The 139561-nt window shown below is 50.7% G+C and overlaps 10 protein-coding genes across 12 annotated transcripts; 7 read left to right on the forward strand and 3 right to left on the reverse strand.

Moving 5' to 3' along the window:
* Window positions 1–4088: 4088 nt before the first annotated feature.
* On the forward strand, window positions 4089–10609 carry P2RY14 (purinergic receptor P2Y14). Its single transcript, XM_038145954.1, has 2 exons — window positions 4089–4494; window positions 9552–10609. The coding sequence occupies exon 2, from the start codon at window positions 9570–9572 to the stop codon at window positions 10581–10583; it is 1014 nt and encodes a 337-aa protein (XP_038001882.1). The 5' UTR covers window positions 4089–4494; window positions 9552–9569; the 3' UTR covers window positions 10584–10609.
* Window positions 10610–13467: 2858 nt separating this feature from the next.
* GPR171 (G protein-coupled receptor 171) lies at window positions 13468–18310 on the forward strand. 2 transcript variants are annotated; one of them, XR_005257997.1, is made up of 3 exons: window positions 13468–13589; window positions 14865–16482; window positions 18123–18310. XR_005257997.1 is itself a non-coding variant. In XM_038145955.1 (2 exons), exon 2 carries the CDS (start codon window positions 14914–14916, stop codon window positions 15874–15876), a length of 963 nt encoding a protein of 320 aa, XP_038001883.1. In that variant the 5' UTR covers window positions 13468–13589; window positions 14865–14913; the 3' UTR covers window positions 15877–18310. The 2 variants fall into 2 exon arrangements, 1 of the variants encoding a protein (XP_038001883.1); XM_038145955.1 differs by having other exon boundaries at window positions 14865–18310.
* Window positions 18311–24329: 6019 nt separating this feature from the next.
* Window positions 24330–31650, forward strand: CLRN1 (clarin 1). The gene is made up of 3 exons (XM_038145956.1): window positions 24330–24992; window positions 28228–28407; window positions 29340–31650. Exons 1-3 carry the CDS (start codon window positions 24740–24742, stop codon window positions 29603–29605), a joined length of 699 nt encoding a protein of 232 aa, XP_038001884.1. The 5' UTR covers window positions 24330–24739; the 3' UTR covers window positions 29606–31650.
* A 369-nt stretch (window positions 31651–32019) lies between these two features.
* MINDY4B (MINDY family member 4B) lies at window positions 32020–39561 on the forward strand. The gene is made up of 12 exons (XM_038145252.1): window positions 32020–32123; window positions 32369–32396; window positions 33072–33209; window positions 33919–34038; window positions 35411–35502; window positions 35757–35922; window positions 36311–36376; window positions 36906–36976; window positions 37116–37185; window positions 37483–37641; window positions 37716–37896; window positions 39289–39561. The coding sequence occupies exons 1-12, from the start codon at window positions 32020–32022 to the stop codon at window positions 39429–39431; spliced, it is 1338 nt and encodes a 445-aa protein (XP_038001180.1). The 3' UTR covers window positions 39432–39561.
* Window positions 39562–40758: 1197 nt separating this feature from the next.
* On the forward strand, window positions 40759–42973 carry SIAH2 (siah E3 ubiquitin protein ligase 2). The gene is made up of 2 exons (XM_038145780.1): window positions 40759–41224; window positions 41908–42973. The coding sequence occupies exons 1-2, from the start codon at window positions 40853–40855 to the stop codon at window positions 42463–42465; spliced, it is 930 nt and encodes a 309-aa protein (XP_038001708.1). The 5' UTR covers window positions 40759–40852; the 3' UTR covers window positions 42466–42973.
* A 57-nt stretch (window positions 42974–43030) lies between these two features.
* ERICH6 (glutamate rich 6) lies at window positions 43031–52785 on the forward strand. The gene is made up of 8 exons (XM_038146195.1): window positions 43031–46852; window positions 47660–47991; window positions 48951–49015; window positions 49791–50203; window positions 50339–50424; window positions 50765–50917; window positions 51188–51413; window positions 51821–52785. The coding sequence occupies exons 1-8, from the start codon at window positions 46640–46642 to the stop codon at window positions 52085–52087; spliced, it is 1755 nt and encodes a 584-aa protein (XP_038002123.1). The 5' UTR covers window positions 43031–46639; the 3' UTR covers window positions 52088–52785.
* Window positions 52786–52920: 135 nt separating this feature from the next.
* SELENOT (selenoprotein T) lies at window positions 52921–59280 on the reverse strand. The gene is made up of 6 exons (XM_038146196.1): window positions 59100–59280; window positions 57811–57921; window positions 56618–56744; window positions 55298–55385; window positions 54434–54585; window positions 52921–53711 (listed from the first exon to the last, which is right to left on the reverse strand). Exons 1-5 carry the CDS (start codon window positions 59240–59242, stop codon window positions 54461–54463), a joined length of 594 nt encoding a protein of 197 aa, XP_038002124.1. The 5' UTR covers window positions 59243–59280; the 3' UTR covers window positions 52921–53711; window positions 54434–54460.
* A 740-nt stretch (window positions 59281–60020) lies between these two features.
* Window positions 60021–73148, reverse strand: EIF2A (eukaryotic translation initiation factor 2A). 2 transcript variants are annotated; one of them, XM_038146237.1, is made up of 14 exons: window positions 73060–73148; window positions 72079–72148; window positions 71711–71785; window positions 71076–71194; window positions 69840–69939; window positions 69393–69475; window positions 68108–68181; window positions 67814–67958; window positions 66720–66836; window positions 63744–64315; window positions 62380–62496; window positions 61417–61545; window positions 60549–60614; window positions 60021–60473 (listed from the first exon to the last, which is right to left on the reverse strand). In XM_038146237.1, the coding sequence occupies exons 1-14, from the start codon at window positions 73085–73087 to the stop codon at window positions 60408–60410; spliced, it is 1761 nt and encodes a 586-aa protein (XP_038002165.1). In that variant the 5' UTR covers window positions 73088–73148; the 3' UTR covers window positions 60021–60407. The 2 variants fall into 2 exon arrangements, with proteins under 2 accessions (XP_038002165.1, XP_038002166.1); XM_038146238.1 differs by lacking the exon at window positions 73060–73148 and adding an exon at window positions 72632–72972.
* A 63-nt stretch (window positions 73149–73211) lies between these two features.
* On the forward strand, window positions 73212–75297 carry SERP1 (stress associated endoplasmic reticulum protein 1). Its single transcript, XM_038146239.1, has 3 exons — window positions 73212–73388; window positions 73477–73552; window positions 73920–75297. Exons 1-3 carry the CDS (start codon window positions 73305–73307, stop codon window positions 73958–73960), a joined length of 201 nt encoding a protein of 66 aa, XP_038002167.1. The 5' UTR covers window positions 73212–73304; the 3' UTR covers window positions 73961–75297.
* Window positions 75298–78951: 3654 nt separating this feature from the next.
* Window positions 78952–102477, reverse strand: TSC22D2 (TSC22 domain family member 2). The gene is given in 5 exon segments (XM_038145836.1): window positions 78952–80522; window positions 81264–81315; window positions 87912–87983; window positions 99926–101643; window positions 101645–102477. Coding segments are annotated over 5 exon segments (2304 nt in total). The 5' UTR covers window positions 101897–102477; the 3' UTR covers window positions 78952–80312.
* Between the last annotated feature and the right edge of the window lie 37084 nt (window positions 102478–139561).

Below are 139561 nucleotides of genomic sequence, written 5' to 3' on the forward strand. Positions count from 1 at the left end.
AAAGAAAAAGCTACAAGGAAGTTGTATGGAAAGGCCCTGACCTGTGACTGCCCTTTCAGGGAGCCACATCAGGGCAGACATGGATATAAATGTGGCTGTGCAGTCCCAGAGTCCCATTTTTAAGAGGAAACACCGTTTTCTGGTGGAAGTACAACAGCAGATCTGACCCAACAGTGCAAGGAGCAATTCCTGAACAATTCATTAACATTTGGGATTTTTTGCATTCGGGAAGATTTGCATTACAGTGTTTGTAACTCAAATGTAATTATATCTTACACATTCTGATTGAATAGCCAAGGCAGAGCTCTCCCTGCTAAGGCATTATTGTGGCAGAAATGTGATTTGAACCTCGCTCAGAGCCAGCTCCAGATCACTACCGGTGCAGGACTTTTGTCATCACATTTATTTTGCACTCTGCTTCTGTGGTTTTTCTACTAATGACCTTCCCTGTGACTTCATACCAACGCAGCTTCACAGGAATGCTAAAAAAGGAAACTAAACCCACCCAAAACTTCTAAAACTCTGTGTTTGCATTGGCACCCAGCAGCCTCTCGAGGTGGATTAGGCAGTGGGAAAGCACTGACGAGCAGAGTGGCTGTGACAGGCTCCCCCAGCTTGGTCAGGGCTGGAAGCACAAAGCAGTGAAGAAAAGGTAAAACTCAGCATGCCGTGGAGCCCATGGTGCAGGCACCACCCGGATGGAGGTCTTGTGGTCTGTGTCAACCAGAAATGCTCTGCAGACCAAATCCACCCCCTACCTGCTCACATGTTCTGTAAAATGCACCCTCAAACAACAGAAGGTCTGACTGCAGTCCCACCCACAGCACCCCACACATCAGGGGTACGAAGGTATTAAGGGTACCCCAATTTTGCATCTAGCTGGGGAAAGAAGAGAATTCAACACAAAACTGCAGGGGCAGGTGGATGGGTTTGTCCTCCTCACCTCCCCAGAGGAGGCACCATTTGATGAGGTTTTTGTCCTCGTCTGTGCCCAGTGTTGACCCAGATGTTAGGCTTGTGGCCAGATATTACCCTTGTGACCAGAAATGGTGGAAGGATGAGAAAAAGGCAGTAGAGAAAAAGGTTAAAAAAAAAAAAAGGAAAGAAAAATGTGGGAAAGATAAAGGAGTTATTTGTGCAGTTTTTGAGGAGAGTTTATCTTGCACAAAAGGAAATCAAAATATCCCCATTTCCTGAAAAGGCTGCAGATTTAGAATGTATGACTCTGAAGTCAGAAAATGAGGTACTTTAAACACAATTGTCTTTTGAGAAAGAGACATGGGGGAAATTGCAAAAATTATGTCAATGGTCTTTGAAGTTCAAATGTGCAACTAGAAAAACTGCTGTCTGTGGCAGACGGACAAGAGAACCACCTGCAGGAAAGCCTGCTTTGACTAAGTAAGGAAAATTACTTGATCAAATCCCGCATGAAGCATTCTCTGGTTCAGTCCAGCACAGTCCCTCCCTCAGCACCCCTCTCCTGCCACCCCATGAGGCCCAACACCAGCGTGGGAGAGCAGTGGTGCCACCTGGACGAGGGCACGGGCGTGATGAGGGAGCTCCAGGCAAAGCCTTGTGAGGGCTCAGAAGGCTGTTCCACGAGGATGCACAGGCACCCACCCATCACCCAAACAAAACTGAGCAGAAAACGTTTGCTGGCAGATTTGACAGGGCAAAAACACAGCCAGAAGTCCTGCAATACTTTTGTAATTAGCTGGCTTCTAGGGGGATTATCCTGAAAAATATTTGTTTTGTTCATCCTGCTTTTAGCAACTCCCAGAGCTGGCCACTGATTCCCTAGGATCTGCATGATTTCGTGCTCAGTGGGGCTGGAAGCACTGGCAGCTGTGTCAGCAGGGCTGGGAAGGGCTCAGGTGAGACACAGGGCACAGGTACCCCCTGCACCTGGCAAAGATCCTGCCCTTAGAGCTCGAGCCAGGACCCCTCAGCCCCGCTCCTGCCAGCAAAGGCTGCAGGGCTGCCACCCCTCCCTGCACGGCTGGCACCAGCCCGGAGAAAACCAAACCAGCCCCAGTCCTTCTGCCCCACACCTGCGGGGACACGCCAGCAGTGCTCTCCCCCTCCAGCTCCGGGACACAATTCCATCAGCAGGACCATGCAAAAGGATTCCCTTCTTAGGCCCTCAGCTCAGGCAAAGCGTTAACAGCTTCTCTCAATAAGACTGCCAGCAGCAGGGAATTTAGGATTCGGGGGGAAGAAGCAGACTTGCATGGCTGAAGGTGAAATACATTGTCAGTTTGGTCTTCAGCTACCTGAAGTTCACGGTGAAGTGCAGGGCCTCCTGGTTGCTTTCTAACCCTTTGGAAACAGCAGCCATGTCTGGAGATCCTTTAGCTTGGGTTTGGCTGGCATGCTGGAAAAATCCCATGTTTGTATGAGAGAGCAACCCCTGGGTTTGCCCTGCTGGCCAGAGTCATTCCAGCGGGGTGAAGCTGCACTCAGAGCTCAGGCACCCCACCCACTCCTTAAGCCCTTAATCCTCTGCCCTGGACAACTGCTTACTTCTCGCTGCAAAAAATTATCTGTGCTGCAACATTTAATCCATCACAGGCTGGCATCTTGCACTGGAGAGCACTGCACTGCCTCCTCTTTGGGGCTTCCCATGCTCCTGTCTATCTTAGAGAGCTTTTAAACCAAAGCCTGATCTGATTCACTCCTCCCATCCCTGCTTCAAGAAAAGGCCAGAGGCTGCACGGAAGGCGAGGAAAGGCTTGGCTGACTGGTGTCTTCTGGGGAGCACCTGAGAAGCCTCGTGCACCATTTGTTCTGCCTGATCCATGGGGAAAACACAAAATTGTCAACAAAGCCAACGCCCAAACCCATCACCCCAAAGCCATGGACTGACCACGAGAGCTTTGGGCTGTGAGTCTCAGGATCGAGAGAGGGGCAAGAGTGCTGGCAAGAACGTGCAGACAATTCTGCCTCTCAAGATACCCCCTTACTGCACTGAGAGACATGCAATGAAACTTGGGGGAAGGAAGGGACTAGAGGTTCAGGGTAACTCACAGTGGCCTCGTGTAAGGGATGTGGATATGGCAGCAACACGCAGGGAGAAGTTACATGTGTTTTCCCGTGCCTTTGGGCCCTTCTTCTACACAGAAAAGCCCTCACAGAAGCAAGGTCCTTGAGGAATTGTGTGTTTTCTGTAGGGTTTAGGTGACACCTGTCAAGCAGAGCTCAAGTCCTGCACTAAGCGTTTACTTGTTCCAAGGTACACAAGGTACTTATTTCACAGTTTTAAATAAACATTTAAACCTCGATTTATCTATCTCCACAAACCTCAGCTCTCTCTCAGAATATACTCCTTTCCTACATCCACAGAGAAGATATTAGCTCCTCTATTACCATACATTTCCACTAATTCTGTGCTTGATTTCAAAGCCTCCCAGAAAACTTTTGGGAGGAATAGGAAGGGATGAAGCCAAGCAGATGTTAAAGGTTAAAAGAAAAGAACAGCACAAAAAAAAAGAAGAGAAAGGAAACAGCCAAACACCAAAGACCCATCTCGGGTCCCCAGAATCCACCTCCCAGCCCGAGCAGGCACCACGCAAGCCCGTGGCTGCAGTCCAAGCCCTCCCATGCGCGGAGCCGCGGCTCTCGGGGCAGGACGCGTCACAGCAAAGGTCGCAGCCAGCCCTGGGAACGGTTTAGGAAAAGCCGACTCCAGCCCCGCGGCTCAGCCCCTCGCTGCTGCGCGGCTGCCCTTGCGCCGCTCCCGAGAGCCGCCCGGCGCTGCAGGGCCAGCCGCGGGCGGGGAGCGCGGCCCGGCTCCGGCCCTTCCCCGTGCTCCGGCCCTTCCCCTTTCTGCCCCGCCATCCGCCGGGGCCGCGCCGGGGCAGCGCCGGCACCGGCTCCGCAGGGCAGCACCGGGAGCGGCTCCGCAGGGCAGCCCCGGCACCGGCCCCGCAGGGCAGCACCGGGAGCGGCTCCTCAGGGCAGCACCGGCACCGGCTCCCGGGAGCGGCTCCTCAGGGCAGCACCGGCACCGGCTCCCGGGAGCGGCTCCGCAGGGCAGCACCGGCACCGGCTCCGCAGGGCAGCCCCGGCTCCGGCTCCGCAGGGCAGCCCCGGCTCCGGCTCCGCAGGGCAGCCCCGGCACCGGCTCCGCAGGGCAGCCCCGGCACCGGCTCCCGGGAGCGGCTCCCTGACTGATCCATCCCGGAGCGGCTCCCCGCCGGCAGGACCGTCCCGGAGCGGATCCCCGGCCGATCCATCCTCAGGAGCGGCTCCCTGACCGATCCCTCCCGGAGCACCCCCGGCCGATCCAATCCCTCCATCCCGGAGCATCCCCAGCTGATCCGATCCCTCCATCCCGGAGCACCCCCGGCCGATCCCTCCATCCCGGAGCACCCCCGGCCGATCCGATCCCTCCATCCCGGAGCATCCCCGCCGGTCCGGTCCCCGCGCTGCCGCCAGGGCCCCGGGCTCTCGGAGCGGCGAGAGGCACCGCGCCGCCCCCGCGCTGCTGCCCAGGTGAGAGAGGCGCTGCCTGCGCCACCCGCCCCCGTCCCCTGCAGACGCTCCGGAACATCCTCGGGTATTTCTAATAACTGCCACCGCAGTTTTATTTTTAAATTGGCAAATAGGGCGAGCACCCGCGCGTTATGCAAACCACTAACAACACAAACGAGCAGTTTTAACTAACTAACTCACTAACTAACTAACTGCAGAAACCGATACAGAAATACTGTTTCAGCCATGGAGCAGGCTCCAGCTGAGCCAGCAAACAGAGGGCCTGCAGGCAAGTATTCTTCTTGTCTGCCTTAAAAAGATCTTTTTCTTAAGCAATTACTTTTGTTTTAATTTATGACTGAGAAAATGTAACTATATGAAACTCATAGTTTAAAACGTCAGAAAATAGAATTCAAAATAAAATATTTGAATGGAAAACACTACCGTTAAAATATTAAAGGGAAAAACTTTCTTGAGCCATATTTTACTACTTTTAAAAACCCAGTTTTAGGGCGATGCAACTAATTACCATTAAAATGTTTTGTTGACCCAGGGCTCTGGTTTTAGCTGGGATAGAGGTAATTTTCTCCCAGTAGCTGGCACAGAAATGTGTTTGGGTTTGGGGTGAGAACGATGGTTCTCTGATGAACCCTGATGGTTTAGCTGTTGATGAGCAGGGCTTGCACCAAGTCAAGTGCAGCTTCTCATGCCCTGCCAGTGCAAAAGGGCGTGCCAGGAAAGCTGACCCACTTGTTTTCCTTGGGGTTTCTCTCTCTCCTTGTTATTTTCCTTCATTGCAATCTATTATTATTATTATTATTATTATTATTATTATTATTACTATTATTAACTTCTTGTATTACTCTTACCTGACCTGACATTTCCTCTCACGTCCACCACTCCCTAATTCCAGTATGATAACTGATGTGAGATAGGAAGGATCTCAGTGGGGGAACTTTGAGACTTAATTTTAAAAATGGGGTATTTGAATTAGATCTGAAAATAGTGCTGTATGCTAAGAGCTCAAAGCATTGCCCAAGCTTCCATCTGAGTATCAGGGTTTGCACAGATACGCCACAGTCTGCAATCTTTTAAGGTAAAAAGCGTGCTCAGAATAATGCATACTCTTGTCTAAAAACCAGAAATAAAAAGAGAATGAAAAATTTAGCTGATGAGGAAGACAAAGCTGTTAAATCTTAGATACAAAAGAGCACAGAGACTGCTGGACAGGAAGAAGAAATGAAACGGTTACTGGTGGTTTTTGCCAGACAGAAATACAATTCTGCCCTTGAGGTGTCCTGACACTGTAATAGAAATACACAACCGTATCTCCTCTGCCCCGTGTACCTGCTGGCTCTGTCCCCGTGTCCTTCAGAGCACCGGGAGCTCTGCAGGTGCCAGGGGACATCACAGCTCCTCTCCTGATGCAACACTGCCGTCACCCGCTGCCGCCTCCTCGCTGCAGCATCCTGGGTTTGGCCTCCGGGGATCGCGAGCGGGGTGTCCTGTTACCGTGTCCCCACCTGTCCCTCCCACCCCCGCCGCTGCAGACAGAGCTCACCCGGGGTCAGCAGGCTCACAGGACACGCAGCTGCTCTCAGCCTGTGTCACAGGCAGCCCAAGGAGCAGCTGGGGACAGGCTTTCTGTGTCCCCTGTCCTTGCACACCCCACCTGAGGGGCCCAGAAAGCAGCAGCTGGAGGGCAAGGGCGAGGCACGGCAGTGGTTACTGCTGCACTGAGCACTGCACTGCTGCTGGAGCCCTGCCCCATCCACGGCACATCCTGCCTTTCTGCCGCGGGAATGCCACCCCTGTTTCTTCTGCCATCCTATTTCATCCCATTTTCACCACAGCAGATCCTCCCTTTCTGCCCCCTGCAACAGGAATGCCACCTATTTTTTCTGCCATCCTAATTCCTGCACTCATCCCATTTTCCTCCACTACCTTCTGCACCAAACAAGAGCAGCTACCACCCAACATGCCATTTCCAGAGGCTAAAATATCCCATCATTTTGCATACTTTTATTCTCTTAAGTATTCAGGCCCAGACATTGCCCTGTGACTAATGTCATAATAAGAACAGTAAATAACAAAACTTTGGTCTCTTGGCACGCTGGCAGCGAGTCCAGGGCACCAACAGATCTGCACAGTCACGGCGGGCAGTGCCCTCTGGAGAGCAGCAATTCCAGCCGGGAGCCCTGCGGGTGTCCCCGGGCGCACGGCCACAGGCTGGGCTCCTCTCTGGGGACACCACCACACCGAGCAGCCCCGGCCAGGTCAGTGCCCCGCGTTTGGGGAGGAGGCCTCCCCCAGCCAGCCCCCTGGCAGCGCCCAGCACAGCCCCCGGGGCCTGTGCTCCCGAGCCTCACCCCCTCCTGCCCCACAGGGACACCCGCTGCAGCTTCCCCCTGCACGCTCCCCCAGCGTGACATTCCTGCCACATCAGGGAGAAAACCTTAAAATAAGGTTCTTCTTTCAGCACACTCAGCACAGCTTGCGATGGCTGGGGCGAGTGTTGTGCTTCTTCCTCCTGCAGCTTCCTCCTGACATCAGAGGATCATCCAGCACGATCCCCTGCCCTGATTAACTCCATTTTGCAGTTCAAAAACGACTTCTGGCAATGGTGACCACTGTCACCAGGTCCTGACCCAGTAACTGTATTAGATATTTATTAAACAGCTGCGTGAGTTTCCATAAATAGCTAAAATGTGTACTTGGACCGACACAACCTCTGGTGAAGTCAGGGTGAATAAATAAATAAAACAACTTATAAATATTATTCTTATGTTCAGTAAAGCAGGGTGAACTTTGAAACTTGACAGCCATGTCACAGAAGTCAAGAACTGCCTTAATGCTGCTGTGGAAGAGTCACAGGGGACAGCACAAGACTGACCTCAGAAGGGACAGAGCCTTTCTAATGGTTTATGCAGCTTCCCTTTTGTGTGCTGTGCCAAGACAACATGATTTGCAGACTGAGAAAGTTCAGAGCTTTTTTACATTTTACCCAATCAATCTTGGTCATCTGGTGAATCAGGTTTGCTGGTTTTGCACAACTAGCTGACATTATTCACACAGAATCAGTGAACTTTATGCTGGGCCAAGCATTCAAACAAGAACACCTGCCTGAGTACAAAAGGCTGTGTGCCACCTTCCCAAATGCTGGCACTAGCACACCCCCTCTGTGTGCCACCCTCCCAATGGCACCAACACACCCCCTCTGTTGCCACCCTCCCCAATAGCACTAGCACAAAGGTAAAGCTTGTCTAGGTGTCCTCTGTGCTGCACAGACACAGTGGGCTTCACAACCATTTCATGACCACATCTGTATCACACAGCTCTGAAATACTCCTTTGTTGTATGATGCCTCAGCACAAAACACACCTCATGAGCTTCTAACCATTTAACACCGAGCCCCAGCACAGGAGGAGCCACCATGGGCTCTGGGCTGCAGGAAACCCACAGAGGAGCAAGTTCTTAATGCACCATGTGCAGAGAGAGGGTCCTGCTGAGGCAGCCTGGAGGGAGACAGGGAACAGGGACACAGCCGGAGAGAACAGTTTCTAACCACAGTGTGTTACTACTTAATTAAAATTTGCTATTGGTGCCTTTCCAGAAGATGCTTCTGATTTCAGCAGGATCACCTCCAGCTCTACCCACATAACCTCCCAGCCCTAACACACCTGTGCATGTGGTAGTTTAATACCTACTCTCCAAACCATCTTCTTCGTTTAGAACCCCAGCCAAACAAAAACAAATGCCTTGATGACAAAGGCAGGAGAGCTGCTGCTCTGTCAGGGTAATGACCAGGACGAGGCTCGGTGCAGGCTTTGGGAGTGCTCAGGGTAGCACACCCAGCCCGTGCTCCTCTCACACATGCAGGCTCCAGAACACACCTGAGCTGATCAGCCTTCACACCACCTGCAACAGGCACAGAAAACAACCACCAGAGGAGACCATCTTACCTATTTGAGAAAAAATGTCAGTTTCTAGCTATTGCAAGGTTGCATTCAGGCTCCAACCCACTCACAGAGACATCAGCTACTGACTCAGAATGGGGGTAAAAGGAAATTCTTTACTTTCTAAAACACAAGGTGGGTTTTTCCCAGCTCCAAGGCACATATTTTCCAGTTGCCCGGGGTTTCACTTGCCAAATACAGCAGCATAATATTTATATCTATATTTGTTCTGCCCTCCCCACAGAGGATAATCCACCCCCACAAACATTCTGGCAAAGAAAAGCAGACAGCAGATGTGATTTCTTCTTGGAGATTCTTTAAAATGTAAATCTGACTGACTGAGAAGCCAGCTCAAGCTCCCACATTACAAACTAACACAGACAGGCTGCTGTGTGCTGGGCTGCTGGAATTTCAAAGTGAACTCTGTCAGCTGCAGAGTTCCTTGCAAGGGAGCACTGGGATGTATTGCCACACGCTGGGGATCTCCACACTTGACTAACAGGAGTTTATACAGAACATTTTGACCAGGAATATTCATATCCCTCACGTTTCATGGTAAATCAATGTTAAAAATTCACAATTAATGTTTAAAAAACACATCTCATTAACCCTGAGTCACCAGATCGCCGTGGGCCAGTCCCAGCTCACAGCACGTGGGCTCATGCCTGCAGGGAAGGGGCAGCCCTGGGCTGGAAGGCAACGGCTTAAAGTCAAACAGAGAAGCAAACGGATCCTCTGTTCAAAGCAACAACGTGCCTTGGAACGTCACCAGAAAGTGAGATGGCACCACTGAGAAAACTCTCAGCATTCCCTGCTGGGAATGCCGAGGTGTGGAACATGGTTGTATCTGTGAGAAAACTCTCAGCATTCCCTGCTGGGAATGCCGAGGTGTGGAACATGGTTGTGTCTGTGAGAAAACTCTCAGCATTCCCTGCTGGGAATGCCGAGGTGTGGAACATGGTTGTATCTGTGAGAAAACTCTCAGCATTCCCTGCTGGGAACGTGGTTGTGCCTGAGAGGCTCACCGAGTTTGTTTGGGAGCGAGGGCAGAAAACCCAGAGTAACTAGCAGAAAGCCCAGCACCACCCTGACCCACTCAGACACTCTTTTCTCTGCTTCTAGGAATGAAGATACTGCAAGATGCTCAACTCCAGCACCAGCTCCTGGGGAAACAACTGCAGCCACAGCACGGTGATAACCACGACAGTCATCCCGCTGCTCTACTGCCTCATCTTCCTCGCTGGGCTCTCGCTCAACGCCCTGGCAGCCTGGGTCTTCCTCTACGTTTCCAGCACAAAGAGCTTCATTGTCTATCTCAAGAACATCGCTGTGGCCGACCTCCTCATGAGCCTGACGTTTCCTTTCAAAATCCTGGCTGACTCGGAGCTTGCCCCTGCAGAGCTCAGCCTGTTCGTGTGCAGGTACTCGGCAGTGGTGTTCTACATGAACATGTACATCGGGATCACCTTCTTTGGCCTCATAGGCTTTGACAGGTACTACAAAATCGTAAAGCCTTTGTTCGCCTCCTTTGTTCACACAGTTAACTACAGCAAGGTGGTCTCTGTGATCATATGGCTGTCATTAATGATTATGTCGTTCCCAAATATGATTTTAACTAATGAAATCACCGAAGACAATTACTCCAGAAAATGTATAGGTCTTAAAAGCGAGCTTGGCAGGCAGTGGCACAAAGCAACAACTTATGTTTGCACAGGGATTTTCTGGATTGTTTTTTTCCTGCTAATCGTATTTTACACTTCTATATCCAAAAAGATATACAGCTCTTACAAAAAATTCCGGAGGAGCTCAGACATGGCCAAGAGAAAAACCAGCCGGAACATATTCAGCATCATGTTTGTGTTTGTCATTTGCTTTGTGCCCTACCACCTCTGCAGGACCCCATACACCGTGAGCCAGACCAGCTCCCGGTTCACCTGCCAGTCCCAAAAATTGCTGTACTACGCCAAGGAGTTCACTCTGGTGCTGTCTGCAGGAAACGTCTGCCTCGACCCCATTATTTATTTTTTCCTCTGCCTCCCCTTTAGAGAAAAGCTGTATCAAAAACTGCACCTCAAGCTGAAAGCTTCAAGTGAGGTTGAAATTTCTAAATCCAGAAGATCAAATACGCTTGGGGAAAGCATAAACATAGTGTAGGTTTGTGTCTCCACAACAGCGCCACGTTTCAGGGAGTTGTTCATGAACACAAACGTCCCAAAGAAACAGAGCACATGGCAACCAGCAACAAGCAGGAGAGGGGTTCAGCAAGACACCAGGTGCTGCTTCCCTGCCTAAACCCAGTACTGCGTGTGCCAATCCATTCCCTACGTGCTGCGCCAGCTGCTGCCCCGATTGCAGCAGGGTGTGACTCGGCCCATCAGCATCTCAAAAACACAGAGAGCAGAACCTGGAACAGCCCATTCTGGAGCCCCTGGGTCTCTGAAAGGACATCCAGCAGACCCAAACCACAGCAGCCTGCTTCTCTGCGCCTCCACGAGCAGAAACACGTCCACACCAAACTGTGGCAGCTCCCTCGCTGCTGGTGCGGAGAGAGCAAGAGCACCACAGAGCTGTCTGGGACACACAAGCAGGCTGTGTCAAAGCTCTGGTACGTTTAAATCCAGAAAGAATGGTTTGCTGGTTTCCCCGTGACTTTTGCACAGCAGTAAAGCATTTCTGCCTGGACCAAGATAACAGCTGAAAGCCACCAACCTGCTCTATGCAAATATAATCTCTTTTATAACTTCATTTTTCAGAGCAGCTTTTTTTCCCCATTGATTTTATTATTGTACAGGAAAAACATACCAGGGCCTAAAATATCTGCTAAGGCTTTCAGAGAGCGGCTCTGGAGCTGAATGTCTTCATTTTACTTTACAAAGTAAAGTAAAGTAAAGTTTAGGAACAGACTTGCTATTTAGGAAATAACAAGTCCTTCATCTTTCTACCACTGCTTTTTGTTTTAGTCCAAACACATGTAAGGGTGAAAAACTTTTGAAAATTTGGTCCTTGCACCTTCTCGAAGGCTGTGGGTAACTTCTCTTGGTCTGAGACCACTGGTCAGCAGCAGCAGGATTCAACCACTCCACAGGACTGTGCTCCAGCTAAAGGTCTGGACACCTCCACTGGGTTCCCACACAGCCTTTGGAGCAAAGTCAGCTCCCTGTCCTTCCCACCGAGTGCAGAGCATTTCCAGCCTGATCCCAGTGAGCACCAGCACCCCTCGCCTGGGGCAGCCTGGGCATCCCTGAGACTGTGGAAGCTCGGGGTCACAGCCTGAAGCTGCCCACAGGGACTACAGGAGAAGGCTGTGTTCTGGCTGTTTGTTAAAGAAAATACATAAAATACATTTATACGTCTCTTTCAGAGCTCCCTGACTCAGTCAGGAGGAGGCTCTGCAGGCTCTGCCCCCCAGGCAAGGGAAGCAGCCTGCTGGGGTAGGGAATCCAGAGCTTTGTGGAGGATCTTTTGTCATTTATGGCAAAAGCATTCTGTTCCCTACATGGCAGGGCTTGGTACTTGCCTGCGTAAATTTACATCATTGCAGCTGTGAAAGATCACTGGCACAGGCAGATGGAAACACTTCCACAGTATACTTTTGAGTAGCTTTTTAATTGCTTTGCAAGCTTTGGGGAAATTATTTCTATTGTGGAACGGTTTCACACCTCGCCAGGCTGCTGATACTAGAACAACAAGAATCCACATGCAGGCACCAGGGGAACAGATGCTGAACAAAACCTGTGCTCAGAAAGGATGCCACATTTCCAGCTTTTCATTCGTGTTGAAAAAATCCCCCTCCAAGAGCTTCCCTGGTCAGGAAAGGGTTCCAGGGCCCTGATCCTGCTGCAATCCCACCCTGTCAGGGACAAGTGCCAGGGAGCACCAGGGTCAAACCAAGCCTCTGGTCCGGCTCCTCAGCCTTCCTCCTTGCTTTGCTGGATGAGCTGAGGCCAATGTTTGTTTCTGCACTGGGTAAATGAATCCTTTCCCATCTTTCCCAGCACATCAAGCTGGGCTCAGCCCAGGCCAGCTCCTCACACTCAGGGAACTACTCACCTTCCAGGGTCTGCTCTCTCCCATAGCACTCCTGCAGGAAGGGCACAGCATTCCACAGTAAAGGTTTGCCAAACCATCACTTTGTCATTTTAGACCTGGAAAAGTTCCCTGATCTGTAAACTGACTCTGCAGAAAAGGGGAGACTGACTGACAGAGACACAGACAGAAACAACTGCCAGTGCTGCAGTTTGGGCTTTATAAAATCTACAAGTATAGAAGATCAGCTTTGCATGAGCAGAGCACCACAAAATGAGTCGATGTTTGCTCACAACTGGACACGGGATCATTCCAGATTATCAAGCTTTGCAAACATTTTGACAAATATGGTCTGAACTTTCAGTTCATGACTAAACCTAGAACCAGACATTCTTCATCTGTTCCTCCACAAAGCTCTGGCGCAGGGTTTGTAAATTCCTGTGGATTCTCAATTACAACCAAGGGCCACCAGTTGGAGTTTCAGTATTGCTGTCAGCACCTCACCCCCAGCACGGGTCAGAGCTTTTCTCATGCTTTCCCAAACCAACCAAACAAAAAATAAAGATTTCCCTGACTCCCCCTAATGTGTCATGTTTATTTTTAATAGTCCTTGGAAAATATCCAAATATTTAGAATGTTCATTGCAAGCAGCAGAAGCCCTAGGTGTCTTCAGAGCTGCCAGCTAAGGTGTAACTCTAAAACAAGCACCCTGAGATCCCCAGAACCTTGGGGAGCAGCTACATTGCCAAGTCCTGATTTCAGATGGATTTTAAACGTGAGATCCACGTGGGGAAGGGGGGAAGCAGAGTTCCAGACTGACGAAAACAAAGCAAAGGAACTGAAGCCACACAGCTGCAGCCCCCCACACGCCTCTGCCCCAGAACAGGAAAGAGAGGGCTCTGGGCTGTTCCGTGAGCACACATCTCTTTCTGCCCCTGCTCTTCTGGGTAATTCCCACGTGATTCAGCTGTCTGAACCCTGGGTTTAACTGCGTCAGTCAGCCCCTCTGGAAACCACAGCCACGTTTCGGGCCGGCAGAGGCAGCCTGGGCAGAAGGTCACAGCCCAGCTCGGGAGAGCAGCCGCTCAGGGACATCAGACCTGATGCTCAGCAGACCCCAGGCCCCCCGGACAGGTAGGTGGCTTCTGTCTGTATTTAGATCTCCATGAATGGACAGCCCAAACTCCAGCTGCCAAACGCCCCAGAGTCGGGCTCAGCTTTTGGCAAGCCCCTGGCTGTGGCAGGAGCCCGTGTCACTGCTCACAGCCCCCGGGGCTGGCTGTGCTGGGTACCCCTGCCCACGAGGGACAGCGCCAAGCTGGGCTGCCCCGTGCCACGGAGCCCCAGCCCGGGGAGCCCAGGCAGCAGCAGCCCTGCCTGCCCCCACCCAGACCCACCCCAGCCCAAGAGACACCTGCACAGAGCCAGCAGCAGGGACCACACTGCTCTCTCCAACATCCCAAACCCCTGGAGTACCTGCAATCATTCTGCTTTACAAACTGTGCAGATCTGGATATAATTTAGCAGATTAAATTACACGTGCAGCAGTTCTCCTGTGTTGTATAAAATATTCTGTACAATATATAGAAACAGAAGCGTGGCAGTCTGATGCTACTCAAGACTTAAATGTGCTGGTTCCTAGAAATGCCAAGGAACAGCCTTTCCCACAGCTGTTCTCTGTAGGGGGCTGACACAGTGGAGCAAACAAACAAAAACCCCTCAGTCTTTGAGCGGAAATTAGTTAAATTAGGACCAAAGTTTTCCACTTTCTTTTCCTACTGAAGCCTACAAAAAAAGCGAGCAAAATTATTTATTATCTGCTTCTTTCAAAAATGTGCTTTTCCTAAAGGCTTCACAAAACCACAGATTTTCTGTTCAAGCAGGAATGGAGAGCAGTTTGCAAACCCAAGGGCTGATGAGGACCATTTCCTCGCCCATCTGACATATCTGTGTATTGGCTGGGCAGTGCATTCCCTCAGGACTCCCAACACATTTCACAGAACAGGGGTGCTACAAACACTACTTTTATTTCAGGCCTAGCTTCAATCCTTCAAAGGTTATGATGTTTTAGTTTGATCGTTATTAACCCAATGCTTAGATAGATTCAAACCTTGTTCTCTAGCATTTTGGCTGGAGGAGGGTGGTGAACCAAACACTGCCAGAAGAGCTGCTGTAGGGGAAATGCTGCTCAGAAGGCTCTATGCTTCCAGAAACAAATCCTAACACATTTCTAATTCTTCCAGCATGATAACAAAGCTCTCCTGAATATTTGGGAAGCATCATGAAGAGAGAGAAAACTTTTTCTCCCTAACTGTATTTTTTTTTAGAATTAATCAAAATTCTAGGAGAATAGCTACTGTTGCTGAGGAAAGGCTGATGCCATTGATGTGCTCTTGGTTTTTTTTGAAGGTCTGTGACACCTCCTGTCAGCAAAGGCAACTCACACAAGGAGTTTACAATGTCAAGCAACATTTCTGAATGTCATCTCTATGAAGAAATGGAACCTTTCACCTATTTTTACTACTTGATTTTTCTCACGGGAATTATTGGAAGCTGTTTTGCACTGTGGGCATTCACGCAGAAGGACCAGAAACAGAAGTGCATGAGCATCTACCTGATCAACCTCCTCACTGCGGATTTCTTGCTGACTTTGACGCTGCCAGTGAAGATTATTGTTGACCTAGGAATTGCGTCCTGGAATCTGAGAATATTCCACTGCCAGGTCACGGCCTGCTTCATCTACCTGAACATGTATTTATCAATCATTTTTTTGGGACTCGTGAGCATGGATCGCTGCCTCCAGCTGATGCACAGCTCCAAGATCTACCGCATCCAGGAGCCTGGCTTTGCCAAGACCTTGTGTGCCGTGGTGTGGGCCATGGTTCTCCTCGTCACGGTGCCCAACATGGCCATTCCCATCAAGCACATCGAGGAGCGCCCTGGCGTCGGGTGCATCGACTTCAAAACCAAATTCGGGAGAGACTGGCACGTGTTCACCAATTTCATCTGCACGGCGATATTCCTCAACTCCTCGGCTGTGATTCTGATCTCCAACTGCCTGGTGGCCAGGCAGCTGCGGCGGCACGGGCGCGGCGAGCGCGGCGGGCGCGTGCGGAAGGCGCTGGCGCACGTCCTGCTGGTGACGGCCGCCTACCTGCTGTGCTTCGTGCCCTACCACGCCGTGCGCATCCCCTACACGCTGAGCCAGGGCAGCGCCAGCGCCAGCTGCCCCCTGCGCCGGGCTCTCTTCAAAGCCAAGGAGGCCACCTTGCTGTTCGCGGTCTCGAACCTCTGCTTGGACCCCATCCTCTACTACCACCTCTCCAAGTCCTTCAGGCTCAAGTTCACCGAGACCTTCGCAGCCCCCAGGGAGACGAAGGCGGCGCAGCAGCCAGCAGCAGAGCTGCAGCCCTGCCTGTGAAACAGCAGCGCAGCGTGCCCACCCTGCTGCTGGGGGCTGCAGCTGCTCCCGACGAGCCGTGAGCCCAGGCAGGAGGAAAACGCCGCCAGGGAGCACCTGTGGCTGTGGGACCCGCTGGCTCTGCGCCCTGAGCACGCACAGCCTCCAGAGACGCCTCCACCAGCAGCCCAAAGAACAGTGCTGGCCCACCCGGCGTCAGCAGCGCGTGGGAATGCACGTTCAGACTCAAAAACCCCTTAGAATTATTTATGGCACACACCTGGACTCACCTTTACTAAGTTAAATGTTGTGCATTTACTCTCTTAAAGGACTTGGTGCTATCAAGTGAAGAAATTAGTAAACAGCAGTTCTTCAGCTGCAAAGCTGATTTGACAAGATTAACCAAAAAGCATTTTAGAGGGCATTATTTACTCCAAAAAGGGATTTTAAACGGCGCTGATTAAAAATTATTGTATCTGCTTACACCACACCTGCAGGCTTCACAAATAAATTTCTTCTTGCCAAGTTCCACTGTCTCTCCCTGCTGCTGCCTCAACAAATACGAGAAAAGCTATCAGCATGTTATTGCAGAAAATTCAAGTGAATTGTAAAAGGAAGACAAAAAGTGTAAGTATCTATCATTTCTTTTCATCCAGGACTTCAGATGCACCACATTTCTGCGCAGTTAAATAAATAAATGTCCCTACACACAAATGCACACGATATCCGCAGCATTTGCATCTGAGGCCACTGCACGTGTGACTCTCTTACCCCTGCATGAAGTCCAGACTCACTCCAGAACAACAGGCTTTTCCTATTAACTAATTTGGTTAGTTCTAAGGTGTTTCATTTAATCATTTTGGCTTACTGATGGGAAAGCAGCTTCCAGGACTACCATGAATACAAAAGGAGACTTCTCTTGTCAGTGTAAATTACAGGTTGAGCTCTGACCAGGGCAAAGCCCCCTGCTCTGGGTGGAGGTTCGGGTGCAGCGAGGCAGGAACAGCGCAGTGACTCCCTGCCCCTGAGCTGGTTTGTGGTGAGAGCAGACAAGGCAGAGCAGCCTCTGAAAGCAAAAGCCAGACCCACACCCTCTGTGAGGGACTCCAGCCCCTCTGGCATCCCTTTCGTTGGACCATCAGCTCACAACAGTGAAACACTTCCAACAGACGTGAGTCAGCTCACACTTGGGGACACCTTCCCGAGTTCGGCTGCAATTTCTTGCTTTAAATACAAGGCTTTTTCATGCTAAACTTTTCGAGAATTTTTAAGCTGAAAATTGATGACAAAGATCCCCAGTTCTCCAAATGTCAAACTCAGTCCTTTTGTAATGAGATTAAAGCGAGGCTTCCTCAGAAATAATTTACTCTTTAGGCAAATCTTCACACGGTGCTGAAGCAGAAACAGATTACTTCTGCCTCAATTTCCACTTGCCTCTTCTCCAGGAGGCTGGCCACAGCCATGGCCCTGTGCTTCCCAGAGCTGCTACAGCTCACAGCCCACTCCCAGAGCAGCATCACCACGGGCTCATCGCTCGGGGCTCCCTGTGCAGGGCAGAACAGAGAAACCAGCTCACCCACGCAGCCCACGAGCTGATCCCTGACCCAACAGCCTGCAGCTCTGCAGCAGGAAAAGCCAAATGAGCTGTGGTTTGGGCTTCCGACGCACACATTTGCTGTCACTTGCGCACATTTGCTTTCTTTGCGGTGTCCTCATATGAAATATAAGCTGCAAGCAGAAGAGAGAAAGTTTTCATGCCCCCAGTTTTCATATTGTTGATACTCAAGTCAAAATTTTACCTCATGATAAAGTTGCTTCACAAAACCAGTGAGGGATGGTGTGCTTTGTGAGCAGGAGGAGCAGGAGCAGCGCAGCCTCAGAGCCTCCAGCCCACTCAGCACTTGGGATTTACACACTCATCCTTCCAGCCCTCCTCTGTTTCCAGACTGCGACTTGCATCACACTGACACATTACAGAAAACCAAACAAAGCACCCCCCAGCCTCTAAAGGTGTTATCATCTGTCAGATAGCAAAGGTTGAAAAACTCCCCAAAACCTCCATTTTATTTCTGACACTTTAAGGAAACGCCATGCGTCTTCAGAAGCCTGCATTTTCAGAGCAGGAATGGGACGCAGTGTGCTTATATCCAGGACTTTCTCTTGAGTGCTCTCATCTCACTTGTCCCTCCCAAGCTGGCCACCATCTCTGAAGACTTCAAAATACCAACCTGCAAATTAAAGAGATGTGACTTTCCTTCTTTCCCCAGGATCAATGGAAGCTACACAGAGCAGTGACCACAGGGGCTGGAGCCAAGCACGGCGCCCTCAGAGTGATTGGGAATCACAGATCCAAGGGCATGGAAGCTCCTGCTCCACAGGCACAGCTTCCCTCCTCAGAAAAACAGAGCACACGCCTGTGCTGAACAAGGCTGCTGTGCACACACACAGCTAGGGCAGCGAGGAGGGGAAATGCTTCTCTCTTACCCAAATAAAGCAACATGGTGACATTGCCACTGCTGTGGTGAGATGCAGGCAGCTACCAACAGAGCCAGGGATGCTACAGATTCCTGAAGACAGTGCAGAACACTCAAAAGACTCTGCTCTCCACTGATGCAGGTTTTTGTTGGGCAAGCTGGCACTGCCAGAGCCATTCCCACTGGGTTCTTGGAACACAGGGCCCTGGCAGCAGCTGAGGCAAGAGCAGCTGAAGGGTCTGACCATCAGATATGTTACTTCACTATTGACTGGAAATAACGAATGTGGAGCCACAAGGCTTCCTGTCTCACAAGGGCTGTACCTCAGGGCTTCCTCCCTTCCAGCACACATTCACCCACACACACTCAGAATGCACCAGCCTCTCAGAATAATCAGGGTCTGTCTAATCTGGGGTCTTGCCCTGCAGCTGGGCTGGGCAAGCACAGCCCCCGTGCCAGAGGGGCTCAAACTGCTGCCCAGAGAGCAGCAGCAAGGGCACAAGGAAAGGCAGGCTTGAAGCTGTGTGCTCCTCCTAAGGTCACTACCAGTTATTCAAGTCACAGAATAAATTTTTTCATTCCAGAGGGATTTTGTACTTTAGGTCCTTTAGATGAGCAGGAACCTGGTGTTGGATTTGCTAGAACAGTTAAGGATGAAAACACCCAGACAGGTAACTCAGCTATTCGAGCAACCAAAGCAATGCTAACTGCATTATTAAAACTGTTACAAGACTGCTCAGAACATGCTCTACTTTCTCAGTGCTGGGGAAACAGGCTGATGCTGCAGATATTATTTTGCTCATCTTGCCTGTTTCCTGTCAAGCAGCCCAACACACTCAGATTTGGGTCTCTCACAAATGTAGTTACAAATGTTAAATCGAAGCTCTGTGACTCCAAGACCCATCAGAGCTCTTTTCCCACAGCGGGGTGGGGAGTTTTGTTTGTCTATTTCATTTCCAGAAAAGTGATCTCAGAAAGACAAATATCAACTCTCTGCATTTGTCACAAGCCCCATCTGTGAGAACCACATTCAAAACAGGAATTTTTCCCTCCTAAGTGAAAAACATCTCTTGGAACCAGAAGAATTCAGATAGACTTCAAAGACAGCATCAGAAACAAGAACTAAATACAAGTGCAGAGCCCTAAGCCCTAAAGGCAGAGACCTAAGTGCAGAAATATCCATGGAGTTCCAGGATTCTACATAGTGATTTCAAGAATTTTTAAGGACTGATGTTGAAATCAGTCACTCCCTTCTGTCACATCGCATTCACTACTGCACACTGGCTACAAATTCCTGCTGCCAAGCTGCATCACCAGCTATCCCCCCGTGCTGAGGTGTTTTTTAAGCTATACTTAACTAGGCTGTATTTTGCTACACAGGAAACTGACAAGTTCAAGAGTTTCACCAACCATTCTAAATATCTAAAAATGGATTAAAGAGGTGAAAAAGCCATTCATCCTCAGTTCCCTTCCATGGTGGTACCTGTGACACACTATGACAGATAATAAAATACATGTGGTTCAAGTGTTAGGTGAAATTTGAGTGGGTTTAAGCCCTAGGCAAGTGACAGGTGACCTCACAGAGGAGTTGTTACAGACATGAGCAAGTCGCTACTGCATTCTCCAGATTTCTCCAGATGACCCTTCTGAGGACTCTGTTTCTGCCCAAATCAACTCCTGCCCCCACAGGGACTCCTTGCCCAGCTGGGGCTGCAGATGAGTCACAGGAGATCCAAGTCTGGACTGGTGTAGTAAAATTTATTCCAACTGACAACTGCACAGTAGCAATACAGACTGTCTACTGGATTTACACCTTGACAATAATCACCACTGTGAAAATCATTCTGGAGCTGTGCACAAGAGATCATTTGAGTCAAGGAAATGTCACATGGAAAATACTTGTGGCCAGAAGTAAGGTCAGTAGTTTTCTCTGCCATCCCATCTAAAAAGAAAGTGAATTCACTGCTTTCTGACACAGAATAGGTTTCTAGATTTTGAGTCCTCCCACTCAGGCAAAGCTCCTGAGGAACCCGCACAAGCCAAGGAGAACCAGAGATGAGAGGTCCTTTCCCTGCTCAGTGCTCATGGCACATTCGCCAGGCACAGCCCTGTCGCTGCACTCACGGCGATGTTACACCGGTGTGGGCCATCAGACCTCCCCCAGGGCAATTCAACAGCTGCTGCCATCGTTTGACACTTCATGGGCAGGGAGCTGAGCCTCTGTCAGCTGCACAAAGTGCTGGGGCTTGGGCTGCAGCCTGCTGGGAGCCCCTTGCCTGTCTGGAAACCTGCCACGCAAGAGCCAGCTGGGAGAGAGTCACAGGATCATTCTGGTCGGAAAAGGCTTTAAAGATCATACATCAAACCATTAGGACAGCACGGCCAAGCCCACCACTAAAACACGCGTGATCCACGATAAAGGCTCAAACCAAGATACTAAAACTGGAAAAAACAGACAGGAAATGGGTTCCAAACATGCTTCAGTTGGGCTTACATCAAAACACAGGCAGCGGACAGCTGTCCTTCAAAGAACACTTTTAACAACAATAACAATGTCACAGGCAGATGTCCTGGCTGCGGACATCCTATTTACAGAACAAAAATCCTTACAGGCTCGCATGAGCTGCCGGCTGAAAACAGCGCACACAACCTCGTGACTTGCAGCCTCGTCTGCCAGGGAAAAGCAGAAGTTCACGAAGGGGAAGGAAACAGGAGATAAAAAGAAGACAAACAGCACCGCGAACGGTGACATCCCGGCAGCGCGGGGAGCGGCCGACATCCAGCGGCCGTGGGGCGGCGGGGCAGCCCCGGCAGCGCTGCCCGGGGCTCGGGACCCTGCCCGGGGCTCCGCGGGACACCCCCGCCCGGGGCTCGGGACCCCGCCCGGGGCTCCGCGGGACACCCCCGCCCGGGGCTCCGCGGGACACCCCCGCCCGGGGCTCCGCGGGACACCCCCGCCCGGGGCTCGGCAATGCCCTCCCCGCATCCCCCGGGCCAGGGCAGGGCTGCCAGGTGCTCACCACAGCCTGCCCAGCAGGTGACACCTGAGCCTGCACTGGTGAGGTGGATGTGTGGGTTCCCTGGCCATGGCAAGAGGATGGAACTGGACGATATTTCAGGTCCCTTCCAACGCAAACCATTCTCTGTGGCTTTGCACGTTCAAATGTCAAAGCGCACAGGCCCCATCCATCAAGCACTCTGCACCAGTTTCAAAAGCTGAGCGTGAGCCAAGCAACAACTAAGTCTTGAAAACTCCAGAGGTGGTTAAGAAGCTGCGCATAATTTGGCAGTTTAATTTCTTCTCAGTTTTCTTCTTTCAGAAAGGAGTCAGCACCTTCTCTGCTTCTGCTCTGGCTCGAATCCCCTGTGCCTGCTGTGCAAACACAGGCACGCTGCTCTCACATCCAGCAGTTCCCACTCGGCATTCTGCGCCTCACAGTGCGCTGTGGTGCCCTCAGGATTCCTGCAAGTCAAATGGACAGACCTGCATAAAACTGCCTGGTGCCCTGAGCTGGGGAGCTCTACGAGGCCAAAGCAGCATGTTCTCAAGGCAACCTAAGCTCAGCTCACAAAGTACCATAAGACAAACAAAGGCAGACAACCTGCACTAAGAACAGAACAACGGCTTTCGGAAGTTCCCCTACCAGCACTGCCTTTTGAAACACAAAGGGAGAACATTGCTACAGTTATATCTGGAGGTCACAAGAACTTGGAAGCACATACAGAGAGAAGGAAAAAAAAGATACAAATGCATGTGCAACAGCACAAAAGCACATCATTCTTCTCCAAAAGCAAATAAAAACAAAAAGTCAGCACCCCAATGATGAAGCATCACACCCTACCTGCTCGAAACCACAGCACATCCGTGTGCCAAAGTCCTGATGTCACCCAGGCGTTAGGGTTAGGAACTTTCAGAAGCCTCCCCTGCCTGCTGTGACAGCTCTCCTTCCTCAGCTTCTCTCCGATTACCATAAAAGTTTATTGGGAACACAAAGACAACTCTGTCAAGCGTTTCCCTCCACCCCACCTGCTCTGAGCTCCACATCGTGGCTTGTTGGCAGGTCTGTCTGTCTGAAATGCTCCCAGACGTGTCATCCCCCCAGCACGCCATCCTGCTTGTTTCTGCAGAGCCACTGGAGCCCTGAGTGACAGTGACAACGCAGCAGGTCTGGCAGAGGGTCCTGAGCTGCAACCATTGCTGGCTGAGAGCACAGCCACTGCCAAACACGGGTGCAGTCACAAAACAGGCCCACTTCTATCTTACACTTTCAAATTTTACTCCTACAGTGTATTTGTAAAGTCAGATATTTCTTCTTTTCTCCAAACACCTTCCAAGGAAATGCAGGAGTTTGACATTACACATAGACCCAGTGCCATTATCATCTGCACTACACACACGTTAGAAAAAGGACTTTAAAATGCCAAGGATTTCTGCTCAAATTTTTCATTCATCTCTTGAAATGGGTTTATGAGCAGAGGCAAAACATAAAAAACTCCAAGAGTATGAATTGTTAGAATATTTTCCTACACTAAATAGCCTAGTAACTTAAACCCAAAGCTCTTCTATCAAATAGACACAGATTATGAATTGAGAGGAGATTGCAGCCATTGCCTCCTGGTCATCCTTACTCTGACTGGCCCAGAAGATCTTATGATAAAGCATCTCCACGGAATTTCTGGAATCTGATCTGTCAAAACAATGCAAATCCAACACTTCCAAGGTGTGCAGGACCCAGCTGATGGTCACCCTGGAGACGGGAATGAGAGAGGAGCAGGGGGAAAAAGGAAAAAGTTTACCCAGGAAGATATTCACGTGGCAATCTACTGCTGGGATTAAGGGTGGTGCAACAGAATTGTGCTCATTATTCTGTTCAAGGAAGGACTGATGTCAACCCTAAATCTCCAGTGTTTGTCTGGAATTGTGCTACCTGCAGTTGGCTCTTGGCACTTGTCAAACGACCCCTCCCCTCCACAGAGCTGTCCTCTCCTCGGGTGCTGCAGTGGTGGGCACATTCCTCTACCAGAGGCACAGGAAGCAAGCATCAGAACTTCTCCCCTTTCTACCCATCATTTGGGCCATATCCTCCCCCTGTGCTGCATCTCTGGGACACTACAAACATGAGGTACTTTGGAAAAACAAGAATAGACACTGGGTTGCAAATAAGTCTGAATAAAACTAACAGCAGCAGTCCAAAAATGAGCTTATGTTTAAGCATGCTACGGATGAGAACAGGCAAACCATGTGCCATTTGTCTCTAAGAAATTCTCAAACAATAGATAATTTGAAAGTTGAGGCTGAAACAGACGATTTACAGACAATAGCAATAAATTAGTACTGACCTACACTGCCTCATATTAATTATTGCCATGCATCCAGCTGTGCTTGCCAAAGACAAGGACCAACAAGTGTGACAAACAGGCAGTAGCTTAAAACAAAAGCCCAAACCAAATCAGTCAATCCTTTTCACACAGCCTTGTTTCATTTTAATTCGAGCTTTGCCTTAAAACCCCCATTGTTAACTAGACTCGATCTTTAAGCCCAGATGATATGAAACTCTTGAGCCACCTGCAGAGTGTGTGCGTGCAGTCACCAACCCAGGGAGCTGGCCTGGCTCAGAGAAAGGCCAGCTCCTGTGTGTGCTTGGCCACGAGAAGGGCAAGGCAGGTGCCCAGCAGCAGCAGCGGGACGTGAGGTGCAGGAGCCGTGCGCTCCTGAGCTCGGGGTGGGCTGGGCCTCGTGTCAGGGTGTAAGAGAAAACCTATTTGTGTATATTTGAAACCCGGGCTGAGCAGTTTGCCGAGCATCCTGCAGGCTGCAGTGTACAGAACAGACGCACTGCCCCTGCCAGGGAACAGCCTGCCACAGCAAGCAAGTGCAAGCAAGGGCCCAAGTGCAACTGGATGCTGAAGTAGGGCCTCCTGGCTTGGCAGGGGGCTGCCTGGTACCTGGGCATTACCTTAAAAAACAGCAAAAAAGAATTACACCCAGATGGAAAAAAAGAAAAACCAAAACTAAGAAAATAAAACAACAACCAAAATATACAGGAGAGCAGCTCAGCATTACTAGCTTTAGAAGAAAACCTGCAAAAATAAACCCTCTGGAAGCTTCCTTAATGGAGAGCAGATAATCAGATGGAGCAGCCAAGCTGGTCGTCTGAACCCCCAACTCATCCACTCCCCGGGGGCTGGGACGAGCAGAGCACTCATCAAATTACAGAGATCTGTCATCCTAAACCCTCGCTATCAAGTGACAGAGGATGCACTGAAACACCTGCAAAGCTGCACAGGAGGGCACAGGGAAGAAGAGCCTTTCAGCATCCTCCAGCCAGGGCCGGGGCTCGCCGGGGCTCGCAGCATCCGGGCCGGGGCTCGCCGCGGCGCTCGGGAGCTGGCAGCAGCCGTGTGCCAGCATGCCGGCGCAGCAGAAGAAGCTGCTGTTCTGCACGGCCGGCGTGCTGAGCCTGGCCTGCGCGCTGGGCACGGCGGCGGCCGTGGGCAGCCAGCTCTGGGTCAGGGGCACGACCCTCTGCAGCACCGGAGCGCTGCTCGTCAACGCCAGCGGCGCGGAGCTGCACAAGTTCATCGGCGACATCCAGTACGGGCTCTTCTCCGGGCAGCGGGTGCGGCAGTGCGGGCTCGGGGGCAGACCCGTCCAGTTCTCATGTGAGTACCGGCGGCGTTCGCGCTGCCGACCGGGGGGACGGGGCTGCCCCTCGCTCGCACACCGAGCCCGCGGAGCAGCGCTGCCCTCGGCGCTCTGATCTCCAGGGGCAATAACTTATTTCACGATGCTGATGCAGCGCTGCCCTCGGCGCTCTGATCTCCAGGGGCAGTAACTTATTTCATGATGCTGATGCAGCCTGGCTAGTGTCTTCAAGAATCTATTACTGCAGTTGCACAGACAGCCACGTTCCAAAAGGTTTATGCTATTTCTTTAAAAGGAATCTTTGGGGGGTTCAGTTAATCTCTGTTGTCTTCCTCTGTGTGCCAGCATCACAACATTACCTCTGTGCTGTCAAAAATGATGAACTACACCAGCAAGAACCTCAGGAAAGAGCCGGGGCACTGGCTGCTGCTGGGAAACAAAGCAGCCCAAAAGCTTGCAAACTGTGGCACTAGTTGGAAGAAGGACTGGGGGAGGCTGGCTGGGGAATGCTGGCTGACTTGGTACCTGACTCACAGAGTGTTAGTAATGGCTTCACTTTACATTCATGACCTATTAATCTTCAAGGATCAGAAGATCAATAGGGAAATTATGAAGCGAGACACAATTGTATCCAGCAGCAGGCAGAACAGGCAGTGAAAGCCAGTTGCTGTGTGTACAAAACCTGCCCTGAAGTTACTACAGCACACAGATCATAATCATTCTGCTTCAACAGCACGTGCAAATCGCTCACACCCGTGATTTAATGCAAGGGAAGGTTGCCAGACTAGGTACCAGAAATTATTTACTATAGAACATTTTCCAAAAATAGTAAACCAAGCTAATTTGATATAGTATTTGTATTTACTCTCTCTAAATTCCATCACTAGTCTGTTTACACTGCTGAAGTTCCCTGCTGATTGCTTCGTGAGCCATCCCAGTGTGCAGTTACTGCACCGTGGCTGCATTTTCAGAGGGGTCTGTGCAATCCCAAGGATTTGGTTTGCTGCTGTACGACCCAGGGCTGGTCCAGCTGCCAGCAGCTCTGGGACTGACACTCAGGTTCAGTCAGGGACAGCTGTGAGGGGTCTGGAGCATTCACCTCAGGGCACTGAGGACAAGAGGCTGATCCTGTTCCTGGGGCTGCAGCAGCCCCCTCCCATCACCTCAACACCAGGAGCATTCCAGACAGCAGGACAAACTTATAAAACACACAGCCATAGCTGAATGCACCCACTGCACTTCAGCACGTCTGAGGAGAACAGACGCAGAAAACAGGCTAAATTATTTATTCTGTGCTTGTTCCCATTAAGTGCTCCCCTCTGACCACTGCATCTCTTTTAATTGTAATATGAATTTGCTCTGCCAGCGAATCCAGTTCAGCTGGGGAAAACTTCTGCTCCATTTGTTCCCACTCATTCCCATCAGTTTCTAGGTCAATGGTTCATTTTCTAAAGGTCTCTGCCATGCACAGCACACATGGGTTCATTCAGGACCATGAAAGAATGCTTTCCTTTCAAGACAACATTGCTTCTGGAATTAATTTCTCCCGATACATCACATACAAAATGTTCATGACAGAACCAGCTGTAGACGCAGGTGCCCAGGGGAGGATTCAGTACCATGCCATAACTTGTTTTCTTAAAACAAACCATACAAAATTGCACTATTAAACACACTGTTCTGCATGTTTTCCCAAAGCATCAGATAGTGTCACAGGAACTAATGCTGTTCCTTGTAGGAATCCTGCAGAGGGAAGCCCTGGAAGGGGCTCTGAGGTCTCCCTGGAGCTTCCCTTCCTCAGGCTGAGCACCTCCAGCTCTCCCAGCCTGGCTCCGTTGCCCCCTCCAGACTCACTCAGCAGCTCCCGTGCTCAGATGCTGGGGGGCACTCAGCAGCTCCTTCGTTTGGATACAGGGGGCACTCAGCAGCTCCAGTGTTTGATACTGGGGGCACTCGGCAGCTCCCGTGCTCGGATGCCGGGGGGCACTCGGCAGGTCTCTCGTTTGGATACTGGGGGCACACAGCAGCTCCCTCATTTTGACATTGGGGGCAGCTCTGCAGAGGGAGCCCCACCTGAGCAGGGCAGAGGGGCAGGATCCCCCTCCCCTGCTGCTCACAGTGTGGATCAGGCAGGGCAGGGGAGGCTCTGGGTGCCAGAGCACGCAGCCAAAGCACGAGCAGCTCTCACCCTCCAGCACCCATCCTCCTCCTCGGGCAGCTCCCAGCACATTCCCCAGCCCGTGTCTGTGCTGGGATTGCCCTGGCCCACATGCAGCACCTTGCACTTGGCCTGGTTGGATTTCATGGGCTCTGCAGACATTTGTTTCATTAATTGCACTTTCATTTAGTCAGGAGATAAAGGGTCTTGATACCTCATTACCTGCTGCCCCGTGCTCCTGCATGGAGCTGCAGAGCGCTTTGCTAGTGCAGGCTTTGCACAGAGGAGTAATTGATGTGAGGCTGCTTTACTGTCCACACATTACAGCCACTGCAAAGCAGCACCAGGCATTGCTACCTCACTTTAGGCATGCCCCCATAGATCAGAAGCAGTGAAGTGCATTTCACAGTTCCTTCCAAAACACCTCTTCTTTGCCAAACAAACAGGAATTTTTAAAAATCATTCTCTCTTGCTCTCTGAATGTCTATCTCTGTGCCCTAGACAAACAGGACCACAATTTGAAACAGTAGCTTAAAAACTGCATAAAAATATTTAGAATAAATTATTCCTGAATTTGTGCATCCACAATCACAGCATAATTTCCTTTCCCACGTCACAACCCTTTGTGGGACCTCATGAACAGGAATTTTAAAAAATCTAAAGAAAGCTTTGTTGTCCCACTCCCAGAGAAGAGGGGATGGCCAAGCCTTCAGCCATCAGCCCTGTGACACTGGCACTGGGAGAGACCTCAGTGACACCTTGTGCCAGACCTGCCTCCTCAAATACAGCTCCCTGGATTGTCCCCAAAAGATGCTGTTCACATAAAGACCAAACAGTGCCCTCAGGAAGGGCAGGAGAGGCTTTCCCTGGAGCTAGTATCTCTCCCTCCTGGCCACTCGATGCTCCCGAGTTCCACAGAATTTTTCTGCCTCCAAACATCCATGAAAAACCATTTCTCATTAATTATTTCACCTGGTTGCATTTAGAAAAGCAGGATCAAAACAATTATCACAAACGAGCAGGAACCCCTGGCCCGACATCAGAGACAGCTTTGCCTAATGTGTATAACAATGCTGCGTTTGTTTTGTTTTCAGTTTTTCCAGATTTGCTCAGAATTATCCCTGCAAGCATCCACGTTAGTGTCATTCTCTTCTGTACGGTGCTGATTGTCTTTGCCCTGGTGGGAGCAGGGTTCTTCATGTTCAATGCTTTTGGCAGCCCCTATGAGACGCTGCACGGCCCCGTGGGGCTCTACCTGTGGAGCTTCATCTCCTGTGAGTAGCCAGGCTGGGCTGGGGCTGGCCGTGCCCAGCATCACCTGCCCAGCACAGGAGGGCACGTTAAACTGGCTGCTTTGGCTCTAAATTGGAAAAGCAAGCCAGGCAGGAGGGCGGGGGGCTCTGCCACATCAAAACACACATTTTGCAAACTGAAGTTGGGAGATAGACTGGGGAAATCCTGCACGAGGGTGGGTGGCACAATGGGAACGGGCAAGCAGCTGTGGGAAGCCATGGCAGGAGGGCCCCGGGACCCAGAGCTGGGGTGGCATCACTGACACCCCACGCACAGGCACAACCAGGAGCCACCCCAGAGCAGGAAAAGCGGGGAGAAAACAACAAAAATATGCCAGGGATGCAGCTGGTCCCACAACAGGAGGGTTCCAGACAGTGTGAGCAAGGTCAGCACACAGAGCAGCACAGCCTGCCAAGGACAGGAGAGCTGAGCAGCCAGAGGCTGGCGGCAGCTCGTGGTCTCTGAGAAGAGCACTGCCATGCAGGGATGACAGCCACACACCTGTTCCCTGGGCTGCTGGCTTGGCTGGCAGGCAGATTCACCCTGACTTACCAGGTGTTACACCTTACAACCATAGTTTAACAAAGGACTTGAGTACAAGTCTACGTTCAGGCACGCAGAGAGCTCTGTCATGCTCAGTGGGACAACGAGCAACCTAAAGCTGAACATGAACAGAGACACTTCACTAGCTCAGGGCACTAAAGCAGCCATGACAAACATTCCTGGTCCTGAGCCCAATTCAATTAGAAAAGCTTACCCATTTCAACAGCCATTGGCTCGGATTCCAAAAATAATCCCTGTTAAAGCTATGTGGCCACACAAACATCCTCCCTGTGGTACTGGGCTGCAGCATACATCACGCAGCACCGCTGAGGGATTGCTGAGGGAATGAGCATCTCCCCCTCCCTTTCAGGTTCCTGTGGCTGCCTCATCATGATTCTCTTCTCCTCAGAGGTGAAGATCCACCACCTTTCAGAGAAAATTGCTAACTTCAAAGAGGGAACTTTTACATTCAAGACTCACAGTGAGCAGTTTGCAAATTCCTTCTGGACCATCCTGGTTTGCTCCCTGGTGCACTTCCTCAATGCCCTGCTAATCCGATTTGCTGGATTTGAATTTCCCTTTTCAAAACCAAAAGATTCAGGGACAATCACAGGAGCAGTTGACTTGATGTATTAAAATGATGGGATTTAAGAACACTTCAAGCAAAGAAATTTGTCACTGTTACATCAACAACCACCAGATGTACCAACTTGTGAATGATTGCTCTAGAGAAGGTAAAAAAAAAGGAAGTTTCAAATAAGTGTTACTATGGTGTAAGCAGTGAACAAAAGAAGATGTGCTGTATGGTAATGTCTGGATGGAAAAACCCTGTAAGACATTTTTTTTTCTTTAAACTGTTTAAAAAGTGGCTGGTATGAAGCAACATAGGAATCTCAGTAGCATGGCACTGAACCTGGAAAGTCCAGTCAGTGGGTTGCAGTAGAAGCTCACACTCACCAGCAGCAGCTCTGCCCTTCAGCCCTGGGGAAGGCGAGGATGCAGCTGTGACCACGTCAGAGCAGCAGGGCCCAGGGACACCCAGCAAGGGACAGGACAATGCCCAGGCTCTGCCCCAGCACCCCTCAGCTCAAGTGCAGCGCTCAGAGGGCACAACACTAACACCTGCACTTTGATCTGGCTCCACAGGCATGGCATCAGCATCATCCCTCTCCATGGAGCTCTCTGGGCTTTTCCTTTTACCAAACCAAACTGCTCCAAACCCAAAGTCCTGGGAGCCCTCGTTTCCCCAGCAGTTGCTGCAGCTTGGTGACAAAGCTGGCACAGCAGATGCAGGGGAGATGCCACGTGCTCCTGCTTGCCTGAGGGAGGCAGCCAGGCTTGGCAGAGCTGAACAGACCCTCTGCAGCTCATCAGGCAAAGGGCATGTCCCAGGGCAGGGCCACAGGAGTGAGCCCAGGTACCTCCACCTTCCACTGCCCCCCCAGAGAACAGCCCTGCAAGTTCTTATCAAACAATACCAATAAACCCCATCAGAACCCCTGGTGAAGGGCAGCAATAACAGCAGACAGGCTGCAGCTCAGCAAGGACTGAGGAACAAACACAGGAGGGTCTGGCGTGGGAAGCCAGAACAGACAGGTGCATCAGCCCTCGCCTCTGGACATCCCCAAGTCAGCTAAAGCACGAGATGCTTCCCCAGGCAGAGCATCATCCCACCAAACACTGCCTCTGTGGGTTACCTGGGTGCCTTGGAGATGAGCTGCTCCTCACAGGACACAGAAACAGTCCCCAGAACCAAGAGAGGCAGAGAGGCCCTGCCCCATTTATCTGCAGGGGCTGTGCCCAGCTGTGGGTGAGGAGCAATCCCTGGCAGCTGGAGTGAGGAGCAATGCCAGCCAGCATCCACCCAGTGCCCAGGTACAGATCAGACCCAGGTATCACAGCCCTCTGCACTTCAGGATCGACCAGCCCACGAGGCCTTACTGACTTTGATGTCATATTTTTGTATTTTTACTGTGAAAGGCAAAACACTGCCAGGTTGTTGCAAAGGTTTGTCAGCTGTGTCTTCCCCCAGGTAGCTCTGCCTCTGCATCTCCCTGGATTTTATCAGTGTGGAAGGGCTTCCGCAACTCAGCACAACTCCCAGCTTTTTTCATCATTTTCTTCATAAACTGTATGCATATTCCTCCTATTGTTAATATACGTTCTTAAAGCATACTTTGTGTTGCATCTCATGGTATTGTTTACTGCACAGCAAACCCAGACACATTCCTTTACCGTGCAGACAGGAGCGGCCCCAGCCTGGGGTCTGGGAGCCCTCACAGGGGTCCCTGTGCCCAAAGCCCAGCCTGACCACCCCACATCCCACCCTGCACCCAAACACCAGCCCAGCTATTCCTAAGGCAAACAGCAACTCCTTACCAGCAAAATAAAACGAAAACAATGCTTGTGGGTTTTACGGGCTGGACGAGCAGGTATGGTCTGCCCAGAGCAAACTGTGAGGAAGCCCCAGGACAGACCCTGCAGGAACCCCAGGAAGGACCCGGGGGAGCCCCAGCATGGACCCTGGACCTCTTTGCATCCAGGAAAATGCCCCTGCTCCTGCCCCACTTTGGAAAACACCCCTGCTCCTGCCCCGTGCTGGAAAATACCCTGCTCCTGCCCCACTTTGGGAAATACTCCTGTTCCTGCCCCATGCTGGAAAATGCCCTGCTCCTGCCCCGTGCTGGAAAATGCCCCGCTCCTGCCCCACGTTGGGAAATACTCCTGTTCCTGCCCCATGCTGGAAAATGCCCCACTCCTGCCCCATGCTGGAAAATGCCCTGCTCCTGCCCCACTTTGGGAAACACCCCTGTTCCTGCCTGCTGGAAAATGCCCCGCTCCTGCCCCACTTTGGGAAACACCCCTGCTCCTGCCCCATGCTGGAAAGTGCCCCGCTCCTGCCCCTGCTGCCGGCAGGCGCAGTGCCCGAGCAGCCGCTGCTGGGCATTAAACATTGATGCTGCCGGGCTCTCCGGAGCTGCCCGCGCTGCGGGAGCGCTCGGTGCCCCGAGCAGCGAGGGCAGAGCGGCTCCGGCGGCGCCGCGGCTGCCATGGGGGACCGGGGCGCTGGGCACGCTGCGCCCACGCCGCTGGAGGAGATCGCCAGCAGAATCTCTGACCTGAGCAAATGGAGAGAAATCTTTAGTTTCCGTGGGTAAGATTTTTATTCTGCTTCTTTAACGCGGTTTTAATTCCAGGTGGTTATTTTATGTAATTTTTCAAGTTAGGTTTTATTACAAAACTTGTGCGACAATGACAAAAGGTCCTCGTGTAACATAAATGCCACAGGTCTTACTTTCCTTTGTTCTGGGGTTCTCTTCTGGCTGGACTCCAGTTTCTCCGCATGCTAGTAATACCTCTGCTGGGTGTTTTCATTTGTACTTTATTTTATGCTTTCAGCTTGGAAATCAACAGCAGGACTCATCAGGTAACTCCTTTTCCAAAGGTAATATTTTCTGTTTGCCTGATGAGTTTTGGGTTGTCCTTAGATGGCCACTGAGGGGGTCACAGGTGCATACCTGCAGCCCAGGTATCTATGGAGATCATTTCTCATGCTGCTTCTTTGAGAAACAGACTTCAGATATTTTGAAGTCAAAGGGGCAGACCAGTCCTACACTTGATTAACCTTTCCATCAAAAACTAATGGTTTTCACGGTGAGTTTTAGAAAACAAACTAAGATCTCTAAAATGTAAGTATCTGGAAAGCCTGCTGTGCCCTTAGGTTGGGAGACACTGCTGGGTATTCCCTGTAATTCAGACAAACACAACACTGTTACCTGCTGCAGTCATCAGCGCGGAGGGATGTGTTGGGAATGTCTGAAAGCAGCTGGAAGTCAAGGGCAGCCCCGTTCCAGGGCAGCCCCGGCGCTGGGTGGTGGAGCAGCAGCCCCGCCTGATGCCCCGGCTGATGCCCTGGGTGATGCCCTGGGTGATGCCCTGGGTGATGCCCCAGGTGATGCCCCGGCTGATGCCCTGGCTGATGCCCTGGCTGATGCCCCGGCTGATGCCCCGGAGGATGCCCTGGCTGATGCCCCGGGGGATGCCCCGGAGGATGCCCTGGCTGATGCCCCGGGGGATGCCCTGTCTGCTCCTCTCCCCGCAGCAAGGACGGAGCAGCGCCGGCCATGGAGCGCCCGGGGCCGGGGAGTCCCCGGGGTCACAGCCCCCCTGCACCGTCCCGCAGCCCCTCCTGCTCCCTCAGAGCGCGGGCGGCCGCCCCATCTCCCCGGACACGGCGATGGTGAGCTGCCTGCTGAATTAACTATGAGCTGTAATTGAATCTCCTCAGGGGAAAGAGACTGGGGAGCCTTTGCCGGTGCCCTGACCGCACACTTCAGCCTGCTGTCAGCTGAACAGGGTGTGGAATGGGGATGGATTGTTTAGGGGACTCTTCACAAACATGGCTGGAATGCAACCTTAAAGCTGACACACAATAATTCTCAGGAGACAGCCAGTCAAATGACAACAGGCAACGTTTCCCTGCTTGGGGGCTTCCCTGACAAACAGCCTCAGGACAGGAGGCAGGATCATGGAATCTTAGAATTGTTGGGCTTGGAAAGGGCCTTTAACATGGTCAGTGAGGGATTTCAGCTCCTGCTGAGTGCCTGGCCCCAAAAGCACTGCTGCCAGGTTCTGTTATCCAGCAGCTTGGCAGATCCGCAGGCAATGGCAGGATGGGCCCCAGTGTAATCTTCCCCAAACTGTGCACTGTACCCAAACGTGAGTTATTACACACGGCAAGCACGCTTCACCAGAGTGGCTGAGGGCTGTGTGCAGTCCCTGCACTGAGCTCCAGCACGGCCTCTGCTCTGAAGCTGTGAGGCCTGGCTAGGCAGGAGCTGCGCCGCTGCTCTGGCTGCGGGCACGCTGGCACCTGCGCCCCGAGAGCCCTGCTGGGACAGAGCCTCGTGCCGGGACGAGAGCCCTGACCCTCTGCCTCCCCTCCTCAGAGGCTGCAGCAGCTGCTCTTCGGGAACACGGCCCCCCTCTTCAGCTGCGAGTGGGCAGCAGCACACTTCAGGTTCCGCCCGCCGCACTCCGACCTGGCCTACGCGCTGCAGGCAGGACAGGTACCGTGTCACACAGTGCCTGGCACCAGCTGCCTGCTGCCACCGACACTCGTGGGGGCTGGCAGAGGGGCAGGGGCCTCAGCTGCACACACACCTGTACCCCGCACACCTGTACTCTGCACACCTGTACCCCGCACACCTGTACCTTGCATACCACATTCCTGTACTCTGCACACCTGTACCCCGCACACCTGTACCTTGCATACCACATTCCTGTACCCCGCACACCTGTACCCCACACACCTGTACCCTGCACACCTGTACCCCGCACACCTGTACCTTGCATACCACATTCCTGTACCCTGCACACCTGTACTCTGCACACCTGTACTCTGCACACTTGTACCCTGCACACCTGTACTCTGCACACCTGTACCCCGCACACCTGTACCCCGCACACCTGTACTCTGCACACCTGTACTCTGCACACCTGTACCCCGCATACCTGTACCCCACACACCTGTACTCTGCACACCTGTACTCTGCACACCTGTACCTTGCACGCCACACTCCTGTACTCTGCACACCTGTACCCCGCACACCTGTACCTTGCACACCACATTCCTGTACTCTGCACACCTGTACCCTGCACACCTGTACTCTGCACACCTGTACCTTGCACACCACACTCCTGTACCCCGCACACCTGTACCCTGCACACCTGTACTCTGCACACCTGTACCTTGCACACCACATTCCTGTACTCTGCACACCTGTACCCCGCACACCTGCTCAGGAGAGATGCAGCAGGTTGCAAAAAGCTTGTATCTTTCCTGAGAATTAGACTTACATAATTATTCCTGCTCCACCTAGACATCCAACAGGTGAAGTCACCTAGACTATCATTTTCTGAGGCAGAGGTTTTCCTCTTCCTTATTTACCTTCGCAACGCTGCACCCAGGACAGCAGAAGGCCAAGACACACACTCGAACTGTGAATCCCCCTCCGTGTCCCGAGGCTGGAACGCTGGGCACGGCCACGGTGCCACTCCCCGCGCGCCGGGGCTGGGCGCTCGCGGAGGCAGCGCTGCCCTGGTGGGTGTCAGCACGGCGGGGAGCGGGCACAGGCACTCCTGTGCACGGCCTCACGGCAGCCCTGGGCTGCCCCAGCGCCTCTGTGCCTTTGCTGGGGCCGGAGGGGACAAAAACAAACCATGGGGTTCCCAGCACAGAGGGTCCCTGGTGCTGGGGGCTATTCCCTGGGACACAGGGAGGAAGGGCACCCACCCACAGGATCCCTGCTGCCCCCAGCACACGGCCAGGGCCACCCTGCAGCTTCTTCTCCATCAGGGCTTCTTGCTGTCCCCCTGGCTGGCTGTGACAAGTGCTCACTCAGACTCCTCAGATGGCAGGGGCTGTTTTTCTGCTCCTAGGGAGGAACAAGAGCCATTCTGGCGGCTGTGCAAGCACACATCATCTCATACCTGCTCTTCACGAGAGAGACAGAATGTACTCACTTGGAAAGGTAAGGTGCTGGGCCTCGTGGGACACATGAAAATTATTTCCACACGTTGCTTGCTCAGTGCCAGCCTCTGGGTTCAGGCAAACCAGATCCAGGTTCAGGTGCGCAGGTACAGGTGGGGATATGCACGGGGAGAGAAGCCTTGGCTGACCCCCAGGCAAGGCTTCTTCCCACCAAACCCTCTGACTGCGGGACAGCGGCGCGTGCCCCCTCCTCTGCGGTGTCACAGCCACAGCCCCTGGTCTCCCCCGGCGCAGGCTGTGCCGGGTCGGGCGGCGGGAGCAGGGGCAGGCGCTGGCCACGGCCCTGGCAGAGACCCTGTGGGCAGCAGGAGGAGGTGGCAGGGCTGTCGTGTGCCTCGTCACTGCCCCTATCACCACGATGCCACGTGAAGGCTACAGAGCCAGCAGCTTGGCAGAGAGAGTGAGTATGGAACCGTCTTCTGCCAGCGGGATTTGCCTCAGAGATACCTTTGGCCTCAAACACAGAATCCCCTGCACCTGCTCCCCCACTTAGGTTGCCCTACAAACAGGGATCACCCCAGACCCAGGTCTTGCTGCGGCCTGTGACACATCCACCTCCCCTTCAGCAAAGCCCATCTTCCTTCTCCGCAAAAAGGAGAGCCTGTCAAAAAGCTGTCCACGCTGCTGCCCTGGCTCCCTGCACAGCGCCAGAGCCCCGAGCTGGGCAAGGGTCAGAGCAAACCTTTGCGTTGTTCTTTCACTCGACTAACGGAACCATAGGATTCAAAAGCTTTTGGGTATAATTCATGTCTCCTTTGCACCACCCTCACGGTGCCCGTGCCCAACAGATCCGGCTGTTCGAGTTCTCGGAGAAAGCGGCTGCTCAGGGGTTCATCTCTGATCACATAGACTGTGTAAGTGGGCATAACTGCTTTATCCGAGTTATTTTCTTGCTAAATTACATCTTATTTCCCATTCAAATTGGGCATTTTGGACACAGCAGTGTGAACATCATCAGGACGTTCACACAGTTAATGCACAGTTAGTTCATGATCATTTCCAGCCTTTCCTATGGGAAGGGATCCTGCTCCCGTGTAAACCCCTGTGACTTTACCCATTATTCCAGCTCTCTCGGCCCACAAACACTGGGTAAACGGGGCAGCATTTTGTACATCATTCAAAGATGTGATTCCCTGCAGCCTCAGCAAAAATATGGGGAAAATTGTACAAAACCTGTTTAGCCAATAACTGGAAGCTTCTTCTTTCTTTTTTTACCTGATCCTATTAAACAAAATTATTTACAAAATCTTCCTGGAATAACACCCTAGTCTTCTAACTCAACACACTCACCTAGGGCTGCATTGAAGCAGAGGAATTGTTTTAATTAAATATGATTTACAGGCCATAATTCCTCCCCTGTGATGCCTTATTTCTTTTTTTCAGTTCCAAGGTGAAGGAAGCCATGGAGTGATCCTATTTTTATACAGTTTACTTTTCTCTAGGACATTTGAAAGGTATATTTTGCTTTTTAAACATTTTCCTGTAGTTTGGTTAAATCTCGTGAAAAGCCTTTTCCTTTCCTCCCATTTCTGTTGGCCAGGCAGGGTGGTACAGGCCCAGCGCTGCCCTGATGATCTCTGCTTGGCCCCACAGGGTCCAAGAGGATTTGGGTGACACAGCTCCTCTGTTGAACATCAGTTCTGGAAACGTCACCTGCACAGAGGTAGGATCAGCCGCATGTCTCAAGCGTTCTGGTTTTATTATTCCCACATCTCACTTAGGAAAAGATTATCACTTGCTAATTAATCCAAAGAAAAAAGAAGCCTAAGTTCATAAAAAAAAATTTGCAATTTTAATCAGACTGTGCACTTTAAAAAGGTGGTGATGATGATGATGATGATGATGATGGTAACAGTAATTTCTAAAATGCCACTGGAGCCGGGCATTCCCCTGCTCGTGACAACGCGACAGAGCCGGGAGCAGGCCGTGTGGCGCGGGGGTGACCGGGCTGTCCCCGCAGGCCGTGCTCAGCCTGCTCCTGACCGGACGGGCGAGCCCGCGGCAGCTCGGCGGCGGCCGGGAGCCGGAGCCCGGCGCGGGGCACGGCGGCGGCGAGGCGCGGCGGCAGCGGGGCCCCGTGGGCTTCCTGCGCTGGGAGCGGGCGCCGCCGGAGCGGCAGGTGAGCGCGGGCAGCCCCGGGGCCGGCGGGAGCCCCGGCACCGCCCCGGCTCCTGGCTAGCGTCCCCTGGCCAGGTGAGCCCCGGGCTGCGGACGCCCCGGCTGCCCGTGTGGCTGTGCAGCCTCTCGGGCAGGCACGGCGTGCTCTTCGGCACCGACAGCCGGCTGCTCTCCGACTGGAAATGCGAGAGGGTTTTCCACCTGTACTTCTACAGCGGGCAGCAGGAGCAGACCCAAACTGCCCGCCTGACGATAGGTACGGACCCAAAGGACTGAGGTATGGGCATCACAGACAACTCGTCCCTGCGTTAAATATTCAATGCAAAGCTTAACACACCTGCGTTAAATACTCAATGCAAAGCTTAACACACCAGGAAGCTGGACTGTTTCATGATTAGTTCAAAATTCATAATAGCATTCTCTCCAGCTGCCGGGGTGCTACCCCACCCAGCCCTCAAGCCCCACGCAGCTGCTCACTCACTCACTCCCCCATCCCCAGCATCAGGGAGGGAACTGGAAGGGCAGAAGCTGAAGAACTCGTGGGTTGAGATACAGACAGGGTATATAAGAAAAGCAAAAGCCACACACACAAATAAAGAATGAATTCACTTCCTCCACAGGCAGGCAGGTGCTGCAGGGCCCCATCACACACAACAGCCACTTGGGAAGACAAACACCCTACTCAAAGGTCCTTTCTCTTCCTTCTCCCCGCTTCATGTTCTGAGCATGATGTCACACGGTCTGGGACACCCCTGAGATCGTTTTGGGCCCTCTGTCCTGGCTGTGTCTTCTCCCAGCCTGCCAGGCACTCCCAGCTTCCTCACCAGCGTGGCAGGAGGTGGAAGCAAAAAGGCCTTGGCTCTGCTGGCACTGCCCAGCAATAACAAAATCACCTCTGTGATAATATAATCAACCCTGTGTGCAGCACAAAGCCAAAGCACAGCTCCACACCAGACACTGGAAGGCAATGAATTCCATCCCAGACAAAGCCTGCACAGCCACGCAGCGCGGCTGGCATGCAGCGGGGCCACCTGCCTGGCTGACTGCGGCGAAGCCCGTCTTCCTGCTCAGCACCAGCTGCCACCGTGGCCCTCGTGCTCCCCACCAAGTTTCATATCCTCCCAGGGGAGATAAACTGCTCCTGCAGCAACGCTTGGGTTGTGAACCAGGTTTTGTGCTTGGGTGCAAGGTTCTTGTTTCTCTGCTGCACGTCACTTACCTTCCTCACTGGGTACCTCCTTCCTTGCTCTCCTTTCACTGCAGCATTTAAGGCAGAGTCAGAGCCTTGAAACTAAAGGGTAAATCTGCAGGGACGCGGAGTGATTCGAGATCAACTGTCAGGATCCCGGGTGCGGCCACAGATACTATCTGAGCATCTGCTCAGAAGAGCAATATGCAAACACACCCCCGTGCAAGGAGCGCAGAGCTGCACTGAGCCCCGGAATTTCCCGGGAGGTCACAGCGCAGGGGCAGTCCCCAGCCCGGGAGGCCCCGCTCGCCCTCCCCCGGCTCCCTGGGGCAGGACGGCAGCACGTCTACACCAATACAGCTGCAGAGGCTTCTGCTTTTAGCTGTCACTGAAGCCTTTTTGAGTGGGGTTGGGTTTTAAAGATTTTTTTTAGACATTTCTTTTTCATTTCCTCTTCAGACACTCATTCGCATCACTGGGAAGAGGCTCAGAGAGAAGGCCCCTGCAGCCCAGGGAAGAGGCGCCCAGCCCTGGAGATGGCCATCAGGACCAAGTGGGCAGGTGCGACCGTCAGCTGGAACGGGACAGACCCCTTCTACTGAGGAGTGAGCAGGATGGACCCCTGCTCCCCAAGGGTACTGGCATCTCTCTCCCACACACTGCCAGCTGCACTGGTCACTGCAGTCTGGAGGACAAAAAGCTCTCTCCCCAATCAAACAGCCTTTGGTGCGTTGAAGGGACACCCTGTCCATAAGGCACCACACCCACTGCAGAAGTGCGCACTGCAGGAACAGCAACGTGCAGCCCTGTCCCACTGCACGCCCTTTCCAGGTGGTGGGACGCAGGTTCTCCTGCTCCCCGCGACAGCTGGCAGGAAAAGGAAAGAGTCAAGCCCCGGCACAGCTGCCCGTGGCAATGGTTGAGTCTCCATCCCTGGAGGGACTTAAAAGCTGTGCAGATGTGGGATTTGGGAACATGGTTTAGTGGTGGCCTTGGTAGTGCTGGGGTAATGGTTGGACTTACTGGGTCTTAGAGGGCTTTTTCAACCCAAACTGCTCTGGGGTTCTGTGGTTCAGTAATTTTACTGCCTTTTTTACATCCTGGCACCCTACATGCACCCGACAAGCATGGGCAGGGCACATTGCTTCTAGCTCACAGAAACCACTGTCCGCTTCCTTTTTCATTGTCATTACTCCAAAACCACCGGTAAGTCACACCCTAACTGTGTTGCAAACAGCAATAGAGAACAATAAACCTTCTGCAAGTGATCCAGAAACTTGGTTCAGATTTATTGACTCTTACAATAAACAAAAAGAAGCCGCGGTACCCAGCCAGAGATTGCGCTGGGCTGGGATGAGGAGATGCTGGTTGCAGCCGGCGGGGGGCCTGCATCCCCGCTGCGGGGCTGCGGCTCGGCCCCAGCGCTGCGGCCCCGGGCACCCTCTGCTCCGCCACGCCGGGACCGGGCCGGGGCTGCGGGCATGCACGGTGCCGCTGAGGGAACACGGCCCCGCTGAGGGGACACGGTGCCGCTGAGGGGACACGGTGCCGCGGAGGGGACACGGTTCCAGTAAAGGGACACGGTCCCAGTAAAGGGACACGGTGCCGCTGAGGGAACACGGTTCCAGTAAAGAAACACGGTGCCGCTGAGGGAACACGGTGCCGCTGAGGGGCGGGCAGGGCACGGTGCCGCTGAGGGGACATGGTGCCGGTGAGGGGACACGGTCGCAGTAAAGGGACACGGTGCCGCTGAGGGGCTGACAGGACACGCTGCCGCTGAGGGGACGCTCCCGCGCAGCGCGGGCGGTGCCGGGCGGGCCCGCGCGGGGCAGGCCGGGAGCGGGGCGGGGGCCCCGCGCAGCCGCCGCTCGCCCAGCGCCGCCCCGGCCCCGTCCCCGTCCATCCTCCTCTCCTCCTCTCCTCCTCCTCCTCCTCCTCCTCCTCCTCTCTCCTCCTCCTCCTCCGCCGCCGCCTCCGCCCCCTCCCCAGCGCGGCCCGATGGTGGCGGCGGTGGCGAGCCGCGATGAGCCGCCCGTCCTCCGCCGGCCCCGGCCCTAGCAAGCCTTGCGGAAAGCAGCAGCAGCACGCCCCGTCCCCCGCCGCCGTCCTGCCGGGGACCGGCGGGGCTTCTCCGCCGCCTCCCCCTCCTCCTCCTCTTCCTCCCCCCCAGCAGCAGCAGCAGCAGCAGCAGCAGGAGCTGACCTCGCTCTTCGAGTGCCCCATCTGCTTCGACTATGTCCTGCCGCCCATCCTGCAGTGCCAGGCCGGGCACCTGGTGTGCAAGCAATGCCGGCAGCAGCTGAGCCTCTGTCCCACCTGCCGGGGCTCCCTCACCCCCAACATCAGGAACCTGGCCATGGAGAAGGTGGCCTCGGCTGTCCTCTTCCCGTGCAAGGTAAGGATGAGGGGCTGGGCAGGGGGACGGCGGGTCACCCGGACCACCCCCGATCCCTGCACCCTGCAGAAAAACCCCAGCCATCATCCCCCGATCCCTGCACCCTGCAGAAAAACCCAGCCATCACCCCCTGATCCCTGCACCCTGCAGAAAAACCCCAGCCATCACCCCCCAATCCCTGCACCCCTGCAGAAAAACCCAGCCATCACCCCCCAATCCCTGCACCCCTGCAGAAAAACCCCAGCCATCACCCCCACATCCATATCCCCAGACCACCCCCCACATCCCCCTGCAGAGGACACCCACCCACCACCCCAGTTGTTGAAACTAGAATCCTCTGTTCTTTTTAAAGAAAAGGAATATCCAAGCCAGGACCTCTCCAGCTGATCTGGACGGATCAGATCTAACTGCAGCAGCAGATCTAAGTACAACTCAGCCACACAGCCCATTTTATCTAAGCGCTTGCGTTAGGAAAAAACAACCACAAAAGACAAGAAGAATCCATTTTAAGTGGAAAAAAAACCTAAGTAAAGCTCAGCTTGAATCCAGGGCTCCATACAAGTAATGTAAAATTTGCAATGAGCACGGGAGCTCTGGTTGATCACCTGTGTTCCAGCTGACGGGTGGGAGCAGCGCATAGTGCTGGTGCCTTTCCTGACGGCTTGTGTTTGGTCTCTTTCCAGTATGCCACAGCAGGCTGCTCCCTGACCCTCCACCACACAGAAAAGCCAAAACACGAAGCCATCTGTGAGTACCGTCCCTACTCCTGCCCGTGCCCCGGCACCTCCTGCGACTGGGAGGGATCCTTGGAAGCCGTGATGTCCCACCTCATGCATGCCCACAAAAGCATTACCACCCTTCAGGGAGAAGACATCATCTTCCTTGCCACAGACATTAACCTGCCAGGGGCAGTGGACTGGGTGATGATGCAGTCGTGCTTTGGTCACCACTTCATGCTGGTGCTGAAGAAACAGGAGAAGTGCGAAGGTCACCAGCAGTTTTTTGCCACCGTGCTGCTCATTGGCACCCGTAAGCAGGCAGAGAACTTTCAGTACAGACTGGAGCTGCACGGCAGCTGCCACCGGCTGACCTGGGAGGCGTCTCCCTGCTCCATCCACGACGGCGTGCACGTGGCCATCCGCAACAGCAACTGCCTCGTTTTTGACACAGCCACTGCGCACCTTTTTGCTGACAACGGAAACCTCGGCATCAACGTGACAATTTCCATGTGCTGCCCGTGATGCATCGCTGGGAGGCTCGAGCTGTCTGGATGGAGTGCTTCACTGGGGTTTGGTTTTGGTTCCTGTTTTTTACGCTGTTCAACTACGTCATCTTGTGTGCTAAGGTTTCTGACTAGCCAACGGCTAACTTTGGGCGGAAGAGGAACAAGAGTGTGCTGTAAGTAATGTGAGCAGGACAAGGTCTTTTAAAATTCTTGGGTGCCTTAGGAAGATTACACACACGCAGTTACCTTTTATAATTTAATTATATTTTATGTAAAGTGTGCTTCCATTGGATATATGGCTTAAGAGGCTCCTGTTTGGAGCACACCTATAAGCCCTTTCATCAGCAGTACAGACTCCCTCTGGTGCTGGTGTGCTTTAATAAAAGGCTTTAGTATCACAAGAGGGTTTGGTTTGGAAGAGACTATCATCTGTTCCAATCCTCCTGCCATGGCAGGGATGCCTCCCACTGTCCCAGGGTGCTCCCAGCCCTGTCCAGCCTGGCCTTGGGTACTGCCAGGGATCCAGGGGCAGCCCCAGCTGTGCCAGGGCCTGCCCACCCTGCCAGGGAACAATTCCTGCCCAATATCCCATCCAGCCCTGCCCTCTGGCACTGGGAAGCCAGTCCCCCTTGTCCTGTCACTCCAGGCCCTTGTCCAAAGTCCCTCTCCAGCTCTCTTGTAGCACCTTTAGGCACTGGAAGGAGCTCTCAGTTCTCATGATTTGCCCTTAGTGAAGCCACGTTGGCTATCACCAATCACCTCCTTATTTTCCATGTGCCTTAGCATAGCTTCCAGGAGGATCTGCTCCAAGCTCTTTCCAGGCACTGAGGTGAGACCTGACCACCTGTAGTTCTCTGGATCTTCCTTATTCCTCTTTCTAAAAAAGAGGGCTACATTTCCCCTTTTGGGGTCAGTGGGAACTCCTCTGGACTGCCTCAACCTCTCAAACACGATGGATGATAGTGGCCAGGCCACTTCCTCTACCAGTCCCTCTGAGCCTGCGGGTGCATCTCGTCAGGTCCCATGGACTTGTGCACCTTCAGGTCCCTTCGACCTCCTCGACCCCAGTCCTCTCCTGCTGCGGGCAGTTCTTTGTTCTCCCACTCTCTGCCTTTGCCTCCTGCGACTTGGGCAGAGTGGCTGGAGCAGCTTGCCACGAAGGCTGAGTCAGAAACATGGCCGAGTACCTCAGCCCTCCCCACGTCCCACGGAACTGGGGTGCCCATTTCCTTTCTTAGAGGGTCCACATTCTCCCGAGTCTTCCTTTTATCACCGGTGTACCTATAGAGATTGCTCTGCTTGTTGCCCTTGATGCCCCTGGCCAGATTTAATTCTGTCAGGCTTCAGCATTCCTAACCTGATCCCTGGCTGCTCACAATCCTCCCTGGCTGCCTGTCCTTCCCTAGTAGGTGAGGAAGGAAGGAAATCCAAGGAACCTCTCACCGTAGGTACTTCAGCAATGTTTCTCCATTCCCTGCTGCCTTATGGAAGGGCAGGGCCCTGGGTCAGCTGCGGTGGTGGCTTCAAGAGGAAAAAGCAGGGAAGGGGCTGGGGTATGGCATGGTACGTTTCACGTGGAATTGCTGGCTCCTGTCTGCTTTAGGGGGATCAGGCCAGGTACAGGTGCGAGCAGGAGGCACAGGTCTCACAGACTGCAGATGGCTGCAGCCAGAGACACAGGGCTGGCCACGTGCAGCTGCCCTGGGACACATTCTACTATTGATTATTGTAAAAGATTCATAATATAGCGAGAGCTTTATGGCCAGTGTCTTGTCATTTCGTATTTAAGTTCTGTTGCCATATTTCTTTTATTTTGCAATAAATATTTTGCAAAGCCTACACTGAGGAGCTGTGCTAACACACGAGTGCGCGGCAGCTGCTCCGAGGTTACGCTGCGTGCTGGGCCGTGCTGGCTCAGCTGGGCCCCCTGGCATGGGCTGGCTCTCCTGGAGGGATCCTTGCCCCTGCCACCTCCCTGCCACCGCGCTGTCACCACAGCTGACTCTGCCATGGGGTCGTTGTGCTTGAATCACTGACAGCAAACAGCAGCTCCCCTACGGCTGTGCCAAACCTCGTCCCCGTGCCTTTGCAGGAGGCAGTGAGCCACGGGTGACACTGCCAGGGGAAGCCTCACAGTGCTGGAAAATGGCAGCTGAAGGGACGAGTGAGACCTGGTGTGAATAAATACAATAAAAAGGAGGAAAACCAGTCCTGACTGTTCCTCCTGGGAGAGCTCTGGAGTTACGTCCAAGCCCTAAGCAGCTGTCACCTGGCAGCAGCCCTCAGAAAAGTGCACAAGAACAAGTTTAGCCTCAGTGAAAGGAAGCTCGGTCTGGCTGCAAGAACTTGGAAGTAACCATGGAAAAAACCTCCCGAGGAGTTACTCTCTAGGCACTAAACACCAACAATTAAAGATTCTACATCTGGTCTCATTTACACTGTGCTCTGGCAGAACTCTGGCAGCATCAGCCTGGTGAACCTACTGCCTCCTGCATAAGCAGGATCAAAGTCAAGCCATGGCTCCAACACCTGTTACCACCCTTGCTTTCACCAGGATTCATCAAGCAAGAATTCCTAAGGATTTGATTAACTTTTCTGTAATTCAGCAAAACTTGTAGTGGAAGGTAGTTTTCTTACTGACAGCTGAGACATAAGAGGATTTTTGCGTAAAGCAGAACTCCAAGTGTGTCTTTGAATATAGCAGGATTAATTAATTACTCCAGTGTTACCTATAACCCACATTAGATAAGTTAACACACATTATCATTAGGCCTATCCAGACCACTCAGATTTCACTTCAAAAAAACCCAAACAAAATGAACCCATCACCTTGTGTCCTTTCTGACTGAAACTGAGTTTAGGATAAGGAATACCTCAGCTGGCAGTGCTAAGAAGGGAGGTGTTTCCAGTTCAGGTCACTGAGTAGACAGGTGACATTCATTCCAGGATGCCCTCAGGTTTCAGGTTTTCTTCCCAAGGCAGCTGATACAGCATGACAAGTAAAAGTGTGGCAGTTCCTCAGGACATTCAGGAGAGGTTATTGAGGCCTGCCTGGTTCTCTGAACAGAGCTGACCCCTCTCAAGGCCCCAGGCTTGAAGCACATCCAGGCAGAGCTCGCAGCAGACGGACCTGCATGCCGGGCAGGCCCCCAGCCAGGCTACAGCACCTGGCAGGTGCCCTGCAGCCCCTTGGCTGCTCTGCAGCCCGCCAGGAGATCTGCTGTGGTTCTGGAGTTCTCCCTAAAATCTGTTTCCACTTCAGACACAAATGAAAATGCTCCTGTCCAGGGACTGATGAGTTTAGAGCGAGCACAGCTCAGCTGGGGGGGCCAGCCCCTGGCGGTGCCTGCCGGCCCTCTGCTGCAGCCCGGCTCCGGCCGGCACTCAGGCTCTCTCTGCCGCAGGCAGAGCCCAGCGCCGTGGCCAGCCAGGGAGCCGATCTCGCAGGGCCGTGAGGAGTTCTCGGCACCGACACCAGGTGAGCCACCGAGACACTGGCTGCACCTCAACATGCTCTTTCCGTCTGAAAAGTACGAGAAACTGACTTCTCTGTTGTGGAACTCACGTGCTAGTAAAACACTGCGAATCCTTACCGACAGCACGGGTAAAGTAGCACACACCTGCTCTCCCGAGGGGAATCCAAACCTGGCAGGGTTTGTGCAAGGCGGTTTTCTCTCTTTTATTCTCCGAGCTGTATGTGCAGCTTTCTTGGAGAGGTTTGACAGCGCCAAGTCCTACGGGAGAGACCAGGAAGATGTGTGACAAGTGTGTGACACAGGTGTAAGGAATCCGCTCGGGCAGGTGTTCCAGGTGCAGACAGGTCGTGTCCGAACAGGCAGTCACGTCGGGTTTGGTACCGCGTGTCACCCCCAGCCCAGCTCCCGGCTGCGGACAGAAGCAGCGGCTCCGGGGCTCGGCAGGCGCGGAGCGCCGGGACGGCGGGACCAGGACCGAGCCGCCTCCGGCTGCCCGGTGAGAGCCGCCCTGGCTCCGCTCCCGCACAGCGCCCGCAGCGCGGCCCGGGCGGGCACGGGACAAGCGGCAGCCGCGGGCCGGGCGGGGCCGGGCGGAGCCGCACCCGAGGCCCCAGCGTCGCCCTGGAGACGGCCGGGCACGAACGGGCCGGGCTCGAACGGGCCGGGCACGAACGGGCCGGGCACGAACAGCCCGGGCACGAACGGGCGCCGGGCATGGACGGGCCGGGCCGGGCCGCCGAGCCCAGCGTAGCGGCGGACGATGGCGCGGGCGAGCCCCGCTGGTCCCCGGCCCCCGAGAAGAGCACAGACCGCCCGGCAGAGCCGCGGTGCGGGACACCATCGGCCGGCCCGCAGCCGACCCCCACGGGCCTGCCCACCCTCCTGGCCTACAGACCCGAGTCCTCGCAGGCAAACGTACACCACGAGGTCAGTTGGGGTGGGCGCTCCCCGCTGCTTCGTTCGCACGGTTCCATGGGGAAAACCGGGAACCAACGCCCTTTGCCGAGCCCGCAGAGGAGCCCCTTCATGACAGGTTTTGCTTCTGCGAGGCTGTTGAAACAGCCTGGGCAGCAAGAGGCTATGCAGCCCCCCCACTCTCGCTCCCTCCTCTGTTGAGAATTTCCTAGCAGAATGTTTTGTCTAAATCAAATGTGTATGTACAAAATGTGTATATAAATAGGTACAGCCACCGAATACAAGCAGGGCACAGAGTTCCTGTAACCCTTAGCAGAGCAAAGTCACCAAAGAGTTAATTCGAGGCACGAGGTGGGGAGCAAGGGAATTTTGTTCCAGGATATCCAGTACCCATCCTCCAAACACACCCTGCTGCCAACCTGGTTTGCATCTGGTCAGATGTGACCAGCTCTGTATCACCAAGTCTGCTGCTGCTTCCTCAGAAACTCCCACAACTGGAGTTTTTCTCCCTGTAAGGCATTCAAAGCCTCAGCTCCAGTGTTCTGTGCTCTCAGCTTCCCTGGGAAGGAGCAGAACTCATAAATACCAGTCATTCCCTTTGTCTGGGGGCATTTATTGATTTATTTATAACACATTTGCTATTCTTCTTGGTGGTTTCGTGAACCTAATGTTTTGAGTTAAATTGTTCCAAGATATCCCGGACATGGATCTGCCGTGAGTGCCCTTGGGTGCTTTGTCAGATCTGCTGCATTTTCCCCACGGGGATCTGGGGCTGGCACCCCACGTCCTTCCTCCCCGCTCTCCCCGCCATCGCTGCAGGCAGAGGAGGATGCTGAGCCAACCTGCGAGTACTGCGGCAACCCGCTGAGGCCGTTCCCCTTCTGCGAGGACGGGGCTCTCTCCGAGCACCAGGAAGACGTAAGCTGGCGGGAGGGACGAGCGGGGTTTGCTGTGGAGCGGCCGCGCTCACGGCTCCGCTCTCTCGCCTTCCAGAGATTCTGCTGCCAGCGCAGCCGAGAGCTCTACGAGTTCATCGTGAGGGAGAGGAAGAGGCTCGAGGATGCCAGCAGCCTTCCCAGAGCTGTCAGCACCCAGGAATCCCTCGGCTCCGAAGCCAACCTGCTGCTGCCAAAGGAGCAAGACAGCCACAGGTACTGGGAGAGCTGGGGTCAGCCTGTGTAATGAACAACAGGGAGCTCTGAGGGGAAAAGGAGCGTTAAGAAACCGCAGGGACAGGGAGGAAAGAAGAAAAACCTTTGCTTTAGGCACCACAAGTTCTGATTCTCTCTGGTCCCTCCTGGCTTCTCTATTGCCAGGCTGCACAGGGAGGTGGCGAGGCAGGTGCTGAGTGAAATGTTAATTCCAGTGCTGGCAGATGAACTATCGAGAGACAGGTAGAGCCAAAAAACCCACAGCTGTGGGAAGGGACACTATTTGGGTGTAGCTTCTACCTCTGGCACTGAAACAAAGCTGGTGTTTGTATTTCTGTTTTGATCTATAAACTGTGTTTGGATTACAGTTTCCAGTCACACACAAGAACTCTGCAAGTTCTCAGGCTCTTTAGCAGGACACCCAAAGCTTGTGCAAGAGTTTAAGCCTCCAGGGAAAGTTTAAGCCACAGGGAAAAGGACTAAACTAAAAAAAAAACTAAACCAGTACACCTGGAAGTAAACTGTTGGTCTCCTCAAAAATCTTTCTCAGTCTGAGGGTGCAAGTGCCTCCTACTATGTCCAGAGCACACACCAAACCACTGTCAGATTCATGAGAAGCTACACAAGAATAGTGAAAATATTCTTGGAGATGAGCTGTTTTCTTGATGTTGTGGGCATCTGTCTTTCACATAAAATCCTGATCCAAAGCCCATTACAAGAATCAGCTCTCCTGCCAGCAGAGCTGATGCCACTGCAGTGGCAGTCTGTTCACTGGAATCTGTGTGGCACAATTCCTTTCTGCTGAGGTATGAGTATTTTGGTGACACTCTGCTGCCTTTACTTGGAATTGTGAGCAGACAGAAAAACAGATTCAGAAATTGTGTTCCTAAAGCAGGGGTATCCACTACTTGCAGCTTTCTAAACATGATCTGTGAGGTGTCAACACTTGTGTTTTCCAGGCAGCAGAAGAGACACCTGGCCAGAGAGTTGGCTGAGCAGTCTTTAAGGCTGAGTGCCATTAAAGGTGAGTGGTATTTCCTTATGGATCTGTCCATTTATCTCAGTGCATTCCGTGGAATTGCTGGTTTCCAGCTGGAGGATTTTATACAGCAATGTGTTCGTTCATTGTCAGATATGCCATCTCATTAGATACAGCCCTATTAAATCATCCCTCACACATGAGCACAAGAGCAGGCACATCCCCTTTGCAGTTTGTCATGATTTTCAGCGTGTACGTGTGCTGTTTCCAGCTGAGATGCACAGAACCTGACCTGAGAGGATAAGCTGGCAAAGCCAAGCCCCTAGGAAACAGGAACTGCCAAAATGAGGCTCACCCATATTTTGCCTGATCAGGTGGATATTCCACCAATTCCTAGCCCAGGCTGTGGATGACTGAGCAGCCTTTGGATAGAGGAGGAGTTTTGACAGGTGGACTGGGATTTACAATTGGGCATGTGTTCAGAGGGGATGGCAGGGCAGCGAGGCTTCTGCAGCACTGGGATCTCAAATGGTCAGTTCCAGTGCGTGGAGATAAATGTTACCCCAGGAAGCTGCTCTTTACACAGATGTGTGCATATATGTAACTGAAAACAATGCTATCTTTTATCATAATCCTGTGCTCTGAAATAGCTGAGCACTTTGGACTGCCCGTGTTAGAAAATACCCCGAGACAGACTGTCAGGATGGAGTGTTTCAGCCAGGAACTCCCACTCCCCCAGTCACAGCAGAGCTATCGGGCAGCCCCGGGTGGGCACTGCCAACCCTCTCTGCTGCACAGAAGCCCTCCCTGTGCTCTGCAGGGTCACAGCAAGCTGGATTCGTTTCCTACGAGCCTTCCCAGGAACTCGCATCTCCCGAAGGCGGGACACCAGTGCCTCTTGCAAGCGCAGCCGAGCCCAAGCCTGAGCCCGAGCCCCAGCCCAAGGAGAAGCCCAAGCCCGAGCCCGAGCCCCAGCCCAAGGAGAAGCCTGAACCGGAACACCGGCCCGAGGAGGAGCCCGAGGAGGAGCCCTGGCCTGAGGAGGAGCCCAAGGAGGAGCCCCGGCCCGAGGAGGAGCCCGAGCTGGAGCCCCGGCCCGAGGAGGAGCCCGAGCTGGAGGAGCCCGAGTCGCGGCCTGGAGAGGAGCCCGAGCTCCAGGAAGAGCCCAAGCATGACAAGAAAGCCGCGTCGCGCAGCGTCCTCTGCTACGAGTTCAGTCTGCTGGGGAAGAAGGCAGGTGCCTGCGGCCGACAGCGACGGGAGCACCTGGGGCGTGTCAGCGCTCCGAGCTGTCAGAGCCCGCAGCGCCCCTTGACACAGGGCAGCTGTGCCAGACTGCTCTCATCCACTTTATCCTTCCAATCTTAGGTGGGGAAGGGTAAATTGGTGCAGAAGTACTACAAAAATGGAAAGAAATTCCTTACCATGCTCCCAGACGGAACCTCGCAGTTATTGTATCCTTTACGGAGTTCACTTGCCTGCCTTAGTCCAGGGCTGTTCTAATTTGTGTCCCAGTCCACTTTATTACAACCCAGCTCATCACTCCCGCTCACTCTGAGGAGCAGCAGCAGTGGAACTTGACACAGCTCCTGGGCTGAGGTTTCAAAGAACAGCCAGCAGCTCCAATGAGCACTAGCTTCCAAGACCCAGCCCAAGGAAGCAGCACACCTTTAACACAGTGCTCTGGGTAATATATCAGTTTTACACCCCAAAGCAGTACCTGGAAGTATTTAGTGTGTAATAACAGATGAAGCAAGCAAAGCAGGGGGTTACAGACACCTTAGCTAGCAGCAGCTATCCATCTGGAAACCTGGCCATCATCATTACACAAGCCAGAGACCAGCTGATGTGCATAGTACAGGAAGACGAGCGAAGGACAGCCAAAATCCGAGCACTGTTTCAGTCTGATGGCAGGAGCACATGCTATTACCCTACCGGAGATGAGTGGTGCGTTCAGCAGCTTTGCTGTCTCCTCTGTGCATTGACATTCCAAAGGCCATGAAGGCTATTTTTAATAGTATCCAAAAATAGACAAATTCAGCAGCTCATAGGCCCTGCTTCAGGTGCCCCCAGAGCAGCAAGGCAACCCAGCTGTGCCCTGAGAGGTGGGGGACAGACCCTGCCCCTGCTGTGCCTCTGCCCCATCCCTCAGGGGAATAAGAGACCTTCTGCCACAGGAGCTTACAGGGTTCAGAGCTTCCATTTCCCTTCCTTTAGGATAAATATGAGTATCCAGGGTGGGCAGTATTTGGACCAAGCAGGCAACAGGGTAAGAAGGTGGATGTGGCCAAACTTGTCACCGGGACCCCAGGTTCCACTGAGCCCCATTTTCATCTCCCTGAACCGTCACGTGGGGGTCAGGATCCTGGCCCAGGACAAGATCTTCGTCTCCTTCCTTGCCATGGGGCGACAAGCAAAACTCAACATGGGAACCAAAGTACAGGTAATTGTTCCTGTGCTGAGCCACTCCCCACAGCGGGAGCGGGGCAGCCAGGGAAGCTCCCCTCTGTGCTTATCCTGGATGCTCCCTGTGTTGTCCCATGCTCCGTCCCCAAAAAGAAAGCTGTGGCGATGCACATATTCCTGCCACTCCTATGGAGATGGGGCGCTTGCCAGCCCCCTGCAAGGGGCCACAGTGTGGGACTCCACTCCCAGGCAGGTCCCTGGCGACATCCCCAAGGTCGCCCTGGCTGTGCCACAGGGAGAAGAACTATGATCCATGTGGGCAGGGTGCAGGGCAGCTCCCGTCCTCCGCAGGCTCCTGTCACGGGGGGCAGGTTTGTCTGCTGGAGATGGCAGCCCCGTCCCCAGCTCGGGTGGCTCTGCCAACACGTGTCCTCTGTTGTGCAGGTCAGCACCGACAGCCAGCTGCCTCCTGCAGCCCGGCTGGGTGAGGATGAGCTCCTGCTGCTTGCCTTCCGCGTGAGGATCCTGCAGCTCTTCGAAAGGATGCGGGGATGCCTCAACTTCCCTTCCAGCGAGCAGTGGAACAAGATGCAGCCTCCCATATACCTCATCAGCCAGGCCATGAAGATCCTGGAGCTCTGCATGGCTGCTGACATAAGTGACGAGCTGCGCAGCTCCATCAAGGCAATAGTAAACGCCCAGCAGCTCTGACCCGTGTGTGTGTGGTGTAAGGCAGAGTGAGCCAGAGGCAGTGCCTGACGCTGTGGCACCTGCACGTGCTCAGCGAGGTTTCTGCTCCGGCCCTGCCTGCCCTGGTGCAGAGCAAAGGGCAGCCCAGGGCTGATCCGCACAGCCCCACATGGCTCTTGCTCAGGGCAGGCGGTACCAGCCCGCAGTGACAGCAGCTTGGTCACGGAGGCACGAGAGGACTTTGCTGGGGCAGAGCAATGCTCCACAGCAGCGCTCTGCTCCTGAGCAGCCTCCCTTCTGTCTCCAGCCCCCGCTGAGTAGGCACTTCAGCCCCCGGGTAAGGCACAGGGGACACAGGGCACAGCTGAGCCAGGGCTCGGGACAGCGACACAGGCAGGTGTTTGCTCAGGTCACCCACACGGGTACTGCTCTGCCGCTCCTGACGCGGTGGCATCAGCAGGAAGCCCCAAGAGTTCCTGGAGCCCATGCCCACGGCAGCTCAGCCAGCTGCAGGTACAAGACAAGGCAGTTCCCTGCGCCCTCAGAGTGCCCAAAGCAAGCGCCCGTGCTTGGCTCCAGAGAGCAGCAGCTGCAGCCCGGCATGGGCTCTGGTTCAAGCACTGCACACACAGAACTGTCAGAGGGGGTTCAGGGGCTCGTGGTGCTGCAGGCAGCAGTGAGGAACCTCCCAGCCACTCAGAGCTCCTTTGAATCTGGGGCTCACCTGGCCAGCTTCCCCCAGGGAGGCCACGCCTCAACTGTGGCAAGTGCCTGAAGGGTAAGGCCACCACAGTGCCCTTCCCCACACTGGAGGTTCTTAGGGGCTTACACATGACAAATACAAGGTCAGTAACTTTGGAAAGTTGGCTTTTTATGCAGTTTTTCAATTGCAGTTCCAAGAATGTCCATCGGTGACAAACAAGGTACTTCACACAGGAAATGGGAACTCTTTATTTCAATTAATGTTCTTGGGTTCTGTTCAGGACAGCAGGAAGGCCCAGCTCATCTCTCAAATGGCCAAGGAAGAACTGCTGGAGCTGGTCCACATGATTAAAGAGCAGCTGATCTTAATTTTCACTGAAGTCACCAAGAGATGTAACAATTCCGCATATAATTTTGCTTATATAATTCAGTATATAATGCACTGTTCGACTCTGCCATAGATTTTGAAAAATATACAAACCTGTTTTAACCACATTAAAGAGATTTGATAGACAGCTATCAATTACTCAACAGTTTAGGACAATATCAGACACTCCTATAACTTCATTTTAAACTACAAAAAGAACATAAATTCATATAAAATACAACAGATTAAACAAACTTCTCTTTTTCCAAGGAAAAATTAGGTATCAACTCAATCTGCCATAGTGTGAAACATGAATATAAAATAAGTTACCATTAGTAATGCCTGCATTGCTGATCTATGAACTGGTCGAATGAAGTCTTAAAAAAACTATACAGTATTATTGCACTCGTGGCTGTGCAGTGTGGGCTGGCCAGCACTGAAACAGGGCTCATTGAGTGTTTGTCCAGGAGGCACACCGTGGCTGCAGAGAGGCATCCAGCCTGCACCAACAGCAGCTGTCTTCAGTGCAGGCCTTCATGGTCTGCACCACGTGGCCCGGGAACCACCACCCAATGCCTGTGGAGAAACACCTGGGTTACAGTCAGCAACACCCCTGCAGCACAGCAGCACTGAGCTGGGGCCACACCTGCACTGGGCCACACCTGCACCAAGCTGCGGCCACACCTGCACCAAGCTGGGGCCACACCTGCACGGGGCCGGGGCCAAGATGGGGACTCCTAAGCCATGTTTTGAAAGCCACAGGTGACACAGGGATGTGGAAGTGCTCTGTCATAAAATACCTACAGGATGTGAACTCCATGCTACCAAAAGCCGTGGAGCTTTTGCAGAGAAGCAGGCCAGAACACCAGGTTCTGCTCTCCAGGGCTAAGCAAGGAATAGACAGCATCCTGTTCCTCAAGGCTCTGGAATTCAACGGGGTTAAAAGCCAGGGAGACCTTAAGCCCCTGGACAGAGGCTATTGTAATGCACGAGAGCAGTGCTTAGTGTTTCTGATTTCTGCACCACACACTTCACTGACATTAGGCCTTCTGCCTGTAGTAACACACATTCTCCTGCCTCATGGAATACCAGCTTCCTGTTCTGAGACAGGCAGAATGAGCCACATCCCAAAACCTCCCCCCCAAACAGCCTCTGTGACACCACATGTGGCAGTTTAACATCATGGGAGCTGGTTCTCCAGAAAAGCATTTAACTGAACAAACACACAATCCTAAAATCCAGTCTCCAGCGTGCCCGTCTCGCCTGGGCAAACGCACTGGTGACTGGAGGAGACTTACGAGAAGTTTCAGTGCTGAGCGATGGGGCTATGATCGATGATGGGGCATTGACTCCATGTGCACATTGAGCTTCATCTCGTTATCAAGGATCTGTACAAGCTGCTGCATGGAAGGGAGGTGGCCAGACTCCAGCTTAGACCACACTGGGACATCTAGTGCAGAACACACACGGAGAGAAGCACCGTTACACTGGGAGCATCAGAAAACAGGCACAGCTGGTGTAAACATGGAATTGAGAAGCTCTAGGAAACTGTCTGAGCTGTACTGATCTATGCTGAGGAAAGCATCTGAATCAACAATGCTTCCAACCTCTGCCTATGCTGCATCCCAGCCCAACTAGGAGAGCAAGTGTCTAATGCTTCCATTTAGAAGTGTATCACATCGATGGAGAGGTGCAAAATACCCACTGGCATTCCTCTCTACCTGAAAAATCAGTACTGTGCTCCATCAGTACTGATAATCCGGTAATAGTAATGGATTCTTTAGGATTCCAAAGCTAAGGCATGCTGCAGAACAGACAGGGAAAGCATCTAATTGGAAAGTACATGCCCCTAGCTGATGGTTTCTGATTTAATGCACATCACACACAAAGAAAGAATATAACACAGTTATCCCAAGGCACCAAATATCCCTCTGAGGAAATTTTTACAGGGCTGTTCTAGAATATCTGACATCTGTATAAATTGCTTTATCAGACTTCTATGATTTTCATCATTTATTCTGATAGGCAACATCTGAAGATCCAAATGCATGGCAATTTCCACATTATCACATTTGGGACACACATTTCCTGACACCATCCCTCATTCTCCACAGCCCTCACACGTGTGTATGTGACACCCCTCAAACAAAGTCTCCACTCACCATTCAAAGTGATTTCAAAAGCCCCAGTGGACATACACTGGTTCTCAATCATGTTGCTCAGGAAGAAGACCATCATGCAGGCGTACACCTGGAAGGGAACAAAGATCCACACAGACTTCAGCCACGTCAGGCACACCTGCTGCTGTTCACAGGTGCCTCTGAACTCCCTCTGTGACCGCCCAAGGAATATTCCCATCTACAGACACCTCCCCTGCCTCCTTTAACAGACTGAGCACCTTGCTTCCCCAGAAGAGCACCAAACCAGCTGCACCGCCACCCAACCCGCAGCCCTCCAGCCCAGGCAGCTGCAGGGGCTGCCAGCGTGACATGGCAACTCAAGGGTTCCCAGACACAGCTGTCACTGTCACAGCAGTCGCCAGCTCACAGAGCCAGGGGCCAGCCACAAACAGCAGGGACAGGCAAGGCACGTGCGTGGCAACCACCGACCCTCCTGCACGCTCCAAGCTCTTCATCTGCAATTTCCTCTGTGCATGGGTGACTAAGAAGGAAAGGATAGCACCTTCAGCAGTGCAGCTCCTCCCTCACTGCCAGCACCTCTCTGACTTCCTGTTCACAGGCACACTCACACGAGTCAGTGCAACACCACGGCACCTGGCACAGGGACAGCAGCCACGCACTGCAGCCAGCCCAGCCAGGCCCAGAGCTGGCCCATTAGTTCAACTGGAATGCATTCCACCTTACGGGCATGCAAACTGGCCAAAGACCCAGGCCACTGGGCAGCTCAGCATGAAGGGCTGTGAATTACTTCAGTTTAGTGGAATAAATCTGGAGCAAGGTTACTCTAAATCAGAGTACAACACCCTGAATCTACTGGCATCATCAGTACTGACTCATGGGAATATTCTCCCACAATGTCATGCCAGTCTGCTCTCCAAAAACACCCACATTTCAACTTCATTTTTCTAACGCCCTTCTAATTGCTGCCTAATCTATCAGGAGCCTGATGGAAGCATCAACTGCAAAACCGTTAAGAGACAACAGAGAAGGGAAAATGTAATTTTAACATCAACAATGCTGGCTTGAAATGCTCTTCTTGAGCCTAAAAAACAAAGAACTCTTTTATTGTCTTTGTCAGCACATTAACCTCAGCTGCCCTTCTCGAGTAGGAGCAGCTTGGAAAGAGATCACAGAAGCACACCTGGGTTTGCCAAAAGCATAAGGCACAACTGGTAAGAATTATTCTACCATAAGGCTGCAGCACATGAAAGGTACATCAGTCAGAACTGAGGGACTCACAGAGCACCCTCATGAAGTAACTCTGAAGCTGCTTTTTCACACTAAAAGAAGTATGTTCTTTACCTTGTTTTCCTGGCCCCACTGCCAGATGCTTGGAGCTTGCATGCCAAAGAAAGCAAAGGGGTCCTTGCCAACGATGATTAAGCCAATTAATACTAGTTTGAAGACAGACAGGAAGGATGCTATGTGCCTGTTGGAGACAACACACACCAGTGACTGAAAGGTTCGGTTCCCACTTCACCATACACAACTGTAAGTCACATCACTAGAAGACAGTACAATCAAATGTTTCAGGGGAAGTACAAAACTTTCCAAGGTTTATCTCACTGTAAAAAACCCCAAACCAAATCAAACCAACAAAACAAAAAAGCAACACACATAACAGCACCTCCAATGAGGCCCTGCTTTTGCACAGCACCCCAGAATGCCACCTTCCTGTAAACCACGGACAGATTCTTTTGCTCCTCTGCAGACCTCGAATGGGACTCTGCTTTAGACTTATATATGCCTGAACTGGATAAGAGATTCAGTTTCTAGAGCTGTTCCATATTACAGACATGTCTGACTGACGGGCAGCACCTCCTGTGGAGCATTTCAGTGAGGTGCAGCTGCCCAGAGCCAGCCCACAGCGAGGCACTGGCCCCGCAGCCTCCCACACCACACCCCTGCCAGGCATCGGGCACCACTGCTCCAGGAGCCACCCAGTAACTATGGCACCACTCCCCAGCGTGGGCACACTGCTTTAAGGAACAGCAGTAACACTCTTTTGCCCTCTTCTGAATTTCTCTGGGCTTTCCCCCCACAGCTGCAGCAAAGGCCACTCCGGCAGCTCCTAACCAGTGGTGAGCTCTCCCTGATTCAGATGTTAGCACTGAACCCTCCCTTCCTCTGTGTCCTTAACCCATTACAGGCATGTGTCACTAAGTGCATAAGCCTGAGCAACAAACTGAATTTATGTCCAGATACAGCATGAAGAAAAGCTAGGAATATTCACTGTTTCAAAAAAAAGTTATGTAATTTATTTCAGGTTGGATATGACAGGCCTCATCATACAGATACCCAGAGAGTTGTATGGAAAACTAGGGCAGCTACCTGGAAGGCAGAAAATCACATACAAGAAAACCATACAAGCGTCCTTGCGTGCAACTGCAATAGCAAATCCCCTCAAGTTTACGTGTTCAGTACTATTTCAGTGCAAATGCAGGTGTTCACCAGTGGAAAGCAGACAGACAGCGGGCACGCGGCGACAGGCTCACCTATAGATGGGTTGAGGAAGGTAGTTCTCCCCTTCGATGCGGATGTCTGGGTACCGCTGGCTGATGACCCGCATGTACTCCTCAAACACCCGCCGGTAGCCTCAGGAGACACTGAACACACGCAGCGCTGTCAGCACAGCTCCGGGGCGGCGCTGCACCAGCACTCAGCCTCCTCACTGCCCCGGCAACTTAACACAACTCACATTGTTATGGCACAGAGAAAACCTCATCGGCAGTGAAATTACACATCTCACATCCCAGCAGGTAAGCCCTGGGTGTGACACTGACTTGCTCCACATGCCAGCAGACACAGAGCTCTGGAAATACCCACTAAGCATCAAATCACTCGCTTTCCCTGCAAAAATCTGTTAAGTTTAGATTAATTTAGGAAGTCAATGTAAGGAACCCCTTGCTCTGTGCCCAAGAAAAATCTTCACACAGAGCCGTGTGGATCGGTCTCTGGGACTGTCCAGACAGGCAATGCCGCTCCCAGCCATCTCTGTCAGCACAACACGGGAACTGCAGCAGTTAAATATTCCCGAGCTGTCCTCTGCCTCGCCTTTCACGAAACTGCGGTAAACCGCCCAAGACCCCGAACCCAGCCCTCTCCCCTGAGCGCTTCTGCGGCGCCTCAGGGGCCCGCGGGGCCCGCCCAGGCTCTGCTCCGGCCTCCAGCCGGCCCTGCCCACCCCGGCGGCCGGGAACCCTAGGGACGAGTGCTCCGGGCCTGCTGAGTTCTTTTTCTCCCCGCCAACAGGCTCCGTGCTGCCCTGGGGCTGCCTGAACCCCGCTCGGAGCTGCTGGCACCATCGGCAACACCGCCGGAGTGGTGCAAAGGTGCCCGAGCGCAACGACTGCAATACGGGCACTGCACCAAAACACGAAATTACAGCCATTGCTAAGACATCGGTTCCTCCCAGACGTTAGTTCCGCACCAGCACAACGCCATACACGGCACTAAAGGGCCCGAAAAGCGCGATTTTATGGCGGGGGCCGAGGAGCGGGGCCCACTGGAAGAGCCGCCGCCCGCGGCCCGGTGCCGCCTCCCACGCTCCAACAAGGCCGGGCGCCCGGAAAGCTCGCCTGGGGCGGGGCGGCCCCCGGCCCTGCGGGAGGCCCCGCCACGGACAAGAGCGAGCGAGGCCGCCGCAGCGCTGAGGGAAAAGAAGGGAAGAAAAAGGAACGAGGGAGGGAGGGAGCGAGGGAGGGAGGGAGCGAGGGAGGGAGAGGCGACGGCCCGGCGCGCGCCGCCATCTTGGCCGCCGCCATCTTGGCGGGCGCCCCCTCACCAGATCTGAAACTTGAGCAGCGGCCCGGTGGCGTAGGCCATGCGCAGCTTCTTCACCGGCAGCCCGCCGTGCTCCACCGCCGCGGCCAGCCCGGCCAGCAGCAGCAGCAGCAGCAGCAGCCGCCGCAGCCCCGCCGCCCGCATCTCACCACCGCCGCTACCGCTGCTACCGCCGCTACCGCCGCCGCTGAGGCACCGCGCGCGCCGCCTCGGCAAGGTCACGCGCGCGGCGGGGCGGGGCCACGGCCGGAGCCCCGCCCCCAGCGCCCCCTGGCGGGCACAGAGCACTGGCACAGGTGGATGTGCACTTTATTTATCCCACCCGCAGCCTGCCCTCGCACACAGAGCACTGGCACAGGTGGATGTGCGCTTTATTTATCCCATCCAGAGCCTGCCCTCGCACACAGAGCACTGGCACAGGTGGATGTGCACTTTATTTATCCCACCCGCAGCCTGCCCTCGCACACAGAGCACTGGCACAGGTGGATGTGCACTTTATTTATCCCACCCGCAGCCTGCCCTCGCACACAGAGCACTGGCACAGGTGGATGTGCACTTTATTTATCCCACCCGCAGCCTGCCCTCGCACACAGAGCACTGGCACAGGTGGATGTGCGCTTTATTTATTTTACCCACAGCCTGCCCTCGCACACAGAGCACTGGCACAGGTGGATGTTATAAACGCGCTCTATTCCATCCAGAGCCTGCCCTCGCACACAGAGCACTGGCACAGGGGGATGTGCACTTTATTTATTCCATCCAGAGCCTGCCCTCGCACACAGAGCGCCGGCACAGGGGGATGTGCGCTTTATTTATCCCACCCGCAGCCTGCCCTCGCACACAGAGCACTGGCACAGGTGGATGTGCGCTTTATTTATCCCATCCAGAGCCTGCCCTCGCACACAGAGCACTGGCACAGGTGGATGTTACAAACGCGCTTTATTTATTTCACCCACAGCCCGCCCTCGCACAGAGCGCCTCTCGCTTCCCATGTAACAAACCTATCCACTGTCTCCAGCGCCGTCCCTTCCCCCACCCAAATAAGGAAAACACTCTGGTTTAGGCCGTGTGTCCTCAGAAAAGGAGCGCGTTTCTCGCGTTTCTCGTTGGAACAGCAGCAGAACTGGCTGATGGATACTCTTTGCTTGCTTACGGCTTCATGTGCACGAATCTTTAGGAAACTCTTTTTTAAAGGCAAATGAGCAGCAAATCTGTGGACTTTCGAACCCTTGGTCATTTGCTGAAATGTTTAACAAACTACATTTTGCATAAACGTTGTGTTAGCACCATGCTGGAGCTCGAGGAAGATTTAAACACCCAGTTCTAGGTCTTCCAGTTCCTTAAGGAGAGCAGCTTCTTTCTGAATCTTCTCCACCTAGAACAGAAAATGTCATGGATGTAGCTTGTTATAAAATGAATCTGGAATACACTGTACAGATCTCAGTCATACCTGATTCTTCTCCAGCTGTTTGCCAGCAGCTGCCTGTTCTTTCAGCTGCTCAATTGCCTTTAGTTTCTGAAAAACAAACAAACAACCAAACAAAAAATACTGGTGAAACAAGAACAGAAAAAAAGTCTTATAAGTTGCTGATGTGTCTGGAGGCAGGTCCCTATGGAAGGCACAGCAGAATTTCCCACCCACAACAGACATTTCTTTCAAGAACAGAACCTGGGAACAGCAGTACTTCATCTCAGAAACAAACACCAGGCATTGTCTCACTGAAGGGCTAGATCCAAAAGTGGAAACTACTCCATCACCATCCCTCTTCACCACACATTCTCCTCAAACAGCCTGGAAAGTTAATCCAGAGACTATGAGCAGCAGGAGGCAGCAAGAGAAATGGGAAAGATTCTCTAGCCAGAACTTCACCATTTCTATTCTGGAATTATTTAATGCAAGAGTGCTCAGTGGTGGCAGTAAGCTTGGCACTCACGCCACAAGGCAAAGCACAGGGCACTGCTCCCTTGGCAGACACAGGTCCCAGCACCCACGGGATGCACGGAGCTCCTGCCTGGGCACCAACAGCTGCCAGTGCACCCGCCCCTCAGCTGGGGCTGGCTGCACCTCCACAGCTCTCCTGGCCACAGCCTGAGTTTTAAAAACTGCTCCCTGACTGCCACCCCCGATGGGCCTCCAGGAACCCTGGCACACGATGGCTGCACGGCGTGGGAGGGCAAGGGCAGGTGGGTACAAATCTGGGACAGTTCCGGGAAGGCTCCTGCGTCCTCCTGAGCTCAGCTCACCTTACACTCGCACTAGTGACAGAGCAGCCCTTGGAGGAACACTGTCTGCTAGAAATCTAAGAACCTCTTCACACCTTTTTCAAGTTCTTGATCTTCTTGTCCACTTCAGGGTCTCCCGTGGTCACGGCTGGCACAGTGCTCTGCAGGGCATTCTGTGGGGCTCTGACCTGGGCAGGGCCTTGGTGTGCATCAGCTTTGGCCTCCTGTAGACACAGAAACACAATCTAGAAAACACCTTTGATTACAAAGAGAATGAAAAATGTCTTCAATCACTTTGTGGGATCCATTTAGCATTCCTTCTTTCCCCAGTTTGCTGGTGTATTCCAAATCCAGGCATGACTTGCTCTGAGGTACTGCACTGTCTACTGATCTGCCTTCCACGGACAAAGGCTTGTCTGGAACAGCTCACATGCTGTTTCTTGTCTAATTTCTGCTTCCTCAAGATCCCACAGCACAGGGAAACACCAGTTTAAGGGTGATATAACAAACACGTACACAAATATTTTACAAAGTAGACTGGGTCATTGTCTCTGAACAAAAAAAAAAGGGGCTCAAAACCAGTGCTAGAAATTTTTTAAAATAGCGTTTAAAGATATTATTGCTTCAGAGGTTTGTAGTAATTGGAAGGCTAATACCAAAAGCTGACTTTTATCTACCTAGTCAATGAACAGTAAGTCCAGAAGTGACAGACAGGCTGTCTCTGGTCTGCCCTAAAAACACACCTCAGCCTTGACCTGCAGGGAACACAAAGCACCCACCTGCTCTTCCCTCCTACCTGGCACCAAACTGCATTCTGCAGGATGACAGAAGTCAGAATCACCCTGTCTCCACACTGATTTCAGCTAACATTCACAGCGACTCAGCAAAGCTGCTACTTTTGAAGCACCCTTCTGTAGCTGCTATTCTCTGTTAAACTCTGCTGCCCTTCCCACACTGCCACACATCCACTGCTCTGAGACTGACCGCTGCCCTTTGGGGAAGCTAATTAACTAATTAACTAATTAATGTGATCCTCATAACCATGACTTTTGCAGTACCTGTTTAGCAGCTTTCTTTGCTTCATGCTTCCTCTGATTTTTCAGAGCTGTTTTAGACAGTGGCTTATCACTGCCTCCCAGCTGGGGTTTCATGTTCTGGGGTGGCTCATCTTCATGCTGCAGGACATGCAAAAAGGTTAAAACCCCATATTCCATGTTGGAACAGAAACCCCAAAATCCACCTAAGACAACATCATAAGCAAAGATGAACCAGAAAGAAAAAAGAAAGGAAGTGGGGGGAAAGTGGCACTCCTTGGAACAGCCAAAGAAGGGTGAAAAGGGTTTCAAACTCATCCACTCGAGTTCACATGGGACTACCCTGTGTGCCCTAACAATCTCATACACTTCCAGTAAGAAAACAAAATCATCATGTTTTCTATCTCAGGAAGGAAATAGAATCCAAGAAGAATAACCTAGCTCAAAATGACTGAAGCCTGGCATTTTGCTGCTGCTGGCAGTTTGTAACCCAAACTCCTGGTGAGTGCTGGGAGGGGAGAGGGGGGTTCTCGGGAGGCACTGGAGGCTGGGAAAGGGGGCTGTTCGGTGTTTTTAGGATAACTCTCAGCTGTGGCACTGTACTTTTTTAATGCATGTGACAAGACTTTTTGCCCATGTAAGTAAGCAGAATTATTTTACTGAATCTTTTCCCTCCTCCCTCTGCACAGGGATGGTTTGTGAGAGCAGCCCTCAGCACGGCTGACAGAATGCTCACAGGCTGAGTCTCCTGCAAAAGCACCAGGCTCAGAATCAGAGCTCTCTGGGGCCCAAACACTGAGGGTGCAGCTGTTACATGGGATTAGTTGCTACTCAGCCTACTCTGGAAACTTGCAGAAAGAAAATAATTATACAAGCAGATCACTGTACTGAAATGGGTTTAAGCTGCAGCTGAGGTGCTAATGATCCACTCTCTTTCTAATAAGTACATTTACCTTATTAAAAACAAAAAAAACCCAACAAAGAATGGCTGTTGGGGGCCACTCAAGCCCCAGGCTGGCTGAGTTCAGAACGGGCAAGTCAAGTCACTCACATCAGAGGCTTCTGTCCTAATCAGAGCACTCAATTTCACCACAAGCCACACTCGGAGTTTAGTGTTTCAGTGCACGTTGCACAGAGTATTACAGAAGTTTGCAAGTGCTTTGTGAAAGGACAGTATTTGGGCCAAAGAGACGAGAGCTTTCTAGCACACATTCTAGCAAACTGTGAGCAAAGTGCCAAAGAAGGCCACCAAAACCGCTCCAAACCCCCACAGTGCTGGCAGCCTGGTTACTCTTCTCACGCTTCTCAAAACCACACACACACACACGAGGCCAAGCTCCAGAGGGACATGAGACAAGGGGCCAGCTCCCCGGGGCCACTGCACTCACCAGCTTGGAGCTGGTGACGGGTCTGTTCCGCAGGGCGGGCGGGCGGTACGCCTGCGCGGGGCTGGGCTCCGCTCGGGGCAGCTCGCTGCCAGCTGCCTGGTACCTCACCGCTCTCTCCGGGAACACGCCGTCCAGGAAGGGCTGCCAGAACACCTGCCACATCTCCTCGTCACACGGCACCTCGTGGGAGTGCAGCACGGAGCCCGTGTAGTGCCAGATCTTGTAGCCGTTGCCGACGCGCAGCCGCGGGGCGCACGTGGCTGTCACGATGTGCTCCCCGTCGGGACACCACGCGAAGTACGTGGAGTCCGAGGCCACCGGCTTGGAAATCAGCCTGTAGTTCTTAACGTCCCACACTTCCATCTGTCCCCTGAGGTTCCCAAACCCTGCCAGCACCAGGATGTGTCCGTGGGGGCTGTAGTAGGCAGCGTTGCGAGGCCCGGTGCCAAAATCAAACACGGGGTCACACTTCAGGTTAAAAACCGTGGCTTTGGCAGGCATGAAACCATACACAGCACAGAACTCCACAGAATTGGGGCTCCAGGCAACATCGTAAATAGGGCCATTTTTTGCTGAAGGAGAAGGAAAACATGCAGCTGTTGGGAGACTGCGTTTTTTCAGAGCAAGCCAAAATAAAATCCACAGTGACTCTTCGTGCTTTGCTAAAATGCTGTATTCTAATTATTGACAGTGAAAATCAATTCTGCTAACTCAGAGGGAAAAACAACCTTGTATCTTCTGATAACTTTAGCTACAGTTTGCAACAATAACTGCAGCCATTCCAAATTACCTCCTTGGGGCCAGCACCAACACTTTAAGCATAGCTTGACATGTTAAAAAATTGCGGTTTTTTTTTTCCTCAAGTATGAACTCAGGACTTTCTCAAATTGTCCCACTGGAAGCCTGCAAAAACAGGAGTTTTATACCAGCTGGATAATAGTTTCTCTTCTTTTAATCTAAGAAATATTTTGTAGTTCGGCTTTGTAGAGGTAAGCAACAGTGACCTGAGTTATCTTTGGACCATGCCCATGCACGACATTTTACAAGTCAGACTTTAATGTGGGTGAGCACACAAAATGGCTTCACATGTAATGATCAAAACCTGGTACTGTTCGAAGTTATTCTGGGGGTTGGAACATTAGAATATATTGAAGAATAATGAATTAGTGATGAAAACTCAGGTAAAATACCCAGAGGTAAATACAAACCACAGGCCGTTATAACTTTTCATCATCTGGGTATATTCACCCATAGTTCAGATAAATGCCAAGTGCATTACTGAATCCTTAAATCCAGAGTTGACCCAAAATGTTCAAACTGAGTTAAATGGCTCCATGCAGGCTTCAGAGCTCTGCCAGAGCCTGCAGCAGAAACACATCTCAGTCGAAAATGAAAAGCCCTCTGCAAATGCCAGAGTGGAAAAAAGCTTCAAAAAAGATCCAACTGCACAGGGAAAGAGGCACCTCTCAGTCCCAGTGCCCACCACTTGCTTTTATCAGTTTGGGCCTTTCCTTGAAAAGGAATAGCTAAATTAAATGAAAAGACTTCCTGTTAAATACAGATGCAGTAGAAATAAATAACTACATACTTACTAAAATGTTCAACAAGTAGTGCTCTTAAGCTGGGAAACTACTCCCAGAGAGATTCTACATACTGAGTCATAACCCCAACTCCCCTTCCCCAGGGAGTTACTATCAAGGGGAAACGGGGCACAGTACTCGTGCACGAGTTTGGCAGCAGAAGGCAAACTGGAAATGCTCCCAGCCAGCACTGCTGTGGAAGTCACCCTCACAGTACCTCCTGCAAAGGCAGTTCATGTCACCCCATCCCCAGGGCTCCCAAGCACTCCCAACAAGCCAGCCCCTACAATCCCAAACAGGCTGGATGTTGGCACAACAGCAAGAGCTTGAGACAAGGAAAAAAGACTGGCACTGGGGAAGTTAAGACATGGACTTCCAGCTCCAGCTAGACACTGGAATTAAGGACATTCATCTGCTGCTGCCCGATATGTCATTTTTGTGTTTTAAAACACTTTCAGTATTACAATGCAAAATAAAGGAGTTTTATTTTCCAACAGACTTCGAAACATTGCTCTCACTCTGCCCTGGCTCACTGAGGGCAGTCTCTTGCATGTGTTAAAGTGCAGGTAGGACTATTCTGCTTGGTGACACACGTTCCTGCCTGTTATGGATTCTCAGACATCAACCTGGCTCCACTGTCCACGTGTTTTCTCAGAAAATTAGTTTAGTTCCCTCCCTGTGCTCCTGAAGTCCTTCCCAATCAAACTTTCAGTATGTATTAACTGAAGCATTTGCTCTCTGCCACTGACATGAAGATGGCAAGTCTATCAAAGGTAACAAAATTCAGCTACTCAAAAAAACACAGAAAAAAAAGCAACATCCTCCTGCAGAGGTAAAAAACAAACAAACAAAAAAAGGGGAAGGATTTTTTGTTGAGAGGATTTTGTTCTAAAGGTCAGTTCATGAGACTAAGAAGGCCGGCAGGCTGCAGGGGCGGCAGAGGCAGGAGTGGCAGAGGCAGGAGCTGCAGGAGTGGCAGGGGCTGCAGGAGTGGCAGGGGCTGCAGGGGCGGCAGGGGCTGCAGGGGCGGCAGGGGCAGGAGCTGCAGGAGTGGCAGGGGCTGCAGGAGTGGCAGGGGCTGCAGGGGCGGCAGGAGTGGCAGAGGCAGGAGCTGCAGGAGTGGCAGAGGCAGGAGCTGCAGGAGTGGCAGAGGCAGGAGCTGCAGGAGTGGCAGGAGCTGCAGGAGTGGCAGGAGTGGCAGGGGCTGCAGAGGCAGGAGCGGCAGGGGCTGCAGGAGTGGCAGGGGCTGCAGGAGTGGCAGGAGTGGCAGGGGCTGCAGAGGCAGGAGTGGCAGAGGCAGGAGCTGCAGGAGTGGCAGGGGCTGCAGAGGCAGGAGCTGCAGGGGCGGCAGGAGCTGCAGGGCAGCACAGCACAGCACAGCACAGGGGGTACTCACGCAGCTGCACCACGGCGCTCTCCCCGCTGGCTGCCAGGTAGTGCAGCGTCTGCTCGCCGTAGTACGAGGCCCCGCTCTTGTCCACCTCGGTGCTGGCCACCACCAGCACGGCCGTGGCTGTGAACACACACAGTTACTGCAGCACAGCTTCTGACAACCACGGCAGACACTGCACTAAACACCTGACAAAAAACCAGCTCCGCTAGGAGCTCCTGCTGGTTGCCTGTGTGGTAGGGCTGGCATCGTTCCCTTCTGAATTGAGTTCTTCCTAAGTGCTAACACAAAAGCACTGAATACCTTCCTTTCTCAGGTGGAAAACATCAGCTCAGTCTATTCATTTACTGCTAGATCACAAGCACGTGAACATCCCTCGCAGCTATATAAAAAATTAAACTATGCAGAAACCAAACATCCTGATCCATCCTTGACTGAAACATTTCTTCAACACCTTCTGTATGCACACCTGATACCCAAAGCTGTGGGGGGAGCAGAGCAGGGCACTGCCTCATCAGGGCAAGGCCCAGCTGCCCCTTCCACAGACACATGCACCCCAAAATGTCTCGAGCAACAATCTTTGCATTCTCTCACAGTCCCCAGCATGGTTTCAACATGTGTGAAACACCTTCCTTATATTCCAAACTGTGTGGGTTGACGTAAAATGATTTGCACAAAATCATTCTGAAACTGCTCGTGGCTAACAAACAACAAAGCACAGAGGCCTCTCAGCTCACCCCAGTTATCACAGGTATGCATACAGATAATTCTGCAGACTAAGATCATACCATGACATGAATGTTGTTATGTTTACAATCCAATTATATTATCAACATAGAATGCGAAATTATACAGAATTTGTCATTCAACTCAAAAATTTACCAGCACATATAGAATATTTTCAAGCACAACACAAAAAATGATGAAAGTCACAGGATAAGTGCTGAGCACCCCAGGGTGGGCAGAAATGCTCCTCAGCAAGGCATTAATGGCTGCCCTCAGGATTTATCAACACAGGCAAACTAAATGCAAACCCCACACAGCAGACAAAGGCAATCCAAAATGAGCACCATATAAAAGTCTCAGCACAGCTGCTATACCTTTTTTGTTCCACAGCATTGTCACCTTGTCAGCTTTAAAGAAGCTTTTGTTGGCCAGTGCTGACTGCGGGCCCCCGAAGTTGGGGTACTGGTAGAGCCTGACGAAGGACGGAGCACCTTTGCTGCCTGGGACATAAACAGCAACCTGCAACAGCCACGGGATTTCACTGCAGGTTAAAGCCTTGCTAGCACAGGGCATGGCTACTAAAATAGATACACTGTACTACAATCACAGTGGGGTTTTTTTTAAGAAAACCAAAAAAAAAAAAAGATTGGAAGCTGGCTCAGAAGTACCTTGGTTGGCTGTGCTCCTGGGGACAACACGAAATCACTGACCTTCTGCAAATGCAGCTTGTTTGCAATGGTATCTGCCAAGAAAAAGGCCACAGATGTCTGATGTTAATGACAAACCACATCCTTCCCTGGGGCTGTATCCTGGATAACGCAGACCAGCAAAGACAATCACAAAGGATCTCTTTTTCTAGGCAAACAACCATTATTTTCCCATTTCACCTACAAAACCAACTTGAATCAAGCCTTTGCCTGAAACCCAGCACTTAGTATTTGGAAGTTCAAAAGGCAAAGGAAGCCTCTGAACCCAAGGTGAAGGCAGCCTGTGCTTGAAGCAGGTACTCTTCACCTCATCTGTGCTGGCTTCAGTCACGTTCAGGCGCCATCACACGGAGGCAGGGGCTCTCCCCTCACACCTCCACCTCCTCCACACACCTCCTCCTCTCCCTCACACCTCCACCTCACACCTCCACGGGATAACTCTTCCCAACAGGGAAGCCCAGGGCTCAGCACTGCCCCTTCCCACAAACAGCTGATGGGAACAGCATCACCCACAGCTCCAGTGCAGCCAGGAATGTGCCCTGCCAGCAGACGTCCTGCTGAGGCTGACATTCCATGCTTCCCACAGCTTGGTTAGCATCAGCAGGGCTAATTCTCAGGAAACTGAGCCTCTCGTAGCCCTAATTCTTCTATCAACTTTATATTGAAAACAAAAAAAACCCCAAAAAACAAAGAATGCAAAACTAAAAGCACATGCTGCTGCTCTCCCCTCAGTTTTCTTTCACTCCTTTACATTTTTGATCTAATAAATTTTTATCTTTCTGCTTTTTTCTTCTCCTTTCCCTTTTCAACATCTATTGACTCCAGATATGCTACCACCAACAGTAAATCTCCATGATAAAAATCTTCAGGCTTCGCTATTTCATTTTTGTCACCCATTTTTTAATGAGCCATTTTTAGCAGTCTATTGAGAATATGCACAACCCAGGGAAGTGACCACAGATCACGTTTTCTACAAAACAACTTCCTGGATCTCATTAAATGAGTGACAATACAGAATCAGGCCTTTCCAACTGAGAACCAGATGCATTTCACGTCATGTCAGCCAGTGAAAAGATAAATAAGAAATCATTAAAGCATAGTGATTCTGAATTCCAAACTGAAATAGAATGTAGGCAGTATTTAAAATAAAAGGCAAGCAAATGAAGAAACAAAAAAAACCAAAAACCACCCCTCAAAAGAAGCAGCATTTATAGAAGGAATGAAATGTAGAGAAATACTCGCATACTGAAGTTGTTGTTTTCAAAGAAGTGCACTTCATTGTTCACATTTCTGGCACAAATGCTTTCATCATCTGCCCAGCAAGGACACCTGCACATTAAGGGAAAAGTCAGAAGCACAAAATGATGCTCATCACTAGCACTCCAGGATTGTCTTTCCCCTCTATTGTGAGCCCAGTAAGTTCAAACATGACACATTTAATGTAAATAATGACATCTGCATAGCAAAAATATACAACTGGACTTAGTTATTGTCTGCTCAGCTTTCCTCTGGGGTGCAAAGTGAGAGTGAATTTACAATGAACTGCAGACACTCACAGGCACAGACTCTGGCTGCCAGTAGCAGCAGGCACTGCTTTGAAAGCCAACACCACACTAACAGCTCCATTTACCTGGATCAGATTCTGAAAACCACATTTCTTTGTAAACAATTAGCATCTGGAAGGCTTATTTACCAGTTCTGCATCTTTTTCTGCACAAACGACTTCAAGCATTTTCCAGTTCTCAGGTCATGGAGCTGCAGGTTGGGCACCCCTGCTGTGCCATCCTTAGCAGCTGCAGAAAAACACAGTGGCATTTGAGGCTTCAATCTGCTTCCTGTCCCTGAGGGGCCAAGCCCATGAATGCTGATTGCTGTACCTGTTAACCTCAGAAAGAACTCACATTCAGAGTGTAGGGTTTCTACTCCCCACTGCAAGGCTGCAACCAACACTGTGCAGCTTTTTAATCCAAACCAAAAACCATCCTCGGGGCAAACAATGGAGGCACGTTCTGCACTCCAGTGTCTCACAGGAATGAGGTGATTTTGTCCCTTCCACCGCAGTCACAGCTCTCTCTGCAAGCCATGCAAAATGCTTCTGGTGCTTTTAGGCTGCCTGCACTCTCCTCCTTACCCGGGCTAGCACAGCCTGCCTGCTGCTGTCAGTGATGCACAGCAGCCCCAGAGCAGCTCACAGCCTGTGCTGCCCTCTCTTACCCTACAGCCTGTCCCAGCCCCCAGCCGCCCCACAGCCTGGCCCAGCGCTTCCCTCCCAAGGCAGCACTCACATTGTCTGTGCCTCAGGCAGGACTGCAGCTCAGGAGCAGGAACTCACCCCCCCAGGGAGGCAGAGGAGGGAATAAGGCTCTGGACATGGAGAACACTCCAGTCACGGGCAGGACACAATACTGCAGGAGAGCACGGCACCTCCCTTGCCCGCCCAAGAACACAAGCTGCTGCAGGGCACGCTGCACCACCACCCCTGCCCAGAGCCCAGGAAACACTGACAGACAGACAGACAGACAGACAGAGGCACTGTGAGCACTCTGACAGAGCGGGGGTGAGCATGGCCAGCACCAGCTGCCCCTACAACAGCACCCCTCCCTGCTGCACCCTGAGTGCCCGCAGAACGCTCTGCGCCGCTCTGTGCCGAGCCAAACGCCTACAGAGGCACAGACAGGGGCCAAGCCCTGCCCAGAGCCCAGGAAACACTGACAGACAGACAGACAGAGGCACTGTGAGCACTCTGACAGAGCGGGGGTGAGCATGGCCAGCACCAGCACCCCTCCCTGCTGCACCCTGAGTGCCCGCAGAACGCTCTGCGCCGCGCTGTGCTGAGCCAACAAACGCCCTACAGAGGCACAGACACGGGCCAAGCCCTGCCCAGAGCCGCCCAGCTGGCACAGAGCTCCCCAGCTGGCACAATACTCACTTGCATAGGCCTGCCACGTTGCCAGAACATTATTCTTTGGCGAGAATTCAAGGCAAACTGTCTTTGGGAGGTCAAAGGAATGCAGTAACTCGGATCTGGTGACATTAACAACATTGACTCTGGAACCAAAAGATGCTATTTCAGTAAAACATGCTTACAATAGTTAATTAATGCTGAGAAAACTGTTCAAGTATTTGACACTTCTAGACCTGCTCCAAATTTGGCCAGTGTTACAAAATTGGAAGAGCTTTCCCCCCAACCCGTTGTTTTGATTAATTTTTTTCAAGAGCACATTTTAAAACCAGACACCCAAGCATGACAGAAACCACAGGTCAAAACATAACACATATTTTTGCATGCAACACATAAGCTCTAAATATGAGAACAAACACTACAATGCACCTGTTCTACAAAAAAGGAACCAGTAATGTCCACAAGGTGTATAACTCGTTATTTTCTGTGGACTCTACTAACAGATTAATCCCAGAAGACAAAAATATTTCATCTGATAAACTCCATTTAAAGTGTACAAGCACTTGATTAACAGCAACCACCTTTACACAGACAAGAGTGAGGCATAACTGATTCCATTCATTTCATGCAAGCTAAACATTGAGACAATAAAAGGCACTCACTTTTCTCCATTGCACCAGGCAAACAGGGAGCCGTCCTTGCTAAAAGCAACAGCTTTGCAGTTTTTTCCAGAATCCCTAAAGAAATAAGAAATGAGCGTGAGTAGGCAACAGCACCACAGTTAAGGTTTTCTTATCAAAACCAACAGAGGAGCTTTCCTGCTGTGCTCTGGGGAGCCCTGAGGAGCCCTGAGTCACAGCGCAGTCGCTGCTGCCCCTGCCAGGGACTGCCCCCTGGCAGCCAGAGCCCAGCCAGAGCAGACCTTCCCAGCCTCAGTGCTCTGAGCTCACTCATAAGCACACGATTTTCAGTCCCACAGTCTATCCCCACTTTCCAAAAGCAATTTCTTTGCTGCCAGTGACTGCAGTACCTTTGGAACGCCGCGCTCTCGGTGAAGCTGGGGGGCCCGTTCACCATGTAGAGCCCCTCGGACCCCCTCACTGCGGGAGGAAACACACAGCTCGTTTCAAACGCAGGAAAATGCCAAAGCGGGAGATTTTCCAACTTGTGGACCCTGAGGCACGCAGAGTCTTTCCCATACGGGCTACAAGGAAATTCCAGGGCGCAGCCTGGAGCTGCCACCCCTCTGCAGGACTGTGTCCCCAGGACGGGCAGCCACAGCCCCGCTGAACAGCTCTGCTCGTGCCCAAATACAGTTTCAGAGAGTTCATGCACACCACAGCCCCAGAGGCCCTAAGGGAGCCCCAAACACCCTGGAGTGTGACCCAGGACCCGCGCAGCCCTGCTGCACCGCGCTCGGCAGCTCCCCCGCTCAGCTCAAACCCGCAACCGAGGGAGGGAGCAGCCCAAAACCCACCCCAACAATCCGCAACCCACCGGCAGCCCCCACCGGCCCGAGGGAGGGGAAACCGGCTGGCGTTTAAAGCTTGCAAACACAGAAAAGGGGAATGCGCATCCCTTACGTTAGGGGAGTTTAAACACTGACAGGGGAAACGACTTCCGAGCAGGGCTCCGGCCGGCAGCCGCTGCCCCGCGCCCCGGCACCCCGCGAGTAAATCCCCGCGGCGGGGGAGCGACCCCGCGACACCGGGCCTCGAGGCCCCGCGGCGCGGGGGGCGGCGGGCCGAGGCGGCACCGGGCCCTCCCTGCGGCCCCGGGCCGAGCGAGCACAGGGCCCGGCGAGCCCTGACCACCGCCGGGGCCGGCGCCGTCAAGAACTCCACGACCGGGGCCCGACTTGGCCACGCCGCGGCAGCGCACGCCGGGGAGGGGACGCGCGGCGGAGGCCGGCGGGCACCGGAGGAGCAGCGGAGGAGCACCGGAGGGGCCCCGGGCCACCCCGCCCCACCCTGGCTGCCATCCCCGCGCCCCGGCCCCGGGCCCGGCGCACCTGCGAGCAGCGGCGTGGGCGGCGCCATCTTGGGGCGCGTGCGAGCGCTGGTTCCGGTTCCGGTTCCGGGTCGGCGGCGGCGCAGCGGCCGCAGCGCGCGCCACGTTTACCGGGCGGGGCGGGGCGCGGGGCGCGCGCGCGGGTTGGCGCGCGCGGGCCCCGCCCCCGGCGGGCGCGCTCCCGGCGTGCGGCGCGCGCGGTGCTGACGCGGCAGCGGCGGCCGGGCCGGACCGGGCCGAGCGGACATGGTGGCCAAGCAGCGCATCCGCATGGCCAACGAGAAGCACAGCAAGAACATCACCCAGCGCGGCAACGTCGCCAAGACCTCGGTGCGCGGGGCCGGGCCGAGCCGGGCGGGCACGGGCGGGGGTGGCGGGGCCGGGCCGCGCCGCGCTGACGGCGATGCTGTGCTCGCAGAGAACGGCTCCGGAGGAGAAGGCGTCGGTCGGGCCCTGGCTGTTGGCTCTCTTCATCTTCGTGGTCTGCGGATCAGGTGAGCGGCCGCGCGCGAGCCGCCGGCTCCGGGCCCGGCACAGCCCCTCCGGGCCGGGCACAGCCCCTCCGGGCCCGGCACAGCCCCTCCGGGCCGGGCACAGCCCCTCCGGGCCCGGCACAGCCCCTCCGGGCCGGGCGCTGCCCCTCCGGGCCGGGCACAGCCCCTCCGGGCCGGGCACAGCCCCTCCGGGCCGGTCCTGCCCCTCCGGGCCGGGCGCTGCCCCTCCGGGCCCGACACAGCCCCTCCGGGCCGGGCACAGCCCCTCCGGGCCGGTCCTGCCCCTCCGGGCTCCGGCGGCGCTCGGGGCCCCGGAGCTCGCTGCTGGCGCTGCCCGGCGAGCGCTCCCCTCTCCGCTCTCTTGCAGCTATCTTCCAGATCATCCAGAGCATCCGGATGGGCATGTGAGGGGCCGGTGCCGGGCCATGGCCCGCCGGCCCCGGCCGCCGCGGCAGCTGCCGAGGAGCGGCGCGCGGCACCGGCCGTGTCGCATTCCAGGTCCCTTCACGAGTCATTCCGAGTTTTCTAGCCCGTGCCACAGTGCCTTGAACAGCACCACATGTATAAAGCAATAAAAGTCTGTTGTTGATCTACAATCGTGGACCTACTTATTCGCTGAAGATCCGGCCTGGTCTCTGTAATACGTGGAGCTATACGCGACGTAGGTCCGTAGGAACTGGCATCTGTTGTTAACTGCGGTCCCAGAGCAGCGTCGCCCTCGCTGTGTAGCTGGAAATGGCTTTATCTGACGCTGGAAGCCAGGATTCCCGTAGAGGCTGGAGCCCGACTGTGCAGCATGTTCCCGAGGAGCCTCTCCCGTGCGTCCTCCGGTGTGCGAGGGCGGGCCCACTGCAGCATGTGGCAGTGCTCCCCGTCCCCACGCGCGGCACCGCCTGTAGCTTTGTCCTAACCCACGCGAAACGCTTGTCTGTGTAGGGCTGGGGGGAGCGAGGAGCCGGCACGGCCGGGCAGCAGCTGCCCTGGCGGGACCCGGCGCCGGAGCTCCGTGGACTGCGGGAGCACCGTGGCCAGACCTGCGGCGCCCCGAGCCTCCCCGGCCGTGCCTGTGCTGCTGTAAATACTTCTTGGACAACTTTCAACAAGTGGTGATAGTTTTAAATTTGACAATGTTGTGTGGGAATATTGAGTGCGGGGAGGGGGGACACGCTGCCTCCCTGCCCACAGTTCTGCTTCTGTATGTGCAGCCCCCGCAGAGTGTGGTGTGTCTTGCAATATATATTTAATCCTATTTAAGGTAAAACCTGCCTTCAACTCGATTTCTTTTAACAATGGATTCAGTACTTAACTGCTTCCCTACTGGTGATCACAGTTCCTTCTTCTGTAGACGACTGTAACATGAGATCACGTGGAAATGCTGCTATTGATCATATTTCCCTGCTGATGGCCCTGGCTCCTGCTGGCTCTGCTGTCTGCGTGGTGACAAAGGTGGTGGGAATTGCTCTGCTGGTGCACGCAGTTGCTAAAAGAAGATTGCTCCAGGTTTCTTAGAAGACAAATTTTAAGTCTGGTTATGCTAGAAATAATAGAAAACAAGAAGGGTTGAGGTTAAGGAATTGCCTGTTAGCCGTGGAGGAGCAGATCTGTACGCGTTGTATTTCCGTATGGGGTCGCTGGGCCGGGGCCAGCCGGGGCACGGGCACCTTGTGCTGGGACACTCGTGTGCTGTGGCAGCGGGGCAAGTCTGTACCATCGCTGATTTTAAATAAAGTTCTTTCCAAAGGCAAGCTGTGTTCCCTGTGGTGTGGGCAGGCAGGGCTCTGCTGGCTGTGAGACTCGGCCGTTCACACAAGCAGGGATGGACTGGCTTTCCCTCAGAGGAGCCGCCGGGCCAGGCTGGGAGCACGGGGCCCGGGCTGGGGCTGCCGGGGCTCCGGCTGCTCCCCTGCCCTCTGGGGACCAGCCATGCCCCGCAGGGTGCGGCAGGTGCCTCTCTGCTCCCCGGAGTGCACAGAGCCCCGGGGCTGGCGGCTCCTGCCGGCTGTGCCAGCACGGCAGCTGCTCGCGGGCCGGGGCAGCGTTCAGGGCTCGGACGAGCTGGCTCTTTGAAGGTCGGTGAGCTCTTGCCTTGGTGCGAGCTGGCCCCAGGGGTGCGTGCAGCGCTGTGCCCTGCAGCGTGAGGGGTCTGGGGCAGCTGCAGGGCCAGAGCTGGGGCTGGCTGGGGCATCTCTGAGGGGCCCCCTGGCCCCAGCTGTGCTCACACAGCCAAGAACAAATGCTGCAAAATACCACACGCGTTTCTTTCTGAATGCTATCAGAGCAATACCTGTTTATTGCCCCTCGTGAGATGCAGCTTGTCATTCCCAGGCCCTGGCAGCTGACACTTGCTGGCTGTGACCCCGTGCCAAGGCCGCGGATGCTCGGGTTCTTCTGCGGGGCTGAGCTGGCTCAGGTGACGTCATTAACCACCTGCAGCACACTTGCATCTCAATTTTTTCTTTTTCTTTTCCTCCTGTGAAGCCTTCTCAAGGCTGGCAGCAGGGCTGCGCTTCAGCCCGCATCAGGAGGGGTGTGCTTCCCAAGGCGAGAGGCGCCCGCTGCGCCGCCAGGCGCTCACGGCCGCTGGAGCGCACCAAGGGCCGCGGCCCCGGCGCCGCCTCCGTGTCCCGCCCGCAGCACCGAGGGGACCCGGCAGCGGCCGGAGCCGCGCCTGCGACAACAGCAGCGCAGGGCCCGCGGCCGCGCACGGGAGAGGGGACACGGCGGGAGCCCGGGACAGGCGGCGGCAGCGGCGCTGGCAGGGACGGAGCGAGGGCCGAGCGACGGGGAACCGGCCCGGGGCAGCGGATCCTGGGCTGGGAAGACGGGCGGGACCGGGAAAGAGAACGGGACCGGGAACGAGAACGGGAATGGGAACGCGAATGGAAATGAACGGAAACGGGACAGGGAGCGGGACCGGGAACACGAATGGAAACGGGACCGGGAACGGGAATGAGAACGGGAACGCGAATGGAAACGGGAACGGGAACGGGAATGAGAACGGAAACGGGAATGGAAACGGGACCGGGAACGGGAATGAGAACGGGAACGCGAATGGAAACGGGACCGGGAACGGGAATGAGAACGGGAACGCGAATGGAAACGGGAACGGGACCGGGGCGGGCCGGGGACAGCCCCGCCCCGCTCCACAGCGCCGCCCCGCGGCCGCCACGGCCCCCGCAGGTCCCGCTGCGCCACGGGCGGAGCCGCCGGCGTGAGGCGGGGAAGGGCCGGGGGAAGGGCCGGGGGAAGGGCCGGTGCTGCAGCCGGGAGAAGGGTCCGTGCTGCTCTGTGCTCACCTGCTCCGGAGCCGCCTCACTGCTGTGCCAGCCTCCCGCACACGCTCCCCTCTGAGCCCGGGCCGCGGCCGTGAAGCTCTCCTCAATAGGCATTTCCTCCGCAGCCTCCGGTGTCTCCGTGGCTTTTCCCCGCATCTTCTGTCACGTCCGGTCTGAGACGCCGGGCCTGGCTCGCAGCCAGCTCTGCCCAGCCTCAGCGCATTCAGACCGCTCTGGGACACGCAGCCCGCTCCCAACCCCTGCCAAAGCACACGCTGCGTGGACGCCGCAGCTGAATCCCTTCTCTTTGTACCAAAGCTACGGAACAATGTCGTAGACACGCGTTGGAGCACCCGCAGCTGCTCTGGAGAGCCGGCTCCCCCAGGCAGCTGGCCCCGGGACAGCGGCGGGAGCCGCCCCGGCGGGACAAGGACGGGCCACGGCACCGAGCCGGGCCGGCGGCACCGAGCCAGCGGCAGCCGCACATCTACTGCCCCCACGGCACTCTCACGGTGAGAACTGCTGCTCCTTTTCCTCACGCAGCCTCTCGAGAAGAGCCCGCAGCATCCCCAGACCCTTTCTGCCAGTTCAGAGGGCTCTCACAAGCCCAGCCGCTGTCCAGACCTGAATACAGCTCATCTCTACGTGAAAAAACTAAACACAAACCCCCAAAACGAACCTGACAGGAGCAGAGCAAAGCAAACGCTTTCAAACAGGAGCACTTCAATCTTTGTTTCATCCCCTTTTCCAGATTCACTAAATGCTTCTTGCTTTCAGAGAAAGCGCCTCTGCAGCTCCCGGTGTGCAGGATGCCCATCACTGCCTCCCAGCTCACACACAGAGGAACAGGCATGCCCAGGGGAGCAGAGCAGCTCCTCTGCAGCTCCCGGTGTGCAGGATGCTCCATCACTGCCTCCCAGCTCACACAGAGGAACAGGCATGCCCAGGGGAGCAGAGCAGCTCCCGGTGTGCAGGATGTGCCCGTCACTCCCTCCCAGCTCACACACAGAGGAACAGGCATGCCCAGGGGAGCAGAGCCGCTCCCGGTGTGCAGGATGTGCCCGTCACTCCCTCCCAGCTCATACAGAGGAACAGGCATGCCCAGGGGAGCAGAGCCGCTCCTCTGCAGCTCCCGGTGTGCAGGATGCTCCATCACTGCCTCCCAGCTCACACAGAGGAACAGGCATGCCCAGGGGAGCAGAGCCGCTCCTCTGCAGCTCCCGGTGTGCAGGATGTGCCCGTCAGTGCCTCCCAGCTCACACACACAGAGGAACAGGCATGCCCAGGGGAGCAGAGCCCCTCCTCTGCTCCCAGCAGAAAAACAGTGACCACCTGAGGCAGGAAAGTTGTCTCTGTTCAGTTTCACTCAAAAGTGAACTGACAGGCACAGAGTATCCTCTGAGAAATTTTAATCAGCTACTCACCTGAGGGACACTTGTTCCCAGATATCCCCCATGTCCTTTTTCTTGCTTTACCAGCATCATCCTCACTGTGCAGCTGGAGTGAACGACTGAGCACCCTGCAGAGGAAACACACACAGCTACTGGAGTATTTTGCTTTCTAACCTGCGTGCACTGAAGTCTCCCAGCAGTGCTCACAGCACAGGGGTGCAGCAGGCAGGAAACACCAATCCACACCTATGGAAAGATCATTTTGGTGTTACTTTAGCCAGAACTTTTCAATAAGCACACAACACAGGGCTTGTTTGAACTGTGCTGAACTGATGCTTACCAGGAGGAGATGCTTCTCGCTTTCCAGGACACGGACACTCCTTTGAGATCTGAAGACACCAAAACCTGCAGTTCCCAATGTTTCCTCCGGTGTACCTCAGGCACAAACCTGAGCAGCGCTAACCTGCTCAGGGCTCAGGTACCGAAGCAGACACTCACAGTAGTGACTCAGCAGGCCCAGATGTTTATTTAGAGCTATCAGTGCAAACCCAAACCCCTAGGGCAGCCACTGACAGCATCAGAAGATGCTTCTCCTGGAAGAGAAGAAACCAGTCTGAAAGTGGTAACCCTGGCACTGCTCTGTCACTGCCTCGCTGACACTGCTTTTCTCCACTTTGTTCAGAAAAGAGCTACTGAGTTTAATTACACTGCAACAACATCTACAGCCAAAAAATTCAACAAAACTGGTTTAATTTCAGAAAATGTGTTAAAATATATATATATATTTGTACATCAATTTGACACACTGCATTAGTTTACACAAATGATGGTCTTTTTTGAAACTGTATTTATGAAATGTACATTTTTAATTTAAATACTCAGTATACACTGCATTTAATCTGCATGTTGCATTTATTAAATACATTAAATCTGCAATGTAACAAAACGTTTTCTGCATACGAAATTCAAAACACCATTTTAAATGAACAAAAGATGGCTCACTTCATTTATTTGTTTTAACAACTAGTGCCTAGCACACTAGCTTAGCTCCACCAACACCAGCTGTTCTTTCTCTTTATTGACATTGTTCACAGACTAGTACATATTACACTAAGAGTGCTGGATAAAAACATGAGGTACGGAAGTGGTTCAAAGATTACAGGTCATGCAGATCATGCGAGACAGCAAAGAAAGTTGTGAATGAGAAAACACTAAATAAAAATACATAAAGAATGTGCATTATAAAAAAAAAACCAACAAAACAAAAAACCAACAACCAACTCAATTATACAGCTTTGCTTCTTTGGTTACAAAGTAGGTTGAACAATTTCACAGCTTTTTATTCCCACCCAAAAAACCAAACCAAAAACGAAATGTCAAAAAGCAGAGGAATCATGGCCCCCTTCTCTCTATTAAAAAGTAGAAACAGAAATGAGCAAAGTTTTCTTCATCAAAATAGCCCATCACTTATTTATTATATCACAAGGACTGGTGACTACCTGTACAGATGCACTATGGTCTTCATACTTACACTCTATACAAAATTTACATTCAAGCTGGATCTTTACTACCGTAAATAAATACCAAAGGTCAATTGCCATTAGTGTTAGAAATATGCCAGGATTCTTTGTTCAATTATTGCCTAGACATTGTATCTATTAACGCAATCCCACCTATCATTTTACCCATACAGACGTTTATTAAAAAAAAATTCAAAAGTTCTGTGACATTGTTCATGTACATTATGAAAATAGCAGCCCTGTAATAAATAAAACAAATAAATGAAACTAACATAGGCAAATGTTACTTATATGAAAAGAACAGTGGCTCTGAAGAGGAATTGCTGCTCCTTACCAGACAGCAAGGCTCAAAGCAACCCAGGAGCAATGGGAACCTCGGGGAGCCACCCAAGCTGTGACAGACCTCCCTCCTGAGCCCAGGGGACGAGCCCGGGCTGCAGGGGCTGCAGGCTGCGGGGCTGCTCTGGCTCCCGCGGCGGGCGGCTCCGGAGGGTGATTGTCTAATACTGAAAAGGCCAAACACGCGGGAGAAGCAGCTGCCCCCGGGGCGAGGCAGCGGTGGCACGGCACGGGCTCACGCCGAGGACACGTTGGGCTGCGAGGAGCTGCTGGGGGCGGCCTGCTGGCTCGACAGCTGCGATAACTGATCGTTGTTGGAAAGGGATTTTAACAGTGCATTTTCTCGTTCAAGTAAAGAGTTTCTTTCAACTAATTCTTTTATTTGTTCCTTCAGAACTTCCACTTCTTCTCTCACTGCATACATCAAATGGCTTTTCACTAGATCCTGCGAAGAGCAAGTGGACAGTTACACCACGGGAAAGAACAATTTCCTTCACCCCAGCCCCAGAACTTACTGTTACTGCTTTCACTGCAGTAAGCCTGAGGAAAAAAGCACTCACCACCAAAAATTTATGAATAAATCAGCCTTTGAGCACAAATAACCCAGCCCTTACGTGAAGTGGGCCTGATATGAAAAGCTTTGACTCCAGCACTCCAGTCCCTTCAGTTCCATGGAAGCCAAGGAGAAGAATGACGCCCCAGCTCCTCAGAGGGAAAGCACCGGCTCTGATGCTGTGACCTGCCTGGGGGTATGGGTCTGTGGTACACAGGCCCATCGCTGAGGTGTGTGAGAGCCAGCTTTTACAGCATCAGAAGCAAAAATCCTCTAACTGAAGCTGAGCAGCACGTTAAGGATGTACCTGACCTTCCAGAAAAACTAGTAATGAACTTGGCTAGAGTAACAGACTGAAATATGCACTCTATTTTCAGCAATCAGTTTCAAGTTCAATCACCTTGTTCACAGCAATTTGTTAAGAAAATTAACTGAAAAACATTTCTGGGCCAACAGTAAAAGCAATAATGGTTTGTGGCCATTCATAGATGGTAGAGAAAATCCTTTTTTCAACTGACGCTCTCAGTCTGACCCACCTGGAGGGATATCCCAGCCTCACAGAAAAGCAATACAGCAGGAAACTTATGTTGAGTGATTAATCCCATTAGAAATAACAACTTCTATTTTACTTACCATTGCCTGTTCTATTTTGTTGTCAATGGCAACAACACTTGCACCAGACGCACTGTAAACACAATGAGAAAACTCTGTGAGTGTTATTGCATCACACAGGTAAAACTGTGCACCCGCAGGACTCCTGGACCATGCTGGCACTGGAAGGCTGAGGCTTAGAGTCAAGAATCCAGGATACACTCATAGGGGGTGTCCCATGTCCCTCCCAGCCCTCACCCCACCCAGTTGCCCAGTATAGTTGTGACTCACAAGAAACACTGCTCCTTCAGTTTATACCTTGTCATACTGGGCTTATGACACCCATAACCATAAAAATGCATCAGAATAAACAGTAAATCAACTGCTTTGATTCCTGGCCTCATTTACCAGCTTTCTTCACTGAGGGAAACAAAAATTCATGGGATATTCATTGGATTCTTACCACTAGCGTTATTTCTTCCAAACTGTTTTGCAATGAAGCAATGAAGAAAAAAATCCTGTTTTAATACCTGTGCTCTGGACTCACTTGAGTCCACCTTCCAGGTAAGGAGCTCCTGGCGCAGCACTGCCCCTGCAGCTGTGGCAGCAACCAGCAGGAGGGCGAGACACCACCAGAGCCCTGAGCCTGCAGCCACTTCGTGCCCCAGGAATTCTCCCTGGATCCTGTCTGACAGCTGACAAAACAGTCTCAGCTGGGCCAGGCCTGTTCCACAGACACACGGGTGCAGGACGTCCACCAGCACACCTCAGCTCACTGTGAGGATGCTGTTCACTGCGCCAACAGCATCCCAGACTGGGATCTGTGAATCCTGCGTGACAGAAATCCAGCCCTCAACAGCCAGGGTCTGTCTCCAAGTCACGCCACAGGCACAGAAGCCAGTCCCTCACTCGCAGCTCTGGAGTCGGGAATTCGTCCTGCTCTCCCCACAGTCTGGTCTCTCTGCTCACAGAGGAGCTGTGGCTCTCCCCAGGGCACACAGGGCTGCAGCCCGCAGCAGCCACCTCCCACCCAGGTCTCAGGGGTCCCATTTGCCACCCAGCCCCGCTCTGACACAGACAGTAGCTCCTGGGCTGCGACAGCCCCAGCAGTGAGAGCTGCTGATAACACTCCCAGCCACGGACATGGCTATCAGCAGTGTGCAGCCACTGTTAGTAGAGTTAACACAGGGAAAATGCAAGGGTAGCAGTCATGCTGGAAAACTCGCCTCTCTGGAATCGTGCAACTCACCAAAACCAAGCGTTAAGAAAGAAAATCACTCAAGGATTTTTACAAATAGTATGACAATGTGCTCAGCAGTCACAGACCAGAAACACTGCTCAGCTCCTGAAAAGTGATACTGGTCAGAGAAGTTAATTTTAAGGGCTCCCACAGAACCTCCAGCACTAGAACTGGGCTTTTACAAGTGGATGGCATCAGGTTTGCAGACTGGGGGATAACAGCCTCTACTTCTACTGAACCAATCTTGAAACCCAAACCAAAAGCACTGAATACGCATTTCAGAAAAAAATTGTTCCAATCTCTCACTGTCTTCTCAGCCTCTTCCAAACCCTATCTATGGTAAACCTCCTCAGAATAAAAGCTATTTATAACTCATGCCAAGGGAAGTATGCCTTTCCATGTTGAGTTAACATATATCAGACTCATCTGACACTGTCAGAAGTATCTGTGCTCATGAACCACAAAATCCCCAAGACTCCATGTCCTCTCACAGTCCTTCATGGACACCACTCTGCAGGTCAGATGAGGCAGCTCTGAAGAGGTAACAACAAGAGAAGAACAATTAAAGCAAACTGCACATTCGGCAGTGGGATCTACCTCCCCATCTCTGCACCACAACCATACAACTTTTGTCACTACCCATCTAGTCAAACTTGAGACTAGAACTTTGTTCTTCTATCCCTGTTTCAGCTACTTTGTAGTGTGATTATTTAAAACAACAAACCCCACTACATGACTCCAAGTAAAAGCATTCAAGCGCTCCATGAGGACAGGCAGCCTTCCCTCAGCCTCCCCAAGAGCTGTAGGTACGTGGCATACTGCAGAGGCACCTTCCCTGTGCCCGCTGTGCTCTGAGCTCCCCTCTGCCTGTTGGGTGGCTGTAGGAGCTGTCCCTCCCTGCAGTGTGACTGGGATGAGCCAGGGAAACTGCTGCTTTACCACACACCCCGCACTCGGCATGACACCACAGTGCTGACAGCTCTAAAAGCATCTTTATACACTACTTCACCATGTTCCTGCTGCCCTCATCCCCAGAGCAGCTGCGCTAAGACTGAGATGCTGAGTGTGGATTCCAGCCCTGCTCCCTGTACACATCCCAGGGCCCAACTCCAGCAGGCAGAGGCTGGCACCACGCAGACCCCCGCCCACCCACGCGGGAGAAGCTCCACACTGACACCGGGTGCCCCAGTTTGCCATCAGGATAAAACCAGCTGACTACACTTCATGTCACTGGCTAAAAGCAGATGAGAGTTAGATGTTATGGTAGCACAATTCCCACATGATTTTGTTCTTTATTCTTTATTTATCTGACAGTGCCCCCAACACCAAGCAGCTCCTGTGGGACATTCATGAGCAGAGCCCTCCAGTGACAGCTGCTCTCATGGGAAACTCCAAATGCGCTGCCACATCTTAAAATTTTGTGTATTTTTCTCAAATCCTAAACTCTTGACATCAAATTCCAGTTTGCATAAAAATATTTTATCCCATGGCTGCAGAATGACATATCCAGTCCTTATGAAAAGGCCAGGAAGAAACCCAAAATATCCCTTAAACAAGTCTTTTTGGATGACTGAATGGAGTGAGAGTCTGACACATTCTGTGAGTGCACCATCCACTGTAGAGCCAATGCCTCAACTTGCAAATCCTGCAATTAGAAGAGGAAAGGCACCATTTAGCTCTTGTAAAAAAAGACCAATCACTGATTGCTCCAAGAGCTACAGAAGTCTGACAATTATTGTCAAAACTGCAAAACAATCCACATCGAGTACTACAGGGCAGATGAAGGGGTGCATTAGGCATGAAATACTGCTTTTAACAGCAAAACCCCCATCCCACACTGAGCTTCTGCAGCTCAAGAGGTATTAAACAGGTACACTGAACACGGCACACTTCATTTTGACTTGGACCTCCCAGTTAAGGTCATGTCCATGAAGGCTCTACCCAAAAAGATGTCATACTGGTACACCAAGTTCACACTGAAGCCCACAAGGTACACGGCGAGATTTACAGTCAGCAAAAACATCAAAGATGCCCCAAGCACAGTTTGCCATTCCTAGAGATGGATAGTCACCAGGTAGACAAAACCCCATTTTGTCAGAGAAATCCTCATTTTGATGTTTTAAAAAAATCTCGGTGGCTTTTGCTTTACCTATTAAATTGCCTTTATCTCAAGTGACAAGTTCTCTCACTTTTGCCATTCTGGGAGGAGGGGCAGCTGAGCGAGTGGCTGCGTGGGGCTTAGTGCCAGCAGGATCAAACCAAGACAGCCCTTTTTGGCACCCAACATGGGCTTGGAAGGTTTGAGGTAAGGACAGACTTGACTGGGATGTTCTAGATTGAATGGATAGCTGTTCCTTCTGTGCAGCTATTGCCTGGAAGCTCCTGTGCTTGCCACGGGCTTGCTTGCCTGAGTCTGTTAGAGCCCACTGCTTGTTAGTGGCCACTCTGTGCTCTCACTGCTGCCACACTGCTCTTATCACCTCACTGCTGTGCCTGGAACACTTGATAACAGCCACTAACTACCATGTGCCCGGGCTGGCAGGTGCCCAGGGCAGTGCTGCCACACTGGGCAGGCTGGAGCTCCAGCCCTGTGGTCATTTATTCCTTCCCCTCATCGTTTTCTCATTTATGAGCTACTGTCTTACCACTGGTTGAGCTATTCAGTCTCTCCAGAGAAATCTTTCCTATTCTTGAAAGGGTTAAGGTCTATTTAATTAGCCTCCATCCCATAAAGAGATTTTATAATGATAGCATCCCAAGCAACCCAATCACCTACCCAGCCTGGAAAGAGGATCTGTGCGAGTACTGCAGACTTCCATTATTGTTCTTTGTCAAAGCCATGTGAGAATGTGTGACAACCTGAGGCAGTGAATTCACCACCTCAGGAGTTCCCACACACACTTGATGAGTTCATTTATATTTTGAAGGCTTAATGCTTCACACATAAATGCAATGGACACATAAATCCTACTACTTTAAATTCAAGATTACCAATAACGTCTGTGCTTTAGGCAGACCCACCTAAAGCTGGTATGGCACCTTTACTGTGCAAAGACAACCCAGGCCCAGAAGAGCAATCACCCAGACGCGCATGAACATGCCAAGAAGCCACTATTTCCCTTCTTAAATCACATCATTTGAAAAAAACTAACACATGAGACGTGCCTTCAGCAACACCTATGCAAGCACTGTGCATGAACACATCCCTGCTAGTGTGTCAGTAACAACAGTGTCTCCCTAACACTTACTGGTCTGAGCGTCACCAGGCACTCTTCCTGCCACAGTGCATTGGTGAAAAATAAAATAGTTTCTATTCACTGAAGCAATTCAGCAATCTCTAGTTCTCTATTGCAGTATCATGTGTCTATCTCTGCTGACTTCAGCGGGACCCCAGAGACAGCTACTCATAGGGGGATAATCCATATTTGTTAGAAAAAATACTAGAATTACACAGAAGGATTTTCTGTTTACCCTGAAGTCTCCTAAGTCAAGCCCCTCAGGTGCACAAAGTACTTCTGAAAGAACTGCAAAATGTAATTAAGAGCTCACTGCTAGCATGGTCCTGGTGCTCTGCAGTGTGTCAACCCCCACATTTTGTGATGGGCAAACAAAGGGATTCTAAGGAAGTCACATAGGTTTATTGTTGTCACAGCAGCCATTTTTCTTTCCCAAACCAGAGACGACAAAAAGAAGACCCCCCATGTTGTTGCTAGAGCCCCTGCTGTGTCCTGCCCAGCTCCATCCTGCAAGGGCTCCCACCACCGGCTGCACTGCTCACTGATGGCCCTGGTGCTCCCTCCACCAGCTTTCACTGCAGGTTTATAGCTGACAGCTTCTCAGTTTCAGTCATCCAGTGAAGGAAAGCTGCCTAGTGTGACCTTAAAATCCAGTAACTGGGGTATAAATGCAAAACCTGCAAAATCCTGTCAAAGACTCTGGAATTTGAATGGATTATAAGTTTAAAACATGCATCAACCCTCATGAATTGCATTCTATGTTCTCACAAACCCTTGGTTTTACCACAAAGAGTTCACTGGCAAAGATGCAAGGTTATTTTAAAGGCAACCATTTACATTCTCCTACCTGAATTTAATGTTCTATATCCCACATTTCCAGCATTTGCTTCAGGCATTGTACATAAACGTCAGATTTGTGAAGCCTCCATCTTAATAATTCATTATTTGATGTTGGGGTTTTTTGAATTAGCTTCCTCATCTTAAGACTTATTTTGAGGCATGAAAATAGAGAAACAGCTAAAGGCTAGACCACAAAGTGACCTTTTAGTCTACAAACCAAATGTGTATTCTAAGCCCTGAAGTTCGTTCCAGTGAAATAACAAAGTCCTTGAAACCTAAATACCAACTCTGTTCCATAAATACAGGGAAGTGGCATCATCCAGAGCTTGAAGCAAAAACAAATTCGTCCAACTTACTGCTGAAAAAGGAAGATGTGCTTTGAAACTGAGCTTAATGCCAGCACCCCAGCAATACAAAATGATTTTTAAAGAAAGAGCAGAACACTTAGCATTACTTATAACCTTCATCATTGTGCAGTATACAAAGTGTTGCCAAGCAAACTTTAAAGGATTCAGTTGAGCTGTGCAAGTTGAGAAGCCTTTCAAGTCAAATACAGCCAGCACAGTGACGAAATGGTTATCAATACTTCAACAGCCAAACAAAATTTACATTCTACACAGCTTGTTAAGCAGAAGTTTTGACAAGCCAGAGCAGCACAAGGCATTAAATCACATCATCACTAGGACTTTGACTTAATGCTGACAAAAAAAATCCCTCAAAATCACAGGAGAGAAACAGTTTGCAGCTACTGATGAATTAGTAATGCACCTCTCTCAAGTCCTATCCATGCCAGATAAGACTCTGTTGCACTTCACTGCAGTTTCTCACCGTGAGTTCAATGCTAACCTTGGAGATTTACTTTGTCCTTGTCACAGTTCACCTATGTTCCCCATCCAGCTTTACTTGAGCAGAATGAAAGTAAACCAGAAAGCTTTTTTTTTTCCTGGTTTAAAGATATAAATATCTTAACTTTGCCAAAATTGTATTTAAACCTGATATTTTCACGATGTGTTTTCTGATACAGGACTCAATGCCAAAGTTTCCTCTTTTGGAAAAGGAAACTGAATACTTAGGCCAAGGTCGCCTAGGAGCTGACTAGCATTAAACTCTGAGCTTACACACCATGTATGATACATGCATAATGGAAGGAGGAAGAAAAAAAGTCATGTCATATTTCAGAGTTTAGTTGCATGTTTCAGAACAAACACTTCACTTCCATGACCGCTTTCACCTCTTCAAACTGCAGAAGCCCAATATGGAGTTCTGAACACAGGCAGCAGTTGTGTGCAAACAAAAACAATGAGAAACTTGCATAGTGCAAAGCAGTTCATGCATACCTCAGCATGTATGCATTCCATACTCAAGCATCCATACCTATCCCAGGTGGTCTTTGACTCCTGTAACTTGTTGAAATGGAACGCTTGGTAGAATGCAGTTGACGGATTCCTATGAGATCCAAGAATCAGACAGACATATTGAAAATGGGTACGTAATAAAAATACCAACTCTCTTAATTCAACCTGCATTACAAATTGAATTAGCTGTCCAGACAGGTAAACTAATGTCTGAAAGGCCCTACTGTTTCTATGGGTTTGCATTAAGGACACAAGAATCCAAAACTAAATAGTAATTCTCCAGCCCTATGGATTTTCAGGCTATATCAAGCTGCTCCTGTACAAAGATGAGACTGTAAGGCCAACAATAAGACATCTCCCATCCTGCTGGCAACACCGTATAGTTTAGCTGACCACCACCCTAATGCCAAACACACCTAAACCCAAGAGACACCTTTCCCATTTTTGGTATGCCCCAGACTACCTCTGCACACAGTACACAGTGTTTCCATCCTTCTTAACCTCCTCCTTTATACTCAACACAGACGATTCCTCCAAGGGGACCTGGAAGTCAGAGCTCAATATGCCACATTCAAACTACGACAGATCAAGTTACAACTGAGAAACAGATCCAGCTAGAAATGAAAAATGGAACGTTCCCCTTGCCGAGGTGCAGCAGGGCCAGGGCTGATGGAGGCCCTGGCCATGCAGCCAGCAGAGTGCTCTCACAGCACAAGCCCAGAGCACAGCCCCCTTGCTGAAAACCCCACACTGCAGCCCCATTCCAGCGCCCTGAGGCAGCCTGACCCTCCCGCCTCAGCCCCACCATGGCCACCACACTGACAGTGCAGGTAGGAAATGGCACTGCTCCAAAGGCTCAGCTGAACGTTTGTTGTAAACTGGACACTGGATGCAGCACACAGTTCTCTGCTGCCAGCGGCTGCAGCAGAGTTATTCTGAAGCCTGGAAACCGCCTTCTTCAAACTGCTCATCCTCATGTGAGCAGAGCTACACCAGCCCTAGAGACAAATGCAACAGCCTTGCTGAAAGAGCTTCAGAAATGCAAGCATGTGTTCAAATTCCTTTTAGAATCTGTTTTAAAATGAGAAGTTTATATCACACTGGAAGCACAGGTATCAATCCCTTTCCTAAGTTTCTGGCAAGAGTATTTCTAAGAACAACTGTCTTCAAGTTAATTATTTCAACTGAAATACAATTACTGCATAATAAAAATCACATAAAATAAAAGCATCACAGAAGCAGCACCATAGCAAAACACTATCAGAAGTAATTCGATTCTCATGGCAGGTGTATACCAAAAATCTTGGAAGGATCGTGATATTTGTGTATCAGCAATGATCAGGAAGTGTCTGGGTTTAAAGTGTCTGTCACTCCTTTTCCCACCTTCAGCACTGTACCCTTCAAAAAAAAAATTCACACGAGTCTGGAATTTAGCTTAAAACCTGTTACAGCAGTTGCTTGATCGAAACTGATAAACACCATCCTCCTATGCTGGTAATATCCACATTCTCCTAAGAAGCACTGCACACAACTCAACAAATAATTACAGGAAGAGCAACACAATAGCTAAAGGACACTTGTGTAATAGGACTTCACATGTGGAAAACAACTGGCATCTGCAGATCAAGAGAGCACTCCTTTGCTGAAAGCAAGGCCCGGGCTCTTCTTTCTCATGCAGCTGTCAGGAGCATGTACAGTCCCTTCCTCGGAATGAGGCTGTAAATAGAAAGTCATTTAACTTCCAAGATAAATTTACTTGTAGCATATAAAGCCATGTTGCTACTGTTAGGTATAAAAAGTGGTTTATAACCACACAGCATGTATTCCATATAGTCTATTTTTATACTGATACACTCTATGCTATGTATTTGTGTACTGTTTTTAAGCAAGCATCCGAAAAGATATGGACAAACTTTCCATATTAGATTCTCATTTGTAACCCCTACTGTTGAAATTGCTTTTGCATTACTTCAGACAAGTAAGAGAATCTTTTCTACTCCACAGCTACATATTTTAAAAATAATTAATGGGGGTGTGTGTACCTAAACAGGAAAAGCAAATCCACAGAGGCATCATGAATGATGCCTCACATGCAGATCTGAACTAATATGACTGAGTTTCAGACTGCTGAGGTATCTAGTTTAACCATAAGAAACAGTGAAAGGTTAGAGAACGACTAAGATGCCTTTCTGTTTGAACAAACAACTGAGAAAACAGCTTACAGGAGCACTAAAGCCCAGCCTGCTGCTGCTGTGCCACAGCTGGAGCCCCACAAGTCCTGCTAACGCTGCCCTAAGTGAAGGCAGGGACAGCCTGGACCAGAAAAGCAGACTGCCTGTGTCTCTTCCCCGGCAGAACGCCAGGTCTGAGGTCAGAACTCAGTCCCAGTCCTTGGCAGATTGATACAGAGGAACTGAGAGCCACACAGGACAGAAACGTCCCAGATGCTGACCCACAGAAATAGCAAGCACCTTCCACAGAAGGTACTCCAGAACTTCTCCTCCTCCATCTCTGGTGAGAGAGACCAGGTATCCCCAGGGGTACACGGGCTGAATTTCATTCCCAGCTTAGTACACCTAAACATTTGAAGTGTATCTCATAGAGGCGTTTTTAGCCACTTGTCTCTCTAAACAGGTCCTACAACACATACTGCATTTATGTCCTTTAAAAGCTCATGAATGCCAATATTCACAACTCGCTCCCACACTCTTGTTTCTAAGAACAGTTTTCATGCAACAGAAAATTTGATCCAAATTTGAAGACGGAGCACTTACTCAGTTCTCTGAATGCCCAGGACATCAAGCTGTCCCTTTAAAAGGGAAGCCTAGACCTCATCCCAAGTCTCACGTCACTGCTGGAAGTGTATCTTCCCACTGCCATTCATCAGGACAATATGCCAAATACAAACTTCATCCTTGAAGGCTCTGTTTGCTAGAAACCATGCCTGTGAAAGCTGGCACATCATCAAGCACACAGATAAATGCCTTTTGGTTCAAGCAGTGATACAGCTTTGGACCGGGTATCAGCCCGACATACAGCGGCTGCCGCACAGATGCCTTTTCACCAGCTGCTTCCTTTGAAAGGAATAGTGACACCATTGCTCATGAACGAGCTCCAACCTTCGACTACTGGCCAGCCTCAGAAACCGAGGGCAACAAGAACAACACCTGTAAAATAGCACTTTTTTCCCAATAATAAATTATTTCCACCTCAGACAGTTCTCTCTCAACCTCACTGAGTTATTTTCTTTAGGTTTGAGAACAGGAATGATGCAAAACATCCAAAAGGCCTAACCACCTGTCTTTGAAGAACATGAGCACAACAGGTCAGACAATCCACGCTCAATACCTCTAAGGAAAACCAAAGAAGAACAGAAGCACATATTCACAACCCAGACAGAGGCAAGCACACATGGGTGACCTTTACAGAAGCTCACTTCAGCCGTAATTCCCTCTGAGAACAATTAACAGGTCTCGTATAGAAAGCCACAGGAGATGTGACCATGTCATAAAATGAGTTGAGCTTTTAATGCCACCTTGTGTGACATTTTTGTTGGTAACAAAAGGCTGTTTACTGGGGTAGTGACTATGACCTGCAATGGGCACTGATTACAGCTGCTCTCAAAATTGCTGCACTTGGCAGGGTTCATCTGGATGAGGGATTTGATGATCACTTGATCACAGTTTATCAAGAAACTCACAGCATAGCTTACAGCATTTTGAGATTATGTTTACACTAGTAACAGAATTCCTTCTCTATCCTTCTCCTTGTAAAAGATGTTTCACTTTATTTTTAGCACTTTCTATTTAAAGAAGCAGCAACTTTGAATTAGCTTTCTTTCATAAGACTCAATCTACAGAACAGTAACTGGAGCACAAAGCTTTGCAGGAGAAAACTAACAGGGACTAAATGTGGGGGAGTCAATGCAAAATGAAGAAAAATAACATCTCAAGCTCTGAAGTGATGTGTTTAACTGCATATTCTGTTCATGCAGCTCCTTGAAGCCATTATTTGCTGTACACACCCTAGAAGACCAGCAAGAATTCAGAGCTTTAACACCCAGTTTTAGGTGCGTTCTAGCCACAGGTAAGAGGAAAGGCTGGCTCAATGACCAACCCACATGACAGTTTTTGGGACAGTGGCTCTCAAACAGCACAATGGATTTAAAGGGGTTTCACACGCTACCACAGAACAAAAATACTGTAACAGCATAGAGAAAGCACACCGCAGGGAACTGATCTTCACCGGATAAACCAAAAGCAGTAGCCTATACTTCTTCACCTTGCTCTCAAAAGAAAATTTTGGCAAATATTTTCCTGCAGTGACCAGAAGTCTCTAAGGAGAAGGAAATACAGACAACAGTCTCAACAACACAGAGTATGAAGTCTGGCAGAGGCGTTTCACTGATCACTTACCTGGTCTGTTGAAACATTGGCATCAACCTTCCCCTGCTCTGGGTGGGCTTGAGTATTTAAAAACAATACCAGGAATATTTTCCAAACCCTACCAAGGTTATTACTTGTTTTATGTAATTATGTGATTTTAATAAATAACAAAAAAATAATAATAAATGTTTCATTATTACCTATACTGGGTCATAACCAGACACTAATTCTGAAGGAGCTTTGCTGAAGAGTTCAAATAGTGAATTCTAGTATGACTATTTAATACTTGCCTCTATCAAGTAGCTTTCAAGAAAAGCCATAAAAAATTCAGCAATATTATCCACATTTGAACGAACTGAGAAAAGTTAAAAAAACAAACAAAACAAAACAAAACCAAACAAAGTCTTACTGAAAATAATACCCATGGTCTCAACAAACACCTTGAACTCCACTTCATATGGAGTGGAGCCCTCTGGCATCTACTGATACCTACCAAAGAATATCAGTATATACTATATACTCTCCTGCAAATTACCCCATCCATTCAAGAGAGCAAGCTCTGAGTGCTCCTACCCAGCAGACCCTGATATGCTGGTATAAAGGAGAGAGCAAAATAATAAATTCAGCATTTATGAAATAAAAAGAAAATAAAAATAAAAATATCCACATTTGCTAGTATTGCATTATAGATCCAAAAATCTGCAAAACCCCTCAAAATTGTTGACTTTTATACAGCATGGCTGGTAAAGAAAAGGCATGTATTTGTATGTATGAACATGTTACCGAAGATGATCAGGCTCCTGCTGCGTGTGATGCCCACAAAACTTTGTTTTCTCAAACACAGTGATGAAGAGAAAGCTTCCTGTGATTTCTGGTGAAAGTGGCCCGGCATAGTTGAACAGGGCTTGAATACTCATCCTCAAACAAACCTGCACTAAAATGAGATTTTTTTTCTCTCACTAAGTTGCAGTGACAACACTTTCAGCTATTTCAGTCATCTATAAATACAAATGGCTCTGTTTTTTGACAACAAAACATTTCAGTATCTGTGGGGGGGAAAAATGAGTGGATAAAAGAGTCTCAAGCAGACTCAGACAAATCCCACCTGTCCTACTCATGTGATGATGGTCAGGAATGCATGTGTGAGCAAACGTTTCAAATTACACATTTGGCTTTAAAGAAAAGATATTAGATCCTAGGCCACGTATGGCCCTTTTTTTTTTTTTTTTTAACACAATATATTATAAATCTGTCTGCCTTCCCACACCATTTACAAACTCTCTACCACTCAAGTTTCAGGCCAGCCTGTGCTGTCACCGAGTGCTCACCACTTGGTTTACACATTGTTAAAAATGCATTTGTAGGGTTGGTCAAGGTATTTACAGGCCTTGCACCCACCAAAGAGTGTTCTACATAGGAGACATTCCCAGGAACTCATCCACACCCCTACAAAAATAGCCAAAGTAACTTGATGGAGAAGCAAGCAGGGATTTTTAACCCTAATTTCTGACCACCCCATCCTCTACTGGACATTAAATCTGCTTGAGATGGCTGCAAAAGCTTCAGATACTCCACTGAAAGCAGTATCTCATCTCCTATCCAATCTAGACTCCTCCCCTGCAAGCTCACACACCCGCCACACTCATCCCCTCCCAGAGAAGCAGGTCAGGACTCTGCCCTCCCTGCAGAGGGGTGACTGCTACCCTGGGCTGCACAGGGCAAAGTCCAGCAGGTGGAGGGAGGGGATCCCTCCCCTCCCCTCAGCCCTGCTGAGGCCACACCTGCAGGGCTGTGCCCAGATCCCCACTCCCTCTGCAGCCTTTAACAGGCACCAGGCAATCCCAGCAGCTGTCAGTGCGACTGACAGCTGACACCTCTCAGGGCACTAATCCATATTTCTGCCTTCTCTCTGCACTGACCAAAGCACCCAACAGGCTGGCACGATCCAAATGCATCCTTCATAGCTTCAAAGGGAGAGCAGATATACACGCTCTTGGACTCATTTTCCCTTGACTGACAAAGAAAATTAAGACAAGCATACAGCTGTCCTTCATGAGGCCAAGTAATTCACCTGCCCTGCCTGAGTGAAAATAGACTATCCCATAAGGCAAAGATTTCCTGGCACTTAATACACACTCATATTTATGAAGTGTGAAGTTTAAAGATGGAGTAATTTTCAAGAGGAATGAAAGTACAACCTTACTCTGCACTTCCAGTGACCTCTTATGTCTGGAGAATCTTCTCAGAAGACAATGGCTTTAGCACTTACTATAAATACTTCTATCTTTATACTTTGTCAAATATAGGAATAAAAGCAGACACCTGTGCCTGACAATCTAGATTTACTGAACAGAACCATCCAGATGTACTTTAGCAGGAGTCTCACAGAAGTTTCTTAAGGAATCGTTGCTGACACATAAAGCACAAACAAGGTTTGCACTTCTCCTGAGCAACAGAATCTGCTAATTGCCAGCTTTTAAGCAGGAAAATTAACATACAGCCTCAACACTGGACAGGCTGATAATTCCAATATCCAGTAGAGTAACAGGGAGCAACTCCTCTTTACTATAGTGTCACCTGAAGTCAGAAAAATTATCAGCAGCTCCCATAAAAATGCAGCCTCAGAGAACTTTCAGCCCTTCTGGTGTCTGAGAGCAGTTTGGTAGTCCTGCCTTTCAAAACATCCAAATACTTCAATATTCATCTTTTAACAAGAAGCTTAAAATAGCTTCCATAAAACATATGCTGTTATTTCTGTCATACAGACAGCACTCAGAAATCAGCTACGGAACATCTTCTGCAGGAGATGAGGAAAAAACTAACCCCCAGCAGCCGAGCACAACACTCGGGAGTCTGAGGTACAGGGAACCTCTCCAGTCAGGGCTGGGCACTACAGTCTTTGAAACAACCTGAACAGTATCACTGTGAATTTCTTTCAACTACTTTCCTCATTTCCTCCTTTTAGTAACTCTCTCATCTGAAACACCTGTACCTCATTAATTTTAAGAATATACTGACTCCTCCTTAACAAAGGCATTTGAATGTTTAAACTGGGAAACAGCACTGTCAAACAAGTAACCAGAGTTTTGTTTAGCTATCTTGCACCACTCTAAAACTGACTGCACGGCACGATAGACTTTCTACCACGCAAAAACACATGCAGTGCTGCAGTTACCTTTGGTAATTTTTGTTATAGAAAGTACAGCAAGCAGTGAACACAACCAACTGGAGTTTCTTAGCATTAACCATCGTTTGCTGCCATGAGCTGCCACACCAGAAGTCCCAGCTCAGTTTCTGAACTGTCCGTGAAACCAAAGGCTCTCCAGGCTCTGGAGCGTGGCTGTCCAGGCTTCGTTCCCACCTGCTTGCACACACACACAAACACGGGCCTTCAGCAGGCGAGCTGAGAACAAGTCTGCAGCTGTAGGAGAGCTCAGACCTCTACAAAGTTTATGAGCAGGGTGAAGAACGGGATAACACTGCGAACTAACGCGATTCAAGTATCACGTACTGGCACGTACTTGCAGAAAGCTTACTTTTTCTTTAGCAGCACAATAAAATTCGCATCTAGGGCAATACTTAAGTGATCCCATGCCCAGTGCTGTCCTTCCACGATGAACATGGTCTCAACAGCGCGGTTCTCCCAGCAGCTAGTGCTCCACACAAATAGGTGGTTTAGCGGAGCTCGCAGCCACGCTGCGGAGAGCCCGGCACAATCGGGTTCTCAGCAGCTCAGCTGCCATGGCTGACAGCTCACAATTGCAGCCATTCATCAGTGTTCCTGGAATACTGCCGGAACAGCTCAAGCCGGGCAGTTATCTCTGGAAAATGATCTATACGCTGCGCCTTTTCCAACAGCCCCAGTAATATTTTGCCCCAAAAGTCTGCCAAACATGTAGGAGGTTTGAACAAGCTTTCTCAGTAACATTCTTTTAACAGAAGCCACGTATTTCTTTTCCCCCAAGAGCCAAAATAAATTTATTAAGCCAGATGAAATATTCTGCTTGTCAATTACAAATTTGTGTATACATGGACATAAGGGCAGGCAGAGAACTTGACACACACTGATACCAAAACCCTCTCAGGTGCTCTTAACTGCCCTCCCTTCAAAATAATTAGTACTAGTGCTGAAGTCCAACAAAAGAAGAGTCAGAGCAATTTTGAGACCTAGTTCTAATAAGTTTTTACACAATTAGTATTTTTCAGGCTCCTAGTCTGAGGCAGCAAGACCCACATCTGCCTCAGTACCAGTACTAGTTCCTCCATCCTTTAATACTGCTCCAGTTTACTTTATTTGCAGCCACATTTAGAGGAAAATGTCTTATGCTGTAAACATTTCATAATTTTCACACAACCATTTTTTCTTTTTAAGAGCTTAGCAATTTGGACACATCAACTGAAATACTGGCTTTGCTTTTCAAGGAAGGTGTGACACACTGAAGACTTTTTTCTTTTTCATTCTTTTGGACCACCCATCCACCCTTTCTCCTCCCCCAGAGAAGATTTTCCAATTAATTGATTCTTCACTATTCATCAGGTCAATGCAAGAAACCACAGATTTTCACAGACTACTGTCAAAGTGTACTGGGCTATGGGAACAGGAAATTAAAAGTCTTTGAGCAATGGCTTGGAAGAAAGTAATCTATAAACATAGTCCTCTTTATCTATCAGGCTAGATCACCTCCACCCCTAATAACCTTAGATGCTGTTTAATTTAAAACAGCAGACTATAAGATAGGAGTAATAAAAAAATAATTTCAGAAATACATTAACTGATCAACTTTTTACATCAGGTTTACTGTATTACCGACATGCTGCTTTCAAAGAATTTCCATCTTAACTATTTTACCTTTAAAACAGCTCCTCTTCACATTCAGAATGGTGACTTTCCAGGCAAATCCAGGGTATTGAGAGCTATACACTACTCCTTGATGAGTCACTGGTTTAGAAGATGACTGCAGGAGAATGATCTACACAAGTCTGTGAAGCTTCAAGTACATGCAAATATTGAAGCATAACTGAAGGTGCCAGAAGAAACATAGATACCTGCCTCCGCACTGAACCCCCTTTCTGGGAATGTTACACATTTACAGCGTGAAAGACAAAGAGAAAAATGCTTTCCACAGGTTTATAGCTTCTATGACCACCAAGTAACCTCTGTGAACTGAGCTGTGCGCTAGCTTCCTGGACCTGCCAGCACAAACCGTGACTCATGATGTATCAGCTCCCTTTGTGCTTTAATAGCTTCATCAGTGTCAACCCCCAGCCTATTAATGACACTTGAAGGTCTTCATTAACTATTTCACCACTGATTCCAGGAGATAAGGCAGCTGGGCAAAGCCCATGGGAGTGGCAGCACAATTTAAATGGCTGGAAAGAGGAAAAAAGCAGGAGCAAGAATAGAACAGCAGACAAGCAGGAGACAGTTTTACAATAAAGCCTTCTCAGAGTGTAAAGCAAATAAAAAACAAGAGGTAAAACAGCTTTAACAAGCTGCTAGGTTTTCGTTCTCACCTTTCTCTGTCTGAAGCCAGTGGAAGTCAGGCTAATGTTTGAGGGGAGCAAAGAATAACCTTTCATCTACTGTCTCTGTACCTTCTCCTACGTTATGTATGAGGTCTAGGTCTTTTTAAGGTGAGTTTCATGGCTTACCAGAATCACCTTCCCAGCTGGGAAAGACTCTCACACCATAACTGTGCTCCTGGCTTTCTGACAAGCCAGCACACGGCAGTTTTATCACCCAGTGCAGAAGCTGACAAACGACACACAGGCACTCCTTCACTGATAACCAGACATTCGTTCCCCTACTGAACACTACAGCATGGCCTACCAAAGAGACTGCATTCACACCCCATTTCCATTTCTTACTCATAGCTCTCATGGCAAAGTGTCTGAAAGAGTCTCTTTAGACATGAACACCATGTAAAGCACCACTGCAACATTGCAAGTTCAAGGACTAAACTAGAAAATTAACTTTAAGAATCACTGTTCTGGTAAGAGCACCAAGAACTGACCTGCTGGAGTGCCACACTAAGTTAGATGCCCCTAATTTGAATAAGCAGGATAAGTTTTTCTCTGTCTTTACACAGAAGTTATTCAGTTGTCACAGATAATCATGTTCATTACCACAATTTATATTAAGTATTAACCACAATTTATATTAAGTATTAGAAGCTATGGAAAACAAATGCAAAATGCATTCCTTTCTTTCTGATTCTTGAATCAACAGAATCATTAAACATCAGACAAATTGTCTTCTCAAAAAACACTGAGCTATGGAAAGAACCCACCAGCTTGAAATGGAGCCTTATTTGCACAAGGCACTTTGTCAGCCAGATTAGCAGTCCTCTTAAGGTAGGCAAACTGCAAGTAAATTTTAAACTTTCAGTCAGTCCTTTACCACTTGACTGAAAACCAGCACAGGTTTCCAAACCACAGCTTTTCCTTGCAGAAAAGCAGAGCAGTTCTTTCTCAGACACAGCGTCAGCCTCCAGCGAGCACAGGCCCGCATTAAACCAGCAGCCTGAACTCTCCTAACACCCACCTCGAGGTGCTCCCTCCATCCACTGCACCCCAACTCCACAGACACAGCTGCTTCACTAAAACATGCTCAAAGCAACACTGACTGTGTCATCTTAATGTCTGGTGCTGTCTCAAGGCGAGAGAAGACTTACAGAGAAATTCACCACAAGATCTGCTCATAATGGCCTAATGCCTGTTTTTAAAAACAGGTAACACACAAGTATTCCCTTCCTCCAAACTGCAGCAATTCTGACAGTAAGTGTTGGGACTTAAATTCAGTGCTCCAACATTCTTGATTCTTTTTCCCTCAAAGAAGTCAATCAAGTGGTTTGGCCTCCAGAGCAGTCTGACGTGTCCATGGGAACAGCAGCCACACACCCACTCCCTCTCTCAGGCCCTCTCAGGAGTCTGCTCACACCACACCCCTCTGTTACAAGCCATAGTTCCAAATTACTTTCCAACTTAAAAAAACTCACTGCAAGGTTGTACTTCCCACCGTGTCCACATCTTTGCCCAAGTAGTGTCTGTTTTCTCAGCACAAAGGACCATTCTCTGCAGAGCTCTCCCTGCATACGGATTTGCACACAAATCCACACACAAGTGCAAGCACTTCCCTTACTCACTGACACTATAAAGCGTTACTCCACAGCAGGGTAAAAATGAAGAGTCTGTGTTAAAAGCCCTGAGATAGCACCACACAGATTTAACACCGCAATACAGGGTCACTTTAACCCAAACTGAAGTGCTTTATAATGCACTCAGGAAAAATGAGGGAACAGCCCTTCTCACATCCTGAGCCACTGGCTACAGAAAGACAGCTTTCAGTCTTCTGATTTGGAAGAGGAAATACTATTCATGCATTAAGCAGCTTCCAGGATACTTTGTACCCCATTTTGTGAGAAAAGTAATCACGATCACACCCTGCAAAAAACAAGTGCAATTCATTACTGGCCTAAATACTTTGCTATGGTTTGCGCTCTTAAAATAAAAATATAGTCCAGGTGAACCTCAGCATGACTTTCTGAAAATATGAATTCACAGAAAACACTTGGCAATAACTTGAAAGTTGACTTTTTTCCCTGTAAAAACACAGTTCTTTTTTATGGCATTATAAAATAATTCGTACCTGTCTTCATCACCATCAACAGGAATGGATATGCCAAAAACAGAGCTGGCAAGACTGTTCATTGGAGTACTTGCAGGTAACTGAAGAGGATTTGCTAGAGTGTCTGGAATGGGAGGCTTCACAAGAGGTTTATTTTCAGCTATAAGAGAAAGTGGTGGCTGAGGTAGGGGTTCCGATTTTCTTCTAGTATCATCAATCTGGCCTACCAAGGACTGGGCCTGGGTCGGGAACTGCCCGAGGCTTGCCTGAGGCAGGCTGGCGGGTGCGCTGGGCGCACCTTGCATCATCGAGTGTCCAACGTGCTGGGACTGGACCGCGCCGGTGCTTCTGCTGGCAGAAGGGTGGCTTGTCAGCTGGGACTGGACCAGCGTCGCAGGGACGTTTGGCATAGCAGCAGAGGCGGTGGTGGACGCGCTAGGCACGCTTGTACCGGGCACAACCGCAGGCACACTCTGGACTCCAGGGACCACAGCATGGGGAGCACCAGGCATTCCCGACACTTGACTGCTTCCCCCCATTGGATGCTGAGTCACAGATTTCTGTTGCACAATCCCCGTATGTCCGAGGCCTGGCTGCACCACGCCGCCCGGCTGCGGGAGGGCAGGCTGACTGGCTTGTGCCTGGCCACTCTGCAACAACCCCGATCCCTGTGCGAGCGCGTCGCTGGGCTGCGCCGACACCCCCATCACCGCCGCCCCCACAGGTGAGGGGCTCTGGCCCGTCCCCTGCCCCACAGGAAGGCTGGAGGCCACAGTACTTGGAGCAGAGCTTGTAGTAGCCTGCTGAATAGCTCCTTGAGACTGCATAATTGTCATGTGCTGCATGTATTCAGCCTGCCCAGGAGGCTGCGTCGGCAGTAGATGCACTGGTGGAATCTGGGACTGAGAATAAGCAAATTGCTGAGGCTGAGTCACTGGTATGTTTGCCTGCTGCACCTGCTGCTGGGCCACAGGAATGCTTGACTGCCCTACTGTCACATTTGGAGGTGCCATGCCTTTCCCGTTGGGTCCAGCCTGTGAAACACCCTGTGGATTTACCTGTGGCTGTGGTTGCTGCGGCACTATCATTTGCTGACTTGCTCCCGAAGCCCCAGAAAACACAGGCTGAGCAGTACTCTGAGGCACGGCCCCACCTACGGGCTGTTGCTGTTGCCCAATGACAAAATTAGGTTGCTGTAGAGAGGACTGGTTCATTTTCTCTGTCTGAAGCAGCTGTGACACAGCAGCCAGGGAGCTGTCAGCTATAGAATCGGGGCCATGGGCTGATGCTGGCACAGCTGAGATCACAACAGAACCTCCTGTGGCACCGAGGCCACTGTCCCTCTCTTGAGCTGCCTGTTCGAAGGTGCTGCTGTGCCTAATGCAATCTCCAGTCCTGCCCAGAACACCAGCACCATCTGAGTCCCGGTCATAGTACTCCATACACGTCCATCGGCCTCGCCTGTAGGGCTCCCCAGTACCGTGGTCCAGCTTGATCACCCTGAAGCGTGAGCTGCACGCAGCGGCCGCCGTCTGAGACATGGCCCCGGGGCCAGTGGGTGCAGAAGGCCCTGTGGAGGGCAGGGCAGCCTGAGCACTGCTGCCTCCCCCCACAGCAGCGCCAGGAGCAACAGCTGGCAGGGGCACTGCCGAACTTTTGGGCACAGCCCCCCCGTTGGGGCCTGCAGCCACCCCAGCGGCAGCCACAGCCAGCTGCCCGTCCAAAAGGAGATTGGGAGAGGACGCTGCTGGGAGTTTCGGCCTCGCCCACGTTGTTGAGAGTCTCTTCGGAGGAGCTCCGCTCGCAGACGTCCTCGGGGCCGTAGTCGGTGGCACGGGAAACATCAAAGATTTCAGAAGACACGTCCTCGGTGCGGGACTCATCCGGGTCATCCAGGCTCTCGGTGTCCTCGGTGATGCTGCTGGCCACCTGCGCCGTGGTCACGCTGGTGATCTGGAAGCAGCTCTTCTTCTTGGCCGGCATCTTGGACATGTTTCCTCCGCAGAAAGGGGCTCGGCCGGCCGCGGCGAGGCGAGGCGAGCGGGGTGCTAGGGCGGGCTGTCACGGCGTGCCGGCCGGGCCCCCGGCGCTACCGTACATCCTCCGGCGGCTTCCTGCGGCGGGCGGGGGGCGGCGGGGCTCCTCCTCTTCCTCCCTACCCGCAGCCCTCTTCCCGCGGCCGGGCCTCCTTCTCCTCCCTGCCGCCGCTCCGAGCGCCCCGCGGCTTCCTGCGGGCCGCAGCAGCGGCCCGCGGCCCGCCCCGCGCGAGGGGCCCCGCGCTGGCCGGGCGAGGCCCGGGCGGCCCCGTGTCCCACCCCCGCTGTCTCCGCGCTCTACCTGGAGACCAGCGCCAGGCGCATCCTGCTCGCAACCGGCCCGCGGGCTCGCCCCACGGGCAAAGCCCCGCCGCGGGCGGGGTGCCGGCGCCGCGGCGGCCCGGGGAGCGGCGCTCGGCGGCCGCGGGCGGGCGGAGCCGCTGCGCTGCACCGGCCCCGGAGCTGCCGGAGCGCGGTAGGGCCGCGGCTCCTCTCGCCCAAGATGGGGCTCAACTTGTGCGCTGCACCCTGGGAGCGACGTGGCCACGCCCCCGGCGGGTGACGTCACGGCCCGGCGCAAAGCAGCGCGGCGCGGCGCGGGGGTGGCGGGGGAGAGCGGCCTGCGGGGGACGGTCGGGAGATGGCGGCGCACGCCGAGTTCCCCCCCTTCCTCGCGGGGGTTGGTCGCGCCCGGCCCGCACGCAGCCCCGGCCGGCGGCGAGTGCGCGGCCCCGCCGGAGCGCTGGCGAGCGCGAGAGAGCGCCCTCGTCGGGCGGGGCCGCGCAGCGCTGCGCTCGGAGCGAGGCCGGGCACGGGGCTGCGGGAGCCCCGAGCTGCGGCCCTGGCCCGCGGCACCACGGCTCATTCCGGCCGGAACGGACCGCTGGGACCCAGCTCTGCCCCATGCCCACCTTGTCACCCAGCCCAGGGCACTGGGTGCCGCGTCTAGCCCTTCCCGGGACACCTCCGGGGATGGGCGCTCCAAACCTCCCTGGGCAGTTCCAGGGCCTGAGCACCCTTTCCATGGGGAAATTCCTTCTGTGTCCACCCTGAGCCAGCCTGAGGCCGTTCCCTCTGCTCCTGTCCCTGTTCCTTGGGAGCAGAGCCTGAACCCCCCCGGCTGTCCCCTCCTGGCAGGAGCTGTGCAGAGCCACAAGGGCCCCTGAGCCTCCTTTGCTCCAGGCTGAGCCCCTTCCCAGCTCCCTCGGGAGCTCTGCAGCCCCTTCCCAGCTCCCTCGGGAGCTCTGCAGCCCCTTCCCAGCTCCCTCGGGAACTCTGCAGCCCTTTCCCAGCTCCCTCATGAATTCTCCAGCCCCTTCCCAGCTCCTTCAGGAGTTTTCCATTCCCTTCCCAGCTCCCTCAGGAGTTTTCCATTCCCTTCCCAGCTCCCTCAGGGGCTCTCCCTTCCCAGCTCCCTCATGAATTCTCCATTCCCTTCCCAGCTCCCTCATGAATTCTCCATTCCCTTCCCAGCTCCCTCAGGAGCTCTCCAGCCCCTTCCCAGCTCCCTCAGCCGCTGCTGGGGCTCCAGCCCCTTCCCAGCTCCGTGTCCCTCCCTGGATGTGCTCCAGCCGCTCCGTGTCCGTGCTGAGCTGAGGGCCGGGGCTGTGCACCGGCGGCGCCCCGGCAGGGCTGCCCCGGGACGATCCCCGCCGCTCCCGGCACCGGCCCGGCTGCAAGGAACGGCTATTGTCACATGGAGTGTGGGCCAGCACAGAAAAAAGAGAAATCAATAGAAGGTAAGATAGTCAAAGGATGAGGAACAAGAGTGAATAAGGTGAACTGATTCACTAACAAACCAGAAGGGTTTCTGAAAAGTCAAGTATGAAAATTGCTAGAGTCCGCAGGCAGGTTAGCCAAGATCCACACAGTAAGCCACACGATGGCCTTGTCAATGGTATGCTGATAATGTTTTTGCGACGTTGAATTAGTGCTGTACAATATTCCAGTATGTTGGGCACAAATACACTGATATTTTATTACCTGTCAAGCATGTACATATTCCCCTTTTTCCTTCAAGAAAAGCATTGGGCACGGTTGGTTCGAAGGGATTGCCACATGCCTTCTGCTTGCGTGTGCGGGGCTGGCGCTGTGGCACCCTCCTGGGGGCCGTGTGCCTGGTTTGTAAGACCCGGACAGGGCAGATGGAGCAGGCAGGGGAAGGGCAGCAGGCTCCTTCTCAGGGCTGCTGTGTCACCCGACAGGTCTGGGTGATTCTCCCCCGCTCTCTCTGTCACCTTCACCATTACACTCTTCACTGGGAGGATCCCCATTCAGGTTTCAGTGGCACTGAGACCCTTAGTGGCTTTCCTTGTGGTTCTCCTGTTCTCACTGCGGGTGATTTGACCTATTTTACATATTTTGCCATTTAAAGATCTTGCACCAGTCAGGTGAAAGAAGTATCTCTCACACAGCCTCTGGACGGAGGGCAGAAATGCTCCCACACGTAATAGAAGATTAAAAAAGAAGCTCTTCTGGAGTGTGATAGTTGCAGGTATCCAGTGAAAATGGCACTACGATGTTCTGTTTGTTTCTAGAATTTTAAATGGTCAAAAGGCAGTGCTTCCCACTGATGGTGGCTGAAATCTGTGTGTCACCAGCACGCACTAAACCCCTGAATGCTTATGGAGTGCACACAGCCACCACGTGCTCACACCCAGAAATGAATGCATGGCTGGACAAAGATGTATATTAAGATATATATTATATATAATTATACATTAATACTAATGTGTATTAATAGGTGTATGTGTACATTTAGGCTTTTGAAAAGCCCTGATATAAACTCTAAAATTACAATGTTTTTCAAAAGAAAGATGTAGGAATATTAAAAGGAGTCAGTTTATTAGTATCTAGAGTGCATGGGTTCAGATATCTCAGCCTTTAATGACATTAGGTGATTACTGTTGGAGATGAAAATCCAGCCTGGGGATGCCACTGATCTAACAAACAGGGCATCTACTCAAGTGTCAGGAGTCCAGGCTGAGTGTTTGAGGGGAAGTCAGCAGGAAATGTTCAGGGGATTGTTTTTCTAGCTTCAGTCTCACCCCTCAGCTGGTATTGATCTGCAGTACGGCCTTGTACAAGTTATTTTTCATTCTTTGATCTTCATTTTCTTCTCTCCCATCTATCATCTGCCTTATCTGCAGATACAGAAAACTGTTGAGGGTTCTACTCAACCATTCTTTTGTGTGTTGAGTACTGAGACCTAAATGTTGGTCAGGCCTTGTGATTCCAAATTGAAGAGAAATTTAGGAGTTACTAAAAACTGGATATTCTAAGAGTGCTCTCTGTTTCTGATGACTCATATCAAATCTTGCATTAAAATTATAAATTTTAAAATAAACAGTAGTATCAGCAATTCCTTACTGTAAACTGTACATTTTCCTTTTTATTAAACTCGTGGTTATAGACAGTAAGACATTGACTAAAATTATTCTTGTTTTTAAGACTACTCTAAATTACTCCATATCCTCTCAAACCCAACTGAGATGCAATTGTAATTTGAATTTCAAGTTCTTTTGAATTCCAGGCTGTAAGACACAAGACCTGGAAGACAAATACCAGGTTACAGACTGCTGGAGGGGAAAAGGGCACAGAAAATGGCAAATTAGTTATTTGAATGCCTAAGTGGGATTTTTGCATTTATAAAGGCCACTAACTATCCAGAGAACCATGAATAGTACTGCAGTATATAGCTTCAGGCTCTTCTTAAAGTTTCATGTGACAAACAGCACAGAATTTTCCTCTCCCCTGACTCTAAAAAAATTGCTCTTTTTGTCTTTGTAGTGTTCATAGTCTTCTACGTGGGAAATAATAGGCACTAAATCCAATAACTAATGAAAAAAAGCCATAGGAATGACAAGTGAGAAAAATGGACACTGTTTCACTCATTGAAACACAGTGAAAGGGCAAGCAGAAATTAATAAATGTAATGAAATACCATCAGCTGTTGTTAGCCTGATCCTGACCCCTTTCCAGTCAATGGCAAAACTCATCAAATGTCAGTGGCAGGTGTGTCTTTCTTTACTGAGAGATGTTAAAGTCCAGGATGTACATTTGTACAGCTCAACAGACAGGCCTCTAGCATATTAGGCTCTTCTTCATGGTGGGCACCTTTACTCTTTCTGTAGATCTTGTGCTGCACACAGGTGAGGTGTTTGAAGAGGAGCAGCTCCTCCAGTCAGGGTGATGTGTCAAACACCACTGTTCTGTAAATATTCTGTAAATTATTCTGTGAATAACTGAGGGAAAAGACAGCATTCTGTGGAGACTGCTGTTCCCCCGGGGGTCTGAGGTGGTCTGTTGGTGGATGGGTTACTGCCGGTACCTCCTGGGCAGTATAAGCCCTGCATGGTTTTCATCTGTGGGATTTGGCTGCTCTTATTTACCACAGTTGTTCTCAGCCTTGCTGTTTGCTGTATTTTGAACCATTTGTGGTTTAGAGGCAGAGGGAAGAGAAGTATGGACAAAATCTGAGCTGCAAATCTAGTTTGGGATTGTCGTTTGGGATTGCTCTTGATGCTAAAAAAGAACTGTGGATTTGGAAGTCATCGTAAGGCAACTACCATGTTTTGGCACTAATGATGAATTACTGCTGCAAGAACAAGGCTTTTAGGGAAGGCACAGAGCAAACCTGGGTTTGAGCCATAGTTTTAAAGCCAGGAAATCAATCCTGGCTTTAGGATAAATAAGTCAGGTTGGTCTGTCTTTTCTTCCTCAGTTTGAACGCGAAGCAGTGTGTAAACTGTTGCTATTCAGCTAATACACTGGAATGCAGTGAAATTTAAAGACATGCAATGTTTCTTCAATTTGATGTATAAATAGATTACAGCATTTTCAGCATTCCAGTCTTATGATCAAGTGGAATCCAGATCAGGTTTCATTTAACCTAGTAAAGAGAAATGTGAACGGTTTCAGATAGCTCATGTGGTGTTCAGCAGCATATTCTCTCATATATTTCCAACTCATATTAAGTAAAGTGTGATATCAATATTGGAGAAAACCCACATCTCTTTGATAGACTTGGTGTGTCTGAAATATTTCTGTTTGGCATGGTTTTATTTTAATGGACTTTTCAATAATTCATTGCTGGATTTCCTAGAATCTAGGTTGCTCACTCTCTTGAAAACTTCTGCTTTGAACAGTAAGTAACCACTTTGCTTTGTGTATAAACCATTCTTGAGACTTTCCACCAGCTTTATCAATTACACCTCAGTGTTAAAAGCATGAATAATGGCAGGGCATTTGTTTTTAATATGTTGTCTAAGAAAAAAGGGAATATAGACAGACTTCAGAGAGCTTGTCAGATACTTTAAATAAATACTATGTGGCACAATTTGATCTGTAGTCATAAATCCATTTTCAGGACTGAGTTCCTACAGGACTTATGTAATACTTGGGGTAGAAGACTGAGAGGAAGTGTGGAGAGGGAAGATGGTCTGTTTTTAAGATGAGAGAGCAGTTACAGAGTAGACATTAAAGCCATTGCAAGTCCATAATAGTAATGTTTAGATGGCCTATTTAAATAGACTTCCCAGGGAGTCCTGGTTGTTTGGAGTGGTGCTATCCGTGCTAAGGAGCCATCTGCGTGGTTCAGGTGTGTGGGATGCTCAGGTTCAAAGGGCAATGAGTACCTGCACCCCTCACATTTCCCTTCCAGGAGTGCAACGCCCTTTCTGCCCCTTTTACTGCAAAGCAGGAATTCAGAAGCAGAGATCAGAGCTAGATAAATAAAGGTGTGAGGAAACATGTACATATTTAAGCTCTGAGCAATTTTTGACAGCTCTATTGCTACCACATCATGTAGGACATGAGACAGCAGTCAGCCAAAACTGGTTCCCTGGCCTTTTTTGCATAAACATGCTTCAGAAAACTTGCAGTCTGGATTAGCTCTAACTTTCCTACAAAAGCACAAATGGGGGGTTTGTAGCAGATAGTGGATTGAAGGATTCCCTGTCTCCACATGGAATCTGTATGCAAAATATATACCAAAAATACTATTTCTGTGGCTAATTCTTGCTTTTCTCATCCAACTGTACAGCTACTATCAACATCTGTGACTGCATCTACTGAAATACTCCTGCTGTCAGACACTAAAATGATGTGATGAATATAAACCCAAATTCTCTTCATGTAAATCTCTGCTTTCCTGCTGTTAATTTTGTTTTAAAACTTATATAAGTAGTTCTGATGAAATTCACTCAAATAGAATCACCAGAAATGGAGAGCTTGCTAAGCAAAACTAAAAGTGTTTGGGGTAGACAAATAATAGTTGTTTATGAGGGCCTGCATTTTGTATTGTTATTATTATTTTATAATTGAACACTTCCATTATAAGCATGAGTAAAAGGCACAACTTGTCCTTCATTAATGCTGAAGAAGTGATCTCAGTGTATATCAGGTTTGCAAATTCAAACCATTTTCAGAGGTCTGGTTTTGGAGCCTGAGAAAAAAGGGAAAACAGAACACTTGGGGAAGTGAATGTTCTGAGATTTGTCAGAGTAAACTGATGGAGGTGATACAAACTCCTGGGTTAAATGAAAAATACCACAATAATTAAATTACACTACTAGGATTCCCAAAGTAATTACCTGTTTCATGGCAAGCCCTAACAGATTCTCCACGAGAATTTTGATGACTGGAATTGTCCTGTAGGTGTTAAATGGTGTGGGAACTCTTTAGTAATGCATTGCAAAGAGGTGATATACTCAGCATCATCATTTGGAGGACTTTTTTTTCTCAGTTTCATTATAAATAATTCCATATGGATAAAAATTAGCTCATAAATTCTGCAAGTTAAGACTAAGAATTTTCTCTTCAGGGGCTTGTATTCTGTTAAGACATCTGAAAGTCATTAAAAGCTCTCGACATGGAATTGTCTCCAAGAAGAGGAGCTGTGGTCTCTGTGGGGACTAGTCAGGACATAGAGACTCCCTCCAAAAGAAGGAGAGGGGGATTGTTGGGTGTTTTTCCAGCCACAGTCCCAATTGCTGTTGTTTGCACGATCCTGACGGCACCTGAAGGGAACTCGTGGATGTTCAGGTGTTGCTCTGCAGCAGGTGTGGTGTGGCAGCTGCCAGCCCAGGGTGGGGAGGGATCTGCACAAAACGCAGCACATACAAACCAGGCACAGGAACAGCAGAGCTGGGCTTAGGCTTTGTCTCAGGGGAGATCTGGTGGTGGTACCCCAGCCCTGGCACTGACTGTGCAGTGCCCAGCTGGTCCCCCACACACACCTGCCCTGCCTGCCAGGGCACAGCTGCCCCAGGGGAGCACAGACAGGCAGGGGTGTCAGGATCAGAGCTGCTGTGCCTGTGCTGCCAGTGGCACAAGGGGTGCACTGCTCACACGACATCAGGGCTTCTCGAGCACCCAGGTCCAGCTAGGCTGCTCCTGGGGCAGTCTGCCCTTTCTTGACATCACTGCCCTGCTGTTACTACCACTGCTGCTGTTCCTTTTATCTCTGATGCAGTAAAAAGCCTATTTCTGTTAGCTACAGCTGTTCCCAGAACAGTGGCTGTGGATCTCAGAGCATCTCCTGTTGGAGAACTCGTAACAGGCTTTTATCCAGAGCCCAAAAGGTGAGCACAAATGTGCTGTCTGGCACAGTGTTTAGAGGTTTATCCCAAATCCCCAGTATTTCACCTTTGGTCTCTCCAGTACAGGAGGTTTTGGCATTTATTCAGTATTAAGTCATAAACAATTTTTAAATGATGCAGTCATAGAAAGAAAAGATCAGCTGAAAAAAAGAGGGAAGAGGGTTTTTTCTGATTTTCTTGGTCTTTTGGTTGTGTTATGCCGCCATTCAAAAGCCACTCAGTTCCTCACATTTCCCCCTCAGTGAGACACTCAGAAGATTACAGATCCTACTATGAATTGAGCACTGTCTAGCTCAAAGATGTCCTGGGCTTTTAAGTTTCAGGACATTTCTCCACCTAATTACCTCGGCGCTGATTTTTTCTGTCCCATCTGGTGCCCACGTCAAGGGCAGGGTCAGCAGTGAGGTGACAGTGCCCTGTGAGTGACGGGAGGTGGCACAGGGAGGGCACCCAGCTCTGACAGCTCACAGCCTGCCGTGGGGCTGTTTGCCTGTGACCCGTGTGGCCCATCCCCAGCAGCCCTCATGGTCAGCAGCTGAGGGGAGCCAGTGCAAAACCAGCTGGGCACAGGCTGAGAGCTCTGTGGAAGTTTGCTAAGGAAAGGATGTAGGCTCTGAGAAAACATCCCTGTCAGGGCTGGAGCCTGGGGTGGAGGGCATGTTGCTGTTCTCTGCCCGGCTGAGGGGGCTGCGGCAGGCAGCTCCTGCAGCCGGGAGCCAGGCTCTCTTGGTGCTCTGGGGCTGACACTGTGCCTCCCTAAGGCAGAGGTGGCCCTCAGGCTGAGCCTGCCTGGGCACAGCCCGCTCAGGCTGGCAGGAGTCACATCAGCCAGCTCTTTGGGAGGGCACATGGGCCAGAACAAGCCAGAGGAAGAAAAATTCTGTGGAAGCAGGGTGCTGAAATACAGAACAGTGTGGTTTTATTCTACAGAGCCCAATGTCACAGTTAACCTGGGCAAATATTTCTGTGTTTACTCATGTGGTAGAAGACTTTTATAATGGTAAGTAAATACCTAGTAGGATAGATTTAGCATGTGGGAAGGCTCAGAGTGAGCTTTGTAAGAACGTGGAGGTTGAGTAATACCAATGTACACACAAGCAGCAGAAAGGGGGTAGTTTTTTAAAAGTTAAATCTCTGCATGCAGGCATGCTGTTCAGATTAGCATGGCAGTACATACAGAATTTATTTGAAATTTCTCTTTTTAAGAACACAGACATATTTAAATATCTTTTCCTAGGGCACAATGCATAAGGAAATACCTGTTTTCTTCCAGTGTACTTCACAGAACCAGGCCTTAAACACCATTTTTCACCCCATTGTTAAAAGAAATATGCCATCTCTTCCGTACCATGAACTGTTTCTGGAGTGCTGCTTCTGTGAAGGGTACACAGACACAGCTCCTGTTGAAATGTAATTAACAGGTGGATTTTAGGCAAATTTTGTGGAGTTCTCCAAGCTTTATAAATAATACCTCCTAGTTTTTTTTTCAGACAGTAAAACTGAAACCTAAATTGGAAATTGTTCCCCTTTACTCAAAACTTCAAATCAGTGCCCAAAGTAAAGTCTAAGGTTTCTTGATCTCCTGCCTAGTGCTGTGAACACAGAGCAGTGCCCTGTGTCAGCTCTCTTGAGCATATTTGGCAGTGTGTGATGCATGTTGCACTAGTCTGTTGTTTCTGCATCTGTGTTTTTGCAGATGAATTGGTACCATGTAGGATATGGGGTGAAAAAGTGGTTTTGAGTGTTAAATGACTAAAGGATTTTAAAGCCTGTACTTCTTCCTGGTGTTTCTCAGACAAGGGAAACAAGGTTCTGTTCTGCATGCATAAGAGGTGATGAACAGCAGAAACTTGGAAAGCTGGAGCTGAAGTTGTGCAAGGAGAAGAGAGACGCTTTCAGTTCCCTCCCACATTTTCTGTTTATATCTTTCCCTATCAGAATTGCTTTCTCATTCCTGCTTCTCCCTTTGTGTGTGTGCCAGCAGAAGGAATGTGCTGGGTTCAGAGTAAGGTCCTCTGTGGATGGTCAGTGCTGCTGCTGCCACGGAGCCACTGGGGCTGCCCAGAGCTGCTGTCATCAAAGCTCTCCAGCACAGCACCTGGAGGACTGCAAGCCAGAGCCACGCTCTGGCAGGGCTTTGACATCACAGCGTGCACTGAAGGCACATCAGCTGAAACCAGTTTAGGCAGAATTGGGCAGATCTGGAATTTTGCTCCCAAAGACAAGCTGTGGGATGGGAAAATGAGCCAGTGACAGGAACCTGCATTCTGTACAAAGAACCCCAAGTGACAAGTCCATATGGCTTTTCCCTGTGGAATATGGACTGTGGATTGCTTCCTCCTATGACTCATAGACAGTTGCACACAGGTAGGATCCCTGTAACCCTGATTTCACTTTGTAAATCAACCCTGAAATACTAAAATGAACCCCACAGCCTGGTAATGTCTGCTGGCCCTTGTTCCACCTGGTGCCTTGTTCCACCTGGGCACGCTCTGCTGCAGGGGCTACTGGCACTGGCCCGCTCAGCTGTAAAAGAAAAAGCTTTCTCACAGGGTGCTTCTGGTAGGACCATGACTTCAGGACAATCCCTCTTTTTTGAAGGCATGTTTATAGCGAGTGGCACACGGTAAGTTAAGACATTTGGAGATCTGGAAATCCAAAGCTGGGTGCTGTACAGCAGTGCCATTCTGGTCTATAGGCAATCTCACTAGGCAGAATGCTGGTTCACACACTGACAAAAGGGTTTAATGATGAAAGTGATCAGAGTCTGATCCATAGCAATGTCACTGCAGGCCTGAATGCTTGATTGGACTCAGGGCTCTTCAGGAGGACAGTGAGGGAACAGAAAGGCAGAATGTGAGAGGAACTGCATGGTGAAAGAAAGCACAGTGAGGGCTCTTTCCTGCAGCTGCTGAAGCCCTCTTTTCTCTCATAACAGTCATTCTTTAAAAAAAACAAACTGAGAGAAGTGAAGATTTATTGCCTAGTCCTTTGATGCCATGGTCTGCTGAAGCATGGAGAATGGCCATAAGAAGTGGGTTTAGTGTTCTTTTGTGGTGAGTTACAAATGGCACCAAGAATGAGGAAATGTGTCTAATCCTTGCATGGACATCAATTGATTCAGTGGTATCGAGTGAGTTTCTTCATCTCGTTGCATCACAGTTACTCCATTTTTGAAATCAGGTCGATGACTATCAAGCATTGTTCATTGTTTGAGATCTGCAGTTATAAAACAGGAGCAGCACAGGCCGAGTCAGGATGCCCCACATGCAGCTGTGGGGTCCTGCCCTGTGGCAGGAGCTGTGTGCTGCCCAGATGGGCCATCCAATAGTCCACAGCAGCCGCCAAGTAACCACTGGCGATTATGAAAAATCTAATACTCAGAATTAAAAACTGTGGAAAGATCCAAGTTCACTGCAAGACCTCTCCCAAGGCTTCCTTATAATCCCTTGTTTGGGGAACATTTTAATCATCACCAACATTATTTTTATGTTGCTAATTCCCCTAGTCAAGTAGGTCTTCAGAAATTGACTTCTATCTTTGATACCCAATAGCTGCAGTCACCTGTAGGTGTTTGGGTTTGGCATCAATATCAAAATCTATTTATGTATTCAGCACTTATCTAGATACTGTGTAGCTTACAGTGAGCAAAGGTGTTCAATATAGAGTCTGATCCTTTGGATATTGCCCAAGGAATAGCAGTTAAAGTTATGCTTGACCCATGCCAATCCTGAGCAATTCCCACCCTTATGGAAATCTCTGTATGATATGACATTTGTTTTCTGTAATCCAGGATGTGCCTTTGTAACCATAACTTTTTTTTTTTGCACACATGTGTATGCCTCTAAAACTGTCTGGTTCTGTCTGACAAACACAAGAAATTTTCAGAATTATATTCATTTGGGGACATGCACTTATATCTTGGACAAGACTAAATCTATAAGCCTTGAGGGTGTAAGGTACGGCTTTCATCCTACATTTAATTTCATTTTCAATTCTGTTGATAAGTTCTCTGTACTGATTTCGAAGTCACAGGGCATGTTAGCTGGATGGCTAAAATTTCTAGAGAAAGGGGGTGTGTATTTATAAGGATAACGCTAATATTCAGAGTGACATTAGTAAGGGTTATAAAAATAATTAAAAGAGTTGAGTTTAAGAATTAATACATGACCACACAGAATAACAAGTGAGGAGAAGGAAAATGCAATTCCTGTTATGCTGTCCTCTCCCTCATGGCCTGGCAGGGTTGGACACCAGACTGAATCCATTACTTTAAACAGAATACCTCTTCTGCTCCCAGGTGAGCAGACACCAGATCTTGCAGTCCCTCATAAATACAGCCTGATTTCCCGAGGGAACATTTATGTTTTTGGCGGTACATGCTGCGAGCCTGGCTGTTTCATGCTGTGGGAAAACCAGTGTGCTTGCTCTCCTCTGCATTCTTACCTGGAGGTTGCCTGTGCCTGTTTGTTCCCTGCAGTTTTCCCTGTCCCTTCCTGCAGAGCAGGGCCGGTGTCGTCATGCCTGGCGGGGACTGCATGGGGAGGAACTGGCACGGGATAAGATCACACTTGTTCTGTTCTCTGACCTGAAGGAATGTAAACTTGCTGACCTCATATATCTGCTGACGTTGGCAGATGCTCTTCCTCACACCACCTTGTAATTCAGCAGTATGCTTATTCCTCACACTGCACCGTGTTTGCTGTGCACGAGCTAGCAAGTGCTCCTGTGAGGTGCCACCATTCCATGAAGCACAAAAGCAAACTCCTCAGGTAGGCTGACTGAGGGGAGAGATGCCCCAGGAGGCCCAGAGTCCCTCGTTCCCTGGGCAGGCCCATGAGAAGGGGCCTGGCTACTGTGTTAGTTTGTGCAGACAGTGCCTCAGAGGCTACGGTGCGATGGGAAACGGAGTCTCTCAGCCCACCACCTGAGTCCAGGTGAGTGTGGGGATATCCTCTTGAACATCGAGCACCAGATACCTACCTCCACAGCTGCCTCCCTGCAGGTGTGGGAGCCCACATGGAAGGTGCCTCTTTAACTCCCTTTGGAACATATTCATTGCTGGTGTGACTTCCACATGGAAATCTGCTGTCAGCAAACCTCTCAAGTGTGCAAACTGCATCTGCTGTCTTACCTGAAACCTGTCTTCTCCGTGCTCTGCTGCAGCTCAGGTTGGCCCCAGAGGCAAATCTGTGACATTCCAGTTGAACATGGTTCCACATGAAGGTGACATAGCCCTCTGCTCCACGGGGGCAGAGAAGGGGATTCTGAACGGGATCCGTCTCTGAGCAATGCATGGGAGGAGCAGATTGTCCCACACAAAACTGCAGTCGTTGCTGAGCAAGTGAGAAGTTGGCACTAACCTCTTATCATATATCCTCCTTTTCTCCCATAAAATGGGGGGCTGGAGCACCACACTTCTGTGTCATTAGGGAATATGTCTGTGCTGGGCTAGACGTTATTCGGCTTTACTTTGATTTCAGAAGCTGGAGCAATATGGGTTATGATTTACATCTGTGGTAGGTTGTAGTAGCAAGGAGAAGCAAACAACTGTTCTTGTATCTGACATTTTAAGTGCTTTTTAGCAATGTTACTACCCAGACAAACAAACATTACTTTGAAAGCTACTGTGGAAATTCACAAACAATAATATAGCCAGGGACAATTATAAACATGTAAAACAGACAAAGGTGGTGTTTTCTAAACATGAATCTAAGGGTTGACCACTGGCTCTCCACCATCTGCATTCCAAAGGGTCCATGGATGTGTTAAAAAGAGTAAATTTGTGTATATAGCAAAGAACCTTCTTAGAACAGTACGAAAAAGCTCTTTATTCCTGCAAAACTTGTGGCATTATCCCTTCTAACCTTCCTGAGGGTGGGGAGTCACTGCCAGAACCTTTGCACAGCTTCCCTCTGAGGAGTCATCACAAACCCTGGCACTTCTCAATGCAGAGCAAAGTTACACCTCGCTTCAAAACACCCTCGCTTCAAAATGCAAAGGGTTATTGCTGCAGGAATAAATCCTCTTCCTTAGAAAGAGAGGCATAGAATGGAGCAGGCAAAATGAAAGATTTAGTCTTGTTCCTGCTGCAAACGCTTGAAATGCATAAGACTGAATTATCTAGGGAGCATGTCAAGGGTCTGACAAAACCTGGCAGTTTTAATTAATGGCCTCTGTTCAGCTGTCAGAAGCCAGTGGGTCTGCTGACAGGACAGAGTGATGACAGATCAGCCTCCACTGACATCCTGTCTAGATGCCTTTAAAGTAGTAAAACATACATTTAAAAATTTTTACTTGGGCATGTACACAGAACTTGAAGTCTTTCACAGGTGCTCACAGATTTGTATCTCAATTACAGATTCCCTTCAGTGAGGCATGCAATTTAAATCCCCAAACCAAGTCAAACATGACACAAAAATGATTAATTATTGAACAAAAACATATAATCATGACCATCTGTGGACAGAAAGAAGAGGGGAGTTTCAGCACTGCAAATACAAAATTTACAGTTGTAAGACCTGGAGTGAGCTTGGAGCTTTTTTAATTAGCCAGAGGAATCATGGATTTTGGAATCACTACAATGACTTAACATGGCTTTGGGTGCTAATATTTTTTTGCAGTGACAGAGACTTCTGCAGGAGAAGAATGTGGAATCCCAGCCTAAAATCTCCCATTGCAGAGGTGATGTCTTTAACCTCATATGGGGCCAGGCCTGGCCACCTGCTCAGGAATGCTGCTGAAATGCAGCAGTGAGAGCAAGTCAGCCCTTTCACTGCCGGCGTGCCAACAGGGACGGCTGCTGGGGCTTTCCAAGGGGAGCTCGGAGCTCCTTTGGTAGGGAAGCTCTCTGTTTCCAGGGAGGTGCGTGCACGGCACGTGCAGGGCAGAGGTTCTGGCTGAGCAGACAGCCCTGTGCTGTGAGGCTGGCCCAGGGGCAGCAGCTGAGCTGTGCTCCTGTCGTGGTGCACAGTGGGTGCAGCTGAGAGCAGCAGCTCTCTGTACCCCACGGCACCCTCTCTGCAGCTGCCCTCCTGCTTTGGAGGAGGTTCCTGTTCAGAGAAGGTTCCCTGAAAGACCTTTCCTTTGTAGGAGAAAATAAATGTACTCTGGCCAGCCCGGGGACCCCTGATTTTAGCCTTAGAGCCTTTGGGAAACAGCTTTCACCTGTGTTCTGCAGGCTGTGGATGAGAGTTTCTGTGTGCCTCTGACGATGTGTGGAGAGATGTGCATGAGCTCCCTGGCAGGGAAACACAGCAGAGAGCACTGCCAGCAGCAGGCAAGGGCACCAAGCTGGGCATCCCCTCCCTGCTGGGCAGCTCCAGTCTCCACGGCTTGCTCAGGGACAGGGAACCACGCGTGACTTGCACCTCAGCTGAGTATGAAGCCAGTGGGAAAAGCACTCCTGGCAGCAAAGAGAAAGCAAGAAAGTGAAAAGTGACAGAAATGGGGCCTTCATATTAGCATTTGTCTCCATATCACCCCTGAGAGTGAATTCATATGCCCTCAGACAATCCATTCTTGAGATCCTCAGCGTAAACTGGCTTTCCCTGTGCACACACCAGCCCTGTGTGAGCACCTCTTGTGCAGCTGCTGGCAGATTTTGGAGACTCTGAACCTATGACCAAAAATAGGTGCGTCTGGTTTCCCTAGTCGTTGTGTTCAGTGTTACACATGCCATGATGATGAAGCACTGTAAATCATGAGTCTGCATGCAGACACTGATAAACCAGTCATGCAGAAGGTTCCTTGGAGTAGGAATTCAGCAGAAGGCATTTCACATCTGTCAGAAATAATTCAAGGGTGTGGAATGACTAATTGGGAACTGCATGAATAATCAAGACTTCATTTTCAGCAAGACAAAGCCATGAACTTTTGTCTGGCACATCAGTAGAGAACACGTTCCCTTTGTTAAGGCCCATGTTCTGGGGACTGATGCTAGCAAAAATACCAGAAGGAGGGATTTTTGTGATGATCACAGCGTGTCCACTTTCAAAGTGCAGCTCGTAAGTCTATCTAATGGACAGAGCTATTGGAGAAGCAGATGATGCTGTGTAAACCTTAAAAAGAAAGGATTAAACTGAAAATAAAGACATAAAATTTGAGAGTAGAATAAAAAATGGAAAATGAAATCAGCCTAAGCCGAGGTTTTTAATATTAAGCAAGGACTCAGATCTTTCCCTTGGCCAAGTCTAGAAAACAGCCACTGGTCTGCCAACCACCATTGGTTCCCACTCATGTGGAAATGAGGAGCTGGGACTCCTTTTTTTTCCCTAGACTGCAGAACAAGCAACAATAGGAGTTGTGCTGGTCTGAGGTTTTGATTTGCTGTGCCGTGTAAGAACAACAATGCGAAAGGGGGAGATGGGATCATTTCCCACCTGGCCTGTGCCAGCTTCAGAGTGCAGGCCCCCTCCAGGGCCAGGTGCTGGGGCCCTGAGCTTGTTCCATCAGAGCTCCCAGGTGCTGCATCCCTGCACACAGAGCTGTCTGTCCCAACAGCTCCGAGAGCTGTAATTACTGGCAGCACTCAGGCCTTGGAGACTTGGCAAATGTGATGGCAGGAAAAGCTTTAAAAGCTGAGCACAGGCTGGGAGAAAGCTTGTGAACTCTGGTCACGGGTTATAGAACAGACAAAAGCATGTCAAACAATGGACATTGCTGGATTTCTTTGTGTACTGAGGTCCAGAGATTGTCACTACAGACAAGGTATTTCCAGTATATTTTTTCTTCATGCAAATTGTAAAATACCTCCCAAAAGTACTGGTTAGGTGACAGGATCTGTTCTTTCAAGGACAGGGCTAGGGCTAAACCCCTCATGACCACAACTTGCCAGCACTTCATATAACCTGATCCCATGTGAATCACACGGTGAGTGGGAGCTGAGTCCATGAACAAAGCATGTCTTGGAGCAGGGTGAGGAATGCAGAGGCGTGTGAGGAAGGTGTGGCAGGTATGTGTGAGCTGTTCATGACCATGCTGAAGAAATCCTGGTGATGCAGAGGTGAAGGAGTCCAAGAACTGGAGGAGTCCAGAACCCATGCTGGAGGATCAGCTGAAGGATGGATCTACATCCATAGCAGCTGCTGCAGGGTCCTGGCATGCAAATGCTGTTCAGCAGCAGCAGCACTTCTGAATCTCACACTAGCAGCAGGTATGGGCCTGCAGTGGTATTATCCTAATTTTCAAAGACTTTATCATGCTTTTCAGAGCCATCCTATCTTTCATTTGAGACTCCACTGGATAGGGCATTCCATGGCTATTACCACTGTTCTCTGAAGCAGCCACTCTGAAGGTGACCTCCTCCACTTACAAGTGAGGAAAGTGAGGAAAGACAGAAAAATTAGAGTTTAATGGGTGGAACTCTGGATGGACCATGGATAAACCCAACAATAGTGGCAAAACCACTGACTAGCATTTGCAGAGCTGAAATGCAAAAAGCTTAAGTTCTGCAGCTTGAAAATACAGAGCGTCTCTAGCTGTGAGTCAAAATTCTGGCAGGATCTGACCCTGCCTGCTCAGCCCTGCAACTGAAGTTCTCTTTCTCCATGTTATGGGCTCCAGCTGTAGACAGCAAAGGGACCTGCACCATCCTGACATGAACACTGCTCTGCCTGCCCACACTGCCTCGCTGCAAAGACTGGCTCTGAATCATGGGTGGGCAACATTCACCAAAATGGATTTCCCCAGAAAGTTTGGTGCCATTCACCTCATTTCCTCCAGGGGCTTTCTCAACCCCCTGCAGGTCCCACGCCACAGGGGAGGGCTCTATCACCCCTGGAACAAGGCACCCCTTGCTGGGGAAGGGACCTATGGGCATCAGTGATCTTTCCTAACACCTGGCAGTTGTCCCAGCTGGGCTTCACCTGCATCTCCTTCAGCCAAAGGAAGGATGGGGATCAGGCTGCTGGGTGAACAGCCCTGGCCCTGTGTCCAACCAGCACATGACCAGGCATGCCACCAACAAACATTCCCAGGAACTCCAGGCAGGAGACACACCATGTCCATCTCATCTTGATTTTTGGTATTTTTCCACCCTAAACACTTGGCTAGGTGATTGCTGGCTGGCTTTTTAAATTTTTCTGTGTGGTAACTGAAGATGTTTACTACCAGGCAGGAGTTTTGTTTCCCTCAGAGCAGCAGCCTCAGCTCCTGGAAGCAGGCAGCTTCAGTGGCTGTACCGGGCATCTGCTGACCTCAGACCTTATTCTTTCACCTGTCTTGTCACTGACCTGTGTCTGCTGGTGCTGAGGGATTGAATATATGATGGAACAGCTCTCCCCTCTGGGGAGGTGCAAGGGAAACACCAGATGATGATTTCTAGTTGTCTCTGTTCACATTTTGTACTGGAAATTCACTGATGGGCATTCTAGCATGAAATGCAGTGATTGTTTGGAAGGTGGCCAGAAAACCCTGACATTCTGGGAGCAAGTTTTCTTTCTGCAGTTTGTCTAGCAGAGAGGCAATGTGATTCAATGAAATTTTTCTGCCTATAGCCTGAAGTGATGCTGGTTGCTTCAAGTCATTAGCAGCAAAATCTCAGGGCTGTGAAACCCTTCAAGCCAGGAGTGGCACCTGTGTTAATACAGAAAGACACAGAGTTTGTTTCTGACCCATTTCCATGTCACAGGGTATTATAATTCTGTTAAGTTGTGCTGAATCTAGACATGGTTACTGGTGGGGTGAGGCAGCTGGGTGCTCACTGCAGGAGGAGGAGGAGGAGGCTGGGGCAGGGGCAGCTTGGGGCCCACCAGCAGGCTGGCCTTATCTCAGCTGTCACTGTGAACTCTTCAACCCCTGTGCTGAAGGGCTGAACACGTTCAACAGCTTCACATTTGTCTTCTCTCTCACTGACTTCCTCTTCCAAAAATTCTGACTGCGAAGGGCCACAGCCAAGCTGGAAGCCCACTGTCCCCTGGGAACCCCAGGTGGGGAGGGGGCTCTCTCCATTCCCAGGGAGCTCCAGGCTGGCAGCAGGTGCTCTCTGTCCCCTGGGAGCCCCGGGCCAGCCGTGCAGGGCAGTGCTGGCACAGGTGGGATCAGCTGCTGGACTCAGCAGACACCGAGCATGTTTGCCCAAGGATTAAGCAAGGTAGGCCTCTGGGCTTGTCCATCCCCCCTTTAGGGGGCCCGGTCCCTTTACCTTTCTCTGTGCACAGGGTATTTAAAGGCTGGTATTTAAAGGCCCTGGTCCCCTCAGGAGGACACCTCGGGCTGGCAGGACGTGCTGAGCCCCATGCCCAGCTGCTTTGGGCAGGCACGGCGTCTGGTGTCTGCTCAGCTTTACTTTGAGGTATTTAAACTTAGCAAAGTGGCTTTTTTTAAGATCCATATGCATAGATCAGGTGGTCACTGTGTCAATATGTTTATTCACAGATCCTAGCTGCTCTCAGGGACCAGCCTTCTCTAAACACAATTAGGGCTATTTAAGTAGTTGCTCACAATTACCTCTTGGTTCACACAAAACACCATGAATTCCCTCACTGAGCAAAAACTCCAGGTGGTACGAGGGTGAAAAGCAACAAGGATTTTGCTGTTGAGTGCCTCAAATATTTCCATGATCCTACTGTGGATGGATGTTTCCTTCTGAAGAGCTGCCCGCTACGTCTACTCGGCCATTATGTCAGTTTTCAGAGCAGCAGCTTTCCCGGGCACTCGGGCAGCTGTTCCCACCTGCCAGCCTCCCTCACACCAATTAGGCTGCAGGTATATACAGCAAAGCCTGATTTGGGGCTGGATGTGAATGGAAGCTCTTCAGCTTTTGTCCTTTTGCCTGCCCTGAAAAGTGTGATTTCTGGGATTCCAGCAAGGCCATCCACTGTGTGTGTCTGTGTGAGTGCTGGTGAGCAGAGCTCAGCCCCACACCTGGCCCCAGCAGGCGCTCAACTATCAGGTCATCTGGAACACGAGTCTCATTTTCAGCACTGCACAATTCTCTCCACACTGATGTTATCTTTGCCATCAGCTACTGGCATGCAGCAGCTCACATATGCCATTAGCAGGTGGCAGAAGACATAAATGGAATTTTCTCTCAGAACATTTCTTCCATTCTTCCTCCCAGACTGATAAAGTGCAAGTTCAAGCTAAAGGCATGCAGTGACTGCAGCCCGTTCCCAAACAGGGCCACGGAGAGTTAAGAGCAGGCTCCAGGAGAAACTCTCACATCTTTCAGTCTCTCTGCCGTGGCTAGCTCTCAGCACACTGCCCTTAGAGCATGGGAGTGCAGCTGAGTGTGGCTGAGGCACCTGCCCATGGTCCCAGCAAGCTGCTGGCAGCTTGGCACAGCGCTGGGCCCTGGAGATGAACACAGAAATTTAAAGATCAGGGAGACAAATCACCAGAAGAGGCATGAATTCAGGAACACAACATGTGCACATTGTGTGGCCTCCAAAAGGAGGAGGCAGAAGCATGAGGAGCTCCACATCACCCCACAGTTATGCTGCTGTGAGCTCAAGCTGACCTGCCTTCCAGCAGAGCCACAGTCAGAGGAGCCTGGGAGCTGCTGGAACCATGTGCCTGAGTGCACTCCTGACTCACCATTCACTTTTGCATCTGGATGTCTTATAGCAGATATAAATGGCTTTCTGAAAAATCTTACTCAGGGCTCTTCTTTTATTTTTAATATTTTTTTCTGTCTCCCTCAACTGCAGTAAATCCTGCTCAAAGTTGCTCCTGAACTTGATGGAAAATAAACATATTAAAGACCATGGCTCAGGACCCCCTTAGTCTCCAGACCTGACATGAGCATTTATTTTTCATCCATTTTGTTTTGTCCCAAAAGGACAATTTCATTCCAGCTTCATGAGCTCATAATGAAAAACAATAGAACACTTCCAAAGTCACAAAATTCTGTGGAATTGCAAGTCTAATGCTTTGGATCCAAAGCTCAACTTTGGATTTTTTCCCCACAAGCATACTTAGATACTTGACCAAATGAAAAGTGCTTCAGTGCTGCAAGTGCCACGTTGATGCTCTCGTCTGTCTGACCTGTCTTTATTTGTTTTGTCAGATAATGCAGATGGGGGAGGAGACTGTTATTTCCTTTTGTTCATTAAAATCTTTACATTCCAAGGTTATTTAAAATAATTTTCTTCCATACAAACATAGTTTCTATTGCCCAGTGTGCTCTCTCATCATATGTGGGAGTGCCATTCCCTGTTGCAAGAAGTCTTTGGGTTTTTGAATGCTGCTCCCTTCCCACGTGGGGCTGGTCTCTGCCCCCTTCCCCTGTGTTGCTGGGGGTCAGGGCAGTGAAGAGAACACTCAGCTATTGAAGCCAGACTGCCGTGTGCACCTGGGCACGGCTGCCACTGGAAAGGGGCAGGGGAGAGGCACTTTGGTTCCAACCACAGAAATAATTTCCTTGGAAAAGTATTTTGCCTAAAGCCCAGTATAGATTGCAGGTGCAGATAACTCAGTGGCCTTGGCCCAGGATCAGAGCTGAAACTCTGCAGAGGGGGCATGGCCAGCCCTGGTGTGGGCACTGGTGGCCACACAGGCAAGGGATCTCCTCTGCCAGATGACCCAGGACAGAAGGAAAGAAAAGGCAGTAAGGAAAACAGGGCTTGTAAAAATTTTGTTGTACTGTGGGGGAACAAAGAACTTGTCATCTGGCTAAGAAAGCAAATTCCACTGGATCCTAAATTTCCTACCTATCTCCATGGAACAGCTTCTGTCAATGCTGTCAATACCTCAGAGTTCTCCCATGCTCCTTTCTTTTAAAGTTCAAAGTCAAAAGGTGACTTTGAGGTGGCTGCATCTATTTGCCTTTTTCTTACCTTGAAGCAAACAACCACTAAAATTCCCTGGCGTCTTTTTCTCCTTTCTGAAGTTTCTTTCCTCCACTGCCCTCCTCCATAAAATCAGACCCCTTTTCACACATGGGTGAACCTAGAAAATCATTTAGAGTGGGAAGCACGTGAACCACTTCAGTGAACATCAGGTAATTGTATATTAGAGGCCTTTTGAAAGGTCATCTATTTCTGGGTAATTTTTCCAGCTCCTTTCTTCGTGAGCTGAAGCTCGCTGGCACCAAGTGAAGAACAGGGTGGCTGTGCACACATCTCCAGCTCCCTGGCCCTGTGAATTGCCCACCCCAATCTCTGTTTTGATGTTTTCTTTCCAAGATGCCCATCTCCACCGTGTCACCTGCTTGTGCCATGTCTGTGTCACTCACCTGTGTCCTGGGAATGGCTGAGGTTTTCAAGCACAGTGCTCATTAGATTCTGCACTGTTCTGAAAAAGGCTGACTTTTCAGTTGCCTCAGGATAGGAAAAACAACCTGAAAACCATGAGACACACAAACAGACACACAAACAGACAGAGCACTGGAGTGCTGGGGAGCCTGCCCATCCATGGTTGCTCCCAGTGCATTTCTCCTACAACAAGGATTCCAGGTGGGCTCACACTGCAGCTTTGCCTTCTCAGCATCACAAATTTGGGTATTATTCCTAACAAACCAATAAACTTTGTGATAATAAATAAGAAATTAAAACATTAATTTAAATGAACTGACAGTGTTACAGCTGTAACTGAAAGTGTTACAGCCACAGGATGGTCATAAAATCCCAATTTCCATTCAAAACCAGACAAAAACCATCAAGCAACACTACAGAAACTTGATGTTCTTTAGTAATGCAATTTCAGCTACAGAAGTAAAGAAATTTGGTTTCTACTAAGAATGGAAGCACAGAGGAACTTCTCTAGATAAAAACCTATTTTAGCAGAGATTTAAATTTCCTAAACTGATCTTGTTTTCTGAAAAACAACCCAGAATGGAGAAAAGAACAATGACACTGAGACTGTACATTCATTAAAGTAAAGGCTTTTTAAATATTGCAAACCTGGCAATCGAGGCCCTGATTTGTCCTCCTGGGAATGCAAGTACAGTCAGCTCCCAGTCCCAGATTCCTGACTGCAGCTCCAGACACTGCCCAGGTTCCACTGTTTGCCTGTGCAGGGCTCTGTTCCTGAGGCTGCATTCCTGGGTTCTGACAGCAGCCACCACACAGCTCCAAACATGGCAGCGCTCACGGTCAGACATGTGTGCAGAGAGGCATGTCAAAAGGCAGGAACAGCTGAAACTTTAATTAAGGAAAACGTAAGTGACATATCTATCTGAGAAAGTGATGGCTGTGCAGTGCAAGAGCATCAGTGCCAACCTCCAGAGCTGCAGCCAGCAGTGCCTTTGCTGCAGGAGAGCAGGAGCCCAGCTCTGCCCCCATGCCGTATAATTCTTTTTACTAGTTATTGCAGTCACTGCTTGGAATGCACTTCACTGTGGAGGCAGCAAAGCCCCCTGGACATTTTACACGAAAGAAACATTGATGTGACTCTGTTAAAGAGACCAAAAGGCATTTTGTGGATTTTCGGGTTTGCCCAAGTCCTGTATGTTTGTGTTTCTGGATTCTACTGCAGAGTATAGGAGATTCTGACAGCTGTGCCTCGGCAGCAGCACTGGCCCTGGCAGTCTGTGCCAAGGTCATGGCCAGCGGCCCCAGAGTGCCCCTCAGCACCTCAGTGACCCTGCACTGAACTGCACTCTCACCGCCACACAACATTAATTCTGACTTATCCACGAAAATGAACGATTTTCCAATGGCAGAATGGACTCAAGTTGGTGATGTTGGCAGGCTCCAACCAGGTGAAAGTTGACCCTGTTGCAGTCTCGTGAGCACGGAGGAACGCCTCAGCCCCTCTTGTGACGTGTCACGGGGCCATAAAGCAGCTCTGACCCCCCGGCACTGCCAGAAAACCCTACACTAACGTGGCTTAAACCACTCTAGGCTGAGCTCATCAGAAGTCTCTGATCTCTGCATGTTACTCATTCCAACGCAGACTCTAGGGCTAACCACAGTACAGAGAAAAACAGCTGAGGACACAAAACACCAGAATAATTTTAAGCATTCACTACTAAAATACTGTATAAATTAAAACTGCCGTCAGCATTTACACTAAAATCAAAAGCATCCCTAGTTTTAGGCTTTGTTTTACATTTCATGCTGAGTTCAACAATAAATATTCAATCACAAGAACTTAGTTTGAAAGTTCAGCAGTTTTTAAGACCGCCCAAAGAGAGTTTAAAATGGGCCTTTCCCAGCAGCCAGAGCATGCAGAGGGGCCGTGTGGAATGTGGCACCACAGGGCCTGCCTGTGGCCAGGGGGCTCTGGAGGATGAACCCAGAACCAGCCACGCTGTTCTCACCCACCCAGGGCCCAGCCCAGCAGGGACCAGCACAGCTCCTGTGGCTCTGGCAGAAGCTCCCTGCCACGCACAGGGCCAGACTCAGCCCGTGCCTCACGTGGCAACACCCAGAGGGAAGGGGACTGGCCAGGGATGGCTGCTCTGCTGCCCAGGCGCCCCCAAAGCCCCTGTGCAGAGGCTGCACTCCCCCCACACTGTGGATGGGAGAGATGGCTGAGCTCAGCAGGGCTCGAAGCACTTCATCACCAGTTCTGCTTGTTAATTACTGTTAATTAGTGCTCCCCTGCCCCAGGAAGCAGCAGCACTTCACTTCCAGGTCAGCCACCAGAGGATGCACCACTGTGGGTGGGCCATGGGAAGTGGGCACCACTGCAGGTGACTCATGGGCTTGTGCCCATTGCTTCCTCAGTAATTGGACAGACTTCGGGACCAGAAGTTCTCATCCAGAATGCCAAAGAGCAAATCTCCACATTTTCCTGCAGTAGTTAAATCTTTTCTTTATTTATCAGAGCGACATCCTTCAGAAATCAAAAGCTCAGGTCCTTCCCCCCCAGTGCAGAGTTCATGTGATACCAGCAACTCCCCGAGCCCGTGACTCTCTGCAGCACTCACCCCACAGCAGGGCCGTGCTCCCAGGGCTGCTGAAGCAGGCTCCGAGGGCTGCAGAGACTCTTTGGGAAGTGTTCTCAGTCAGAAGTGAGTGTACCTGTCTCATACGTTTGCTGACCCCCTGAAATGACAGATGAAAAGAAACTCATTAAACTATTCAAAGCAAGGACTAAAAAAAAATTACTCCAATGAGGAATACCACATTTAAAAGAAATTATACAGGTTTTATCAGGTAAAGAGGCTGCTGTCTCGTCCAGAACATGCTGCTGCTGACAAGACCTTAACATGTCAGCTGGTATCACCACTAACACCTGAGACAGCAAACAAGAGCTAATCCTTACACCCTTCTTGTGCTAATGACTGCAGGAGATAACTGGTGTCCCTGGCAAGTGTCCCATTTAATTCAATTAACTCCAGCCAAGCCCTGCTGACTGCACTGGCAGTGTCAGAGGAAGCCAGAAGCCAGATCTGGAGTCAGATGGTAAAACCAAGGCAGTCTCCACCATCCCTCACCTGGTGGCCCAGTCCCCAGCAGCCAATCCAGGGGTAACAACCGACCTGGCATCCACAGCAGCTTCTACAAAAGAGTGTGGAAAAGCATCATTTTGTCCTGAAAATGCTCATCTTTTTTTTTTTTTTTTTTCCTGAGAAAATGCAGGCAACTAATTTTGCTTGTTTATTCTGAAATGCTGGGTTATGTGTTGGTTTAAGCAGCAGTTTCACAGTGTTCCCACCCCCTTCCATGGGTCCAAGCCAGTGGGAAGATCATGTTTCTCCTAACACAAGGCAGATGTCTGCCAGCTGATCTGGGGGCACACAGAGCTGCTGGCCCCTCCAGGGGACTCTGACACTTGCAGAGACTGAGGTGTCTGAGGTCTGAACTGAAACATTCTGATAAACATGAAAAAATAAACTAACCATGAAAAATTAAGCTGCAGGAACAACTGGTATATCCCCTCAGTTGATACAATTTCCAGGTCTGTTTGATAGTCAAAAAATACTTTCCAAATATTTTCTTTTCCTTTTGAACATTCTTCAGCTGTGAGCTTCAACAGCCAGTGACGTATCTGCCAACTCACATTATTCAGTTAAGAAGTTTTGAAATAGAGATATGCAGAGAAGTTTCCTTGGTGGCACTTTTGAAGTGAAAGTCTGGGATAGCAGGTAAAATCCTGAGATGCCTGTACACTGCCGACATAAATAGAAAGTGTATTTAAAGACAGGAGATTATCCATTCCTTGACAGGGCTGGCATACCTACTCTGCTGTCAGGTCTTAGTAACAGTTTTATTTGAAGGTCATTCCAGCACAAATAACGCTCAGAAAAGCTCTTCTGCTGGAAAACAAAACCTTCAAACCCTCAAAAGGAGCTGTAAGGGCCTGTATGTGACCATCAGCTTGGACATGTCTCAGAAGCAGCATGAGCCAGTGGAGATTCCTGAAGCTTCACTGAGTTTCTTTGTGGAAAACTTGTTATGGCATTCCAGTCATCCCCCAGCCTTTGTGTATCCTCCAGGACGGCTGAGAGCACAACAGGGAAGCCCAAACTGTTAACATGTCACTGTGCTGCACCTGCAAATCCACTGGAGAACAATTCTCTGCAAATCAAGCTCAGCTGCTCTGTGTCAGCAACTGGCTTCCAAGTCAGAAAGCCTGTGCTGTGGGTCCACCCATTAACATTAAATACATGTTTAAATAAACTTCTACATCCTGTGGACATTTTTCCCATGATGTGGCGCCCCTGGATAAAAGTGCTGAGCTCCTGGTACAGATGCTGGCACTCATCTCCCATTTGTTCCCATCTATGTGCTTGGTATTTTCCAGAAAAGAACCAACCTCCCCCCTGTGCTCCAAACCCAACTGTGCCCAGGGGTTTCCAGACTGCCCAGGCTACTCTGTCAGGCACCACTTTTACAGCTCTACAAGATCCATGAGGACCAACACGAGGAGACCAGAGCTGTGCAGAAATGCTTGAAGCAGAAGAATGCCACGAAGCGCAGCCACAGCTGGAATTCCCACCCCTGCCAGTGCCGAGGAGCCCCGCGCAGGCTGAGCTCAGTGCTGCTGCAGCCCAGAGCAGGGGTGCAGGGAGCACAGCACACGTCCAGGAGAGCACCTGGCTGCACTCAGACCCTGCCAGCACGAGTGGGACAGAGCTGGCCATCCCTCCTCGTGTCTCCCAGAAACCACGGGTGGCCACTGCCTAAAGAACACTCCAGCCCTTCCTTGCTGCTTACAGGTGCAGGGGGCATGTCTATGGCATCCTGCAACTAGCAGCCTCCCCCCTTCAGACCCCCAACAGGCCTGTGCTGAGCCTTATCATTTGCCAGGTGGAGTGTCAGCCAAGGGGAAATTGTGCCTCAGGAGGGCTGGGGCCCACGTGAGCTCTGTGTGTGTGGCAGCAGGGGGACAGCAATAAAAAAATTGTATAAAAACACCAGGGCCTTTCAAAGCATTTCCAAACGCTGCCCCAATTTCCCTGCTGGGTGTCAGGTTCTAGGAAGCAGCCACCCACACAAAGCAACTGTGGAGCCACATCTAAAACTGCCTCACCTGTGGTACGGAAAGAGCTGACAATGGCATTAGCATGAAACTAAAATTAGAGGCTAATTGGTTCTGCAGTCACTGAAATTGATGACAGCTCCGTAATTAACATCCCTGAATTTTCTTGACTAAAATAAACCTAAAATCTGCTCCCATTCATGCTTCTCCCTGCTCCATGAGCAAGCACTGTGGTAGCCTGGCACGCTTTGCACACAGGGGAGTTCTGGCACCTCTGCCAGGGCTTGTGGGGTTCCCAGCAGTTACTGGGGCAGGCATAGCTCTGGGAAGAGACTGTGATGCTGCAAATCAGCATCATTTCACAAAAATGGGATGTGATATTCACTGCCAGGGCGTGGGAACCATCACCAGTGCAGAACACACACAAGAACAGAAGCAGTGAGAGGCAACAGTGTCACCCCGACCTTCCTGCAAGCACGGCTGGCAGTGAGGCCAGACCACTGCTGCTGCTGCTGCTCCAAGCAAAAGAGGGAGATGCCAGCATTAAAAAGTGAGGGACTAAAAGCATCTGCTCAGGATGTCAGTGGGACACAGGCCCAAGCCTCTATCAGTACTTCTTGAAAGTGAATCAGAACATCTTCTGTTAAGGTGGGCAATAACACCTACCAAAAGGCACATGAACCCGTCACTGGACCTCCCTGGGGTGCACCACACATTTGGGGCACAGAAAAACATACCCCATTTAACTGCACATGTTATTTTCAAGCTGAATGGGTTGTTGTCCAAGATCCATAATGAGAGACCAAATGCACTGCCTTTACAGCTCCAAGCAGCGATTGCTCTGCCTTAGACAATGTGCTGGAGACTCGCTGTGCAGGACATGGCCACGTGCAGCCTCTTGCAGGCTTTCTGTGCATGTGTGCTGTGTGTGCCCAGCTGGCTGCACTGTGCTCACCTGCCCTGTGCTCATCTGCAATTTGTGCCAGAGTTCTATTGTCTCATTTCAGTTCATTGTTCTGTACAACATTTGGAGTCTCTGATCCATAAAAGCATCTTGTGCTGGTACATTCGGAAAAGCCACGGCGTGCTTCTGCCCCCACTCACAGCTGAAGGCTCTGACTGCTGGCAGAGCTGTGCTTCCAAAGCCAGCCCACCTTCTGCCCCTTCCTTCAGCACCTGCCTTGATTTTGCCGTGGCCAGCAATTTTATCTGCACTCTCTGGTCCAGATGTTGCCTGTGGCTCTTCATGAGAACCTCCCAGTTCTGCTGTGACCCATGAGGCAAGGAAGGGGCACGGGACAAGGCCTGTTCCTCCCTCAGCTGTGATGAAGGCTGGGTCAGGGCTGGGCGCCTCTGCTGCTCCTGCTCTCAGAGGGTAACTCACTGCCACCACGCAGCGCACCGCAGGCGCTTGCTCCACTCTCCTCCTCCCTTCTCCCACACTTGCTGCAGGCACGAAACGTTCCCCGGCTCCCACAGCCATGCCTGGGGCATGCCAAGTCCATATGCTGCTGTCCCTTTACACACATCTCCAAAGGGCAAAAAAATTCACTCCTTGGAGATCCCCTTCTCTGTGCACTGTTCATCAAGCAGAAAGAACAAACCTAGCCAAGATGGCCACAAAAACATGTCACTGTTTAGAAAGGCTTCACTTGACAGCCAAAGATATCAAGTCTATTATTTTGGGGTAAAGTAGTATAACCAGTTCTATTTCCAGTGCAACTTGGCTAACTTTTTTTTTAAGTAAATTGCTTTTGTCCTCATTTGGTTTACAACTCTTGGTGTGCCAGGAAGAAAAATGTCTGCATGTGTATTATATGTATTATACTACAGACATCCCTCCCTTCCACCATTTATATCAGTATTTCAGACTACAATCAGAGCACTCTTGGCTCTTGTTCTAAGCAAGATCATGAGCAAATGAGTTTCTGCATTAAAGTCCCCAGCTCACACTGTCCCTGGCTGTCCCAGGCAGGTGACCCTGTTGGAGATGTCTGCTCTGTGCTGGCTTTGAGGGAACATTCTGCTGTCTGTCGGTGGGCAGAGGGGCACAGGGGCTGGGGTCCCTCTCCGTGGGCAGAGGGGCACAGGGGCTGGGGTCCCTCTCCGTGGCTCGGGGTCCGTTGGCCTCCACGCCCCACTCTGCAGATGCCATCGGGCTCTGTCCCCAAGAGCATCATCAGGGGAGCTGAGGCTTCAATTACAGCTGGCTGCAGAACACAGACTGTGAGCACATGGATTTTAAGTGCCAGATCTTTTCTTGACTGATGCTCCCAGCTGATGGTGAGCTCATATTTCAAGGTAACATCACATTCATCAGTGTCACAAACAATCACTGCCTTAGGAACCAACAAAATCCTTCTCTCCATTAAGCCTCACCTGAAGAATCCCCACATGCAAGGCAAGAGTGTGACAGCTCTCCGGGATGCCAAGGCATAAGCAGCATAAAGACCCATGTGCTGGGTGAAAGCTCAGGCCCAGGGCTAGAAATGTCCTCTGAGCAGCAGCAATGGCAGCTCACGTCACAACATTCCCAGTAACAACAGCTGAAGGTCCCTGTTCCAAAGTGGCTGAACGTTACAGCCAAAGCTGAACTCTTGTACTCATCACTGCAGCAGCCTCACGGGGTCATTCCCCTCCCTGTCCCCTAACATATGTGAATTATCCTCCCAAGTATCTTTTTGTCTACCAACAATATGCACATCTTTTCAAAGGCAAAGTGGAAATCCCTGCAAGCATTTCTGGTACCGCTTCCAGTAGAAATAACAGTAGTCTGATCCACAAGAGAACTGCATTTCTGTTGCTGAATTCCTTTGTACAAGTATCTTTGCTTTGAAAGAGTTTGGCAGCAGTGAGGCACAGGCTGATTTTACTTATAAGGTGTGAATCAAAGAAGATTTGCAAGTTTCTGAGTCACAGAAAGGAAGCGTCTGTGGCCTTTCACCACTTCTGTCAAGTGGAAATGTCACGGTTCAGCTATTTTAGATGCAATTTCAGACCGCCCTCACTGCGCCCCTGCAGATCCCATCTCCACGATGCTCACGCTCTCCCCAGGGGACTGGGACAATTCCAGCCCTCTCTGGGGACCTGGGGGACTCCAGCCTTACTCAAACCTGCTGCTGCTAATGGCATGCAACACCACGGGCTGCAGTGTGACAGAGCTGAATAAATTATTGATTTGGCAGAATTCAGCAGACACTTTGCGGGGAAAAAGGGTGACCAAGGAAAGGGTGAGCTACTTCCCACACGGCACAGCACTGAAATCCCTGGGAAGCTGAGGGCCTCAGCTACAAACACTGCTGCAGCAGCAGCAGCAATTTCCAGGGTGTGCACCGTGCCTACAGCCTACCACGGAAACAAGGGACCACAATCAACCAACTCCTCCAGTGCTCCTGGGCTGCCACGAGAGCTCCCAGCCGGGCCGGGCTGTCCTGGGTGTGGGGACAGCTCTGCTGCACTGGCTGTGCTAGCTCCAGGGACACACACAGCGTTCAGCTCCACTTCCTCCAGTCCCAAGGATTTCAGGGCTCCGAGATGCTGCTGAGCCCACGTTTGGTCAGCAGCTCCAGTCCCAAGGATTTGATGGCTCTGAGATGCTGCTGTGCCCACGTTTGGTCAGCAGCTCCAGGCCCAGGGTCACTGGCTAAACCCAAGCATGGGAGCTCATTGTGCTCCAGGGAAGAGGTGGGGCAGGCTGTGCCCAGGGCAGCACGGCCTCCCTGTGTGGTGCCCAGGGTGATGTGTGCAAGTGCTCCTCTCACTTCTTATCTCTTTATCCGCTGCTCATGGCAGGCCTGACCTCCTCCAGGCCTACAGGGACATGCCAAGGACTGGCATGTCACAGCATGGCATTCCAGTGCCACCACCTGCTGCTCTCCAACTGATCATTCTGCTGCCCCGTCCCCGACAACACCATCTTCTGCTGAAAACAGGTCCTCAGGGTTCACAGACAGCAGGCATGGCATGAAAACTGCACAGCAGTGTCAGCAGGAGTGGAGGCTCCTCCACCTTCCAGCTGTCTGTGGGATCTGCCCATTGAATATATGGATGAATTATCCCATAAAAGACAGTATTAGGCATGCTTATCTGGCCTAATTATTTCCATTCACTGCCACCTCCCAGCCTCATCTAGCACAGCTCCATGGCCACTGTCAAAACCAAATTCTTCCCTGACAGTCTGTGGAGATGTGTATTTGTCATCTGTAATCTATTCCTTGACTTCTGGCATGTATTTTCAGTGCTTCCTTTTGAAAGCTTTTTCAGGTTTCCCTGGGCTTCTCCTTAACCTCTGTGAGCAAAGCCTCACACAGTTTAATTGTTGACAGTTGTGTCAGAAGAAGTAAATATTTATTTTTTTTTACGTTCCTCTTGCTGCAGCACATGAACCACTACACAAAGGGCTGCCTGGCTGTGAAATGCACCAAAATGTTGCAAAAGAAGACCATGTCTTCTGAGGGGGAGGTTTTGGGGTGTTTAACTGTTTTGTGATGCTTTTCAGAGATAATTGCAGCTCCACACAGGAAAATGCTGACAAATAAAAGGCAGCTGAGCAAACAGGTTGAAAAGCTTTAAGTACCAGATTGGATAAAAGTGAATCTCTCCTCCTTTCCAGGAGTTTGCATTTTGGTTTCACAGTAAAGAAAAATCCAGTTAAAAGAAAAAAAAAGAAACTCACTTATGATTTTTTTCCCCCCAGCAAAAGATGGGAAATGCACGGAACTAGACTGATCTCCCTTTTCTGCCAGGCTGAACTCAAATCTGAAACATCTGTTCACATAACTTGAGACAAGCTCTCCCAGTCAAATAATGTAGCTCAAACTCTTCCTGCCATCAGTGCAGAGCTATCAGTTAAGCTTTTTGTGGAAGCCTGAGAATCCAGACACTTCTGTTCCCTGCAAGCAACTGAAAAATGATGGGTTCTCACTACCAGCAAATCACTTGCAAAGAGAAATTAGCACCTTTTCCTAGTATTCTAAATCCTAAAATCTGGCTTTTTTTCTAGAACGACACCACACACACTTGAGGAGTTACTCACACTGGGCTAGCACCAGGAGCAGTGTCTCACCCAGCACAGCAGGGTTAACTCAGGTGATTGCAAACATCAAGGACAGGGGAAAATATTCCGTTTTCAATACAGAATCACAGTCTGGTTTGTGTTGGAAGACACCTTTAAAAACCATCTTGTCCCCCAAGCCCACCATCAGCAGGGTCACCCGTCCCCTCTCCCAGGCTGCCCCCAAGCCCTGTCCAGGCTGGCCTGGCACACTTCCAGGGATGGGCAGCCACAGCTGCCCTGGACAGCCTGGCACTCTTCAGCGGCAGTCTGCAAGGCAAAGAGGAGGATTTCAGCTGAAAGTACTGACAACCAAATTTGCCTGCAGAACCTGCATGCAGGGCTGGGTTCAGGGCTCACACCCCTCGCTGCATCCCCCAGCTTGGCAGAAGAGGACCCAGGCTCATGCAGAGCTCCATTCTCATATAAATGCCTGGGTATAGGCAGGTAGAGAAGAAACCTGTCTCTGGCTGCAGAGGCACAGGAGATCCAGAGGCAGAGCACTGGCAGATCGAGCAAGAAGCCCCAGAGCTGTGCACTGTCCTGACCCTGCTCTTGCCCCTGCAGCCCCCCAAGAACTGTCTGTATTCAACATGTTCTGGAGCATGAACCCTATCCTGCCAGATAAACAGACTGGAAATCAGGGTTCCTCTCTGGAAATCAGGGTTCCTCTCAGAGTCTGCTCCCACTCTGTGTGTGTGTGCAGGTCACTTTGTTTCCCTGCCGTTTTCTCCAGCCTCACATCACGGGATGACAAGTGGGGACTGTCCCCAGCTGCAGACCTGCACAATGTCCCAGTCAGGGAACTGGACTGGGAGTGAAGGGCTCTGGAAGCCAGAGGGGAGAAGAAAAAAAAGAAGAAAGAGAAGAAAAGAAAAAAAGAAAAGCGCCTGTATTTTCACCGAACCCGGACAGTTTTCCCCGTGCGGAGGAACGCCGTCCTGGCTGCTTTTGCCTTCTCCGCACACAGCGGTAGATGGAGCCCTGCCGCCCTGCTCTCGCCCGGATGCAGCAGCACCCGAGATCCCGGTGCGCGCACTCTGCCAGGACCTGCCAGGACCTGCAGGACCTGCCAGCGCTGCTGCAGGGCACAGACCGGGGGGTCACACAGGAGGGAGCTCGGGCTCACTGCTCCCGCCTGACTCATGAAATTCTCTGAAACGTGTGACTGACAAAGGTATTCCACTAACCACACCACTGCCTTTCCTCCCATTTAGGCACTGGATAATGTTTCTTTCTTTTTGTTAACTGTCATCAGGATTACATGGAATTCTCCAGGTTTTATTTCTTTTGCAAAATAAGGAAGGGCAAGGTTTGCTTGTCATGCTTAGAAAGAACATATGTAATATTTGTATCATGGCTGTGAGCACTGGAGACTTCTCATCCAGAGGATTTTACAGGAACCAAAGGTCAAGGGATGCAGGGCTAATTTCTGAACCGCGGCTCGCTGCTCTGACGCCTGCAGCTTGTGTGGGACAGCAGGACAGAGAAGGGATGAGGGAAGGCTGGACACCATTTGCATCTCTGCAAGATGGGAAAAATAAATGTGAATGTTGATTTTCTCTCTCCACTTCACCTCCACTGCTCCTGCAGTGACACCAGTACAGGCTCACGGATGCAGGAGCCCCTGGAGTCATGCACCACTTGGCCAGAACTTCCACTGCAGCGCCACCAAGACATGTCAGCCAGGGCTTCCACAGCCACAGCTCACAAATGGAGTATTTCAGAACAGTGAGAGCAAAATCCACAGAATCACAGAATGTGCTGAGTTCGAAGGGACCCACAAGGACCGTGGAGTCCAACTCCTGGTCTTGCAGCATCACACAATGTTCCTGAAGCTATTGTCCAAATGCTCCTTGAACTCTGTCAGGCTTGATGCTGTGACCACTTCTCTGGGAAGCCTGTTCCAATGCCTGACCACACACTTCTTTTAATATCTAACCTAAACCTCCTCTGACAACTTCAGGTCATTTCTTCAGGTCCTGCCCCTGGTCACCACAGAGAAGAGATCACCTTCTGCCCCTGCTGCTCTCCTCATGAGGAAGCTGTAGACTGTGATGAGGTCTCCCTTCAGTCTCCTCTTCTCCAGGCCCTCAGACACCCCTCATGTGGCTTCCCCTCAAAGCCCTTCACCACCATTGCCTGCTTTGGACACTAACAGCTTAGTTAGTGCGGGACAATCCCTTCCCTTGCCTGGCCGTGACGCTGTGCCTGATGCCCAGGCACGCCTGGCCCTCCTGGCTGCCAGGGCACTGCTGGCTCAGGTTCACCTTTCTGTCATCAAGGACCCCAGGACCCTTTCCAGGCGCTGCTTTCCAGCATCTCCTTCCGCAGCCAGCCTGTAGACCCAGGGGTGCCCCAAAGCAGGTGCAGAATCTGGCACTGGCCCTTGTTGAACTTCACCAGTTGGTGATTGCCCACTCCTCTGATTTGCTGAGGTGTCTCTGCAGGCCTCCCTGCCTTTGAGAGAGTCAACAGCTCCTCTGTTTTTATCACCTGCAAACTTGCTCAGTATCCCTCCAGTCCTGCATCCAAGCAATTTATGAAGATGTTGAAGAGCACAGGGCCAAGGGTGGAGCCCTGCAAAACTCCACCAGGACCAGTGCCAGTCTCACGCCACCCTCTGCCCTGACCCGAGAGCCATGTGCTCACCCATCCCATGACATGTCTATCCAGCAGGGAGATGGACATTTGTCCAGAAGGATATTGTGAGAGACAGTACTGAAGGCTTTACTGAAATCCCAAAAGATTACATCAAGTGACTCTCCTCGATCAGCTAGGTGGGTTACTTTGTAATAAAAGGAAATCAGGTTTGATAAGCAGGACTTTCCTCTCATAAAGCTGTGCTGGCTTAGACTGTTCTCTCTTTTTTCTGCATTATTTGGAGGCTGTTTTTTTGGTGTGGTTGATTGGTTTAAAAGCACATCCTGCTTCATTCTGCTGCACATCCAAGTGCAGGCGTGGCTGTGTATAAGAGCAATCCATGCTGCCAGGGAAGGCTATCCTCCAGTGTACAACCAGTTGTTCTCTGGAAACATGTACTGCTAGACAAGCAATATATAAAGCCATATTTTGTCTTGTTTTAGATTTTTTTGAAGATCACCCATGTTATGCAGGTAGGAAAAACTGAGAATATTGCAGTTACACAAGATGCTGGAGATTATATTTGCCAGCAAGGTAACTCAATATACACCTATTCTGGCACTCAATAATTAAAGAGAGGCCCCCAGCAGTGAATTGCAGGATGATCTGCTCACAGCAGCAGCTCTCCACACTAGAGAGGGGCCAAAACCTTCATTCAGGCACTCACAACTGCAAGCCTCATCTGCACAGTCCAGCTTCAAAATGTGAGTGGGGCAGTGTTTTTTAGCCCAGAGCTGCATCAGGTGAGCTTGTTGTTGGCCTTCTGATAACATTCCTTTGAGCTGGCCAGAGCAGGGGCTGACTCCTGCAGCACTGCCTACAGGGGACACCCCTGGGATGGATCTTCAGGACTGGACGGGTTCTTCCACCCATCAGGAGGAAGGGATGGCTTTTTCCCTGCTCAAGCTATGGATTACTGTGGCCAGGCATAACAGGGAGCACCTCTGGAGGCCTTCTCTTTCCTCAGCACAGGCTGATCATGGCCAAAACAAAGGATGGCATCCTGGCCTTCTCTCCCTGTGGCTCGTGCATCTCCCCTCTCCTCTTGGTCCCTTTTTGCTCTCCTCTTGTGCTGCCACCTTGGTCTCTCCTGCCCTGCTGTGTCTCAAGCAGCTCCCAGCACAGCAAACTGTGAAGGGCAGGAGAGGGGAGGCAGTCCTGGGAGGCTCAGGCACTCCTCTCCCTTCACCCACTCCTGGGAAGGTGACTCTGGACCATGCACAGCAAGGGTGTGAATCCCACTCAGGGCAGCAGCTCATGCATTGAAATAGCAACACTGGCAGTACTCACAAGGCTCAGAAAAGAAAGCTGATGTGGAACTGGCTTGCTCATCTTTTCCATGACGGGAAACACTTCAACCTCTGCTATCAGCACAAGCATTGTCTGCTCCCACCACGCTTTGCAACTCCATACTCCATCCTGGGACCACACAAATAAAGAATGCCAGAGTGTTACTTTTGCCTTCTACAGGCTCAAAATGCAGCTAAACTCAACCCTCTGTCGTGCTTTGCAGGTTCCAAAGCAATCAGCTGCTCAGTTTATTGTGTCACAGCCTTCTAAGTGAAGCAAGCTGGCCACCCAGAGCCAGCTGCTGCAAGTACCACAGGACGAGTGGCCAGCCTTGGGCCACTGGTGGCCACCAGCTGGCAGCCAGCCTGCCTCAGCCAGACAAAAATCCTCCATTTTCAATCCAAATACATAACAACTGAGTAAAGAGGCAAGGAATAAGAAGGGCAGCTAGCTCTCACAAGAACATACGCAGCACTGTCTTCAGCTCCCATTTTTCAATTATTTTTCTGCTTTATGGCTCTTAACACAAGAGGAAAAATGAAGGTGAGCTGCAGAAAGCAATCAGTCTCTCAGTTTCTCATGCATTCACACCAAAGCGGAGCTTGGATCAGGGACACCCTCAGGAAGTGCTGGAAAACACATTCAAAGCTTTGTGAAGAACTGCTTTACAGAACAGAGGTTGTTTTGGAAATCACAAGCAAAAGACACTGAAGTGTAACAAGTTTTTGAAAGGTCAGCAGAAAATTCCAATGGCATTTCATACACAATAAAACCTTATGACTTCAAAATGTGAATCAGGAATACCACAAAGAAGCCTTACTGGAAATCACAAGTGAATCCTAGGACTTTGATCTGAGCTGGAATCTGGCTGCTCAAATCTTGCTGCAAAAAGCTTCATAACCCTGAAATCAACAGAAAGGACACAGCAATAAAGTACATGTAAGAATAAGGCCCATTGGTCTTATTGGCCCTAAATCTGATTTAGTAAACCAGGATAAGATAGGATGCTAGCCTTGGCTTCTGTGGTTCTGAGCTGTCCTCAGGGAGCGTCTGTAGTAGAGGGGATGTACTCTAAAATTAGACAATGAATGAGCTATATTTTTTAAGGATCAAATTCTTTGTATACTTCTCACTGAAAGCTGACTCAAGCAGCCTTCTCTTTAGTGACTGCACAGTTAGATTTTGGGGCATCATGTACTTGCATTGGGCCAAATTGCTACAATTTGCCTCTTTACGTCAAGTGAAGTTTTCTGGGGAAATAGTAGTTGCAGTAACGAGCCATCCTGGGGCCCCAGCAGCATAAACTGGAGTTCCCTCTAACACACCAGCCATTCCAGATTTCTCTCTAACCTACATTATACACAGGTGGAGGGTTCATCAGCTGAAATGTCACTTTGTGCAGAAGGTGATTGTGTGTCACACATGCAGCACCAGCCTGCACAGGGGCTCAGCAGCCCCTGGGCTCCGGCTTTCGAGGCTGCAGAGGGCTCCAGACCTGGGGTGTTACAGGAAGCAGGTATTTGTGAGCATGAATGAGGTACACAGCTGCCCCAAATCTGGCATTTGGTATGTGCAGCTTGGAAATATAAAATCAAAAGTTTTTAATAAAAAATTTGGCCATCAGAACAGGAAAGCAAAAGAATAAATGGGCAGAAATCCAATTTCAAATGACAACCAATGCATGTTTGTTTTTATGGATATCAGTTATCAACATAGGCCT

The sequence above is a fragment of the Motacilla alba genome, chromosome 9 (genome assembly GCF_015832195.1).
Source record: "Motacilla alba alba isolate MOTALB_02 chromosome 9, Motacilla_alba_V1.0_pri, whole genome shotgun sequence".
Lineage (NCBI taxonomy): Eukaryota > Metazoa > Chordata > Aves > Passeriformes > Motacillidae > Motacilla > Motacilla alba.

Coding starts and splice junctions, on each gene's coding strand:
- P2RY14 (XM_038145954.1), top strand. CDS start 9,570: ATGCTCAACTCCAGCACCAGCTCCTGGGGAAACAACTGCAGCCACAGC.
- GPR171 (XM_038145955.1), top strand. CDS start 14,914: ATGTCAAGCAACATTTCTGAATGTCATCTCTATGAAGAAATGGAACCT.
- CLRN1 (XM_038145956.1), top strand. CDS start 24,740: ATGCCGGCGCAGCAGAAGAAGCTGCTGTTCTGCACGGCCGGCGTGCTG. Junction 24,993..28,227: donor CAGACCCGTCCAGTTCTCAT/GTGAGTACCGGC, acceptor TTTTGTTTTCAG/TTTTTCCAGATTTGCTCAGA. Junction 28,408..29,339: donor CCTGTGGAGCTTCATCTCCT/GTGAGTAGCCAG, acceptor CCTCCCTTTCAG/GTTCCTGTGGCTGCCTCATC.
- MINDY4B (XM_038145252.1), top strand. CDS start 32,020: ATGGGGGACCGGGGCGCTGGGCACGCTGCGCCCACGCCGCTGGAGGAG. Junction 32,124..32,368: donor GAAATCTTTAGTTTCCGTGG/GTAAGATTTTTA, acceptor TTATGCTTTCAG/CTTGGAAATCAACAGCAGGA. Junction 33,210..33,918: donor TCTCCCCGGACACGGCGATG/GTGAGCTGCCTG, acceptor TCCCCTCCTCAG/AGGCTGCAGCAGCTGCTCTT.
- SIAH2 (XM_038145780.1), top strand. CDS start 40,853: ATGAGCCGCCCGTCCTCCGCCGGCCCCGGCCCTAGCAAGCCTTGCGGA. Junction 41,225..41,907: donor CTGTCCTCTTCCCGTGCAAG/GTAAGGATGAGG, acceptor GTCTCTTTCCAG/TATGCCACAGCAGGCTGCTC.
- ERICH6 (XM_038146195.1), top strand. CDS start 46,640: ATGGACGGGCCGGGCCGGGCCGCCGAGCCCAGCGTAGCGGCGGACGAT. Junction 47,992..48,950: donor AAGGAGCAAGACAGCCACAG/GTACTGGGAGAG, acceptor TGTGTTTTCCAG/GCAGCAGAAGAGACACCTGG. Junction 50,204..50,338: donor TCAGTCTGCTGGGGAAGAAG/GCAGGTGCCTGC, acceptor TTCCAATCTTAG/GTGGGGAAGGGTAAATTGGT.
- EIF2A (XM_038146237.1), bottom strand. CDS start 73,087: ATGGCGCCGCCCACGCCGCTGCTCGCAG. Junction 69,476..69,839: donor CAGAAAAAGATGCAGAACTG/GTAAATAAGCCT, acceptor CTTAATGTGCAG/GTGTCCTTGCTGGGCAGATG. Junction 67,959..68,107: donor CAGGAGCACAGCCAACCAAG/GTACTTCTGAGC, acceptor TGGCTGTTGCAG/GTTGCTGTTTATGTCCCAGG.
- SERP1 (XM_038146239.1), top strand. CDS start 73,305: ATGGTGGCCAAGCAGCGCATCCGCATGGCCAACGAGAAGCACAGCAAG. Junction 73,389..73,476: donor GCAACGTCGCCAAGACCTCG/GTGCGCGGGGCC, acceptor CTGTGCTCGCAG/AGAACGGCTCCGGAGGAGAA. Junction 73,553..73,919: donor CTTCGTGGTCTGCGGATCAG/GTGAGCGGCCGC, acceptor GCTCTCTTGCAG/CTATCTTCCAGATCATCCAG.